This window comes from Bombina bombina, chromosome 1, assembly GCF_027579735.1.
Source record: "Bombina bombina isolate aBomBom1 chromosome 1, aBomBom1.pri, whole genome shotgun sequence".
Lineage (NCBI taxonomy): Eukaryota > Metazoa > Chordata > Amphibia > Anura > Bombinatoridae > Bombina > Bombina bombina.
Window position 1 is genome coordinate 1,343,805,297 of NC_069499.1, and position 144,179 is coordinate 1,343,949,475.

The following is a 144,179-nucleotide window of genomic DNA, read 5'->3' on the forward strand; positions in this document are numbered from 1 at the left end:
AACTGGGAGGCAGATTTTCTAAGTCGTCAGACTTTTCATCCGGGGGAGTGGGAATTCCCTCCAGAGGGGTTTGCACAAGATCAAGCAGGAGAGTGCTTTGGTGCTTTTGACAGCGCCTGCGTGGCCACGCAGGACCTGGTATGCAGATCTGGTGGACATGTCATCCTTTCCACCACGGTCTCTGCTTCTGAGACAGGACCCTCTACCTCAGGGTCTTTTCAACCATCTAAATATAACTAATCTGAGATGGACTGCCTGGAGACAGAACGCTTGATGTTATCAAAGCATGGCTTCTCCGAGTCAGTAATTGATACCTTAATACAGGCATAAAAGCCTGTCTCTAGGAAAATTTAACATAAGATATGGTGTAAATATCTTATTGTTATGAATCCAAGGGTTACTCATGGAGTAAAGTCTGGATTCCCAGGATATTATCTTTTCTCCAAGATGATTTTGAGAAAAGGGTTGTCAGCTAGTTCTTTAAAAGGACAGATTTCTACTCTGTCTATTCTTTTGCACAAGCGTCTGGCAGGTATTCTAGACGTTCAGGCATTTGGTCAGGCTTTGGTTAGAACCAAGCCTGTGGTTAAAAATGTTGCTCCGCCATGGAGCTTAAAGCTGGTTCTTAAGGTTCTTCAAGGAGTTCCATTTGAACCTTTTCATTCCATAGATATCAAACTTCTATCTTGGAAAGTTCCTTTTTGGTAGCTATTTCCTCGGCTCATAGATTCTCCGAGTTATCTGCGTTGCAATGTGATTCTCCTTATCTGGTTCTCCGTACGGATAAGGTAGTCCTGTGTACCAACCTGGGTTTTTACCTAAGGTGGTATCTAACAAGAATATCACTCAAGAGATTGTTGTTCCATTCTTGTATCCTAATCCTTCTTCAAAGAAGGAACGTCTATTACACAATTTGGACGTGGTTCGTGTTTTAAAGTTTTACTTACAAGCTACTACAGATTTTCATCAAACATTCACCTTGTTTGTTGTCTATTCTGGACAGAGGAGAGGTCAAAGGACTTCAGCAACCTCTCTGTCTTTTTGGTTAAAAAGCATAATTCATTTAGCTTATGAGACTGCTGGACAACAGCCTCCTGAAGGGATTACAGCTCATTCTACTAGAGCTGTGGTTTTCACTTGGGCCTTTTTTTAAATGTGGCTTCTGTTGAACAGATTACAAGACGGAGTCTTGGTCTGCGTTTCATACTTTTTCAAATTTAACAAATTTGATACCTTGCTTCTTCGGAGGCTATTTTTGGGAGAAAGGGTTTTTTACAGGCAGTGGTAACTTCCGTTTAAGTACCTGCCTTGTCCCTCCCATCATCCGTGTACTTTAGCTTTGATATTGGTATCCCATAAGTAATGGATGATCCGTGGACTGGATACACTTAACAAGAGAAAACATAATTTATGCTTACCTGATAAATTTATTTCTCTTGTAGTGTATCCAGTCCACGGCCCGCCCTGTCACTTTAAGGCAGGTCATTTTTCCATTAAACTACAGTCACCACTGCACCCTATGGTTTTCCTTTCTCTGCATGTTTTCGGTCGAATGACTGGTAATGGCAGTTAGGGGAGGAGCTATATAGCAGCTTTGCTGTGGGTGGACTCTTGCAACTTCCTGTTGGGAAGGAGAATATATCCCATAAGTAATGGATGATCCGTGGACTGGATACACTACAAGAGAAATAAATTTATCAAGTAAGCATAAATTATGTTATTTGTATAGTAACCTATAATGAGAAAAATTAGACATCATATGAATCAGAATCCTCTTTCATTTTAGTTTAAACCTTAGATATTACAAATAAAAATCTGGACATAGATTGTCAATTAACAAATAACCATTTACAAATAACACACATGACTTATAGGAAGAAAGATATCTTTCTTCAAAAACCATCGTTTTTTACATATACACATATCAAACAATTATTTACAAACACACCACATATACAGGGAGTGCAGAATTATTAGGCAAATGAGTATTTTGACCACATCATCCTCTTTATGCATGTTGTCTTACTCCAAGCTGTATAGGCTCGAAAGCCTACTACCAATTAAGCATATTAGGTGATGTGCATCTCTGTAATGAGAAGGGGTGTGGTCTAATGACATCAACACCCTATATCAGGTGTGCATAATTATTAGGCAACTTCCTTTCCTTTGGCAAAATGGGTCAAAAGAAGGACTTGACAGGCTCAGAAAAGTCAAAAATAGTGAGATATCTTGCAGAGGGATGCAGCACTCTTAAAATTGCAAAGCTTCTGAAGCGTGATCATCGAACAATCAAGCGTTTCATTCAAAATAGTCAACAGGGTCGCAAGAAGCATGTGGAAAAACCAAGGCGCAAAATAACTGCCCATGAACTGAGAAAAGTCAAGCGTGCAGCTGCCAAGATGCCACTTGCCACCAGTTTGGCCATATTTCAGAGCTGCAACATCACTGGAGTGCCCAAAAGCACAAGGTGTGCAATACTCAGAGACATGGCCAAGGTAAGAAAGGCTGAAAGACGACCACCACTGAACAAGACACACAAGCTGAAATGTCAAGACTGGGCCAAGAAATATCTCAAGACTGAATTTTCTAAGGTTTTATGGACTGATGAAATGAGAGTGAGTCTTGATGGGCCCGTGGCTGGATTGGTAAAGGGCAGAGAGCTCCAGTCCGACTCAGACGCCAGCAAGGTGGAGGTGGAGTACTGGTTTGGGCTGGTATCATCAAAGATGAGCTTGTGGGGCCTTTTCGGGTTGAGGATGGAGTCAAGCTCAACTCCCAGCCCTACTGCCAGTTTCTGGAAGACCCCTTCTTCAAGCAGTGGTACAGGAAGAAGTCTGCATCCTTCAAGAAAAACATGATTTTCATGCAGGACAATGCTCCATCACACGCGTCCAAGTACTCCACAGCGTGGCTGGCAAGAAAGGGTATAAAAGAAGAAAATCTAATGACATGGCCTCCTTGTTCACCTGATCTGAACCCCATTGAGAACCTGTGGTCCATCATCAAATGTGAGATTTACAAGGAGGGAAAACAGTACACCTCTCTGAACAGTGTCTGGGAGGCTGTGGTTGCTGCTGCACGCAATGTTGATGGTGAACAGATCAAAACACTGACAGAATCCATGGATGGCAGGCTTTTGAGTGTCCTTGCAAAGAAAGGTGGCTATATTGGTCACTGATTTGTTTTTGTTTTGTTTTTGAATGTCAGAAATGTATATTTGTGAATGTTGAGATGTTATATTGGTTTCACTGGTAAAAATAAATAATTGAAATGGGTATATATTTGTTTTTTGTTAAATTGCCTAATAATTATGCACAGTAATAGTCACCTGCACACACAGATATCCCCCTAAAATAGCTATAGCTATAACTAAAAACAAACTAAAAACTACTTCCAAAACTATTCAGCTTTGATATTAATGAGTTTTTTGGGTTCATTGAGAACATGGTTGTTGTTCAATAATAAAATTAATCCTCAAAAATACAACTTGCCTAATAATTCTGCACTCCCTGTATGTATATGTGTATATATATATATATATATATATATATATATATATATATACACATACATACATATATACATATATACGAGGGTGAAAAAAAACCCCTTTTTTCAATAAACAATCTGTTTTTTATACATACACCCTCCCTTTTTTAGTTATTTCTTCAATCAAACATTCCATCCCCTTTATCTAAAAAGATTGTGTACACTGCAACAAATTATTAAGTGAGGTCACATATGTGTCAATTTTGAATGAAAACAAAGGGATTAAACTTTTTTACTTTCACAATACAATTAACAGGTTAAAAAAGTTTAGACTCCTATTTATACACACTTTTCATTTTAACTGTGTTACCTTTTAAATTACCAATTTGTAACAGCTGGGAGCCTGATTTGGATTCCACAGCTGAACACATACAAATGTATTTCTATTGGATTAAATATCTGATGACAACTTCTTTTTAGACACACAAATGTGTATAAATTGTCAACAATTGTTAATGATTGCATTCACTTTTTTTATCTGATGAAACGACCCAGTTGGGGTTGAGAAACGCGTCATAACATTAACCCCTTAATGACAACTGACGTACCAGGTACGTCATGCATTAACAACCAGTTAATGACAATAGACGTACCTGGTACGTCAGTTGTCTAAGAGAGTGCTGGAAGCGATCGCAATCGCTTCCAGCAGCTCTCAGGGTATTGCAGTGATGCCTCCATATGGAGGCATCCTGCAATACCTTTTCAGAAGACTCCGATGCAGAGAGAGCCACTCTGTGGCCCTCTCTGCACCGGTAGCGATGGTGCCGGTTCGTTGGTGGGTGGGAGCATATCAGGGAGGCGGGTGGGCGGCCCATCGCTACCCGGCATCCGGTTTCTGTAAGTGCTATGTGCACGCCGGGTGCCGGGAGCGTGCGGGGGGCGCGCGTGCGCGCGCGATTAGCTGGCCACTGACACCAATGAGAAGGGAAGAGGGGGGAAAATAGAATTAAAAAAATTAAATATATAAGGATCTGGGAGGGGGTTGGGGTATTGTGGGGGGCTGCTACACTACAGAAAACATTAAAAATTGCAAAAAAGATAAAAAAACACTTGTTTTTGGTGCAAATTGGGTACTGGCAGACAGCTGCCAGTACCCAAGATGGCGGCAATTAGGTAGGGGAGAGGGGGATCATGGAGGTTGGGGCTAAGGCAGGGGTCCATCACAGCTAAAACATTTTATTTTTTTTTATTAAAAAAAAGAAAAACTCCTTTTATTTAGTACTGGCAGACTTTCTGCCAGTACTTAAGATGGCGGGGACAATTGTGGGGTGGGGGAGGGAAGAGAACTGTTTGGGAGGGATCAGGGGGTGGGATGTGTCAGGTGGGAGGCTGATCTCTACCCTAAAGCTAAAATTAACCCTGCAAGCTCCCTACAACCTACCTAATTAACCCCTTCACTGCTGGGCATAATTTACGTGTGGTGCGCAGCAGCATTTAGTGGCCTTCTAATTACCAAAAAGCAATGCCAAAGCCATATAAGTCTGCTATTTCTGAACAAAGGGGATCCCAAAGAAGCATTTACAACCATTTGTGCCTTAATTGCAGAAGCTGTTTGTAAATAATTTCAGTGGGAAACCTAAAGTTTGTGACAAAATTTGTGAAAAAGTGAACTTTTTTTTTTATTTGATGACATTTGGCGGTGAAATGGTGGCATGAAATATACCAAAATGGGCCTAGATCAATACTTTGGGATGTCTTCTAAAAAAAAATATATACATGTCAAGGGATATTCAGGTATTCCTGACAGATATCAGGGTTCCAATGTAACTAGCGCTAATTTTGAAAAAAAGTTGTTTGGAAATAGCAATGTGCTACTTGTATTTATGGCCCTATAACTTGCAAAAAAAGTAAAGAACATGTAAACATTGGGTATTTCTAAACTCAGGACAAAATTTAGAAACTATTTAGCATAGGTGTTTTTTGGTGATTGTAGATGTGTAACAGATTTTGGGGGTCAAAGTTAGAAAAAGTGTGTTTTTTTCAATTTTTTCCTCATATTTTATATTTTTTTTATAGGAAATTATAAGATATGATGAAAATAATGGTATCCTTAGAAAGTCCATTTAATGGCGAGAAAAACGGTATATAATATGTGTGGGTACAGTAAATGAGTAAGAGGGAAATTACAGCTAAACACAAACACCGCAGAAATGTAAAAATAGCCATTGTCATTAAGGGTAAGAAAATTTAAAAATGGTCCGGTCATTAAGGGGTTAAAGCTATTATCTATATGAAGTTGTCTGTGTTGCAGTATTTCAATACTAATAGAACAACACACAGAAAGATTCTACCTTTGCAGTATTTGAAGTCCAGCCACTAGGAGGCATACATCAAGCTGGAACCAGGAAAAGTACCCTTGGAGCCTTGGTTTCCACAGTGTACTAGCCACTGCTGAGTGCTAGCCTGCTTTCACGCACTGGTCACAGTACAGTGCTACACCATTTGGTAAGCATAATACTTACTATCACCTGTACCTGCATTTCCAGACGATATCACGCTATTGTGGCGCCCTCTCTCTACTCTTTGTATTTCAACAGTTGTCCTATACTCTCTGGGATCAAGAGGAGCAGCCTGACTCTTGATGTCAGAAAGGAGGATACTTCTATCCCTTCAACCTACCACCACTATATGGACATTTTTCAGGACTGATACGGTAGACCTGTTCTACTAGATTTAAAAGTATATTACCTTGTTCAATATTTTATATATTTTTTTTTACTTTATCCCTTTTAATATCAGCGCGCTTTTTTATCCCTTCATTGGGATACGATCATCTTGACTGGAAATAATTTGCATCTTGTTAGACGTGAACTAAGCCCAGACTCCCCCCCCCCCCCTCTCCTTGGAAAGTACAGTAAAATCATTATCCTAACTGGCAATTACTGAGGAAGCCCATAAAACATTTATGCATATATCTACTGCTGGCAATTAGACTTATACCTTCTTGATCTTTATTTTTAACAAATGAATAGGATGAGACAATTGGACAAATCTTATTTTATTTCATTAACCAAAAACTCATCATATTTAGAGATATGGGCATCTTGAATAAATAACCTTTTATGATTGTGTAGGAAGCACGCAGTATCTCAGATATGGTTATTTTATGCCCCCTCCCCTACCATGTGTATTTGTTTTGTTTTTTATATTTTTCTTAAGAAGATGCAAGATTAGGGCTGTCTATAACATGTCTATTGTGTTTACCTGTCAAGAGACTATGTAGTCTACTTGACCATGTTACGCATTTTAGTCATTTACAAATTGACTAACTTTGTAAAGCTAAATTCTTAAATAAGTTATAATAAAAAAAAAAACAAGTGCTGTGATAATGCTAAAACTATGATAAAAAGAGAGACTGTAAAAAAGTACCAACCACCACATCTTAAATGTCAGCACAACAGAGTCCATATAATTTTATTACACTCAGATATGGGCACATCCCAGGCAGCTCCAGTAGAACAAAACTTAGAAATGTGAGAAGAGTTAAAATCTGGGCTGCTGATTCACATACACTTCTCACCGACGTTGGTTCAGGCCTGCAAGGTTCTTTAACTAAAAAAATCAAGATGGAAGGAAAATTAGCCATATTTAAGGCAAACTGGGAGAAGTAGTAAAACCCTGTTAGTATAAGCCAAGGAAGGGTTTGGAGATATTTTGTTTCTCTGAAAAGAAGCAAGGAATGGCCTAGCTACCATCTCTGTCAGAGAGAGGTTCATAGATGTCTGGTTTATCTTATGCCTGGCAGGGAAGGAGGGACTCAAGTATGTTTTGTTTACTTCTTGTAGGGAGGGATTAAAAGTATTTCTTCTTTGGGAATAATTTTCTTTTACAAAATAATATTGGACTATACTACAACCATAAAATATCTCTCACATGGACCCGAGAAAAACAACCTTTGCTTACTACTTTTATTGTAAACAACTGTATGTTGTTTTACTTGTTTAAAGCGATAGTAAAAACATGATTTAGAAAATTTTAGAGCATGCATTTTAAGCAACTTTCTAATTTACTCCTATTGTCAATTTTTCTTCCTTCACTTGGTATCTTTATTTAAAAAGCAGAAATGTATGTTTGTGGCTAAATGTAACTAACCAATCAGCAAGTGGAACCCGGGTTCTGAAGCAAAAATGGGCAGGCTCTTAAACATACATTAATGCTTTTCAAATAAAGATACCAAGAGAAAGAAGAAAAATTAATGAGTAAATTAGAACATTTCTTACAAATTGCATGCTCTGAATCACGAAAGAAAAAAAATTGGGTTTACTATCCCTTTAATAAAGAATAAATAAAATATTTATTCTTTGTTTCTAGTAAGGAGATATTTAGTGGTTAAAAAGGTTTTAGTTATATCCAATTTGTGTAATGGGTGTGCTAGGATTAACTGGTTTGCTCAAAAATACTCTTCATTAATCCTTACCGTAACAGCAGCTCCCATAAGTCCCTGCACAACAGCTTCTCCAGTAGAGGTTACCTACAAATAGACAACATAAATCATCATGAAAGCTTCTGAGGGGCAAACATAAACAACATAAAGAGATAAAGAAAGAAATGATGGTCCTGAAAGATACTCCTTTAATAAACACAAAAAAAACAACATGCTAACATAACATCTAATTTGTAGGTTTGTAAGCATTTAATTTTCAACCTGACCACTGATCAGTACCTGTTTCATAGAGTTTCCCATGGTCATTGCCTCAGAGATACGATTATGCAGAAAGGTCCATGTGTCCTCGAAATCAGGAGAGGAGTCCTGCAGCATAACGAGTTCAGTGGTGTTATATATACCGGCCAGCACCACCCGACGTGTGTACCAGCTGACCTATGGAAAAAAGGAAGATAGGAGGAGAGTTGTTAAAGGGACATGAAACCCCATTTTTTTCTTTCATGATTCAGATAGAGAATTCCATTTTTAAACAACATTCCAATTTACTTCTATTATCTAATTTGTTTAATTCTTTAGATAACCTTTGTTCAAGAAATAGGAATGCACATGGGTGAGCCAATCACATTAGGCATCTATTTGCAGCTAGCAATCAACAGCTACGGAGCCTATCTAGATATGCTTTTAAACAAAGGATATACAGAGAATAAGGTAAATTAGATAATATAAGTATATTAGAAAGTTGTTTAAAATAGCATGCTCTTTCTAAACCATGAAATAAAAAATGTGGGTGTCATGTCCCTTTAAGTATTAACAAAGCAACATTCCTTACAAACATCCACAATTTATTGCTGTCGGGTTATTAGACTAATGGAGAAGTGACTCTCAATACAGAACATTCTTCAAATGATATATAACTATACTACTTTGTGTGTATTAGGTTATACAGCTGTGTGACTAACCAAATAGTAGAACTGCTAGCAGATTAACCCTTGAGTATATTCCATTCTGGAGGTGAAGAATCAGTTTTATTAGTACTATATGAAAATATTAAAAGTCCACATATTTTTATTACTGCAAACACAGTTACAACAGATAATATAATTATTCAGTATTAAAAATGAATCAGCCCAGGTAATTTAAATGTTTTGTTTAAAAAAAACAAAATAAAAAAACAAAAACACGTCATACACATAAAAAAGATTATTATATAGTGTAGTGTATAATCTCCAGCATACACAAATAAAACAGGACAGCTATTTAAGGGACATAAATCTGCCATAAGAAAATGTTCTAAGGTGTTGTAAGGTACTTTAAACACACAATGGCTCCGTATTATTGTTTTCTCAGATAACATACATTTTGTATACCGAACAACAATATTTTCTGGGTGCTTAAGAGAGCTAAACACACACGGCTAGATTACGAGTTTTGCGTTAGGAGCGGTGCGGTGCTAACGAGCAGTTTTTTTCTCACCGCTCACTTACCTGCAGCGCTGGTATTACAGGTTTTTCTAAACCCGGCGTTAAAAGGCAAAAAGTGAAAGTAGAGCAAAATTGAGCTCCATACTGCACTCCAATACCAGTGCTGCTTAAGTCAGCGGTGAGCTGGTCGTACGTGCTCGTGCACGATTTCCCCATAGACATCAATTGGGAGAACCGGCTGAGAAAAAGTCTAACACCTGCAAAAAAGCAGTGTAAATCTCAGTAACGCAGCCCCATTGATTCCTATGGGGAAACACATTTTATGTTTACACCTAACACCCCAACATGAATCCCAAGTCTAAACACCCCTAATCTTACACTTATTAACCCCTAATCTGCCGCCCCGACACCTAAATTATTCTTATTAACCCCTAATCTGCCGATCCGGACATCGCTGCAACCTACATTATTCTTATTAACCCCTAATCTGCCGCCTACATTATACTTATTAACCCCTAATCTGCTGCCCCCAACATCGCCACCACCTACATTATATTTATTAACCCCTAATCTGCCGCCCCAATGTCGCCGCAACCTACCTACACTTATTAACCCCTAATCTGCCGCCCCCAACGTTGCTGCCACTATATTAACTTTATTAACCCCTAAACCTAACACCCCCTAATTGAAATATAATTTAAATAAAATTACTATCATTAACTACATTATACATATATTTAAAACTGAATACTTACCTGTAAAATAAACCCTAAGCTAGCTACAATATAACTAATAGTTACTAATAACTAATAGTTACATTGTAGCTATCTTAGGGTTTATTTTTATTTTACAGGCAAGTTTGTATTTATTTTAACTAGGTAGAATAGTTAAATAGTTATTAACTATTTAATAACTACCTAGCTAAAATAAATACAAATTTACCTGTAAAATAAAACCTAACCTAAGTTACACTAACACATAACACTACACTACAATTAAATAAATAAATTACCTACATTAAATACAATTAAATTAGCTAAATCACAAAAACAAACAAACACTAAATTACAGAAAATAAAAAACAAATTACAGATCTTTAAACGAATTACACCTAATTTAATAGCCCTATCAAAATAAAAAAAGCCCCCCCAAAATAAAAATAAAAAAACCCTAGCCTAAAGTAAACTACCAATAGCCCTTAAAAGGGCCTTTTGCAGGGCATTGCCCCAAAGAAATCAGCTCTTTTTCCTGTAAAAAAAAAATACAAATACCCCCCCCCCAACAGTAAAACCCACCACCCACACAACCAACCCCCCAAATAAAATACTAACTAAAAAAACCTAAGCTCCCCATTGCCCTGAAAAGGGCATTTGGATGGGCATTGCCCTTAAAAGGGCATTTTGCTCTATTGCAGGCCCAAACCCTAATCTAAAAAATAAACCCACCCAATACATCCTTAAAAAAATCCTAACACTAACCCCCGAAGATTCACTTACCGGGAGAAGTCTTCATCCAAGCGGCAAGATGTCCTCAACGAAGCAGGCTGAAGTGGTCCTCCAGATGGGCAGAAGTCTTCATCCAGACGGCATCTTCTATCTTCATCCTTCCGGCGCGGAGCGGGTCCATCTTCAAGACATCCGACGCGGAGCATCCTCTTCAAACGACGGCTTCTTCGTAATGAATATCTCTTTAAGTGACGTCTTTCAAGATGGCGTCCCTTAGATTCCGATTTGCTGACAGAATTCTATCAGCTAATCGGAATTAAGGTAAAAAAAATCCTATTGGCTGATTGGATCAGCCAATAGGATTGAACTTCAATCCTATTGGCTGATCAAATCAGCCAATAGGATTGAGCTTGCATTCTATTGGCTGTTCCAAACAGCCAATAGAATGCAAGCTCAATTCTATTGGCTGATCCTATCAGCCAATAGGATTTTTTCTACCTTAATTCAGATTGGCTGATAGAATTCTATCAGCCAATCGGAATCTAAGGGACGCCATCTTGGATGACATCACTTAAAGAGATATTCATTATGAAGAAGCCGTCGTTTGAAGAGGATGCTCCGCGTCGGATGTCTTGAAGATGGATCCGCTCCGCGCCGGAAGGATGAAGATAGAAGATGCCGTCTGGATGAAGACTTCTGCCCGTCTGGAGGACCACTTCTGCCGGCTTCGTGGAGGACATCTTGCCGCTTGGATGAAGACTTCTCCCGGTAAGTGAATCTTCGGGGGTTAGTGTTAGGATTTTTTAAGTGTGTATTGGGTGAGTTTATTTTTTAGATTAGGGTTTGGGCCTGCAATAGAGCTAAATGCCCTTTTAAGGGCAATGGGTAGCTTAGGTTTTTTTAGTTAGTATTTTAATTGGGGGGTTGGTTGGGTGGGTGGTGGGTTTTACTGTTGGGGAGTGTTTGTATTTTTTTTTTAACATGAAAAATAGCCGATTTCTTTTAAGGGCTATTGATAGTTTAGGCTAGGGTTTTTTTTTTTTTTTTTTTTGATAGGGCTATTAGATTAGGTGTAATTAGTTTAAAGATCTGTAATTTGTTTTTTATTTTCTGTAATTTAGTGTTTGTTTGTTTTTGTGATTTAGCTAATTTAATTTATTTAATTGTAGTGTAGTGTTAGGTGTTATTGTAACTTAGGTTAGGTTTTATTTTACAGGTAAATTTGTATTTATTTAAGCTAGGTAGTTATTAAATAGTTAATAACTATTCTACATAGTTAAAATAAATACAAACTTGCCTGTAAAATAAAAATAAATCCTAAAATAGCTATAATGTAACTATTAGTTATATTGTAGCTGGCTTAGGGTTTATTTTACAGGCAAGTATTTAGTTTTAAATAGGAATAATGTAGTTAATGATAGTAATTTTATTTAGATTTATTTAAATTATATTTAAGTTAGGGGGTGTTCGGGTTAGACTTAGGTTTAGGGGTTAAAAATTTAATATAGTGGCGGCGACGTTGGGACGGCAAATTAGGGGTTAATAAATGTAGGTAGGTGGCGGCGATGTTGGGGGCAGCAGATTAGGGGTTAATAAATATAATGTAGGTTGCGACGATGTCCGGAGTGGAAGATTAGGGGTTAAAAATTTTATTATAGTGTTTGCGATGCGGGAAGGTTTAGGGGTTAATAGGTAGTTTATGGGTGTTAGTGTACTTTTTAGCACTTTAGTTATGAGTTTTATGCTACGGCGTTGTAGTGTAAAACTCATAACTACTGACTTTAAAATGCTTTAGGGATCTTGTCGGTATAGAGTGTACCGCTCCCTTTTTGGCCTCCCAGGACAGACTCGTAATACTGGCGCTATGGAAGTCCCATAGAAAAAAGGGCTTACGAAGTTTACGTAAGTCGGTTAGCGGTAAGGCCAAAAAAGTGTGTAGGGCCCCCTAAACCTGCAAGACTCGTAATAGCAGCGGTAGTGAAAAAGCAGCGTTAGGACCTGTTAACGCTGCTTTTTTAACTTACCGCAAAACTCGAAATCTAGCCGACAGTTTCCATAATTTAGTATTGCAATTTAACCCACAAGGGTGAAACACATTGTTAAAGGCAGCTTCATATCAGCAATTAGCTACTGTTCCTGCCAGTAAGACAATCAGGGTGTCATCCATATGTGCGTAGCTGCCATTCACTGGTCATGTTCGGCAGTGTACCATGAGTTACACAGAGTTATAAGCAAGAATGTGCAATAAGAAAATGAGAAAACTGCACTTTAGAACATTCTTTTGTTGCTGCTTTATTTCCCCTTTTGTAGAGCGCTATCAGATTCTGCAGCGCTATGAGCCAATTGTGACAAACACCCTTATGGTTAATTAATAATAAAAACTTATTCTGTGTGGCACCTAAAAATAAATTTACAAGGTGTTAAAAAAAAAAAACTCATATAAAGTCTGAAACAAAATTTTAAGAGATGTATATATATATATATATATATATATATATATATATATATATATATATAATTAACATTGTCTTTCCTAAAATAATTTTTATAATAGAAATGCCCTTAAAATAATTCAAATTGTAGTAGTTAAAAGCCACCAAAGAAAACAGTTTATACACACGGATCACTCTCTATCATATACCGGATGCACAAAGATAATACAAAATGCTTTACTATTATAGACTCTGCTTTGACCCTTCTTTAGTGGCATTTTCTGGATTTTATTCCTACCAACTGAATTAAGTTAAGGACATTCTTTGAGGGATTACAAGATTCTTACATATTTCTTAGGAAATACAAGGAATATATATATATATATATATATATATATATATATATATATATATATATATATATATATATATATATATATATATATATATATATATATATATATATATATATATATATCCAGCACTCACTCTCATAAGACACAGCTGCCGGGGTGCACCTCAAAATCCTCCTGTATGTAGTAAATTTAATCCAGAAGGCACTCTCCGCTTAAAAATACCCTTTTATAAAGTGGTTATTAAAGGGTATTTTTAAGCGGAGAGTGCGTTTTGGATTAAATTTGATATAGATTATTATATTACATATATATTACATTAGTAAAGGAAAAAAAGACAATGTAACATTTTAAATACTTCTTAGCGCTTACTGAAGGCTCTCACCTTGATAATCCCTTAAAATATTTCTAGTATTTCATAAGTGGTTTACACAATCAAATGCTAAAAGCTATTAAGTTCACAGCTTTTAAACGCAATTAATTTTCTGTTTTGAAGAGCAAATATATTCTGATGACATGTAAAGCTGTGATTGGGCAAACGTCATCACTATAAACAAATTCACCAAACTCAGAAGGCAGAGCAGTGAATGGCCCAAGTTTTAGAAGCACACACAACTCACATCAGTAGATTGGTCTCCTGCATAATGCCAGATATCATCCACCATCGCAGTGAGAAGCTTTAAGCTTGAAGGAATATTATTTGGGAGAAGGAGGAGTCCTAAAGCCTGCCAAAAAAACAATACAAATGATGAATAAAAGTTAACTGATGCACCTAAAAAATAAAAAGACATATCACCTACTACCAACTCACCATAGAGGTAGCTAATTCAAACAGTCATCCCACACACCATGCAAAGGCATGTTCCATCCAATGCAGACACTGTGTACAAACATGCTCTGATACGGGCATCTCACACACTGTGCACATGCATGCTCCACTGATACAGGAACCACACACACCGTGCACAGGCACACAGGTGTGCTCTATCCAATACTGGCATCCCCCACACCGTGTACAAACATGCTCTGATACAGGCATCACACACACCATGCCGAGCCCAGGCATGCTCCATCCGATACAGGCAGCACACACACACCGTGCCCAGGCATGCTCCATCCGATACAGGCAGCACACACACACCGTGCCCAGGCATGCTCCATCCGATACAGGCAGCACACACACACCGTGCCCAGGCATGCTCCATCCGATACAGGCAGCACACACACACCGTACCCAGGCATGCTCCATCCGATACAGGCAGCACACACACACCCTGCCCAGGCATGCTCCATCCGATACAGGCAGCACACACACACTGTGCCCAGGCATGCTCCATCCGATACAGGCACCACACACCGTGCCCAGGCATGCTCCATCCGATACAGGCACCACACACTGTGCCCAGGCATGCTCCATCCGATACAGGCACCACACACTGTGCCCAGGCATGCTCCGTCCGATACAGGCACCACACACCGTGCCCAGGCATGCTCCGTCCGATACAGGCACCACACACCGTGCCCAGGCATGCTCCATCCGATACAGGCACCACACACCGTGCCCAGGCATGCTCCATCCGATACAGGCACCACACACCGTGCCCAGGAATGCTCCATCCGATACAGGCACCACACACCGTGCCCAGGCATGCTCCATCCGATACAGGCACCACACACCGTGCCCAGGCATGCTCCATCCGATACAGGCACCACACACCGTGCCGAGGCAGGCTCCATCCGATACAGGCACCACACACCGTGCCCAGGCATGCTCCATCCGATACAGGCACCACACACCGTGCCCAGGCATGCTCCATCCGATACAGGCACCACACACCGTGCCCAGGCATGCTCCATCCGATACAGGCACCACACACCGTGCCCAGGCATGCTCCATCCGATACAGGCACCACACACCGTGCCCAGGCATGCTCCATCCGATACAGGCACCACACACCGTGCCCAGGCATGCTCCATCCGATACAGGCACCACACACCGTGCCCAGGCATGCTCCATCCGATACAGGCACCACACACCGTGCCCAGGCATGCTCCATCCGATACAGGCACCACACACCGTGCCCAGGCATGCTCCATCCGATACAGGCACCACACACCGTGCCCAGGCATGCTCCATCCGATACAGGCACCACACACCGTGTCCAGGCATGCTCCATCCGATACAGGCACCACACACCGTGCCCAGGCATGCTCCATCCGATACAGGCACCACACACCGTGCCCAGGCATGCTCCATCCGATACAGGCACCACACACCGTGCCCAGGCATGCTCCATCCGATACAGGCACCACACACCGTGCCCAGGCATGCTCCATCCGATACAGGCACCACACACACACCGTGCCGAGGAATGCTATCTAATAATGGCATCCCACACACACACCGTGCCCAGGCATGCTCCATCTGATACAGGCACCACACACCGTGCCCAGGCATGTTCCATCCGATACAGGCACCACACACTGTGCCCAGGCATGCTCCATCCGATACAGGCACCACACACCGTGCCCAGGCATGCTCCATCCGATACAGGCACCACACACCGTGCCCAGACATGCTCCATCCGATACAGGCACCACACACCGTGCCCAGGCATGCTCCATCCGATACAGGCACCACACACCGTGCCCAGGCATGCTCCATCCGATACAGGCACCACACACCGTGCCCAGGCATGCTCCATCCGATACAGGCACCACACACCGTGCCCAGGCATGCTCCATCCGATACAGGCACCACACACCGTGCCCAGGCATGCTCCATCCGATACAGGCACCACACACACACACCGTGACCAGGCATGCTCCATCCGATACAGGCACCACACACACACCGTGCCCAAGCATGATCCATCCGATACAGGCACCACACACACACCGTGTCCAGGCATGATCCATCCCATACAGGCACTAAACACACACCGTGCCCAGGCACGATCCATCCCATACAGGCACCACACACCGTGCCCAGGCATGCTATATAATAATGGCATCCAACACAATGTGCACAGATGAGCTCCATCAGACATAGGTCTCACACACACTGTGCTACAATTTAAACATCCCACATAACATGAACAGGTGAGCTCCATTTGATACAAGCATCCCACATACGGTGCACAGGAGCGTTCTATATGATACAAGCATCCCACACCGCCCAAAGGTGCATTGCATCTAATACAGACAACCCTCGAACTACGCACAGACGCATTCTAGCCCATACAAGCATCCCAAACATCTTGTAGCTGTGCTTTAATCCAAAACAGGCATCGCATACAGTGTGCATAACACACACAACAGCAAGTAAAACACATCTAATAGCAAGCTATGCTTAAACACTTGCTCTGTGAAATAGTGATCACTCAGGGTCCTGTCTTATTTCTCTACTACAGCCATTCACAAAGAATGTTCCTCCCACATGTACAAGCAGAATGCACTACCACCAAATGAACAGGTAGTACTTTAAAGCAAGAAAGACCATGAAGTATGTTTGTCCACGTTGGGCCATCTCAGGAAGGTATGGTTAAAAGTTTGTAAGCACTGAGAGCATGGGGTTCAAATATGGATTACCCAAAGAAAAACCCTAGGGTGGTGTAAATATAAGTGTTTTGCTTTGTTATGAGCAGCCCTATAAGCTTTCTCTGCCAATAAACACTGATATTTTTTGTGTAATATGTACGGAGTATTTTCTTACGTAGGACAAACAAACCATGAAGTACAAGACGTCCCCTTTGTATACCGCTAAAAAGGTTTTTACAGATGTCAGCTGTAGAGTTTTGTGCTATACCTGTGGCCATTTTTCGATGTATGGAATTTGCATTCGGAGCCGAGCTTCAATAGCATCTTTCAGGAAACTAGCAATAGGCTTCTTCCTGTCACAAAGCAGACATTATTTCACCAGATGTAAGCCGCAGTGTATAACTGACAAATCTAGGACTGTGTTATTTGTCAATACATATTTTAGATTCAAGTTTTATGTTCTCTCTAAAGTAAAATGAATGCATAGGAAAATAAAACAAACAATGGACATCTATAATCAAATCTGTGCTGAATCTATTAAAAGAGGCAAAGGATTTGATTGGAGAATTGTATCTGATTTTATGTCATTTTCTTAATATTTGCTGGGACATATTTCTTTAAATATTCCTTATCAAGGTCAGCCACCATAGTTGATATTTTTACACACAAGCGGACTGTTAATTTTTTTTTTTTTTTTGCTGACTGAGTATTTACCTTTTAAATGTAGCACCGTAAGCCTGGGCCATGTTTATGTATGAAAAACTATAACCCGTAACTGCCAACATTTAACACAAGAATGACCCAAGTAAAATAATATTGTTGTACATAATACATGTAAAATAAGGAATTTCTGTCTTCACTACAGAAAGAATCACTGAGTTACACAACCCAGACACACAATTGTATATTTCTGTTAAGTGAAACCAGCCATGCATCCCAGGGTTTCAGGCTTATGTAGATATGTTCTGTGCACTCACTCAGCATTGCCCAGCTGGACCAGCTTATGTTCCTCCTCAAGAAGCTCCGACAGACACGCATTACACTGGGACACAAAGTGCAAGACCAACTCACTGCCTCCATCTTCAAACATCCCAGCTGCTGCAGAGGACAGATCTAGGGACTGGGGAACAGTGGGAGAGAATAATGAATAAAAAGAGAAACAAAAACAGTGAGAGGTAACGGGAGGAGTTAAGACAGTTTGGAGATAAAGAGCAACCATGAGTGAAGAAAAAAGTGTGAGGGTTAAAAAGTTGGGTGCAGTGAGAATTGTTGGGGGAAGAAGACAGAGTTGATGAGGTTATTGTAGGTAATTACTGAGGAAAAATGACAGGGAAGGGGAAGAGTGCAGAAAAACTGACAATAGACAATAAAATAATGTGCAAGTGAGAGCAGAAAACAAAAATGGAGACTAGGAGTAAGGCTATTGTATATTTGCAGCTCACTGAAAATAGTAAACAGATACAAGACGACCAGTTACCTTAGCACCTTCAGCAATAGCCTCAGCAGACCAGTCATATTCTGGTACATACTGCAGAGCTGCTGTGAGGATGCGTTCCTGGATTTGCTCTTCACTCTCATAACCTTCTGATTCTTCTCCTCCCTGGTCAGTGTATCTAGGAACAAGGCAAACTGTCACCTCAGCTAACGACTTTCCCAATATCCTTACTTGTACAGTCAAGTGCATAATAACTGTGCAGCATTTCAGGGGTTTCTTGAGCACACCTAGGACCCAATGATCCAAACGTTACCAGATGTAAGAGGCAAAAAATATGCTGAAAATGGCAGGGGCTGTCCTCAGGAAATTCTCTAAATAAAAGGGGCTATCCATGAGAGTTGCAGGATGCCTCCCAAAATTAAATACTGCAGTCAATGCATATTAGATAAGCCTGTTTCTTTCATGTAATTAGCAAGAGTCCATGAGCTAGTGACGTATGGGATATACATTCCTACCAGGAGGGGCAAAGTTTCCCAAACCTCAAAATGCCTATAAATACACCCCTCACCACACCCACAAATCAGTTTTACAAACTTTGCCTCCTATGGAGGTGGTGAAGTACGTTTGTGCTAGATTCTACGTTGATATGCGCTCCGCAGCAGGCTGGAGCCCGGTTTTCCTCTCAGCGTGCAGTGAATGTCAGAGGGATGTGAGGAGAGTATTGCCTATTTGAATTCAATGATCTCCTTCTATGGGGTCTATTTCATAGGTTCTCTGTTATCGGTCGTAGAGATTCATCTCTTACCTCCCTTTTCAGATCGACGATATACTCTTATTTATATACCATTACCTCTGCTGATTTTCGTTTCAGTACTGGTTTGGCTTTCTACAACATGTAGATGAGTGTCCTGGGGTAAGTAAGTCTTATTTTCTGTGACACTCTAAAGCTATGGTTGGGCACTTTTTTATAAAGTTCTAAATATATGTATTCAAACATTTATTTGCCTTGACTCAGGATGTTCAACATTCCTTATTTCAGACAGTCAGTTTCATATTTGGGATAATGCATATGAATAAATCAATTTTTTTCTTACCTTAAAATTTGACTTTTTCCCTGTGGGCTGTTAGGCTCGCGGGGGCTGAAAATGCTTTATTTTATTGCGTCATTCTTGGCGCAAAATTTTTTTTTCTGTTTCCGGCGTCGTACGTGTCGCCGGAAGTTGCGTCATTTTTGACGTTCTTTTGCGCCAAAGTGTCGGCGTTCCGGATGCGGCGTCATTTTTGGCGCCAAAAGCATTTAGGCGCCAAATAATGTGGGCGTCATTTTTGGCGCTAAAAAAATATGGGCGTCACTATTGTCTCCACATTATTTAAGTCTCATTATTTATTGCTTCTGGTTGCTAGAAGCTTGTTCACTGGCATTTTTTCCCATTCCTGAAACTGTCATTTAAGGAATTTGATCAATTTTGCTTTATATGTTGTTTTTTCTATTACATATTGCAAGATGTCCCACGTTGAAACTGAGTCAGAAGATACTTCTGGAAAATCGCTGCCTGGTGCTGGAGCTACCAAAGCTAAGTGTATCTGCTGTAAACTTATGGTATCTGTTCCTCCAGCTGTTGTTTGTACTGTTTGTCATGACAAACTTGTTAATGCAGATAATATTTCCTTTAGTACTGTTACATTACCTGTTGCTGTTCCGTCAACATCTAATACTCAGAGTGTTCCTGATAACATAAGAGATTTTGTTTCTAAATCCATTAAGAAGGCTATGTCTGTTATTCCTCCTTCTAGTAAACGTAAAAAGTCTTTTAAAACTTCTCATTTTTCAGATGAATTTTTAAATGAACATCATCATTCTGATTCTGATAATGGTTCTTCTGGTTCAGAGGATTCTGTCTCAGAGGTTGATGCTGATAAATCTTCATATTTATTTAAAATGGAATTTATTTGTTCTTTACTTAAAGAAGTCCTAATTGCATTAGAAATTGAGGATTCTGGTCCTCTTGATACTAAATCTAAACGTTTAGATAAGGTTTTTAAATCAGTTTTTCCTGTCCCTAGTGCTATTTCTGAAGTAATTTCCAGGGAATGGAATAATTTGGGTAATTCATTTACTCCTTCTAAACGTTTTAAGCAATTATATCCTGTGCCATCTGACAGATTAGAGTTTTGGTTGATGGGGCTGTCTCTACTCTTGCTAAGCGTACTACTATTCCTACGGCAGATGGTACTTCCTTTAAGGATCCTTTAGATAGGAAAATTGAATCCTTTCTAAGAAAAGCTTACTTGTATTCAGGTAATCTTCTTAGACCTGCTATATCTTTAGCGGATGTTGCTGCAGCTTCAACTTTTTGGTTAGAAGCTTTAGCGCAACAAGTAACAGATCATAATTCTCATAGCATTATTATTCTTCTTCAACATGCTAATAATTTTATTTGTGATGCCATCTTTGATATCATTAGAGTTGATGTCAGGTATATGTCTCTAGCTATTTTAGCTAGAAGAGCTTTATGGCTTAAAACTTGGAATGCTGATATGTCTTCTAAGTCTACTCTGCTTTCCCTTTCTTTCCAGGGTAATAAATTGTTTGGTTCTCAGTTGGATTCTATTATCTCAACTGTTACTGGAGGGAAAGGAACTTTTTTACCACAGGATAAAAAATCTAAAGGTAAATTTAGGTCTAATAATCGTTTTCGTTCCTTTCGTCACAACAAGGAACAAAAACCTGATCCTTCATCCTCAGGAGCGGTATCAGTTTGGAAACCATCTCCAGTCTGGAATAAATCCAAGCCTTTTAGAAAATCAAAGCCAGCTCCTAAGTCCACATGAAGGTGCGGCCCTCATTCCAGCTCAGCTGGTAGGGGGCAGATTACGTTTTTTCAAAGAAATTTGGATCAATTCCGTTCACAATCTTTGGATTCAGAACATTGTTTCAGAAGGGTACAGAATTGGCTTCAAGATAAGGCCTCCTGCAAAGAGATTTTTTATTTCCCGTGTCCCAGTAAACCCAGCGAAGGCTCAAGCATTTCTGAAATGTGTTTCAGATCTAGAGTTGGCTGGAGTAATTATGCCAGTTCCAGTTCTGGAACAGGGACTGGGGTTTTATTCAAATCTCTTCATTGTACCAAAGAAGGAGAGTTCCTTCAGACCAGTTCTGGATCTAAAAATATTGAATCGTTATGTAAGGATACCAACATTCAAAATGGTAACTGTAAGGACTATCCTGCCTTTTGTTCAGCAAGGGCATTATATGTCTACAATAGATTTACAGGATGCATATCTGCATATTCCGATTCATCCAGATCACTATCAGTTTCTGAGATTCTCTTTCCTAGACAAGCATTACCAGTTTGTGGCTCTGCCGTTTGGCCTAGCTATAGCTCCAAGAATTTTTACGAAGGTTCTCTGTGCCCTTCTGTCTGTAATCAGAGAACAGGGTATTGTGGTATTTCCTTATTTGGACGATATCTTGGTACTTGCTCAGTCTTTACATTTAGCAGAATCTCATACGAGTCGACTTGTGTTGTTTCTTCAACATCATGGTTGGAGGATCAATTTACCAAAAAGTTCATTGATTCCTCAGACACAGGTAACCTTTTTAGGTTTCCAGATAGATTCAGTGTCCATGACTCTATCTTTGACAGACAAGAGACGTCTAAAATTGATATCAGCTTGTCGAAACCTTCAGTCACAATCATTCCCTTCGGTAGCCTTATGCATGGAAATTCTAGGTCTTATGACTGCTGCATCGGACGCGATCCCCTTTGCTCGTTTTCACATGCGGCCTCTTCAGCTCTGTATGCTGAACCAGTGGTGCAGGGATTACACAAAGATATCTCAATTAATATCTTTAAAACCGATTGTTCGACACTCTCTGACGTGGTGGACAGATCACCATCGTTTAGTTCAGGGGGCTTCTTTTGTTCTTCCGACCTGGACTGTAATTTCAACAGATGCAAGTCTTACAGGTTGGGGAGCTGTGTGGGGGTCTCTGACAGCACAAGGGTTTTGGGAATCTCAGGAGGTGAGATTACCGATCAATATTTTGGAACTCCGTGCAATTTTCAGAGCTCTTCAGTCTTGGCCTCTTCTAAAGAGAGAATTGTTCATTTGTTTTCAGACAGACAATGTCACAACTGTGGCATACATCAATCATCAAGGAGGGACTCACAGTCCTCTGGCTATGAAAGAAGTATCTCGAATTCTGGTATGGGCGGAATCCAGCTCCTGTCTAGTTTCTGCGGTTCATATCCCAGGTATAGACAATTGGGAAGCGGATTATCTCAGTCGCCAAACGTTACATCCGGGCGAATGGTCTCTTCACCCAGAGGTATTTCTTCAGATTGTTCAAATGTGGGGACTTCCAGAAATAGATTTGATGGCCTCTCATCTAAACAATAAACTTCCCAGGTATCTGTCCAGATCCACGGATCCTCAAGCAGTAGCAGTGGATGCATTGTCACTTCCTTGGAAGTATCATCCTGCCTATATCTTTCTGCCTCTAGTTCTTCTTCCAAGAGTAATCTCCAAGATTCTGAAGGAATGCTTGTTTGTTCTGCTGGTAGCTCCAGCATGGCCTCACAGGTTTTGGTATGCGGATCTTGTCCGGATGGCCTCTTGCCAACCGTGGACTCTTCCGTTAAGGCCAGACCTTCTGTCGCAAGGTCCTTTTTTCCATCAGGATCTCAAATCCTTAAATTTAAAGGTATGGAGATTGAACGCTTCATTCTTAGTCAAATAGGTTTCTCTGACTCTGTGATTAATACTATGTTACAGGCTAGTAAATCTGTATCTAGGGAGATATATTATAGAGTCTGGAAGACTTATATTTCTTGGTGTCTTTCTCATCATTTTTCCTGGCATTCTTTTAGAATTCCGAGAATTTTACAGTTTCTTCAGGATGGTTTGGATAAAGGTTTGTCTGCAAGTTCCTTGAAAGGACAAATCTCTGCTCTTTCTGTTCTTTTTCACAGAAAGATTGCTAATCTTCCTGATATTCATTGTTTTGTACAAGCTTTGGTTCGTATAAATCCTGTCATTAAGTCAATTTCTCCTCCTTGGAGTTTGAATTTGGTTCTGAGGGCTCTTCAAGCTCCTCCGTTTGAACCTATGCATTCATTGGACATTAAATTACTTTCTTGGAAAGTTTTGTTCCTTTTGGCCATCTCTTCTGCCAGAAGAGTTTCTGAATTATCTGCTCTTTCTTGTGAGTCTCCTTTTCTGATTTTTCACCAGGATAAGGCGGTGTTGCGAACTTCTTTTAAATTTTTACCTAAGGTTGTGAATTCCAACAACATTAGTAGAGAAATTGTGGTTCCTTCATTATGTCCTAATCCTAAGAATTCTAAGGAGAAATCATTGCATTCTTTGGATGTAGTTAGAGCTTTGAAATATTATGTTGAAGCTACTAAGAATTTCCGTAAGACTTCTAGTCTATTTGTTATCTTTTCTGGTTCTAGGAAAGGTCAGAAGGCCTCTGCCATTTCTTTGGCATCTTGGTTGAAATCTTTAATTCATCATGCTTATGTCGAGTCGGGTAAAACTCCGCCTCAAAGGATTACAGCTCATTGTACTAGGTCAGTTTCTACTTCCTGGGCGTTTAGGAATGAAGCTTCGGTTGATCAGATTTGCAAAGCAGCAACTTGGTCTTCTTTGCATACTTTTACTAAATTCTACCATTTTGATGTGTTTTCTTCTTCTGAAGCTGTCTTTGGTAGAAAAGTACTTCAGGCAGCTGTTTCAGTTTGAATCTTCTGCTTATATTTTCAGTTTTTTTCTTTATAAGATTTAAACTTTATTTTTGGGTGTGGATTTTTTTCAGCGGAATTGGCTGTCTTTATTTTATCCCTCCCTCTCTAGTGACTCTTGCGTGGAAGATCCACATCTTGGGTAGTCATTATCCCATACGTCACTAGCTCATGGACTCTTGCTAATTACATGAAAGAAAACATAATTTATGTAAGAACTTACCTGATAAATTCATTTCTTTCATATTAGCAAGAGTCCATGAGGCCCACCCTTTTTTTGTGGTGGTTATGATTTTTTTTGTATAAAGCACAATTATTCCAATTCCTTATATTTATGCTTCGCGCTTTTTTTCTTATCACCCCACTTCTTGGCTATTCGTTAAACTGATTTGTGGGTGTGGTGAGGGGTGTATTTATAGGCATTTTGAGGTTTGGGAAACTTTGCCCCTCCTGGTAGGAAAGTATATATCCCATACGTCACTAGCTCATGGACTCTTGCTAATATGAAAGAAATGAATTTATCAGGTAAGTTCTTACATAAATTATGTTTTTCAGCATATATTTTCCTAAATTTGCCTCTATTTTAGTATGCAGGTGTTTTGCTTTTAGGGTAATAAGTGAGATCTGAAGGGGTAAAATGTTTAGAGACGACACCAGATCTGGTGGTGAAATTTCAGCTACTCCCATGGAATGCCCCAGTTCAGCCCACTAGTTGAGGCAGGGAAACTCATTTTACAATTTTTTTTTTTATTATTATAAATACATTTCAATGTGTTTGTCTGCATAAGCAGTGTAGTTGTATTATAAATTTTACTGCGTATCTTATATAGATTTTTTTCCTGCGTAAATTCAATATGAATTTTAAGTTTTCCAAAAAGCATGGAAACATTTGTGTTATGGTTTTTAAGGAAATTTAAAGTGATGGTAAACTTGACATGTTTTAAAATCAGGTCCGGAATCTAAGTGATATTTTACAGGGACTTTAATTCATCACTTCTAATAAAAATGTGCTGTAACTCACTTTTTAATCTAGCTGTGCCATTCTAATACCCCGTGCTCCGGCTGCCCACTTCAAAACTTATATTTTTGGTGAGGTAATGTTTTGAACTGTTCTCAAATCAGTGCTCTAGCTACAAAAAAAAGTGCTGTATGGTACCTCTAAAATATTGCTTAGATACCGGACCTGATTTTAAAACGTGAAGTTTACCATAACTTTAACAATACAAATTTTACTGCATTTTTTTTAGTTTTTTGTTTTTGTTTTTGTTACAGACGGCACAAACAAATACTATTGAACACCAGTAATTTCTCACAAAATATTATCGCAGTAACCCAACATGCCAATGTTAACCCCTTAATGACCACAATGTACCCTGTATGTCACTGGTCGTTAAGGGTTTTTTCAGGACATAATAGCACAAGTCTAGCAAGAACATGCTATTAATGCCCTCCCTCCAGCAGGCTTTGTGGAATAGAGAAGTCTCAACGCTGGTGGCAAGACCACGCTATAAAACAATCAAGTCCCAAAAAAAGGCTAGCGACATACAGGGTACGTTGCTGGTCCTTAAGGGGTTAAATACAATTCCCACAATTACCTACAAGAATATTCTCAAACCCTCATATTTTTAAATGATATAAATCTTATGCCTTATACATTGATTACCTTTTCAGAGTTAAAAAAAAAGAAAAAAAAGTTAGCAGTTATGTACATCACAAAAATATAAAGTCGCATAACCAGGATGAAAATAGAGGAAATGACAAACTTTTAAACAATAATGGCCATATCTATTTATGATATTATGGCTAGCTACAGTGCCAAATCTGCTTTACTGGGAACTCTGTTTCAGTAAATCAAATCTTGGTATTAATAATCCAATCTGGATAAATACCCAGAATGTACCAAAAATATTCTGAATGAAGTAGACTTTATCTTGCAAATCAAGCACGCTGGATAAAATGTAAAAACGTTAAACTGAGTATTGTGCGTCTATAGTTAAAAGTAGAATGGAGTTTTGTTTATCAACTACAGCTGAAAATTAAAAGGACATTGTACACTAGATTTTTTTAATACCTTGAAATGTCCTCTATGCAAAAAAGAAAAAAAAAGTTACTCTAACATCTCTTTAAGGATTTACCTCCTGGAACTGACGAGTAGTTCAATTTTATTAAAGGGACATAAATCAGTATGAAATAACAGACGTTTCTAAATATATAATGCAGCCAACGCTTACCTGCAAAAGGGTTTCTGTTTTAACCCCCATTAATTCAAGCATCGTTTTGTTTGCAGCAAGCTTCCCCCTGGGCATTTCCATATATGAAACATGCTATCCAGCCAGGTCATAGCTTCTGCAGAATGCACAGTAGTGGGCAGTCACATGGCACCTGACTAAAGCAGTGCACAGTATTATGCTGAAGCTTTCACAAAGCATGTGACATTATCCCCATGGAAACAATCAAGTCTCTTATATACGATAGAAGTACCTGCTGTCCTTCCTCAACCCCCCCTTGCGTGCAAAGGTAATTATCCTAATATGCACACTTTGTTATATGATAGCACAAAGTTTGGACAAGAACACTGATAAGGGGGGTGGAGCAGGCTACACTTGGCAACATTAAAGCGTAAGTAATTTAGCCGATTTTTTTTAATTTTTATTAAAATACTTAAACACTTTTTTTTCCCCACACACTGTTTTACCTCAGTTGACCCTTTTATACTATAAACATAACCAAAAATGTTTTATGGCACTTTAAATTCAACATATAAAGGGATCCTGCTGGTTTAAAAATAGACAGAAATTACTATACCTGGGTGGAGGTGGGGAGTGGCTTTGTGTCTCATCAAATTCTGGAGACTCACTTTGAGTAAAAGAAGAGGGCGGCTTCTTTTCTTCTGATGTCCTCAGTGCTGGTGAACACCAAAAAGTGCGAGGACAGCAAACTGATGGTTTTGTTGGAACTGGAAAATAAATGCACTGTCTGTAAAGGATTACTGATGTGGCCTATACAACTTGGTCATCAATCACCAAGAATTCAGCCCAAATCCAAGAACCAGATGATCTAAAGCTCTCAGGTCTGGTGAGATTATCCAAGTCTCATCAGCAATGCAAGGTCGCTGAAATGAGTTTAAAAGGGCACGTTTTAGCTTGAGAGTGGTTTCTCTAGATATGCAGCTTCTGGGTGGGAAGGACATTACAAAATAATGCTCAAAAAGTACGAGTTAAAAGGGACAGTAAAGTCAAAATTAAAAAATGATACAGATAGAGCATGCAATAATAATCAATTTTCCAATTGACTTGTATTATCACATTTGCTTTTCTCTCTTGTTATTCTTTATCGAAGAGTAAACCCAGGTAGGCTGAAAGGAGCTTAGGAGTCTGCACATGTCTATAGCAGTCTAGGGCAGGAGAATTTGCAACATTGTATAACACTGCAATAAACAATGTTGCAAACAATGCTACTAGATGGCTAGACACGTGCACTCTCCTGCAATCACTTAGGATTACTCTTTAATAAAGGATACCAAAAGAACTAAGCAAAATATATTAAAATTGCATGCTGTTTACATCATTAAATGTTTCATTTTGACGTTACTGTCCCTTTAAACAATAGTGAAATTGCACTGTCTCTGCTCAAGTTTGTAGAGACTGAAATTCTTACACATTCCTATGAAAAAAAGTCAGTCTCACTTTGCTCCACCCCTTCATAACTGTCACTAAGGTAATCCTCCTATTTAGGAAATAAATACCTGTACCTCAGTATTCAACAGTATTATAATGCGAGAAATGACAGGATCTCTCGGTGAACAGATTATACAGGAGTCTCACAAAATACACATTACACTAGTGATTCTTAGCGAACTTTAATTTGTCCCATGTCTTTGTAAGTTATTTGCCTTAGATATAACACGTATGCCTAACCGTTTATGTCTCATTCTTTGTCATTTTTACTTTCCTCAGACTCCCGTATTGCTCACCAAGCCTATGCCGCCCCCACACCCGAATGACCTGCCGTCCGCCCGCTGCTCCCAGCGCCCTTGCCACCAATGCCGCCATTTTGGAAGCTGGCAGCAGAGGGCGTGTGGTGGCTTCAATTCTGCCACTGAGAGGGCGCGGCTAAGAACAATAATGGGTGTAAACCTCTGTTTCTGCTTCGTATAGTTATTTCAAACTGAGGGCGTGGCTAAGAAGGATGACGCTTGCGAGAGGCGGGTTTAGTTGTCAGTGAACGGAAGTAGAGAGTCATTGGATTGACACTAGAGCGTGCAGGTAAAGGAGACTATTGTCCGGGGAGAACTTATGTTATTAGTATATTACGGGTGGAAATGTATGTTTATTAGACGTATATGTGCTATATATTTATATTTGTTTCTTTCCTATGCGTGCCTGGCTCTTCACAAATGATGGATTGTGCGTATATAAACTTGTTAGACTGTTGTGCGTAATGAGGGCAATACTGAATGTGTGTGCAATGTATGTGTGTTATTATGGGACAGCTCGTTACTCATCACTTAAATCTTTGTGCAACTGTATATTTTAAAGAAAGGGTAGGGAATTTCTGCCAATGTCCACCACGATGATTTTACGCTTGTGATGTAAAACACAATTTTTTTACCCCGGTTTTTGCTTATTGGCCTTGAAGGAACATTAACAAGTATAAGATGTTTATATGTAATGAAAACAAAAACAAACTTATAATATACTTTATTTATTTTGTCCACATTTCATTTAACATAAAACTGTAGGCGTTCCAATTGCACTGGGTTACTCTAGTAATGGGCACTACTAGGTTTCCCTTATCATTCTCTTTGTGGACAAAAAAAATAAGACAGACAATAACTTTGTTAGTTACTTTATCAGTGTTCCCACCAGAACCTTTTTTTTAGCTGGTGCACCGCCTGGCTAAAATGTAAGCCAATAAGCAAAACTGAGCTAATATTAAAACAAATAAAACATTTTTATTGCACACATTATTATTAAATACATGTGTTAATATATGCAATTAATTTGTGCTTTGAATAGTAGAAAATGTTATAATATTAGAAAATATTACACTGCCCCCACCTGGTTACTTCACAGTTCCACCCGGCTGGCAACATTTTTGGTGGAGAACACTGTTTATCATTGTCATATTCCACACAGTCATTGCACAGTTCAGTGTTTGGACACGTTATTGCCTGTTCTATATCTGTCCCATATTGTCCTCAGCAAAAGAGAGAGATAAGGGAAATGTAAGATCCAACATAGCAGCACTCATTACAGCTGGCATTTATTTACTGCTTTAAGGGACAGTTTACTCAAAATACAAATAAATTTTAAGCAACGTTCTTCACAAGTTATACATGTTAGTGCTGGCTAATGTTTTTAAAGAGTGTTTTCGTTTTGTAGTAATATTTTTCTTAAAGGGCCATTATACACTCATTTTTTCTTTGCATAAATGTTTTGTAGATGATCTATTTATAAAGCCCATAAAGTTTGTTTTTTTTAAAAAATTATAATTTTGCTTATTTTTAAATATCATTGCTCTGATTTTCAGACTCCTAACCAAGCCCCAAAGTTTTATTTGAATACCGTCAGCTACCTATTCCAGCTTGCTCCTGTTTGTGTAAAGGGTCTTTTCATATGCAAAAGAAGGGGGAGGGGGGAGTGTCTTATTTGCCACTTGCAGTGGGCTTTCCAACTACCTTTTCAACAGAGCTAAACTGAAAGCTTGTAAGTAAGTTTTTAAACCATTTTATACTGGATTTTTATATCCGTATCTGTGCATCTTATTCTTTATAGTAGTGTCTATTACATGCAGTTATATGAAAATGAGTGTATACTGTCCCTTTAAGTGTTCATTTCTTCTGGGACTTAACCATACCCATGGTCATAGTTTCTATAAGGCCATCCATTCTGTCTTGCTGGTGTCCTGTCAGATCAGCCAATTCATCTGATTAGCCAATCACATCACTTCTGGGGATGCAGAATCAGCTGTCTGACCACAAATTCACTCACTACGCATGCTTTGTACCACATTCCCGAGCATGTCACCACATTCCCGAGCATCACCACATTCCAATCGATACACGTCACTGCCTTGTTAATCAGACATATACTTTTTTATGCTGCACTATAATTCCCCATCTGCCTCCGCCTTGGTGGCTCATTACCCGAGGTTCACTTGGGGTGGATGCCAGAGGATCGGCGGGGCACCCCCCTTGAACCTCCAAACGGAGGCAAAAAAGATAGTGAAGATGGGGGAATTACATTACAGTGCAGTGTATATATTTCTGATCAACAACGCATACAATGGAAGCAGCAGATCAGTTCCCTTGTCGAGATTTGCTACCTGCGGTGGAGCGCATGTGCAGTGAGTGAACTTGTGGTCACACATCTTAATCCAGGTCACCAGAAGTGACGTGATTGGCTTATCCGACAGAACACCAGCCCTCATGGTGACGTCACCGTAAGTGTGAACACAGCGCAGCATGCAATAAAAAACATGTCCGTGTTCATCATGCACAGTTTATTTCTTGTCCAGATGCCCTCTGTCTCTGTGCTTGTGATTCCCTGCAGCATTGTAGTAATAATATACAGTAATGATATTGTTGCAGTAATGAAACCGTATTCATAAGGCAATCAGCATAGCAGCTGATAGTAGCACAGATGCAAACTGTTTTCTGCACCAGTCTAATTAATACTTGTGTCAGCATGTTGTTTATAGTAAAAAGTACCACAAATTTGCCCCACTTTACTAATTACAATATTATATGTTAATGCAGCTAACGATTTGCAGCACATGAGTGAACTGGTCCTTTAATTTCACCTTAAAGGTACAGTAAAGTCAAAATCACAGTTTCAGGATTCAGTTTTTCCAATATAATTATTTTATCTATTTTGCTTTGTTCTCTTGGTGTAATTTGTTGGAAAGCATAACTAGGTCAGCTAAGGAGCAGCAATGCACTACTGAAAGCTAGCTGCTGATTGGTGGCTGCACATATGTACCTTTTGGACATTTGCTAAACAGATGTGTTAAGCTAAATTCCAGTAGTGCATTGCTGCTCTTTTAAAGGGCCATAATAGTTGAAAAGTTACATGCTCTAATAATTGGTTCATTAGAACCAGATATATAGTATATCATGGGTGTGGAAAATAATTAAAAAAAAATCTACTTGTCCAAGGGTCTAAAGTGGTAGCCCAATCTTACCAATCTACTCGTCCCACATGACAATCTACTTGTCCTGGCATGCAAAATTAGTGTATATATATATATATATATATGTACACAGGTAGCCCTCAGTTTACGCCGGGGTTAGGTTCCAGAAGGAATGGTTGTAAATTGAAACCCAGTTTATAATGTAAGTCAATGGGAAGTGAGGGAGATAGGTTCCAGGCCCCTCTCAAAATTGTCATAAATAACACCTAATACATTATTTTTAAAGCTTTGAAATGAAGACTTTAAATGCTAAACAGCATTATAAACCTAATAAAATAATCACACAACACAGAATATATAATTAAACTAAGTTAAATGAACAAAAACATTTGCTAAACAGCATTATAAACCTCATAAAATAATCACACAACACAGACTTCACTTGCATTTTTCAGCAAACAGTTCTTTCTATGCATTCCAATCTGGACTGATTTATAGACAGGAAGATCTTGTTCCTTTGAAATCTGCTTGATAGCTCAGGTCTGGTTAAACTGATTAATTTCAGCTTGCTTGGCTTTGCTGCAACACAAGCGGGCAGCTCCACCTACTGGCTATTTTAATAAATGCACTGCTTCTCAATGCTTTTCAATAGCAGTCACATGACTGGAAAAAAAGGTTGTTATTCTGAAACGGTGTAAATTGAACCGTTGTAAAACGAGGGCCACCTGTGTATATATATATATATATATATATATATATATATATATATATATATATATATATATATATATATTTAAAGTAAGAAGAACAAAAAGATGGGTTAATCCAGCACCAACTAAATTGAATGAGTGTATAAAAATTCACAGGGAGCCACCAGATCAGATCAGAGAGAAGAGCCTTTATTGAATAGTAACCTTCTCTATAAATACCACACATGTATAGGATCAAATAACCAAAACAGGCAATATCAGTGAGTAATCCTAAAAAACTTGGAATAATATGGCCATATATAATCTAATATACCGGTATATACTAAAATATACAAACAGTACACTCAATATCGCTAAGTCTAGACTATGTTCAAAGTGCACAAGTTATCATATAAAGCAACAATAGTCATAAAGATTGATGTACAATATTGTCATAGTACATATAATGATACACCAAAGGCTTAGCACCTGTCTTATATCCTTATGTTGCCAAGTCCAAATTTAACCCCACTGCTATGTGACATTAATAAATTACACCCATCACAAGATTCCAGTTCACACTTTTCAAACTTCACTTCTGGGTTAAACACTCACATTCGCTCGTTGTCCGGAACTCATCTCCCTCTTATAGACAAAACCCGGTATTCACCTGTGGTCTGCTTTGGAGACTCCACTATCGCGGAAGCCCGGCTCGTCCTTGCTCGGCGTTCTGTGTTTCTCTGTTACCCCTTCGTGTGTGTGCTCGTTGACGTTCAGGGCGTGCTTCCGTCACAATACCTGCAGTGGGGCGTGGTGGAAATCGCTGCCGTGTGTGCACTTTAGTGATTACTCAGGTAATTCTCAATGAACAGAAAAAAGGCACCTTCACGGTTATGCGGTTAAAAAGTCTTTTGTTTATTTCTTGAACAGCAAAACAAATTCTTGAATTCAGCTCAGGATGGAAAGTTTGGGTTGTTCCCAGTGACCCACTGACGCGTTTCGGCTCGCTGGCCGTAATCGTAGTGTGGTCTGTGTAGCCTCTCTCGGCTCTTTTTAAATCTGTAGGCTTTTGCCTATTGGTTAAAACCAAAAACCTGGGAATTAACCCATTACTTTCCAATTCATTTAAATACTCATATGTAAATACTATTACAAAGCCTTTCTTAGGACAATCAATTAATGTATATTATAAACATCCACATATATGACATGACTTCATAAAGTTACATTGGCACATTTCAGAAAATGATAAATTCATATCTCAATTAATACTCTTATATCAACATAGTAATAGAAGGAGAAAAAGGGCTATCAATGATTACATACTTAATTTTAAATAAGTTGTTAACTCCTCTTTTAACTATATACTATAATGGTACCCTCTTAGTGTAATGCAACCTTTTCCAGACAATCTAAGACTTAAATATCAATTTATATGACCCCTTGTTTTGGGTAAATTCATTCTTTAATATGTGTTGTCCCCAACTCCATAATTTAGCTGCCAGTTTTTGTGTTAATGTTCCGGGATCGATTTACATTATCTCTTAGACAGTCAGAGTCAAAAAATTTCATTATTTCTGGACACACAAACTATTTCCAGAAGTTGATCAGATCATATTCTGAATTTAATCCTTGTGGCAACCTCGTTTTTAGTCTGTGTATCCAGAATATTTCTTTCTTAGCCAAGAGTGACTCCCTATCACCTCCTCTTGAGCCCATTTTTGCATCATCTATTATTGTCCATCTAAGTGTTTTGCTACTTTTATTATGACAATTTTTGAAATGAAGCACAAGAGGTGTAGTTAGTTTACCTAATTTTATGTTTGAAAGGTGCTCTCTAATTCTATACCTTACTTCTCTAGTAGTGAGTCCAGTGTACTGTACTTCGCATTCTATACAAGTAAGCAGGTAAATGGAATAAGTGGCTCTACAATTTGAGCATCCTTTAAATTCAAAAACCTCTCCTGTTACACTGCTTTTAAATTCTCGTCTAGGGTCTAACTTCTCGCAGGCTTTACAATGTAAATTGCCGCATCTAAATACCCCTCTATGTTCTAACCATGAGCTTCTTCTTGGAAGCTCAGATTTCAACTGTGTGGGAGCAATTCTATTTCCAATAGACAGTCCTTTTCTGAATGCAAACCTGCACATTCTTGGACTCATCTCCTCCAACCCATCATCAGCTTTTATCATAAACAGATTTTTTCTGATGATTTGACAAATCTCCTCATACTGATTACTATATTTTCGTGACAAAAGTCACCCTTTTCTCCTCCTTAATATCACGCTTTTTTGACAAATCCCTATAATTAAGGTAAATTGACCTGTCTCGGCCATCAATATCTTTTCTTACTGAGTCAATATCTTTTTGTTGATATCCTCTTTTTCTCTCAATCTTTTACTAAGGTCGTCTGCTTGTATACTGTACGTGTCTATGTTTGTACAGTTTCTCTTGAGCCGTATATATTGACCCCTTATAACTGATTTACAGACCCTTTGGGGATGATTACTGCGGGCATGCAATATAGTGTTGCCCGATATGGGCTTTCTATATAATTCCACCTCAATTTTGCTTTGATTCTCTCCTTTAAGGGTAACATCTAAGTAGTTAATACTGCTCTTACCTACTTCAAAGGTGAAATTAATCCCCACATCATTTGTGTTCAGTCTTTCCACAAACCTCTTCGCCTCCTCAGGTCTACCACACCATACGAATATCAAATCGTCTATATATCGTTTGTAATAAACAATGTGGTCGCATAGGATGGTGCAAATTTTGCTCCCATGGCCGTCCCACATCTCTGGAGGTAAAATTCCCCCTCGAAGGCGAAGAAGTTGTGGCTCAGTAAAAATTCTGTTACTCGTAAGATGTACTTACATAAATCTTCATCAAAAGATTTGTTTCTATGAAGAAAATAGTTTAATGCCTCCAAACCTTTCTCATGTCTAATAGAGGAATATAACGAGACTACATCTATAGTCAACCATATGTAGTTTTCTTTCCAATCTATAGATTCCATTTCTAGTAATAACTGTTTGGTGTCTCTTAAAAAACTTGGTAACTGTTTCACCAATGGTTGGAGAATTTCGTCCAACCATTCTGAAAGATGTTCAAAAATAGAATTGATGCCACTTATTATAGGCCTTCCTACCACATTTTCTAAGGATTTGTGGACTTTGGGCAAAAGTACATATAAATACAATAGTACATATAATACCACGCTTATACCAGCATAAAATGTAGACATCCTGAAAGCATGTGTTTAGTCTCCAATTAGTCTCCAATGTGCTCATGCATTAGCATATGCAAGACAGTTCCATAGCAAAGCGAAGATGAATATTAAAGGGACAGTCTAGTATAAATTAAACTTTCATTATTCAGATAGGACTTTTAATTTTAATCAACTTTCCTATTTACTTTTATCATCAAATTTTGCTTTTTTCTCTTGGTATTCTTAGTTTAAACTAAACATAGTTAGGCTCATATGCTAATGTCTAAGCCTTTGAGGGCTGCCTCTTATCGCATGCTTTTTAAATCTCTTTTCAACACAAAGAGACAGAACGTACACGTGGGCCATATAGATAACACTGTGTTCAGGCACAGGGGGTTATTTAAGATTTAGCACAACACAATGCTAAATTTAAGACAATAGATAATAAACAGTCACAGTCATGTGATCAGGGGGCTGGAAGAAGGTTCTTAGTTACAAGGTAATCACAGAGGTAAAAAGAATATTAATATAACTGTGTTGGTTATGCAAAACTGGGGAATGGGTAATAAAGGGATTATCTATCTTTTAAAACAATAACAATTCTATGGTAGACTGTCCCTTTAAGCACACAGTCACTTGTAAGCAGTGTTATAGAGCAACTTGTTGTAGCGAAAATGAATGCTAAGCACACAATCACTTGTAAGTAATGCTTTTAGAGCGACTTGTTATAGCATAGACAAAAGTGAAGCAGACACAGGCGAAAAAGCACAAGGAATCCTGAGTGCATAAGTGGACAGAAAGAAGTCAGCACAGCATCCATAAACACATGAACAAGAGACCGGGTTTTTCAAGGCTAGTAGCCTACAGCTCACCAGACCAGGATTAGTGTTCCTCTTAACGATACTGCGGTGAAAGCGGTCAGAGCTGCCCCTCCGTCTCCTCCGATGAACTGTGTGATCCGCTGCAATTCACCTGAAAAGACAGTACAGGCCAATATTATCCCAAGTTGGCGTCTCACGCCTCCAGCTTCACAGAGGCATGACCTTCACGCTACGCGCGTTTCACCCGTAGTAATTATTGTTGGGCTTTTTCAAGCGTCATACCATTGGTTGCATGTAGGCAACTTATATAGCCATCTCATGATTAATTCCGGTGGAATATACTACATTGGATTACTCATAAAGCTCACACATATTGAACGTACATATTCACAAAAATAAACAGTTATATTCCTATATCTATATGTATACATATAATAAACTAGAGAGTGGGAATTCAAAACAAAGTATTAAATGTTAACTAAAATTCAAATTATAATAGAACATCAATTATAAGGAAAACCATAATGCCCTTATATTTACTATTTACCAACTTAAATCATAAAACCCAAAGTTATCTATATTATAAAGACCTAGTCAAATAGAGCATATGCAGGTATACATGTAACAATAGAAACATTTTTCATTTCTAATTTTGGTAGTGTAATAAATCCACATTATAGCTGAGAAAAAGAGCAAAATTGATTTCTATTTTATAGATATGTGGGTATATAAGTAATGTTTTGGAACAATTTTATTTTTAATAATTTATAGTATAATAGGTGACCTTTTAACTGAGGAAAGGAGCGTAATTGATTTCTTCATTAAGACCATTAGGTTTTAAAGAATTCATATTGTATATCCATTTACATTCTGCCTTCAATAATGCCTGGTCAATATCTCCACCTCTATCCTTTAAATCTATCAATTCCAAACCCATCCATCTAAAATCAGTATCTATACTATTGTGGTGTTCCTGGAAATGTCGAGCAATTCCACTAGTTTTGATATTTTCATTCAAGATATCTCTCCTATTCTTTCGTGTAATTCCCTATAGGTTTTTCCTATTTAGAATTTCGGACAGGAACACGTCACCATATAAACCACTCCAATGCTCTTACATGTTATGTGTCCCTTTATTCTAAATGCTCTACCTTCCAAATTGACAATTTTATTGCCTTTAATCATAAACTTACAGATAATGCATTTTCTGCAAATAAAAGATCCATTCTCTTTTTTCTTTTTTGCTAACCAGTTCTCATTTAAATCTTTATTTATAAAATGACTGGCTACAAGTTTATCGTTCAATGAAGGCGCTTTTTTTGCAGTTAATGAGGGATATTCACCCACAATTTCTTTTACCTCTGGGTCTAGAGTGAGTAAATTCCAATGTTTCTTTAATATGGCTCTTATATCCTGCCATCTATCATTATATACTGAAGTATATCTTACAATGGGCTGTTTGCATTCCTTGTCCTTATATAATAAAGTTTCTCTATCTGATGCCTTAGCTCTTTTATAGCCCTCCTTAATACATTTTGTCGAGTAACCTCTTGCTATAAATCTTTGTTTGATCAACCGCCTGAAGTTTAAATCCTTCAATTGTGGAACAGTTTCTACGGTGTCTGAGAAACTGCCCCACAGGAATGGATTCAATCTGACTTTTTGGATGATGACTGCTAGCCAATAACAATGTATTTGCAGACATTGGTTTCCTATAGGATTCAGTGATAAGAACATTACCCTTCTTCATAATCTTTAGATCAAGAAAGGTTAATTCACTATTACTGTATTCATACGTGAATTTTAAATTAAAAGAGTTATTGTTTAGAGTTTGCATAAATATATGTAAATTGTCTATAGTCCCATTCCATAGCAGGGGGACGTCATCTATATAGCAGGCCCAGAGATCAATCATAGGTTCATATTGTGCTGGATGCTGGTATATCTAAAATAGTATTAACCTCCCACATGCTTAAATAAAGACAGGCATAAGTGGGGGCACAACATGCCCCCATGACTGTGCCCATCAACTGTCTATAATATTTTCTATCAAATAGAAAATAATTATGTTCCAACATGAAGCCAATTAGCTTGAGTACAAAATCAGTGTGTTTCTCATATTGTGATCCTCTTTGTTTTAAATAATTACACGCTTCAATCCCTTGATTATGTGGGATGCATGAATATAAGGCCTCTTCATCTATAGAGACCAGGATTGTCGCTGTACTCACACTAATATTGTCCAATTTTTTTAAGTACATCCCTAGTATCTTTCACATAAGATGGTAAGGACAGAAGAGGTGGACGCAAACACCAATCAATATATTTACCTACATTTTCACATAAACCATTGATCCCTGCCACTATAGGTCTCCCAGGGGGAAGTTGTTTATTTTTATGTAACTTTGGAATCGGAACTGTCTTGCATATGCTAATGCATGAGCACATTGGAGACTAAACACATGCTTTCAGGATGTCTACATTTTTATGCTGGTATAAGCGTGGTATTATATGTACTATGACAATATTATACATCAATCTTTGTGACTATTGTTGCTTTATATGATAACTTGTGCACTTTGAACATAGTCTAGACTTAGCGATATTGAGTGTACTGTTTGTATATTTTAGTATATACCGGTATATTAGATTATATATGGCCATATTTTTCCAAGTTTTTTAGGATTACTCACTAATATTGCCTGTTTTGGTTATTTGATCCTATACATGTGTGGTATTTATAGAGAAGGTTACTATTCAATAAAGGCTCTTCTCTCTGATCTGATCTGGTGGCTCCCTGTGAATTTTTATACACTCATTCAATTTAGTAATTTGGTTTAAATTTAGTTGGTGCTGGATTAACCCATCTTTTTGTTCTTCTTACTTTAATCATATTATAGCCTTTTGGGTTCCGTGCACTGGTTCATCTGCCAGTATTGTGTTAGTCAGGTGTTCCATTAATAAATATATATATAATTTCGTTTTGAGGTTTGTTAATAAGTATATAATGGGATGAATACGCGAACATGCTAAAACCTGGGAAGTGAAGAGTTAGTGTGTGGGTTAATTTAAGATAAGCGCCAAGTTATTATCCTTTAGCTCCCTCACAGGTAATCTTCCCTATGATTACCACTTTCTAGTATAAACCAAACAAGAGTCAATTATTGAAGTTTGGGAGCGCTAAAAAAAGCTTGAAGGACAATATGGAGATTATAATTTTCACATATATTTATTGCTAGTAGACAATCTAAAAACATATATAAATCAAAGATACATAAAAACAATAATGTAAGCAAGATAATCGGTCTAGGGTTGGATGACAGAATAATCTGAATAAAATTGTGCTAATATACTATGGTTTGGGACGTCTCCCTTTTTATGCAATATACTTTATAATGGTTTAATTTCTCGTGTATCTTAACCTTTATGTCTTAAATATTACAACATGCTAATTTATTATAATAATTAACGATTGCTATGTATACCACCTTAATCCACCTTATATATACATCTAAAAATGTATCTTTAAAAAGATATTTTCTTGACCATTGTCAGATTAAAATGTTCATAAAAAATGCTTTGATGTTTAAAAGTCTTTTTCTAACTTTTGTAGCAATATGCAGAGTTCCAGTATAAAAATATTTTGTAATCCAATAAACTTCCGTTATTTCTTAGAGGGATAACCTTGTAACACTTCAGTCTTTTTTATGCAATTTGTAACAAGTATTTCTAATGAGCTTACCGGCTCTTCTGACACCTGCTGTGTCTGGCGGTTTGTTTGTTTATCTTACCAGGAAGATATTTATGCCTTTTCTCTCTCCAATCTTGTACGATACAAGATTAGCCTGTAAGCTTGGTTCTTTGGAGCCTGTTTTGGTCTGTGTGGCTCTGATGGTGCAGTACCTTCTGTTCGGGATATCTTTGGCTGTCAGTTTTGGCAGCAGGCTTTCGAGTCAGGTAAGTACTTGCGCTACACGCTCCGGCGTGTTTGGCGGCTCCTCCGATACTCAGTGTACAAACGGCCGTTTGTTTTAAGCTTCTTTTCTTCTTCCCCTGTACTCAAATGATGATTGAGATCCTGCAGGGGATATATGAGCTGTATAGGTTACGTCTACGCGTTTCGCCGGTTGGCTTTATCAAGACGGATGGTTTGTGTTCTGAAGCCCGGTATTTTTAAAGAACCCTCTTCTCTTCCTGATTGGTTGATGTTTTTTTTTTTTTTCTCCCCCTTTCTATTGGTGATTTATTCAGATGGCTTTTACTAAAAATTTAAGGTGGATTAACGGGTTGCACCTATCTTTTTCAGATAGTATAGATACATTTGTTCAATTTATAAGGTGGATTCTTCAGTTGTATCAATCTTTTTCAAATGGTATATATAAATTTTAGTTATTTTATTCGATTTATAAGGTGGATTATTGAAATCTTCTAATATATACATCAATGTTTCTAGTCAACTTATAAAACATATTAATATACTATTTATAGATTTGTAATGGATTTTTTATATATCCAGACCTAAAAGTGGATTATTTGATTATACATATCTTTTCAGGTGATATAAATGGATGTGTGTTATTTCATACAATTATCACATTTTTATGGTATATTTCTCCATTCTTTTATTAGAATATATAACCATCAATTTTTTTAGTCAATATATTAATTAGTGTGTTGTATATATAGTTTTCATTATTCTATATAATTCCAACTCTTATTCTTCCGGTTTACATAGTTCTTTTACTAGATTTGTCCTTATATATTTGATATAATGTTATTGAATTATAAACAATTTTTAGTGACTTATTTCTGAATTTCTTATTTAAAATATATCAATTTAATTATAGATTTTGGAGTAGTGAGATAGATAATAATTTGTAAATAAAGATTTTTATAAAGAGTAATTCAATTCCTATATTTTCTAGAAGGTTTTTATGATCTTGTTGAAATGTTAAATTTTACTAATTTTATTTATTTTCATCTTTATGAGGTAAGGAATGGGGAAAGATCCAGTTCAGAATTTAGTCCTGATGGATATAAAGTCTGCATGTTATAAATTAATTCTGCTTCTTTTCTTAATAGTTTTTCTTCAAAATTTCCCCCTCTCCACTCTTGCTTTAGTTTCTTTATACCCCAAAATTTAAAATCTTTTAAGTTATTTTTGTGTGTTTCTCTGAAATGAGTGTATAGATGAGTTTCTAGATTTCCCTTATCTATACAGGACAGATGTTCTCGTATTCGTTCCCGTAGGGTCCTTGTAGTTTCTCCTATGTATTGTAGCTGGCAAGTGCATTGTATAATGTAAATGACCCCTTTGTCCTGACATCTTATTGTTTCTTTTATATGATGTATTAACCCATTAGTGTTGGATATAACTTTCTTACATTTACTGCTAAACTTGCAGGATCTGCACCCAAAACAGGGAAAAAAACCTTCTAATTTGTTTCCTGTTAGATCTTTTTGTGTCATGTGTGTTTTTTGTATCTGTTTAAATTCGCTAGGGGCGAGTATCTGTTTGAAATTTGTGGCTTTCCTATATATGATTGTTGGATTATCTTTCATTTTTTCTCCTATTAGAGGATCCGTTTGAACCAGATGCCAGTGTTTTTTGACAATTTTTTGCAAAATATGATGATCACTATTATAGTCTGTGATTAATGCAACATTAATTTTATCTTCTTTCTCTTCTCTATAATTTTTTGGATTTAAGTCTTTATTTTTATATGTAAGTAGATTTTTCCTTTCTTTTTGGTCTACTTGTTCCTTAGCTTTCTTTATTATTTGAGGGTCATAACCTCTATCATGGAATTTTTTCTCTAATATTTCTATTTGTTCTAGATAGTCGGAGGTTCTTGTACAATTTCGTTTAATCCTAAGGCATTGGCCTTTAGGAATATTCTCCTTCCATTTATTTAAATGACAGCTATTAAAGTGTATTAGATTGTTGGCGTCTACTTTTTTGAAGTGTGTCTTAGTTATTATTTCTTTTTCTACAATTTCTATATCCAGATCAAGGAATGTGATTTTTTCTTTACTGATATGATATGTAAAGTTAATTCCTATGTCATTTTGGTTCATGTCTGCTATGAATTTTTCTAATTCTTTAGATGTCCCCTTCCATATAAGAATGATGTCATCGATATATCTTTTATAGAGCACGAGATTTGCGCCGAGCTCATGCGTGGATATGAACTCTTCTTCCCATTTTCCTAAGAAGAGATTTGCATAGCTCGGCGCAAATCTCGTGCCCATAGCAGTACCTCTTGTCTGGAGATAGAATTTTCCATTGAAGGAAAAATAATTTTGATTTAAGATATAATCAATACCTAGAATTATAAAGTCTTTTTGTTTTTGATTGAGTGTATCATCTCTCGTCATATACATTTCTGCCGCTTTTATGCCCAATTGATGTTTGATACTTGTGTATAACGATGATACATCACATGTACTGATGATATAGTTATCTTCCCATTTTAATTTGTTTAGATTTTGTAATATATCGGTTGTATCTTTGAGGTATGAAGGTAGTGTTTTTACGTATTTTTGCAAAAAACTGTCAATATATTTTGATAAATTTGCAGTTAGTGAACCTATTCCAGATATTATGGGTCTACCGGGTGGATTGATGGGATTTTTATGTAATTTTGGTAAGTAATAGAATATCGGTATTTTAGGGTATTTGGGACAGAGGAAATCAAACTCTTTTTTTATGGATTATGCCTTTAGTTGAGGCCTCTTTTAGTATGTTTGTTAACTTCGATAGAAATTTTTTAGTTGGATCTAGTTTTATTTCTCTATATGTTTCTATATCTCCTAGAAGTCTATTCGCTTCGTTGATATAACTTTTTGTATCTAGGAGGACTATGCCTCCTCCCTTGTCCGCTCCTTTGATTGTCAGTTCTTTATTGCTTTGTAAATTTTTAATTATTTCATTTTCTTTTTTAGATAGATTTCTAGGTTTAAATTTATTGTCTTTTACACTTGCAATATCTTTTTGCACTAATTTTTCAAATAATTCGAGATTTCTACCTTTCTCAGCACTTGGATAAAATTTAGATTTTAATTTTAAATCTGTATGTTGGATCTCTGGAGTAGTTGAAATGACATTTCTTGTTATACCATGAGCTGTTATTTGTCTCTCTATCGGATTTTTTGCAAAAAATCTTTTCAAAGTTAATTTTCGCACAAATTGACTTATATGAATATGTGTATTGAATTTGTTCATTTTTGTTGTTGGGGCAAAACTTAGACCTAGTTCTAATACTTTTTCTTCTTCTTTAGTTAATACTTTACTACTTAGATTGAAGATACCTGACGGTGATTTTATTTTGTTTTTTTGACATTTTTTGACTGTTCTTCCTCCTCTTGTTCCTCTCTGTTTCTTTTTCTTAGTGGTGGTGCTTTTAGTGCTAACTTGTTTTGTGATGTTTCTGGTCTTGTTGGATCCAATTCTAAAAAATGTTCCTCATTTTTTGGGGAATTTGGAACAGTGCTTAATTTTTCAAATTTATTGTTTGTTTTTATTTTCCAATTGTGATTTATATTTTCTTTTGGTGTTTTTTCAGAATTTTTATTTCTAAAATTTCCATTGTAATTATCTTTTTGTGAGTGTTCTCTATAGTGATAACTATCTTGCCTGTATTGTGTTAGTCAGGTGTTCCATTAATAAATATATATATAATTTCGTTTTGAGGTTTGTTAATAAGTATATAATGGGATGAATACGCGAACATGCTAAAACCTGGGAAGTGGAGAGTTAGCACATCCACTATAATATGATCTTGTCCACTTTATAAAGAAAAATAAAATCCAATATGAAAGGGATTACATTCATCATCTGACTCATGAACAATGTATTCCAAAATATCTGAAGAATACATTAGTACGAGAGTAATATTTTGTTATATGACACTATTATGTATCAGAAATCATATTTTAATGATATCATACCCACATCAATCTTGTTTTCTTTTTAAAATAAGCAAGCATTTACCCAGTGACTCAATTATCAATTCAACTAAGCACATTTAACCCACAGTGAGTTTGCGGACACCTCCACGTACCCTCCTCAATGTCTTTAGAAGCACCGCGGGTGGCAGGAAGATGTGTGTGTGTGTGTGGTATATGTGTAATACTATATGTATGTGTGTGTGGTATATGTGTAATATTATATGTGTGTGTGGTATATGTGTAATACTATATGTATGTGTGTGTGGTATATGTGTAATACTATATGTGTGTGTGGTATATGTGTAATACTATATGTATGTGTGTGTGGTATATGTGTAATACTATATGTGTGTGTGGTATATGTGTAATACTATATGTGTGTGTGGTATATGTGTAATACTATATGTATGTGTGTGTGGTATATGTGTAATACTATATGTATGTGTGTGTGGTATATGTGTAATACTATATGTATGTGTGTGTGGTATATGTGTAATATTATATGTGTGTGTGGTATATGTGTAATACTATATGTATGTGTGTGTGGTATATGTGTAATACTATATGTATGTGTGTGTGGTATATGTGTAATACTATATGTATGTGTGTGTGGTATATGTGTAATACTATATGTATGTGTGTGTGGTATATGTGTAATACTATATGTGTGTGTGGTATATGTGTAATACTATATGTATGTGTGTGTGGTATATGTGTAATACTATATGTATGTGTGTGTGGTATATGTGTAATACTATATGTATGTGTGTGTGGTATATGTGTAATACTATATGTGTGTGTGGTATATGTGTAATACTATATGTGTGTGTGGTATATGTGTAATACTATATGTATGTGTGTGTGGTATATGTGTAATACTATATGTATGTGTGTGTGGTATATGTGTAATACTATATGTGTGTGTGGTATATGTGTAATACTATATGTATGTGTGTGTGGTATATGTGTAATACTATATGTATGTGTGTGTGTGGTATATGTGTAATACTATATGTATGTGTGTGTGGTATATGTGTAATACTATATGTATGTGTGTGTGGTATATGTGTAATACTATATGTATGTGTGTGTGGTATATGTGTAATATTATATGTGTGTGTGGTATATGTGTAATACTATATGTGTGTGTGGTATATGTGTAATACTATATGTATGTGTGTGTGGTATATGTGTAATACTATATGTATGTGTGTGTGGTATATGTGTAATACTATATGTGTGTGTGGTATATGTGTAATACTATATGTATGTGTGTGTGGTATATGTGTAATACTATATGTATGTGTGTGTGGTATATGTGTAATACTATATGTATGTGTGTGTGGTATATGTGTAATACTATATGTATGTGTGTGTGGTATATGTGTAATACTATATGTGTGTGTGGTATATGTGTAATACTATATGTGTGTGTGGTATATGTGTAATACTATATGTATGTGTGTGTGGTATATGTGTAATACTATATGTGTATGTGGTATATGTGTAATACTATATGTGTGTGTGGTATATGTGTAATACTATATGTATGTGTGTGTGGTATATGTGTAATACTATATGTATGTGTGTGTGGTATATGTGTAATACTATATGTATGTGTGTGTGGTATATGTGTAATACTATATGTATGTGTGTGTGGTATATGTGTAATACTATATGTATGTGTGTGTGGTATATGTGTAATACTATATGTATGTGTGTGTGGTATATGTGTAATACTATATGTGTGTGTGGTATATGTGTAATACTATATGTGTGTGTGTGTGGTATATATGTAATACTATATGTATGTGTGTGTGTGGTATATGTGTAATACTATATGTATATGTGTATGGTTCTGTAATTCTGCTATAAAAACGCCATTGCCATGTGGATCTTTTTGAACAGTTCTGAGTGATGTTGGTTTAAAATGACTTCCTGTGTGATGTTCCTTTAAATGCTGAATTCTGTCTCCTTCTGAATACAAATGGTACTTAATGATCTCCTTCTTGGCATTGCACCTTTTAAAGCTTGTGTTTCTTTGCACACAGGATGGACACATTGGGGGTTTCCTTGTTGGCGGGTCAGCGAGTCTTAGTGACGTGGGATAGCAGTTCCCCCACTGAGAACTTGAAGCTGCTGGTAGAGCGTGTGCGGGAGGCAACAAACCCACAGGGAAACATTTGTGTAGAGAACATCGAAATGCTGCTGTTATGTGAGTATTCTTTTATAGAAGCATGGCATTTTCTTGCTCCATGCTGTATAAGCGAGCAAGAACTTTACAGACCTTCTGCCATATCACTAGACTTACCATTGGTATGAAATGCCATTACTAAATCCAGTTATCTCTCCCAGATTAGCATACAATACATTAAGTACTGTAAAATTGATTTTCCCTTAATGTATTTCCAATGATGTGTTCCAGTTGCAGACTATATCTATAGGAATTTGTTCCTTTTTGTTTATTTTTGTATATAAAATAGAGGATTTTGCTCTTTAAAACCACAAGACATTAAAATGGGCTGAACTTGGAAAGGAGAGCAGACCTCCTGATCACTTTTTACACACACAGAAATGCTTCCTTATCTTATCTTATCTCTGTTTACTAAAGCTCAATATTTGGAGAAAACAATTCAGAATGAACATTTTCGCACATCCCACTTAATCCCACTTGGCGTATCATTTATGTTGTTGGCCCTCGTTTATGTAGCTTTTCTATAACCAACAGCCAAAGTTTTGAAATTTTAAGTATAGGCAGGGGATTCAACAGGCACAATCAAATCAAATTTCAATTGACAAAATAAAGATAAATGAGCTGTTTGAAATTGAATAAACTCCAGCAAGTAAAATTTATCATTGGAAACACAGGGGAGAACATTTTACAGTACACTGTCCCTTTTAAAAAGGATAGAAAGGTCAAAGTGGAAATGTGCATGGATGCATTTCACTTTGAAATAGAAGCATTTTTGCTATATACTTCCATTACCAAAAATGTTTCTAGAAAAAGTTCTTACTGTTTTTCTGCGGTATAAGCACATATGCTGTCAGGGCCAGATGCATTTTTGCTAATGAAAGTATATTTCAAAAATGCTTATAATGCAAAGTAAAATAAACCCATATAAATTTCAATTTTCATGATTCAGATAGGGCATGCCATTTTAAACAACTTTACACTTTACTTTTATCATCAAATTTGCTTTGTTCTCTTGGTATTCTTAGTTAAAAGCTAAAACGTAGGTTGGCTCATATGCTAATTTCTAAGTCATTGAAGGCCGCCTCTTATCTGAATGCATTTGACAGCTAGAGGGTGTTAGTTCATGTGTGACTTATAGATAACATCATGCTCACGCCTGTGGAGTTACTTATGATAGGGCACTGATTGGGTAAAATCCAAGTCTTTCAAAAGAACTGAGATAAGGGGGCAGTCTACAGAGGCTTAGATACAAGGTAATCACAGAGGTGAAAAGTGTATTACTATAACCGCGTTGGCTGTGCAAAACTGGGGAATGGGTATTAAAGGGATTATCTATCTTTTTAAACAATACAAATTCTGGAGTAGACTGTGCCTTTAACTAGGCTATTGAACATGAGCTTTAGTTTAACTGTTAGGTATCACAGTTTAAATCCATGACAGACACGCAGGGTATTTCTATCCTTTAGAAGCTTTGAGAATTTGGGGCCAGGTATTTTGATTTTTATGTTCACATTCCTTAAAACACAACATGGTTGTTATGTGTTGTTTTCACCTGCTGTGGCTGCCAGTACTAGCTCAGTAGTAAAGACGTATTTGATTGTGCTCTTTCAGCTGCTCACGCGGACTCCAGCTTTGACGTGGTTTTGCTAGGTTTGGTCCCTGGCAGTGTTGGTGTGCACAGCTCGGAAGTACTGGCTGAGGTTGCACGTATCCTAAAGCCCGGAGGAACTCTGGTCACACAAGAGCCTGTGGCCCCTGGAGCTGGTGAGACCCTAATTTTACTGTCTCATTCATTTTGTAGCAATTACCCTACAGACCTACATTTGTGTCCTAAATAGCCCCAACTGCAACATGTAAATATTATTAGGTTAAAACAATTGGAGGCAATCATAGCCCAGAATGGGAAAAATGAGTATTACATTTTTTTCCATGAAATTATATTAAAATTAAATTTTACTGAATGGAAATGCAGAAAATCTTAAGAAATATTAGAGCAACAAAAAATGAAGACAGCAACTTATAGAGAAAGCACACATCTAGTTCTTGTAATAGTATGTCACTTACACTATGATGAGGGAAGTACTATTCATGTTACCACAAGTTTGCACCTAACTTCATCACATGCAGCTTATCAGGCTCATTTCATTGTATAGAACATTTTACTTAGCAGATTTTCTTAGTGATATTTCCCTGTAGATGTAACCTGACACTGACCATGTGACTTACACTCATCCCTCTAATATATACATTATTTTTACTCATTCCTGGATATTTTTTGTTCCTTCTCTGTAAGCACTTATAGGAACTGTATTACTCCCCTTATGTGATGGATTAGCCACACAAAAGGATGCTTTTATATTTTAATTTATACAGGTCACTTGTTACATTCTGTCTTTTCAATTCTAGATAAGAAAGCACAGATCCGTACTCCAGCACGTCTCTCCTCTGCACTAACGCTCTCAGGGCTAACAGAAGTGACCCAGGTATGTAACACTGTTATATGATTGCCATTTGTTACTCCTTTTTCTAATACATCATTTTTGCTTTGTTAAACCTATTTAGAAATGCACTGAATGTATATATTTGACATAACTTACAAAGAACAAACATTAGTCAGCACTGAAAGGACCTGTGAATACAGTAGATGTGCATAATCAACAAATGCATGATGAAAAGACAACGCAATTGCACTTAGTCTCAACTTCAAATGAGTAGTAGATTTTTTTATTTTGTTTTGACAAATTTCAAAGTTATGTCTATTAACACACCCCTGTATCATGTGACATCCATCAGCCAATCACAAAGGCATATATGTATATTCTGTGAATTATTGCACATGTTCAGTAGGAGCTGGTGAATTAAAGTGTAAATATAAAAAGACTTTGCACATTTTGTTAATATAAGTAAATTGGAAATTTGTTTAAAATTACCTCTATTTCAATCATGAAAGTTTAATTTTGACTTGAGTGTCCATTTAATTGACTGAAATATATATATTTTGGTTCCCCTACTTACCTTTTTCAATGTAACTTTTCATTACCACTTTCTCACCTTTTACACCTTAGTACGTAAAGCAACATAGACAAAAATACCCTTGGTGACATCACCAATATCAGGAAGCTCCATCTGTGTTTATGATTGTGGCTATGGTCCCCAGTTTCACAGATCTTACATTAGACTAGAAAAATAATATTACTAGTTCTATCCTACATTATAAAGGTTTTCCCTGTTAGACGTCTCGGCAGCAGTTCCACACATCACACTTAAAGGGACACTGAACCCAATTTTTTCCTTTTGTGATTCAGACAGAGCATGCAATTTTAAGCAACTCTCTAATTTACTCCAATTATCAATTTTTCTTCGTTCTCTTGCTATCTTTATTTGAAATAAAAGACATCTAAGCTTTTTTGAGTTAAGAACTCTGGACAGCACTTTTTGATTGGTGGATGGATTTTTCCACCAATCAGCAAGGACAACCCAAGTTGTTCACCAAAATGGGCCGGCATCTAAACTTAGATTCTTGCATTTCAAATAAAGATACCAAGAGAATAAAGAAAATTTGATAATAGGAGTAAATTAGAAAGTTGCTTAAAAATTCATGCTCTAGCTGAATCACAAAATAAATTTTTTGGGTTCAGTGTCCCTTTAAGAGACACTTAAAATGTGCAGTTTATACAGTAAACCAGATTTGTAAGCTGGTAGAAATACAGCTTCTAGACTTCACATCAATTTAAGGCCTGAACAGAACAATATTTCATTTTATTAAAGCACTATGAGGATTGCTAATAATAGATCTGATGGTTTAAAATCTCAGGTTAGGTTTCTATCACTAACACATAAATCAAAATTCACTTTTTGATACTTGCCGTGTAAAATAAATTATTTAAATGTCATGCGATTACTGGTAAATGAATTCTGTGAAAAACGTTTGTTTTCCCAGCTGTCGCAAGAAGCCTTAACCCCGGAGCAGCTGCAGGAAGTAGAGAAGAGCCTGGCGTACAAAGGGAGCGATGTAACATTGATTCAAATGAATGGAAAGAAGCCAAACTTTGAGGTTGGATCATCACGGCAGTTGTCTCTCTCCAAACGTCAAGTGTCAGGTATTGAAGAAGGTTAACTTGCAGGTCTTTACCACGGATACTGGAGGATGCTAAGCTTTGTAGAATAAGATAAAATTTATATCTGAGCAGCTAGTTTTTTCCTGAACAATACATTACAAGGGAACTGTATCTGAAAAATATTCTGTAAGCGGAATCAAAGCTGTGTTTGAGCAATGTTGTGTTGAGAATTTCTTTATATGAATGTATATTGGATGTTTGTATGTAATCATGCAGTATGCATTGCTTCTTGGCTTTCAATGATCAGCTCTCCTGTGCTAGTTCATAGTTGTATTTTTTTTTTTTTTAGTTAAACCTGCAGTAGATCCGGCAGCAGTGAAGCTTTGGACTCTGTCAGCTAATGACATGAATGATGACAACGTGGTTAGTGACCCTTTCTGAGCACTTCCTTATTCAGTCCTGTATCACGTCATGTGTCCATTTTCTCTGTCCCTCCCGTTAACTCTTGTCTACTTATACTAATCCTGTATCACGTCATGTGTCCTTTTTCTCTCTCCTTGCACCCTCTGTCCCTCCCCTTACCTCTTGTCTACTTATACTAATCCTGTATCACGTCATGTGTCCTTTTTCTCTCTCCTTGCACCCTCTGTCCCTCCCCTTACCTCTTGTCTACTTATACTAGTCCTGTATCACGCCAGGTGTCCTTTTTCTCTCTCCTTGCACCCTCTGTCCCTCCCCTTACCTCTTGTCTACTTATACTAGTCCTGTATCACGTCAGGTTTCCTTTTTCTCTCTCCTTGCACCCTCTGTCCCTCCCCTTACCTCTTGTCTACTTATACTAGTCCTGTATCACGCCAGGTGTCCTTTTTCTCTCTCCTTGCACCCTCTGTCCCTCCCCTTACCTCTTGTCTACTTATACTAATCCTGTATCACGTCATGTGTCCTTTTTCTCTCTCCTTGCACCCTCTGTCCCTCCCCTTACCTCTTGTCTACTTATACTAGTCCTGTATCACGCCAGGTGTCCTTTTTCTCTCTCCTTGCACCCTCTGTCCCTCCCCTTACCTCTTGTCTACTTATACTAGTCCTGTATCACGTCAGGTGTCCTTTTTCTCTCTCCTTGCACCCTCTGTCCCTCCCCTTACCTCTTGTCTACTTATACTAGTCCTGTATCACGCCAGGTGTCCTTTTTCTCTCTCCTTGCACCCTCTGTCCCTCCCCTTACCTCTTGTCTACTTATACTAGTCCTGTATCACGTCATGTGTCCTTTTTCTCTCTCCTTGCACCCTCTGTCCCTCCCCTTACCTCTTGTCTACTTATACTAGTCTTGTATCACGTCAGGTGTCCTTTTTCTCTCTCCTTTTACCCTCTGTCCATCACCTTACCTCTTGTCTCCTTATACTAGTCCTGTATCACGTCGTGTCCTTTTTCTCTCTCCTTGCACCCTCTGTCCCTCCCCTTACCTCTTGTCTCCTTATTCTAGTCCTTTTTCACGTCATGTGTCCTTTTTCTCTCTCCTTGCACCCTCTGTCCCTCCCCTTACCTCTTGTCTCCTTAGACTAGTCCTGTATCCCGTCATGTGTCCTTTTTCTCTCTCCTTGCACCCTCTGTCCCTCCCCTTACCTCTTGTCTCCTTAGACTAATCCTGTATCCTGTCATGTGTCCTTTTTCTCTCTCCTTGCACCCTCTGTCCCTCCCCTTCCCTCTTGTCTCATTAGACTAATCCTGTATCCCGTCATGTGTCCTTTTTCTCTCTCCTTGCACCCTCTGTCCCTCCCCTTCCCTCTTGTCTCCTTATACTAGTCCTGTATCACGTCATGTGTCCTTTTTCTCTCTCCTTGCACCCTCTGTCCCTCCCCTTACCTCTTGTCTCCTTAGACTGATCCTGTATCCCGTCATGTGTCCTTTTTCTCTCTCCTTGCACCCTCTGTCCCTCCCCTTACCTCTGGTCTCCTTAGACTAATCCTGTATCCCGTCATGTGTCCTCCTTTTTCTCTCTCCTTGCACCCTCTGTCCCTCCCCTTACCTCTTGTCTCCTTAGACTAATCCTGTATCCCGTCATGTGTCCTTTTTCTCTCTCCTTGCACCCTCTGTCCCTCCCCTTACCTCTTGTCTCCTTAGACTAATCCTGTATCCCGTCATGTGTCCTTTTTCTCTCTCCTTGCACCCTCTGTCCCTCCCCTTACCTCTTGTCTCCTTAGACTAATCCTGTATCCCGTCATGTGTCCTTTTTCTCTCTCCTTGCACCCTCTGTCCCTCCCCTTACCTCTTGTCTCCTTAGACTAATCCTGTATCCCGTCATGTGTCCTTTTTCTCTCTCCTTGCACCCTCTGTCCCTCCCCTTACCTCTTGTCTCCTTAGACTAATCCTGTATCCCGTCATGTGTCCTTTTTCTCTATCCTTGCACCCTCTGTCCCTCCCCTTACCTCTTGTCCCCTTAGACTAATCCTGTATCCCGTCATGTGTCCTTTTTCTCTCTCCTTGCACCCTCTGTCCCTCCCCTTACCTCTTGTCTCCTTAGACTAATCCTGTATCCCGTCATGTGTCCTTTTTCTCTCTCCTTGCACCCTCTGTCCCTCCCCTTACCTCTTGTCCCCTTAGACTAATCCTGTATCCCGTCATGTGTCCTTTTTCTCTCTCCTTGCACCCTCTGTCCCTCCCCTTACCTCTTGTCTCCTTAGACTAGTCCTGTATCCCGTCATGTGTCCTTTTTCTCTCTCCTTTCACCCTCTGTCCCTCCCCTTACCTCTAGTCTCCTTATACTAGTCCTGTATCACGTCATGTGTCCTTTTTCTCTCTCCTTGCACCCTCTGTCCCTCCCCTTACCTCTTGTCTCCTTATACTAGTCCTGTATCACGTCATGTGTCCTTTTTCTCTCTCCCAGCATTCTCTCTCCTTGCACCCTCTGTCCCTCCCCATACCTCTTGTCTCCGTATACTAATCCTGTATCACATCGTGTCCTTTTTCTCTCTCCTTGCACCCTCTGTCCCTCCCCTTACCTCTTGTCTCCGTATACTAGTCCTGTATCACGTCATGTGTCCTTTTTCTCTCTCCCAGCATTCTCTCTCCTTGCACCCTCTGTCCCTCCCCTTACCTCTTGTCTCCTTATACTAATCCTGTATCACGTCATGTGTCCTTTTTCTCTCTCCTTGCAACCTCTGTCCCTCCACTTACCTCTTGTCTCCTTAGACTAATCCTGTATCCCGTCATGTGTCCTTTTTCTCTCTCCTTGCACCCTCTGTCCCTCCCCTTACCTCTTGTCTCCTTATACTAATCCTGTATCCCGTCATGTGTCCTTTTTCTCTCTCCTTGCACCCTCTGTCCCTCCCCTTACCTCTTGTCTCCTTATACTAGTCCTGTATCATGTCATGTGTCCTTTTTCTCTCTCCTTGCACCCTCTATCCCTCCCCTTACCTCTTGTCTCCGTATACTAATCCTGTATCACGTCGTGTGTCCTTTTTCTCTCTCCTTGCACCCTCTGTCCCTCCCCTTACCTCTTGTCTCCTTATACTAGTCCTGTATCATGTCATGTGTCCTTTTTCTCTCTCCTTGCACCCTCTATTCCTCCCCTTACCTCTTGTCTCCGTATACTAATCCTGTATCACGTCGTGTGTCCTTTTTCTCTCTCCTTGCACCCTCTGTCCCTCCCCTTACCTCTTGTCTCCTTATACTAATCCTGTATCACATCATGTGTCCTTGCTTACCTTATTGTCCTTTTTATCTCACCCAGCATCCTCCTTTATCGGTCATTATTTCCAGAACACCGAGTTCCCTCTCTACTTTCCTTTATCATTTCTCTAGCACAAATTAATTTTCTTTCCTCTCTACATGTTCCTAAATTTGTAATTATCATTGTCCTTACTTCCTGCCCCAAAAATCATCCTTCCTTTTTCTGCATTCAAAGTCCTCTATGCCTCATTCTACCTCTAATGTTCCTCCCTCTCCTAATCTTCAATTTACCTTTTTTCTTTTAACTTTTTCTTTTGTGTTCCCCTTTTCTAATACAAACACTGACTTTATCTTTGTAATAATTAAACAAATCATTGATAAATGTAAAAAATACTTTCACTGAAATATCAGTGCTTAAAAAGATTCAGTGTAACCTATTAATATCATGAAAGTATTTAAATAATACATATTAGTTTAGTGGCAATTTAATTCTCCATTCATTTAAAGGGACATGAAGCCCAAGCTGTTGTTTTTTTTTTACCGTGATTCAGTTAGAGCATACAATATTAAACAACTTTCCAATTACGTCTATTAATAAATTTACTTCATTCTTTTGGTATTCTTTGTTGAAGGTGCAATAATGCAGTATTGGGAGCTAGTGGAAAACATCACATGAGCCAATGACAGAGGCATATAAGTACAGCCGCCAATCAGCAGTTAGCTTCCAGTAGTGCATTGCTGCTCCTCAGTCTACCTAGGTATACTTTCAACAATGGATACCAAGAGGACAAAGCAAAATAGATAATAGAAGTAAACGGTGAAGTTGTTTAAAATAGCATGCTCTATCTACATCATGAAAGAACATTTTTAGGTTTTATATCCCTTTAATCAACAATTGTCCATAATCAAGGAAAATTAACATAGTCATTAGACTTTAAGTAGTTTGTAAGAATAGTGTGCAGAATAATTATTAAATTATTAATAGGATGGGTTTTAAATGCTTTTAAAGTATTTATTTTGCATCCAATACTTAATTGTCATATTAATGCACATATAAAAAATACTATTGTATTTATGCGTTTACCCATATGCCTGCAGTTAGTCATGTACCTTGTCTTTATAAAGCATTCAGGAACACAGCCAATCAAAGACAGCATCACCCAGGTCATTGTTCCCCATGCAATGTGTGTCCCCATTTTCTTGTTGGGGCGGTAACTGAGGCTTCAGTTCGTACATTGACTGAAGCGCTACGGCACATGACCAGTAGCTCTTCGGTCTTGTGCAGACCACAAGCTACAGGAGACCGGCATCACATGATGCAGCTTCTGATTGCCTGCGTGGGTTTTGTCAGAACATGAGGTGGGATTAACTGCAGAGACGCAAGTCATTTTCATAAATAAAAATTGCAAAATCTAAGCATTCTGTTTTTAAACAACCCCAGATATGCTGCAAGACACCGTATTATGGAAATATTAAAGACACCTGACCCCATATTTTTTTTCTGATTCAGACAGTGAATCCAATAAAAAAAAAGTTTATTACTAGGATCAGATCTGCTTTGTTCATGTGTAATTCTTTGTTGAAGAGCATACCTAGGTAGGTAGAGTGCAGGTGTCTGGGGCACTACGTGGTAGGAAACATAGGTTACACTGCAGGTATTTGAAGGAGAGTTGTTTCACATGTGCAAACTCATCAGCACTGAAATGTAGTGAAAGACAGATTTCAAAATGGCGGCACCCATGACTAGAGGGAGGTGAGGAATAACCTCAATACTATGCTTATAAAATGTATTTAGTGTTTAATGTCCCTTTAAGCATAGCAAGGGTCATAATAATAACCACCACTTGGTACTACACATCAAGAACGTATAAATTTAGTTTTCTCATTTTTCCAGGATCTTTTAGACTCTGATGAGCTGCTAGACCAGGAGGATTTAGAGAAGCCAGATCCATCTTCCCTACGTGCAAGTGGCTGTGGGGAAGGAAGTGAGAAGAAGCGCAAAGCTTGCAAGAACTGGTGAGCAGCTATGATGTGCAGGGAAGGGGCAGCTTGGATTAGATTGCCTTTAATATGCTGGAGTGAGAGGAGCTCTTGCGTGGATGGATGTTGGATCTGTGGGGTGTCTGAGGCTGATTGCTGAGTGGATTAAGAGGATGGCTGGAGACTGATAGGGAAGGTTGATTAGTTGGTTGGTGTAGCTGTGGCAGTAATAGCTGGAGGTAGAGGCTGCTGGGAGCTGTAAATACAATTGGGTTAGAGAATGAGGCTGTGTGAGGAGACCAATCTGAGGGGGGGGGGGAGTATCCTGTTTAGTTTTAATATAGAATGTTGTCTGTGAGGGTTATTTATATGTTAGGTCATATTTCTCCTGTTTGTCTGGGGTGCATGGTATTAATAAATATAAAATTCCTAGAATAACCCAAAAGCATAAACTGTACAGTACATTCAGATCTAACACCAGTGTAATTGCGCAGACCTTGCTCTGAGTGGGTGACATGAATTTTGCTCTGTTTCTTTTACAGCACTTGTGGATTGGCAGAAGAACTGGAGGAAGAAAAGACAAAAAGCGCTGTTCCTAAAGCTGCCCCATCAGCATGTGGTAACGTGAGTACCCTGTGTGTGCGAGAGATAAGGCTGGGTGACTTCTGCAGCCTCTCTGTAGTGCTGTCATTAAGTGATATTGTGTGTGAAAAAGATAAAACCAGACAGGACTTTCAGCCTCTCTTTCTCTTGCAGTGCTATTTAGGAGATGCATTCCGCTGTGCCAGCTGTCCGTATCTTGGGATGCCGGCATTTAAACCAGGAGAGAAGGTATTGCTGAAACCGGCACAGCTGCAGGATGCCTAGAGTAGAGACGGATGCCCTGAGAGGAGGGCTGACTTATTATTATTATTATTATTATTATTATTATTACACACCCTCCTCTCATTACCAAACATATTTCAGCGTGGCTGATACTTCTGACTGGACTGTATATTTGTGGATGAAGGAACAAATGTATGTGACCACTTTCGACACTGTTACTACAGTCTCCAGAACTAGTCCATGGAAGAAACAAGCTATAGTACACACTGGGAGCTTTATGGTTTAAAGAGATGTCCGTCCTTGTACCCAGGAAGAGCTATGCTTTAACTGGGAAGCATTTAACGTTAACTGGGCTGACTGAATCAACAATAGCAGGATGTGAATATAAAGTCACGGTTCCTGTTTGATCTAATGTGGACCAATATATAGAGAAACTATATATAATACTAGAGGCTCATTATAGTGGTGTATTTATACAACACAATATAGTTATCTCCCAAGGTTTTAACAAACATGCAAAATAAACAAATCCTCTCTATAAAGCTCCCTCCTTCATATGTAAAAATATTTATTAGTGTATTTCGTTATTTTCTTTTTCTTTGTTAGAAGTAATATAGAAGTTGTGCAGTTAAATACACAATACAGGACTACTGCTCTTGTACTGCTGAAGGTGCCTAACTATTAAATAAATATATTTCGTACATGGTTTTTTCATTCAGTAACTTTATTTTTTTCTTGCACATTGTCTGCATTATTTTATTGGAGATTTTATGGTTGGTTCAGGAAGAGTGGGAAACGATAGAATGCCCTAGAAATCATTATTCTCTCATTGATATTGGTCAGAAGTAATTGTCTCTTTGGAAGTATTTAACTCATATTACTGAATAACATTTAGAAAGATGCATCTTTTTTTATTCTAAATTATATCTTTATAAAACCGACACATTTTTACCTAAGATTAAAAAAACAATTTAGAAGTATGTTGTGGCGAGGAAACAGGAGACCATTTGTATTTTGCTCATCAATATCCTTATAACAGAAAAGATAACACAATAGTGTACTAGTATTCAGAAATAATACATCCATTTTTGTGCGCTTATGCACAGGAAACGCAGCAGATCTGATTGGCTGTGGTATGATTATCATTGTATATTATTTTGTGTACTAGAAATACATTTTGGACTCTTAATGTGCAATCATTCTGGTGTCCGCAACTGTTTTGTTGCTGCAGTACAATATAATTGCCATACTATCCATTGGAAAACTAAAGGCTACTGTTCATATGATACTAGTAAGAATTGTAATCAACTTCTATACTTATCATTTTCATCATCTTATAGTAACAACAGAGAATTCTGCAAGATATAATCTATGTATTTATTTGTAACTGTATACGAATAACACATAAAACTTTAACCCAAAAGATTCAGGGCATGACTCATGTATAACGAATAAAAGCAATACATTTGTATACATTAAAATAGTAAAGTACCATGTTCATCCTCCAAACCCAAAACATCCAAGATAACATTTTAGGTGCAAAATGCGTCCATGTGAATGCACCCCCAGGTGAACAGACACAAAATAGCTTGACGTTCACAAGCGCTTCAGCATTTCTGCTGCCTTTTGTCTGTGTTGCAGTATTTGTATCACGCGCTTTGTGTTTTTTTTGGAGGGATCCATACAAAATGAGAAGTTTGCAAGAGTCTTGAACCTAGAGAAACCAAGAAAATGGTTTAAAAAAATGTATTAAATGCTAGAGGTTTATAATGTACACGCTTTAAGTGCATTATAACATTGGTGTGTCTCGTGCACTGTGAAGTCTCCCTACAGCTAGTGTTAGTGGAATTTCCCACCTGCTCACAAAGCATGCCTAGCTTTCGGTATACCCCATTATAACGCACTGCAGTGAACTAAAGCACATTATAAATCTGCTATTATGTCCTTCCTCCCCCAAATCTATGTATTGTCCCACATAATAGGCCACTTGTGATCATGATGATAGAGATATAGAAAAAAAATAACCTTCACCCATCACATGAAATTTCTATAAAGTTTCTATATTGTACATTTTTAATAGATTTTTATTTAAGCATTAACGCCAAACTTTGTAAAGCCTTCCCAAAAATATATTTTTTTTCATACTCCTTTTCTAATTTAATAAATATTTAACAAATATACTAATATGGACGAATGGATGGATGTCGGCTGCCCTCTACTGGTTATAGGAATAAATAACCTGTTTCGTTAGTTGTATTTATTGGTCTTTTTACTTACACTACTCCTGGTCTTCGGCAGGAACTAGGTGTCCTGTAGAAGCTCTGTATTTTTTTGTGGTTAACAGGGTTTGCAGCAAACGAGAAGCAGCAGGTGTCCATCTTATCCAGTGCTCCAGGCCCTAAATGACAAAATGAATCCTTGTAAAAAATGACAGCACCTGTAACTTAAATAAAAATTATATACATACACACACTCCTATACACACCCATTTTTTTTCTTGAGTCAGAAAAAAACATGCAGTTTTAAACAATTTTCTAACTTCCATGATCCCATTTGCCTTTTTCCTTTGGTTTGGTTTGTTGAAGAATAAACCTAGTTAGGCTCCTGTACTGCCTATTTTTCTGCCAGTGTATACAAAAACTGTTTGGTGTTGAGTATTTTATAGCAGCAATGTTTACAATACTATTTGTTAAAGTATTGTACATTTTTGCAAACATTTCAACTCTATTGTGTGCAACTCTGTATAACATTGTTAAAAACATTGTTGCCATATAATTCCCAAGACGCACACACACACTCCTGAGCCATGTTTTTCAATAAAGGATACACAGAAAAGGAAGTTAGTTTGTAAACAGAAGTAAATTGGAAAGCTACATACAGCTGCATGCTTTATCTGTATAATGACAAATTCAAATTGTTGTGCTAAATTTATTTTTCCTCAGAGATGGCAGTCCACACAAAAATGATCTATTACATCAATAGAGGAAACTATTTTATTTTGTTGTGCACTGCCATTTAATGCAATTTTTTTAATTAATTGGCATCCCATTTTTTTCCACATAATTTTAAAGAGAATTTTTGAAAACGATTTAGTTTTTTGAGCTGTAAAATAACAAAAACAATTACAAATATTTTTTGAGCTGTGTAATGTTCTTTTGTTTGACTGAGATATTCGGTTACCCTTACACACCTAGTAGTTGCTTAGTAAATTATCATGTTTGGAGAGCAGGACAAAGAAAAATGTCTGTACTTAAAGGGGCAGTTCACCCAAACATTTTCTCCCATTTAAATTGTTCCCAATGATCCCCTTTACTTGCTGGAGTGTATTAAATTGTTTACAAGTAGCTCCTTTACCCCTGTTTTGGCCTTTGAAATAGCTGATTTAGCTTGTGGTATCCCAACCTATACTGAAAGTTTTGATACTGGAGTCTCAGCTATTGAATAGCCTAAGTAAACACAGCCAGCAGAAGAAATGACACTCCCAGTGGGGTGCAGGATAGTTAATGATAATTTTGCATTGTTCTCTCTATGTATTGAGCTTTAGTTTGCAAATATAAGACAAGGAAGAAAGTGTGTGTACACAAAGTGATAACATAATGAGATATGATATTACCTGAAGCTCAACCCATTGTAATAGGCTGTGGTTTAAAAGCACAAAACCAGCTACTTCATATACACAAATAAACCTGAAAATGCAATTTCTCATAATTTTATACTCTGCAGCTTGTAAAACAAGTCATTGTAAATACATTCATATAAAAACTATTTGACAGTGTACTGCCCCTTTAAAGGTACAAGGAATTCAAAGTTCAATTAAATAAAACCTAGATGCTCTGAATAATGTAAGTTTAATTTTGACTTTCATATTTCATTAGGGACTTAAAACCCCAATTTTTTTCTTTCATGATTCAGACGGAACATAGAGGTAAAATTGTACCTATTACCTATTAACAAATTTGCTTTGTTTTCTTGCTATCCTTTGTTGAAAAGCAGGAAGGTAAGTTCAGGCGCGTGCACATGTCTGCAGCACTATATGACGGCATTTACAACAATGTTATCCTTTAGCAAAAGCACTAGATGGCAGCACATGTGAACACTACCTATCTAGATATCTCTTCAACAAAGAATAACATAAGAACTAAGCAAATTTTATAGAAATAAATTGGTAACTTTTTTTAAAAATTGTATTCTCTATCTGAATCATGAAAGGGAAAAAAAATGGGTTTCATGTCCCATTAAGGATTATGGGTAGTGACATGAAATGAATGTGCAGTGTCCACTTTAAACCTTGATGCTTTAAACAGGTATAAATGTTTTTTTAATTAAATAAAGTTTGGTGTTTTGTTCTCATGGTGTCTTATTTGTTGAAAAGCATACCTAGGTAGTCCAGGAGCAGCAATACTGGGAGCTAGCTGCTGATTGGTTGCTGCACGTTTATACCTCTTGTCATTTTGGCTTGACTGATGTGTTCAGCTAGCTCCCAGTAGTGCATTGCTGCTCCTTCAACAAAGGATACCAAGAGAATGAAGAAAATTTGATAATAGAAGACAATTTAAAAAATGTATTATAGTTGTATGTTTTATATCAGGGGTTTTCAAACCTTTCCTCACACCTCCCTAACAGGCCAGATTTTCAGGATTACTTTGGGTGAGAGCAGGTTAATAAGCTTGTTTACTAATCTGATTATTTCACCTGTGCTCCAAATCAGATATCCTGAAAATCTGGTCTGTTAGGGAGGCCTGAGGACAGGTTTGCAAACCCCTGCTCTATATCAATCATAAAAGAAAAAACTAATGGGCTTTATGTCCTATTAAATCATCTGAAAGATATTTTGTTTTATAGACTGTTCAGTGTTTATTTACTTATTTGTCCTTTAAGCAATAGATTACAATGTATTTGTGTTATTAAAAAGTGATGTATATGTGTCCCTGATTACCTGGAGATTGTCGTTATTATCCAGTGCACAATATACCTGAGTATCGCTTGTGCATTTCCTGTTTTACTATTTCTGAGTTTTTATCTGTCCCTTTAAAGGCATTTACTTCTGTATTAAGGTGTCCGTTTCTTACCTGCCCAGGTGACCTCTACGGCTACAAGAATTAGCAACACGCTCAGTTTCCACATCTTCCTTGGTGTGTTGGGATCGTCTGGCTTAGATACAGACTGGAGCTCTAATGATTTTCTTGGAGAGGATCGCTTATATTTTGATCTCTTAGCTGAGGAGGGGGGGGGATTGGGTGAGGGCTTGCGGAGAAAGTTATTTGATCATAGAGAGTTGATGGGGGGCTTTTTTTAGAATCCATTATTCATCAGAATTTAGGTTAGGGAAGCAGATGAATGTCAGGACTTTCAGATGAGGAAGTGAGAGTCAATGGGGGAGAACCCCATATCTCTTGGTCTTGCTTTAATGCACAAGCCTGGTATAGTGCTGTAAGTATATTAGAGAGTGGATCCCCAGTGAGTAAGTTCAGAACATTTCATGTAACCACAAACCTCTAAGCCACAGAGTTCAGACAAACTGCATTTAAATAAGTGAGCAGCAATGACCGGAGCATTTAAAAGGACAAGAACGTTATTAAACTTTAATGATTCAGATAGAGCATGCAATAAAAAAAATCCAATTTACTGATGATCACATTACTAATTTATTACAATTAATTTACTTGAAAATAATCAAATTTATTTTATTATTATTATCGGTTATTTGTAGAGCACCAACAGATTCTGCAGCGCTAATTTACTTAGTTATCTGAGTATCCTTTGTTGTAGAACATAAAACTAATGTAACTCAGAAGTGTCCAAGGGCACAATATGGCATCCAAAACTGTTTGTAACAATGTTATACAGTCTACAAGATGTGCATGGTCCTGAGCCTACCTAGGTATGCTCTTAAACAAAGGTTACCAAGGGAACAAAGTAAGTTTTCTAACTGAAATTAATTGGGGTTATTTTTTCTAATTGAATGCTCTGTTTGAATATTTAAAGTTTAGTTTTGACTTTCATGTCCATTTAGTCATCTAGCGAGTGTCCTTAGGATATGATGTTTTTCATTGTGACTATTCTGCGTATCATACACAAGAAGAAGCTATTTTAAAGGGACATAGAAGTCAAATGAATCTTTCATGATTCACATAGAATGTACGATTTTAAAATGTAGTTCCTTTCCATTACAACATATTGAGGTAGACTCAGAAATGTGCACATGATTTGATCCCTTCAACCCTTTAACTGCTGATAAATTTCCATTCCTGTGCTGAGCTGTTTTGGTGTTTTTAGATGCTGCTCGCATTTAAGCCTCACTGTAGGTTATCTTTCAGTTAGAAACCTACACATATTATATATTGTTTTAATCAGCAGACCCAGCAGATTGAAACTTTATTATTATTTTATGTATATGTCATGGCACGTGAGAACTCTACAAAAAATGTGCTAAAAATGTGTATTTTTAAATTTTAACAAACAAGTTTGTAAAAACCTATATGTATGATTTGTATTTTTAAACGCTATAGTCAAATTAAGAAGAGAATACCAAAGGATACCAAGAGAACAATGCAAATTTCATAATAGAAGCAATCTTAAGTTGTTCAACATTGAATGCTCCATCTAAATCTTATTTGATTTTTTACTAGCACTAAAAAACATAAAAAAAATCATTTAGTTGCTCTTTGTTCTAATGAGAATCAGCATCAATTGTTAACTGACCAACAGTCAGAGATGAAGATGGTGGATGCAAATGGCATGAATTTGATGATTTAAAGCCTTACATATGTTTTCCGACTATTTTATTTCTTAAAGGGAAAGTAAACACTAAATAAATGCTAGATAGAATGATGCATTTAATGAAGATTATTCTGAGAATAACATGTAGGTGCATTTTTTAAAGTTTCATTAGCTGTTTAAAGTGAATGTAAATTTTGATGCTAAAGTGCCCAGTTTTTAAAAATTCTATTAAAAACAGGGGCACTTTAATTCATCAAAACTTACATTTCACTCATTGTGAAGAAATACCTTTTAAACTTGACAGCCGCTCCAGCTTCCTTCGGTCTTTGCAAGCCATTTCTGATGTCAGAAATGATGGATAGGTCATCCTCCAATCACGGCTTCCCCCCTGGGGAATCGGTGTCTGTTTCAACGCCGTGATTGGAGGAAGCTGGATTCCTCATTTTAGACTTAGCGATGGGTGGTGGAAGGGTGGTGGAAGCAGGATCGGCTGTCAGTTTTAAAAGGTATTTCTCCAACATTGGTGTGTCCGGTCCACGGCGTCATCCATAACTTGTGGGAATATTCTCTTCCCCAACAGGAAATGGCAAAGAGCACAGCAAAAGCTGTCCATATAGTCCCTCCTAGGCTCCGCCCACCCCAGTCATTCTCTTTGCCGCTGAACAAGCAGCATCTCCACGGAGATGGTGAAGAGTATGTGTCTCACTTATCTTCAAACCAAATAAAGAGACAGGCATTCTTACATTGTGTAGAAGACCTGTTAACAATGGGAGTGATACACCCAGTTCCAACTGTGGAACAAGGAATGGGGTTTTACTCAAATCTGTTTGTAGTTCCCAAAAAAGAGGGAACTTTCAGACCAATTCTGGATTTAAAGATTCTAAACAAATTTCTCAGAGTGCCATCGTTCAAAATGGAAACTATTCGAACGATTTTACCTTCAATCCAGGAGGGTCAATTTATGACTACCGTGGATCTAAAGGATGCGTATCTACATATTCCTATCCACAAAGATCATCATCAGTTCCTAATATTCGCCTTTCTGGACAAACATTACCAGTTTGTGGCTCTCCCATTCGGGCTAGCCACTGCTCCAAGGATTTTCACAAAGGTGCTCGGGTCCCTTCTAGCGGTTCTAAGACCAAGGGGCATTGCAGTGGCACCTTACTTGGACGACTTCCTAATTCAAGCGTCGTCTCTTTCAAAAGCAAAGGCTCACACAGACATTGTTCTAGCCTTTCTCAGATCTCACGGGTGGAAGGTGAACATAGAAAAGAGTTCCCTGTCTCCGTCGACAAGAGTCCCTTTCTTGGGGACAATAATAGATTCTTTAGAAATGAAGATTTTCCTGACAGAGGTCAGAAAGTCAAAGCTTCTAAACGTTTGTCAAGTTCTTCACTCTGTTCTACAGCCTTCCATAGCTCAGTGCATGGAAGTAGTAGGGTTGATGGTTTCAGCAATGGACATAGTTCCTTTTGCGCGAATTCATCTAAGACCATTACAACTGTGCATGCTCAAACAGTGGAATGGGGACTATACAGACTTGTCTCCAGTGATTCAAGTAGATCAGAAGACCAGAGACTCACTCCGTTGGTGGCTAACCCAGGATCACCTGTCCCAGGGAATGAGCTTCCGCAGACCAGAGTGGGTCATCGTCACGACCGACGCCAGTCTAGTGGGCTGGGGCGCGGTCTGGGACTCCCTGAAAGCTCAGGGTCTATGGTCTCGGGAAGAGTCTCTTCTCCCGATAAACATTCTGGAACTGAGAGCGATATTCAATACTCTCAGGGCTTGGCCTCAACTAGCAAAGGCCAGATTCATAAGATTCCAATCAGACAACATGACGACTGTTGCTTACATCAACCATCAGGGGGGAACAAGGAGTTCCCTGGCGATGAGAGAAGTGACCAAAATCATAAAATGGGCGGAGGATCACTCCTGCCACCTATCTGCGATCCACATCCCAGGAGTGGAAAACTGGGAGGTGGATTATCTGAGTCGTCAGACATTCCATCCGGGGGAGTGGGAACTCCACCCGGAGATATTTGCCCAGTTGACTCAATTATGGGGCATTCCAGACATGGATCTGATGGCGTCTCGTCAGAACTTCAAGGTTCCTTGCTACGGGTCCAGATCCAGGGATCCCAAGGCGACTCTAGTGGATGCATTAGTAGCACCTTGGACCTTCAATCTAGCTTATGTGTTTCCACCGTTTCCTCTCATTCCCAGGCTGGTAGCCAGGATCAAACAGGAGAGGGCCTCGGTGATCTTGATAGCTCCTGCGTGGCCACGCAGGACTTGGTATGCAGACCTGGTGAATATGTCATCGGCTCCACCATGGAAGCTACCTTTGAGACAGGATCTTCTAATACAGGGTCCATTCGAACATCCAAATCTAGTTTCCCTCTAGCTGACGGCTTGGAAATTGAACGCTTGATTTTATCTAAGCGTGGATTTTCGGATTCTGTGATAGATACTCTGGTACAAGCCAGAAAACCTGTAACTAGAAAAATTTACCATAAAATATGGAAAATATATATCTGTTGGTGTGAATCCAAGGGATTCTCATGGAGTAAGGTCAAAATTCCTAGGATCCTTTCTTTTCTTCAAGAAGGTTTGGATAAGGGATTATCAGCGAGTTCTTTAAAGGGACAGATTTCTGCTTTATCTGTCTTGTTACACAGACGACTGGCAGCTGTGCCAGATGTTCAAGCTTTTGTTCAGGCTTTGGTCAGGATCAAGCCTGTTTACAGACCTTTGACTCCTCCCTGGAGTCTGAACTTAGTTCTTTCAGTTCTTCAAGGGGTTCCGTTTGAACCTCTACATTCCATAGATATCAAGATGTTATCTTGGAAAGTTCTGTTTTTGGTTGCTATTTCTTCTGCTAGAAGAGTTTCTGAGTTATCTGCTCTGCAGTGTAATCCACCCTATCTGGTGTTCCATTCAGATAAGGTTGTTTTGCGTACTAAACCTGGTTTCCTTCCAAAGGTTGTTTCCAACAAGAATATTAACCAGGAAATAGTTGTGCCTTCTTTATGTCCGAATCCAGTTTCAAAGAAGGAACGTTTGTTACACAATTTAGATGTAGTTCATGCTTTAAAGTTCTATTTAGAAGCAACAAAGGATTTCAGACAAACGTCTTCTCTGTTTGTCGTTTATTCTGGCAAGAGGAGAGGTCAAAAAGCTACTGCTACCTCTCTTTCCTTTTGGCTGAAAAGCATCATCCGATTGGCTTATGAGACTGCCGGACGGCAGCCTCCCGAACGCATCACAGCTCACTCTACTAGGGCTGTGGCTTCCACATGGGCCTTCAAGAACGAGGCTTCTGTTGATCAGATATGTAAGGCAGCGACTTGGTCTTCCCTGCACACTTTTGCCAAATTCTACAAATTTGATACTTTTGCTTCTTCGGAGGCTATTTTTGGGAGAAAGGTTTTGCAAGCCGTGGTGCCTTCCGTTTAGGTAACCTGATTGGCTCCCTCCCTTCATCCGTGTCCTAAAGCTTTGGTATTGGTTCCCACAAGTTATGGATGACGCCGTGGACCGGACACACCAATGTTGGAGAAAACAGAATTTATGCTTACCTGATAAATTACTTTCTCCAACGGTGTGTCCGGTCCACGGCCCGCCCTGGTTTTTTAATCAGGTTTGATGAATTTCTTTCTTTAACTACAGTCACCACGGCACCCTATGGTTTCTCCTGTTTTTCTCCTGTCCGTCGGTCGAATGACTGGGGTGGGCGGAGCCTAGGAGGGACTATATGGACAGCTTTTGCTGTGCTCTTTGCCATTTCCTGTTGGGGAAGAGAATATTCCCACAAGTTATGGATGACGCCGTGGACCGGACACACCGTTGGAGAAAGTAATTTATCAGGTAAGCATAAATTCTGTTTTTTTCACAACACGGGTGAAATGTAAATTTTGATGAATTAAAGTGCCCCTGTTTTTAATCGAATTTTTAAAAAACGGGCACTTTAGCATCAAAATTTACATTTACTTTAAATATTGAAAAAAATAAGTGTAGCAAACAAAGTGACCATAACTGAAAACGTGCCCGCTGGAGGGGAGAACAGCAGCAGAGCGTCCCTGGCAACCTTACCTTAGCCCTGTGTCGCTGGGCATTTGTAGGGAAATATATTATTATTTGTATGTTTAATAGCCATAAATGTATATGCAGCCCTTATTGCCTCTAGTCTGCAGCCTCCATGTGTTAAGAAGTTGGTTATCAGTGCGTTAGAGAACACAGATATAACTCATTTATCACAGGCTTTTTAAGTGCATTCTTGGTGCAACAACAACAACCTTTATACATTGCACAGGGTCAATATGACAGACGTATTCATACAGCAGCTCAGATCACCCAATGACATGATAACATTTGTCAAATGAAGTATGATCATCTGTGATTCTAATGCAATATATGGATATTTATGTATTAATATCACTTACAGGAAATTAATTGCATGCGTCATGAACTGATATAGTGATATTATGGTTAACCAATCAGGCAGTCATCATTAATACTGAACTAAAGGGACATACAAGTGTCAACATTAAATGCTTTAAACCCTAAATAAATGCTAGATAGAATGACTTCTGAGAATAACATGTAGATGTATGTTTCAAAGTTTCATTAAATATTGAAAAAAAAAAGTGTAAAGTTTTAGTGTCTATAAAACAATGGGAGCTGCCATGTTGTAACTTAGGTAACCTTCTCTGCTGTGGCCAATTAGGGACAGTTATAAATAGGTCACTATGGCTGTGTGACATATAACAGTGTTCTGCACTTTCATTTCTAACTGGAATTAAAAAGCTCACAATTTCAGAATGGAAAAGGGGCCAATATAAATAATGAAAGTATATTGCAGTTTTCTTTATATATATATATATATATATATATATATATATATATATATATATATATATATATATATACTGTACTGTATATCATTTAATATTACCATTGCAAAGTGTTTACTGTCCATTTAATGTGTTAGAGCATTTTATTATTGCGCTGTTGCTTGCATATAACACTGTGCAACCTCTGCAAAGGGGTAAATCACATTAAAATGAGCTCCAGAGCAGCAATGCACTACTGAAACATAGCTGATCTAGTGAGCCAATGACAAAAGGCATTTGTGTGAAGCCACTAGCTAGCATCCAGCAGTGCATTGCTGCTCTTCAGCTTACCTAATTGCTATAACATATTATAATAGGCTTATTTGTTGATTCTATTTTGTGTTTTTGTTTTCTGAAGCATTTTGCTGTTACATTAAAAACAGATTAAGGGACTGCCCAGCAAATATATTGGATGAGGAAATAAAAATGTTTAATATAAGGGGCTTCCCTAGCTTCAAGTGAACTCCCGAGGGCTGCAGATTAGGTACAATCACAGATAAAAGGATTTCCCCAAACTATAATGGGGCACAGCAATGTCAGAATCAAATGTAACCTATTCTTGAGATTTAGAATTCCACACTGCTGCAATGCCGGATAAACATTATGCTTTTCTTTATACTATTTGTGCTCTATGAAAAGAAAATATAAATCTTGCACATAAGAACATAAACTATTATGTAATACTCAAATCTCACAAAACATATTAAACACAAAGTAGCATCCTTAGTCTCTTAATTATTCAGAGCAAATGTTTATTTAGGTAGTGTACTTTGTATTTAAAAGGACATTGTATACTAGATTTTCCTTTGCATAAATGTTTTGTAAATGATCCATTTATATAGCCCATCCGGGGGTGTTTTTGTAACAATATAGTTTTGCTTATTTTTAAATAACATTGTGCTGATTTTCAGACTCCCAACTAAGTCCCAATGTTTTAGATGTATACTGATGTCTACATACTCCTGGTTGTGTAATGGGTCTTTTCATATGCAGGGAAGGGGGGGGGAGTGTCTGCTGATCCTGCTTTACTAGCCCCTTTCAGTGGGTGTTCCAGCTTAGCCTCATCAACAGTGCATTGCTGCTCTTCAGCTTACCTAATTGCTATAACATATTATAATAGGCTTATTTGTTGATTCTATTTTGTGTTTTTATTTTCTGGGAGCTTCTAAGTAAGTTTTTAAAAGGTTTTATACTGGATTTTTGGATCAGTATCTTTGCATATTCTTCTTTATAGTAGTGTCTATTACATGCATTATATAAAAATTGGTGCATACAGTCCTATTAAAGGGACCCCAAATTTTTCTTTCATGATTCAGAATTCCTATTTACTTCTATGATCAAATTTGCTTTGTGCTTTTATTATTCTTTGTTGAAGAGACCTTTTAATGCAAGAGTGAAATAGTATTTGAAACATAAGCTATTTTATTATTATTGCCCAATGTGTGTTTGATCCTAGATAACTTCTTGAGAGTTTTATTTCATTCAACGATTTATTTCTGATTAAATATCAAGAAAGGGATCTTTAATGTGATTGTCACTATGTTTTAGCTGAATTCTTAATTAATATCTGGTACCTGTATTAAAACAATGAAAAACAGCAACTTAAGGTTATTAAGGTTCACAACCCCTCACCAATCTTTATAGAACTCACTTCATTTGTAATTCAGGTCAACTCAAAATGAGGAAATACCAAGATACAGTGCTCAATATTCATAAAACATTACTATAATATTATATATATATATATATATATATATATATATGTGTGTGTGTATGTATGTATATATTAGCATTATACCAATATGCTCAAACCCGAAAAAGAGAGGTCACAGAGTCATACTAATTCTTGCATATCACCAATATGAAATCCCAACCTCCACTCCTGGGAAAAAAATTATTACAGGCTATTACAGCTTTAAAGAAGTATAGAGAAGCTAACGGTATCAGTTTGGTGATTTTACTTGTTAATCTGGAACCTTTATGGGGTGGGTTATTTATATTCCAATTCCTTTGAATAGAACAGAATGAATCTGGAAACCCCCTAAATTGAATATATATGTGTGTGTATATATATATATATATATATATATATATATATATATATATATATATATATATATACACACACACACACACACACACATATACATACACACACATATATGTATTGTAAAATAATGATGTTCCATAGGACTCCATAACATATGGGATATAGTTCTCGCCACCAGGGGAAGGCCAAGAATCCATACCAGAGCTATAAATCCCTCCCACTTCCCCTCTCTAATCAGTTCTGTTCTTTGCCTCTCAGCCTTGGTATGTCCATGGGTATTTCATCTAGCATAGCTGTTTCCTCCGTTTGTTATTTTTCTTTTTTTTTTTTTAAATAGCTTTTTATTAACCATAACAGAATGCAATTCCATACCTTTCAAATTCACAGAGGCATGACAGTAAAACAAAAGGAAAAGCCATATCACACAATGGTTCAAAAAAAAAGTTATACAGTCAAATCCTGCATTATCGTTAGTTACAACTTTCAATAAACATTTATATGAAAAAAAAAGAGAAACAAGCAAATACTATTACCAATAAACTTACAAGAAACTTGCATTGACTTGCATTAGCTTGCATTCTGTATGGTATTTTCCTTGATATATAAAACTATAACAAGAAAGAAAAGAAAGAAAAAAGAGAAAAAAATAAAAAAATAAAGGAAAAAACAAACAGACAAAACAAGCCTCCACACCCCTCTAAACCTCCCACCATCCCCAATTCTACTCTTAACATTAATCAGGGAATTCGCCGTTTGCTATGGCGGTTTCCATATAGATAGAGCCCTTAAATGGAGAAATTATTTGTTTTTGTATTTCTGTAGGGAAGCTATGGATTATACTTTTCCATTTATAGAAAAATTGTTTAATTCTATGCTCTGAGTCTATTGATGTATCCAATTGTTCTAAAATTAATTGGTTTTTGAGTTTTTGTATAAATTCTTTCAGACTTGGAACTTGGTGCGATTTCCAATGTTTCAAGATCAGCAATCTACCCGTAATGATTAGCGTATTTAATTGGCGAATATTTTTATATTCTAACTCCTCCTGGTTTATTAAGAAGAAAACACTCTTATCATTAAATTGTATCTTGCTTTGATTTATTTTGCTTGCCCAATTTGTTACTTTAAACCAGAATTTTTTAATTTTTGTACAGCTCCAAAAACAGTGATCTAAGTCGGCGTTAATAGTTTTACATTTGTGACAACGTGCCAGTGTTTTGTCCCATCTAGCCTTTACTTGAGGTGTAATATAGATGCGATTTATAATTTTTGTATGTGATTCTCTCCACGAGGAAGCAATTGTTGCTCTGTCTACCAGATTAAAGCTAGTCTGAATTTTTTCAGTTGAAACTTGCCAACTGTCTGCTATTCTTTCAATATTACGCTGTCCATACGTACTATTAATTATTTTGTAGATGGTTGAAATACTATACTTCCCTGCCTTAAAAAGAATTATGGCCGGGTCCATTTTATCCCATGTCTCTACCATTATATTTAACTGTAATGTTCCCTGGAGATAGTGTCTTATTTGCAGGTATGCATAAAATTCTTTGCTTGGTAACTCAAATTCCTGTTGTATTTGAGAAAAAGACTTACAGATCTCTAAGTCATCCTCTATCAGTTGATTTACCTTAATTAGTCCTTTCGCTGCCCAGTTTTTAAAGATTTTAGATTCTATTCCCGGTGTAAAATTAGGGTTTCCTTGAATAGGAAGATGTTTTGAGTAGGTTACTGGTATATTTAGTTGTACAAGAATCTTTTGCCATGCCTTAATTACCATTTGTATGTCCGGGAACTGTTTAATTTTATGAGGACATTTGTCGATAGTAGTATGCAACAGAGCGCAGAGAGAGTATGGGGCTACCAAAATCTCTTCCAGAGGTGAAACCGAATAATGGTCAGTCTTTGCTAGCCAATCCAATGCAATCTTCGCGATAAAGGCTAAGTTATGTCTCAATATCTGGTAAAGCACAGCCCCCGTCTCTTCTAGAAAAAGAGAGTTTTTTAAGTGATATAGCCCGTCTTTTCTTGGCCCACAAAAATTGGGTACACGCTTGTTTATATAATTTAAGATCCGTTTTTTTAATCAAGATAGGTAGATTTTGCATTAAGTATAACAGTTTGGGAAACAGCAACATTTTAATTAGGTTAATTTTACCGGTCAGGGTGAGTTTAAATTTTGCCCATTTTTCCATATCATGTTTTATTTTAAGAAAGATTGGTGGGTAATTGAGATCATACCAATCTTTAAAATTAATCGAAAGTCTAATACCAAGGTAGGTAAAAAAGACTTTTGCTTCCTTAAAAGGAGGGGATTGCACTGAATTCTTATTTTTACATAGCCAGAAGATTTCTGACTTTAAGGAGTTGATTTTGTAGCCAGAAAATGTGCCAAAATCTTGTAATATTTTATGTAAAATTGGTATAGATTTTTTTGTATTGGCGGTTAGAACTAATAAGTCGTCAGCATATAATAATGTCGTTACCCGCCTTTTACCTATCTTTATCCCTTCCAGGTCTTTTCTCAGTATTATAGCGAGGGGTTCTAGTGCCAGGTTAAACAAGTAGGGAGACAGTGGGCATCCTTGTCTAACCCCTTTGTATATTGGGAAATATTTTGAGAGAGTATCATTTATTATGACGGCAGCAGTAGCTGACTTATATATTAAGGAGGTAAATTGGAGAAAAGGGCCCTCGACTCCATACTTTTTAAGTGCTGTAAAAAGATGGTCCCATATAATGGAGTCGAAGGCCTTCTCTGCATCAATTGTTATTAATGCTGCGTCTGGTCCTGATAAACCATCGCCCATATCCATTTTTTTTTTAAAAAGGTTAAGTATTAGCTCCAATTTACGTAAATTATGTGTACAGCTTCTGCCCGGCATAAAACCTACTTGGTCTTTATGTATTAATGATCCGATTAATTGCTTAAATCTGTGAGCTATTATAGACATCAATAATTTATAATCACTGTTTAATAGTGATATCGGTCTATATGACCCTACATCTTCTTGATTTTTATTTTTTTTCAAGATCAGCACTATTAAAGATGCAGCAAAATATTTAGAACACACCATATTTTCAATGAAGTATTGGTTAAACAAAGAAGTTAGTAAGGGTGTTATATCTTCAGAGAGAATTTTGTATAGTTCTGCTGGGATCTGGTCTGGACCCGCGGCTTTGTTAACTGTTAATTTTTTGATTGCATTGGTGACTTCCAAGGCTGTGATAGGGGAATTTAATTCATCTAACCTTATTCGTTCTAACCTTGGCAGTTGTACTTTGCTCCAAAAATTATTTTTGGTTTGTGTATTGACTGGTGTCTCCGCATAGACCTCCTGAAAATATAGGGATATAAATTTTTGGATTTCTTTAATATTAGTAATTTGCCCAGATGGGGTCTTAATAGAGCCAATAGTATCTCTCTTTTTTTTAGATTTGGTTATATTAGCTAGGAATTTTCCAGCTTTTCCGCCATGCCTATAAAAGAAGAGTCTTTTTTTAAGATCATCTTGCGCAGTTTTCTGCGTTAAAAATATTTCTCTTTCTTTTTTAGTTTTTTGATAGGTTTCCCATTGTTTTCTAATGGGGTTGCTAATATATAGGTTGTATGTGTTACGTAATCGTGAAGCCAGTTCAATATCTCTAGCCATAAATTTCCGTTTTTGTCCTACCAAGTAGGCTTTGATTTCACCTCTTATCACAGCCTTAAAGGTCTCCCATACAATTTCCAATTTTATTCCTGGAGTTGCGTTGATCTGCATAAAATCTGTCCATTTAATTCTTAACCATGTTTTGAATTGTGTGTTTGACATTAGATACCTAGGGAAAAAAAACCTACCTAAATTACTTTCTTGTACATTTTTTAGTTTAAGATTGAGTGTGATAATTGCATGATCCGATAAAACTATTTCTTGTATCTCGGCCTTCATTTCTAGCCTTAATAATTTCTCGCTTACCAGGAAGTAGTCTATCCTAGACATCGTACAGTGTGCGTGTGACTCGCATGTATATTTCCGCAAATCTGGGTTTTGCACCCGCCAAATATCTTTAATATTTAATGGATTACAAAAGTTCTTAAATAATTTAACTTCCTGCTTGCTATTCCTGTTTAGTGATGGTTTAAGCCTGTCCAGACTGGGGTATTTGACAAGGTTAAGGTCCCCTGCTATAATTAAATTTTCTGTGGAACTAAATAGTAACTTGGTCTGCAAATTTGCCCAAAATGATTTGTCCACTTTATTAGGGCCATAGATATTACACAATGTAATCTTTATCCCTGAGATTTCAAGCTGTTTTATCAAGAATCTTTCTTCTAGATCTAACTCCTTTCTTAAGATTTTGTACTGTAATTTTTTGTGGAACAAAACTGCTACTCCCTTTTTCCTGCTGGCACATGGTGTGCCCACTACTTCTCCCACCCAATCGCACCTTAGTTTATGCAATTCAACCTCTTTCAGGTGCGTTTCCTGAATAAATGCTACGTCTATTTTATGCCTTTTTAGCTGGGCTAATATTTTTTTGCGTTTTATAGGTGACGAAATTCCCCCTACATTCCACGAGGCGAAGTTAACTGAATTACACATTTATATATAGTAATTAGAACGCCCCCTTATACAAAGAACTAGACAGGTCTTTCATAGCCAACTCTATAAGTAGCTAGAAGCAGGTGGGTGATGGGGGAGGGGAGGAGTGAAAGGGGAAGAAAAAGAAAAAAAAAAAAAAAAAGGTAAAAATAAAATATTTGAGCAACATCAGACAATTTACCCGGAGGATGGGTCGGTTTCAGCATAATCATCATAAATTTAGTAAGTAACTCAAGAAAACAGTTCAAGCAGCAAATACCAATTCACAGTAAGATAGATTTCATTATTTCACCTTATTTTCGCCATCTGTTAGGATTTTAATTTTTGCAGGGTAAATGACCGTAGCTTTTATACCTGCCTGGATTAGTTTTGTACATATCGGTGTTATTTCTCTGCGTTTTTGTGACGTTTCAACTGAGTAATCTTGGAACATTAAAATAGATTTACCTTCTAGCGAGAATGGGGTATGCTGTCTGTATTGTTGCATTAGTTTTACCTTGTCTTTAAAGTTGAGAAACCTGGCTATAATTGGCCTGCTCTTAACTGACCCATCTGGTAGTGTTTTAATTGAGCCCATACGATGTACTCTCTCTATCACCAATGGTAAAATTTCAGGTGTAATTCCTAACTTCTGTGGTATAACCATTGACATAAGATTGTCTAGATCTTGGTACTCTTTTGTCTCTGGTATCCCAAGCAGCCTAACATTATTCCTACGGGTGCGATCTTCTAGGTCATTTAGTTTGTCTTGTAAGTTTGCTATATGGTTACCCTGATCCCTTACTATTTGCTCCTGAACTAACTTGGCATCTTCTAAATCAGAGATTCGTTGTTCTGCCTCGTTTAGTCTTAGGGTGAATTGTTTAATTTCTGTGGTTAGGTTGTTTATATCTATTTTGACTTGTTCAAACTGCGGTAGCATAATAGCAGCAATCTGTTTTACTATATCCTGAGTATCAATGTTATGTGCGTCTATATTCGTACCTACTGTAGCTATATTCCCTAGGTTGTCTGTGCTAAGCCTATTTTTCCTCTCTCTTATCTTAGCCGGCATGTTTGGTGATTGTGATTTGTAATTAGTGATACATTTCTCCATGTAAAAAAGCGTGCAAGGAGGTGATGCGTGTGATACGTGAATGCGTATAGCAGTGTGAGGGAAAGAATCAATTGATCGTGTTAAGTACTCTATACAGTGAGGTTATATGTGGGAATTGTTAGGGTTTTTTTTTTTTTTTTTTTTTTTTTAAGTTGTCTTAGATAATTAAATACTAATGTATGTGTTGATAATAGGATCCCTGTTTGTTATTTTTCTAAGAGTCATGGCTGGGATTAAAATAGGAGTCCGCTTCAGGAATATTAATTGCTCAAGTCTGGCTTTCAGAATTTGGTATGCAGATATCTTCATCTCCTTTATGGCTTCTTCCTCTGAGACATGTCTTGTTATCTTAAAGGGACAGTCTAGTCAAAATTAAACTTTCATGATTCACTAGGGTATGCAATTTTAAACAACTTTCCAATTTACTTTTACCATCAAATTTGCTTTGCTCTCTTGGTATTTTTTAGTTGAAAACTAACCCTAGGTAGGCTCATATGCTAATTTCTAAGCCCTTGAACTCATAAGAGCTCAGTAGTGTGCACGTGTCTTTAGTACTCTATGGCAGCAGTGTTTTGCAACATTATTTGTAGCTTTGTTATACAATGTTCCAAAACTCTGCTGCCATAGAGTACTAAAGATGTGTACACTCCTGAGCTCTCATGAGCCTACCTAGTTTTACTCTTCAATAAAAGATACCAGGAGAACAAAGCTAATTTGATAACAGAAGTAAATTGGAAAGTTGTTTAAAACTGCATGCTCTATCCTAATCATGAAAGTTTAATTTTGACCTTACTGTCCCTTTAAGAGTCAGCAATGGTTAGCTAAAATGCATGTCTGTCAAAAGAATTGAGATAAGAGGGCAGTCTTCAGAGACTTAGATACAAGGTAATTACAGAGGTAAAAAGTGTATTAATATAACAGCGATGGTTATGCAAAACTGTGGATTGGGTATTAAGGTATTATATATATTTTTAAACAATAAAAATTCTGGGGTAAACTTACCCTTTAAGAGTCTTTTTTTCCATCAGGATCCCAAATTTATATTTTAATGGCATGGAGGTTGAACTCCTAGTTTTGAAATAACATAATTTATGTAAGAACTTACCTGATAAATTCATTTCTTTCATATTGGCAAGAGTCCATGAGCTAGTGACGTATGGGATATACAATCCTACCAGGAGGGGCAAAGTTTCCCAAACCTCAAAATGCCTATAAATACACCTCTCACCACACCCACAATTCAGTTTAACGAATAGCCAAGTAGTGGGGTGATAAAGAAAGAGGTAAAAAGCATCAACAAAGGAATTTGGAAATAATTGTGCTTTATACAAAAAAATCATAACCACCATAAAAAGGGTGGGCCTCATGGACTCTTGCTAATATGAAAGAAATGAATTTATCAGGTAAGTTCTTACATAAATTATGTTTTCTTTCATGTAATTGGCAAGAGTCCATGAGCTAGTGACGTATGGGATAGCAATACCCAAGATGTGGAACTCCACGCAAGAGTCACTAGAGAGGGAGGGAAAAAAATAAAAACAACCATTTTCCGCTGAAAAAATTAATCCACAACCCAAAATATAAGTTTATTCTCATAAATGAAAGGAAAAAAATGTAATCAAAAGCAGAAGAATCAAACTGAAACAGCTGCCTGAAGAACTTTTCTACTAAAAACTGCTTCCGAAGAAACAAATACATCAAAATGGTAGAATTTAGTAAATGTATGCAAAGAAGACCAAGTTGCTGCTTTTCAAATCTGATCAACTGAAGCTTCATTATTAAAAGCCTACGAAGTAGAGACTGATCTAGTAGAATGAGCTGTAATTCTCAGAGGCGGGACTTGACCCAACTCCAAATAAGCTAGATGAATCAAAAACTTTAACCACGAAGCCAAGGAAACAGCAGAAGCCTTCTGACCTTTCCTAGAACCAGAAAATATCACAAATAGACTAGAAGTCTTCCTGAAATCTTTAGTAGTTTCAACATAATATTTCAAAGCTCTTACCACATCCAAAGAATGAAAGGATTTCTCCAAAGAATTCTTAGGATTAGGACACAAGGAAGGGACAACAATTTCTCTATTAATGTTGTTAGGTAAGAATTTAACCTTAGGTAAAAATTTAAATGAAATCCGCAAAACCGCCTTATCCTGATGAAAAAAATCAGAAAAGGAGATTCACAAGAGAGAGCGGATAATTCAGAAACTCTTCTAGCAGAAGAGATGGCCAAAAGAAACAACACTTTCAAAGAAAGTAGTTTAATGTCCAAAGAATGCATAGGCTCAAACAGAGGAGCCTGTAAAGCCTTCAAAACTAAATTAAGGCTCCAAGGAGGAGAGATTGATTTAATGACAGGCTTGATACGAACCAAAGCCTGCACAAAACAATGAATATCAGGAAGTTTAGCAATCTTTCTATGAAATAAAAAAGAAAGAGCAGAGATTTGTCCTTTCAAGGAACTTGAATACAAACTTTATCCAAACCATCCTGAAGAAACTGTAAATTTCTAGGAATTCTAAAAGAATGCCAAGAGAATTTATGAGAAGAACACCATGAAATGTAAGTCTTCCAAACTCGATAATAAATCTTTTTAGAAACAGATTTACGATCCTACAACATAGTATTAATCACTGAGTCAGAGAAACCTCTATGAATAAGCACTAAGCGTTCAATCTCCATACCTTCAAATTTAATGATTTGAGATCCTGATGGAAAAACGGACCTTGAGATAGAAGGTCTGACCTTAGTGGAAGTGGCCAAGGTTGGCAACTGGACATCCGAACAAGATCCACATACCAAAACCTGTGAGGCCATGCTGGAGCTACCAGCAGCACAAACAATTGCTCCATGATGATCTTGGAGATCACCCTTGGAAAAAGAACTAGAGGCGGGAAAATATAAGCAGGTTGATAACACCAAGGAAGTGTCAATGCATCCACTGCTTCCGTCTGAGGATCCCTGGACCTGGACAGGTACCTGGGAAGTTTTTTGTTTAGATGAAATGGCATCAGATCTATTTCTGGAAGCCCCCACATCTGAACAATTTGAGAAAACACATCTGGATGGGGAAACCATTCTCCTGGATGTAAAGTCTGACGACTGAGGTAAACCATTTCCCAATTGTCTATACATGGGATATGAACCACAGAAATTAGACAGGAGCTGGATTCCGCCCAAACAAGTATCCGAGATACTTCTTTCATAGCTTGAGGACTGTGAGTCAAAACTGAAGAGCCCTGAGAATCGCATGGAGTTCCAAAACATTGATTGGTAATCTCGCCTCTTGAGATTTCCAAAATCCTTGTGCTGTCAGAGATCCCGAAACAGCTCCCCAACCTGAAATACTCGCACCTGTGTGATCTGTGATCACAGTCCAGGTTGGACGAACGGAAGAGGCCCCTAGAATTATACGATGGTTAACTAACCACCAAGTCAGAGAAAGTCGAACATTGGGATTTATGGATATTAGTTGTGATATCCTTGTATAATCCCTGCACCATTGGTTCAGCATACAAAGCTGGAGAGGTCTCATATGAAAACGAGCAAAGGGGATCGTGTCCGATGCTGCAGTCATGAGACCTAAAACTTCCATGCACATAGCTACTGAAGGGAATGACTGAGACTGAAGGTTCCGACAGGCTGCAACCAATTTCAAATGTCTCTTGTCTGTTAGAGACAAAGTCATGGACACTGAATCTATCTGGAAACCTAAAAAGGTTACCCTTGTCTGAGAAATCAAATAACTTTTTGGTAAATTGATCCTCCAACCATGTCTTCAAAGAAACAACACTAGTTGATTCATGTGAGATTTTGCAGAACGTAAAGACTGAGCGAGTACCAATATATCGTCCAAATAAGGAAATACCGCAATACCCCGCTCTCTGATTACAGAGAGTAGGGCACCTAGAACCTTTGAAAATATTCTTGGAGCTGTCGATAGGCCAAAAGGAAGAGCAACAAATTGGTAATGCTTGTCTAGAAAAGAGAATCTCAGGAACTGATAGTGATCTGGATGAATCGGAATATGAAGATATGCATCCTGTAAGTCTATTGTAGACATATAATGCCCTTGCTGAACAAAAGGCATAATAGTCCTTATAGTCACCATTTTGAAAGTTGGTACTCTTACATATCGATTCAAAATCTTTAGATCCAAAACTGGTCTGAATGAATTTTCTTTCTTTGGGACAATGAATAGATTTGAATAAATCCCCAGACCCTGTTCCTGAAACGGAACTGGCATGATTACCCCTGACAACTCCAGGTCTGAAACACACTTCAGAAAAGCCTGAGCCTTTACTGGGTTTACCGGAATGCATGAGAAAAAATCTTCTCACAGGCGGTCTTACTCTGAATCCTATTCTGTACCCCTGAGAGACAATACTCTGAATCCAATGATTTTGGACTGAATTGATCCAAACATCTTTGAAAGATTTTAATCTGCCCCCTACCAGCTGAGCTGGAATGAGGGCCGCACCTTCATGCGGACTTGGGGCTGGTTTTGATCTCTTAAATGGCTTGGATTTATTCCAATTTGAAGAAGGCTTCCAATTGGAAGCAGATTCCTTGGGGGAAGGATTAGGTTTCTGTTCCTTATTTTGTCGAAAGGAACGAAAACGGTTAAAAGCTTTAGATTTGCCCTTAGGTTTTTTTTTTTTTTTGTTGTTTTTTTTTTTAGAAGTAAATTGGGATGTTTTTTTGTTTTTTTTATATTTATTTTGTTTTTCCGTTTTACAAAAAGAAGAAATAAAGAGTCAATTTTGACTTTACATACTAATCAAGAATATAACAATTCAAACAAATAAACTTTAACCTAATACAGTGCTCTGTAAGTTATTCATGTTAAATTAAGCTGTCATTACTCTTAAACATTTCCAAGTAATCTCACCTAGTTCAATCGAATTCCTTGACGACATGCCTCCTCAGGTCCCCCCCGGCCGCCAGATCTGCTGTTCAACTGCTGCCTTTATGTGTGGCTAATAGAGCCTTAGCTTCCTTGTGTCTATTATTCTACCTCAGGGAGTGTTGTAAATCTCTTCCCACAAAAATTTGGCGTCTAGAAAAAAGGGTAATTTGTTCCTTTTGAGGAAGCCATACTCCTCCAAACTAATAAGCTCTGCTGTTCTCGCCACCCAAGATTCTAATGTCGGGGTTGTAGGTGTTTTCCATGCTCTTGCTATTACTGAACGTGCCCCATTAAGCCCTATCTGTACCAAAAGGGCTCTGAGTTTACAGGTAATATGTGTCTTATCATTCAAGAGAGCCACTTTAGGAGTGAGTCTGAGGTTCCCTCCCCCTATTTTCTGTAAGTAAGATTCCACTTCTCTCCAAAAACATTGTATTCGGGGACAGTCCCACCAGATATGTATCAAACTGCCTTGCTCGCCACACCCCCTCCAACATAATCGGGATGAGTCTTGATATATTGTGTTTAGTCTGGTCGGTGTTAGGTACCAGCGGGAAAGGAGTTTGTAGTTCTGTTCTAATATCTGTGGAGAGGTGGAGGATTTTTTTGTCCTTCGAAAGATGGTGTCCCATGTATTGATGTCAGTGTCTATGTGCATATCTAATGCCCATCTAGATGCAAAATTCGGTAGGTTTTTAGTCTGGGGTTCCGTCAACAGCTTGCGGGAAGTCGCTAGGGAGCCTTGGACAGCCATCTCCCTCTCACATAGTCTCTCAAACTGTGTCATTGGTCGGAGGAAGTCCTCCCTGTGAGGAGATGTCTGTAGGAAGTGCTTGAGTTGTGCATATTTAAGCCAGTGTGTAAATCTGCCATCGGCCACTGTGCTGAGGTTGTTTCTGTCCATCAATTTGCCTCCCTCTAAAAATCTGCTTAATGGGACGGTGTATCCCCATTCCCTAAGTCTTCTAAAGCCTCTGTCCCACCCTCCAATCATCTCTGTGTTCAAAACTACCGGGAAAAGTGGAGATCTTTTTGATGAGATATGTGGATAAGTAGTTTTTATTCCCTCCCACTCTTTGAAAAGGTGTTTGTGGATGTCTAGGTGGTTACATTGTGGTGGTCTCAATTCTGCCGGGACCCAACACAGCGCCCGGACATACGGAACTTGAAGAATGTGAGAGTCAATAGCTACCCATGCTTTATGTGATGTCGCCCCATGCCAGTCTATTATTCTCTGGAGTGTCACTGCCCGATAGTACTCTTCTATATTCGGTAGCCCTATACCTCCTGTATCTGTCGACCTGTATAAAGTGGTTCTGTTCACTCTGGGCTTGATCCTACCCCATACATATGAGTTAATCTGTCTCTGTAGCTTCGTTAAATACCATTTTGGCAGATGTAGTGGCAATGCCTGGAGTATGTACAGTATTTTAGGTAAAACCGTCATTTTTATAGAATGGACCCTTCCCCACCAGGATAGCGGCTTAGTCGCCCAAATATTAAGGTCTTTAAATATATTGTTAAGTAATGTCTCATAGTTTTTCTTAAAAAGGACTGAGTGCAGAGGGGAGAGGTGTATACCCAGGTATTTGATCGATTCTGCTTGTAGGCGTAATGAACAGATCGATGCGAGACCTTGGAATTCTGATGTATTTAATGAGATATTTAGAACTTCAGACTTCGATTGGTTCACTAAAAAATTTGAGAATTTACCGAATCTTTCAATTTCCTCTAGGATAGCAGGAATAGTTGTAGAAGGGGAAGATATCGAGAAGAGGACATCGTCCGCATACATAGCTATTTTGAAGTTATTGGGGCCTATTGAGATACCTTGGATTTCGCTGTTTGCGCGCACATGGGCGGCCAGCACCTCCAATGTCAATATAAAAAGTATAGGCGAGAGGGGGCATCCCTGGCGAGTGCCATTCTTGATTGCAAAGGGTTCTGAAAGCATACCATTTACTCTTACTCTAGCACTTGGGTTTGTGTAGAGGCAACTTATTCTATTAGTTATCTTAGCTCCAAAACCAAATCTTTCTAGGGTTTGTTTTAAGAAATGCCAATTTGTTCTATCGAAAGCTTTTTCTGCGTCGGTTGTCATAAGGACTGCTGGGATGCCATGATGCTGTGCATACATTGAAAGTGTAAGGGCTCTTATTGTATTATCTCGTGCCTCCCGGCGAGGTGTAAACCCTACTTGATCTGTGTGAATGATGTCGCTAAGTACTGTATTAACCCGATTGGCTATTATCTTGCTATAGGCCTGCAAGCTGTACAATACTATTTGGATAGAGACACCAAAATGAATGATGATTTTAAACTATATGTGCTGAAGGTAATAGAATTTTTGCTTCAGCACAATAGTTTTCTCTTTGAAAATGATTACTTTGTGCAACAACAAGGGACGGCTATGGGGGCACGTTTTGCACCCTCATATGCGAACCTAGTAATGGGATGGCTTGAGGAAACATATATCTATAGTGACAACAACCCTTTTAGTAGGCATATAATTCAATATAAAAGGTTCATTGATGACCTTATATTGATATGGGAAGGTGATGAGATTGAGGCGGATATGTTTGTGAACTATCTTAACACTAACCATATGGGTTTAAAATTCACCAAAGAGTGGAATAGAGAGGAAATCAACTTTCTGGATATTGTATTAAAGGGAGAAATTGTCCATAGCTGTGTAAATACTACCTTATATCGAAAACCCATTGCTGGTAATGCCCTATTATATGCCACCAGTAGTCATCCCAGACATGTATTTAAAGGCATCATAAAAGGTCAGATGATGCGAGTAAGAAGAAATTGCTCTAAAGAAACAGACTATGCAAGGGAAAGTGAACATTTAGTTGAGCGTCTGACAGAAAGAGGTTATCAGAAAACGGAAGTTTTGAGAATCAAAAAAGAGGTTGATAACTATAAGAGGAAAGATCTACTACAAAATAAAAAAGTTCAGAAAGTGGACACAAGACCTATATTTATCACTAAATACTCTAATCAATATAATGACATTTGTGGTATTATAAAAAAATATCTCCCCATTTTATATGGAGACGATATATTGAAGGATATTATAAGTGATGGCTGTAAATTTGTTTATTCTAAGAATAGCACATTGGCTAATGTGCTATCGCCCAGCATGCTTAAAACTAAAAGGAATAGAGATGATAGCTCATGGTTAAAACACAGTGGCAGTTTTAAATGCGGCAGTAGTCGCTGTAAAGCATGTGAGTACCACAATGTTACAAGTACCTTTACATCACATGTGACAGGAGAAAGCTTTAATGTACAGGGATGTGTCAATTGCAGTTCTTGCTATGTGATTTACTTAGCTGAATGTACACTTTGTAAGGGTCAATACGTGGGTCTCACGACGCGTGATGTGAGAACACGCATTAGAGAACATCTAGGAGATATAAGAAATAAGGTACCCTGCTCAGAATTGAGCAGACACTTTATTTTTGAGCATAATCAATCTGTTACATCTTTCAGCTGGAACATCATTGAAGCTGTTAAAACCCCAAGTCGAGGAGGAGATAGATCACAAATCCTAGGTAGACAAGAGGTCTATTGGATATTTAAATTGAAGACGCAGGTCCCCATGGGGTATAATTCTGAATATGACCTTGTAAATTTTTGGGAGTAATAAAGTCATTAGAATCATATCCAGATATCCAGACAATTTATGTTGTTGTCTAATTGTATATATTTTTGATAGAATGTTTCAAGATAAGTTTCATAAATATTTGACAAATTGTCTATATATTCATTATATGTAGTTAATTTGAACTTAATGCTTTGATTCTTTAAATATATACTGAATTCATTTGTGATGATATATTTTGCACTGATTTTTAGGTCTCTCTATCCCCAAGCTCTGTATACATATGTGAAACAATTTGTTTGTTTAAATTACTTATATATAGGAATATTCTTGCAATGTTTTGAACACAGGACTATATATATTTTTTCAGTTTAATTGTGAACATACAAATTTAAAAGTTGTTTTTGTTCCTGAATTATTTCAAATGTTAATTTATAAATAAGTACTAATATGTAGGATAGCTGTCTGATATAACCTCTTCACAATTTGGCCTTATCCATATTCAAGCAGTCAGCGTGTAAGGAGTTAAGTCTAGCAGGTAGAATTAATTAACTAATTAACTATAGATCTATATAACAACTAAGTTTGTGGTCATAGGATATGGTCTATGAATACGGCAACAGCTAGCCGAAACGCGTTAGACCCTTTTCCATCACATTTTTAAAATGTTTTTCTATATTCTACGCCTGTTTTAATGGAACAATAAAGTATTCGTTTTTAGCTTACCTTTTTGGGACCGTTTTCTCTTTTTTTCTATTTCTGCAATTTTTAAGGGTTGTGAGGAGCCCTTATTCCTAGGTCCTGGTAAGCTGGTTTGAGCATTTGCCATCATACCCACCAATACAGCCAGAGAATAACGGAACAGTTACGGAGACCGGTGACCTGACGTCACTTCCGGAAGTAAGCCCTGCACCCGCGTTTGGGATTACCGGTGAAAGGATTGAGGTCGACGGTCGCACTCACTCTGTGGTCGCCGCCTCTGCCAGACCGAATGTAAGCCGCCCCAGGAGAATATACAGCAGCGCATCACAGATTCAAGGTAACGCTGAAAACTGAATATAAGGGGTTGTTCGTTTGCGGTGTGGCAGGTGAAGAGGGAAGTTCTGTCTGAAAACTTGTCCATTCAGTATCAGACTTAGATATCGGTCTCTATTGGCTATTTGGAGTATCTGTATGTTGTGAGTTTTTACGCTTTGCTGCTAGTGTGATCCTCCTTGCTTACTCTTTGTGTTTTTGTTCCTCACACACACGTTGCAGTAGTCGAATTACTCATTGGATAAAGTTGTAGATATGATGGCATTTTTCAAATTTAATTGAGATAAATGGTACATATCGGCTCAAACCTGTATATTGATTTACATAATTTATCTAAGTGACTTTATTCCTAATCGCTGTGCTGAGATGGAGGCTATAACTGATAAACATTATTATTCACTATGTACAGAGGATGATTGGGACTTAGACAATATTGAATTAGAAGATCTGACCAAAGTCTGCATTAAGAAAGCTAAACTTGGGGATTTGTTTGGCATGCTGGAGGACTATAAATTAAAAGAATTAAGACTACGTATGGATAACTGGACATTGACAAAATATATTAATAAAGGGATGATACCACGCGGTCTTAGGCTGCAAAAATTCCCTACATTTGAAACAGATAATCAGGAATTTATCATGGAATGGAATGACATTTTGACTGAGTGCTCCATTAGGTTAATGGGACTTCTGATTAAACATAAATCTACTCAATTACAGAAGTTAAAGGACGAGATCTGTGCTTTGCAAAATGAAATGTATAAATACCAGGATGATGGAAAATATGCTAAGTTTGATACCATACTCCAGGAGACTATAGAAGCTACTAAGCAGAGTATTATGAACACTAAATATGTGAAGTACCAAAGAGATAGTAAAGACTATGCTAATAAAACTGTTTATATATGGCGTAGAAAGTTTAGGAGAGTTATGCGCACTGCACAGAATAGTGTTAATAAGATACAATCCTCTGATGATAAGACAAATCAGACTAAGAGTGATGCTACTGACTTAGGTAAATCACATCATAAGAGAAATAGGCGAAATAGAAAGAAGGTTAGTTTTGCCATGGATAGACAAGAATACACAGATGAGGAAGGTTCTGCTTCAGGTACTGATTTCTCTATCTCAGATGGCAGCTCAGCCTCTGACTGGGAAACCAGATCAGAAGATTTTGATGCTGGAGAACAGGAAGCATTAACTAATATAGAAACACAAATTGCTAGCACCAATGTAGAGAATGTGCAATCAAATTCAATAGAACTTAGTACCAGACCAAAAGATAAAAAGCAGGTAGTGGATTTTCAGGGGGAACCCAAGATCATAAAAGGAGGGGGTCGGCAAACGATTCTAAAAGATCAAAGAAAAATAGAGAAGAAACAAGAAAGATACACTCTGAGGGAAAACAAACACAATCGCAAATATGTTTAAACACAGTGATAAATATATCCAAGTACTGTCTAAGTGAGACCGAAGAAAGAGTTTTAAGTTATGGGCTCAGTTTCTGTCCATCAAAAGATTTCGGTCTCTTTCAGACAATCTTGGATATAAACAAATTTGTAAGGTCACTAACCCTAAAGAAACACTTTTACAAAGAAAAAGAAAATAGAGAGATTGTTGGAACCCATGTTAATACTATGGCTGGCAATGCAGCCAGTAGCATGAGTTTTCAAGATGTTTGTGCATATAAAGATCTAGAACAATTGTTAATGGAAGGAGAAAGTTTCACAGGAGATGAGAATTTACTAAATAAAAATAAAAATGTTGGTTATAAATGTAAGTCTAGCTTTTATCCCCTACAATCTAGGGGTAAGCAACTGGAGTTGTTTCAGAAAAGAGTGGTTGAGGATTTGACCAGGTTAAATGAATTTAAGACACACACTACTAACAACCTCACTAAAAAGGAAAGAGATGCACTAAGAGCCCTTGAACAAAATGAGAACATTGTTATTAAGAGAGCTGATAAAGGCAATAGTGTTGTTGTCTGTGACAAGGCATGGTATATAGGAGAAGCTAAGAGGCAATTGGAAGACACTAATGTCTATAAGAAGGTCTCCTTTAGTCCACGTTTTGATTTTCAAAGACAACTGCTTAAACTTCTCAATGAAGGCAGGAGATATGGCTTCATTGACAAGTCTACCTTTGATTATTTGTATATTGAACATCCTAGAACGGCTGTGTTCTATCACCTACCCAAGACACATAAAGGATTAAACGATATAAAGGGAAGACCGATTGTGTCCGGCAATGGTTCCCTATTGGAACATCTATCAGAATGGGTAGATGATATACTACAGCCGTATGTTCTTGGATTGAGCAGCTATACAAGAGACACCACTCATGTCCTAAATATCTTTGGAGAGCATGAGTGGTATGAGAATTATAGTTGGTTAACTATAGATGCTATTTCATTATATTCATCCATTCCACACACTATAGGCCTGCAAGCTGTACAATACTATTTGGATAGAGACACCAAAATGAATGATGATTTTAAACTATATGTGCTGAAGGTAATAGAATTTTTGCTTCAGCACAATAGTTTTCTCTTTGAAAATGATTACTTTGTGCAACAACAAGGGACGGCTATGGGGGCACGTTTTGCACCCTCATATGCGAACCTAGTAATGGGATGGCTTGAGGAAACATATATCTATAGTGACAACAACCCTTTTAGTAGGCATATAATTCAATATAAAAGGTTCATTGATGACCTTATATTGATATGGGAAGGTGATGAGATTGAGGCGGATATGTTTGTGAACTATCTTAACACTAACCATATGGGTTTAAAATTCACCAAAGAGTGGAATAGAGAGGAAATCAACTTTCTGGATATTGTATTAAAGGGAGAAATTGTCCATAGCTGTGTAAATACTACCTTATATCGAAAACCCATTGCTGGTAATGCCCTATTATATGCCACCAGTAGTCATCCCAGACATGTATTTAAAGGCATCATAAAAGGTCAGATGATGCGAGTAAGAAGAAATTGCTCTAAAGAAACAGACTATGCAAGGGAAAGTGAACATTTAGTTGAGCGTCTGACAGAAAGAGGTTATCAGAAAACGGAAGTTTTGAGAATCAAAAAAGAGGTTGATAACTATAAGAGGAAAGATCTACTACAAAATAAAAAAGTTCAGAAAGTGGACACAAGACCTATATTTATCACTAAATACTCTAATCAATATAATGACATTTGTGGTATTATAAAAAAATATCTCCCCATTTTATATGGAGACGATATATTGAAGGATATTATAAGTGATGGCTGTAAATTTGTTTATTCTAAGAATAGCACATTGGCTAATGTGCTATCGCCCAGCATGCTTAAAACTAAAAGGAATAGAGATGATAGCTCATGGTTAAAACACAGTGGCAGTTTTAAATGCGGCAGTAGTCGCTGTAAAGCATGTGAGTACCACAATGTTACAAGTACCTTTACATCACATGTGACAGGAGAAAGCTTTAATGTACAGGGATGTGTCAATTGCAGTTCTTGCTATGTGATTTACTTAGCTGAATGTACACTTTGTAAGGGTCAATACGTGGGTCTCACGACGCGTGATGTGAGAACACGCATTAGAGAACATCTAGGAGATATAAGAAATAAGGTACCCTGCTCAGAATTGAGCAGACACTTTATTTTTGAGCATAATCAATCTGTTACATCTTTCAGCTGGAACATCATTGAAGCTGTTAAAACCCCAAGTCGAGGAGGAGATAGATCACAAATCCTAGGTAGACAAGAGGTCTATTGGATATTTAAATTGAAGACGCAGGTCCCCATGGGGTATAATTCTGAATATGACCTTGTAAATTTTTGGGAGTAATAAAGTCATTAGAATCATATCCAGATATCCAGACAATTTATGTTGTTGTCTAATTGTATATATTTTTGATAGAATGTTTCAAGATAAGTTTCATAAATATTTGACAAATTGTCTATATATTCATTATATGTAGTTAATTTGAACTTAATGCTTTGATTCTTTAAATATATACTGAATTCATTTGTGATGATATATTTTGCACTGATTTTTAGGTCTCTCTATCCCCAAGCTCTGTATACATATGTGAAACAATTTGTTTGTTTAAATTACTTATATATAGGAATATTCTTGCAATGTTTTGAACACAGGACTATATATATTTTTTCAGTTTAATTGTGAACATACAAATTTAAAAGTTGTTTTTGTTCCTGAATTATTTCAAATGTTAATTTATAAATAAGTACTAATATGTAGGATAGCTGTCTGATATAACCTCTTCACAATTTGGCCTTATCCATATTCAAGCAGTCAGCGTGTAAGGAGTTAAGTCTAGCAGGTAGAATTAATTAACTAATTAACTATAGATCTATATAACAACTAAGTTTGTGGTCATAGGATATGGTCTATGAATACGGCAACAGCTAGCCGAAACGCGTTAGACCCTTTTCCATCACATTTTTAAAATGTTTTTCTATATTCTACGCCTGTTTTAATGGAACAATAAAGTATTCGTTTTTAGCTTACCTTTTTGGGACCGTTTTCTCTTTTTTTCTATTTCTGCAATTTTTAAGGGTTGTGAGGAGCCCTTATTCCTAGGTCCTGGTAAGCTGGTTTGAGCATTTGCCATCATACCCACCAATACAGCCAGAGAATAACGGAACAGTTACGGAGACCGGTGACCTGACGTCACTTCCGGAAGTAAGCCCTGCACCCGCGTTTGGGATTACCGGTGAAAGGATTGAGGTCGACGGTCGCACTCACTCTGTGGTCGCCGCCTCTGCCAGACCGAATGTAAGCCGCCCCAGGAGAATATACAGCAGCGCATCACAGATTCAAGGTAACGCTGAAAACTGAATATAAGGGGTTGTTCGTTTGCGGTGTGGCAGGTGAAGAGGGAAGTTCTGTCTGAAAACTTGTCCATTCAGTATCAGACTTAGATATCGGTCTCTATTGGCTATTTGGAGTATCTGTATGTTGTGAGTTTTTACGCTTTGCTGCTAGTGTGATCCTCCTTGCTTACTCTTTGTGAATATTTTGATGTCTGAGTTGAGTAGGGAAATTGGTCTGTAACTGCCTGGTTGGTCTTGGGGTTTATCTGGTTTTAAAATAACTGAAATATGTGCCGATAGCATTTCCGGGGAGAATCGAGAGCTTTCGTCATCTTGAGATCTAAATAATGTTAGTAACTGGGGAGCTAATATTTGCTTAAAGGATTTATAGTATGAATTGGTAAAACCATCAGGACCGGGGCTTTTCCCCGAAGGGAGGTGAGATATAACTGAGAGTACCTCCTCAAGGGAGATAGGCCTGTCAAGGTCATTCATTTGTGTATCAGAGAGGGTGTTTAGGTCAGCTGATGATAGATATTGTTGTAGTTCCTCATAGTGTGTCTGAGAGTCTGTCTGTTTTAGGTTATAGAGGTGTGCATAAAAGCTTCGAAATCCTTCTGCTATGCCCTTGCTATCTTGTGTGTCTTCTCCGTTGTGGAGTTGTAATTTGTGGACATGTGTTTGGCTAGTTCGTGTCTTTAGTGCCCTGGCTAGTAATGACCCTGTCCTGTTCCCCTCATAAAAGAAGGTTTTCCGGAGCTTGAAGGCTTTCTGTTGGGCCTCTCTAGTGAGTATGTTGTTGAGTTCCGATCTAGTTTTGGTGATTGAGGCTAGAAGGTCTGAATTCTTCGGTTGTTGCTTATGCTCTAGTTCTAGTTTGCGCAGTTTGGCTAATAAAGTGTCCACTGCCCTATTGTGTTCTTTTTTGAGATGTGCAGCATGTTTAATACATTCGCCTCTTATTACCGCCTTATGCGCCTCCCATAGGTTTAGTGGTGAGGTGTCTGGTCCCTTATTAAGAGTGAAGTATTCATCTATTGATGTGGAGAGAGACTGGTGGGTTGGTGGGTGTCGTAACAGATATTCGTCTAACCTCCATATGTATGGGTTAAGTGGGACCTCTGGCCAATTTAAATAAATGGAGACTGTAGAATGGTCGGTCCATGTCGTCGGTTGTATGTCCGAATCTTTAATGTGTGATAGACTAGATTGATCTACGTATAGGTAGTCTAACCTAGAATAGGATTCCCATGGGAAGGAGTAAAAGGTATAGTTCCGTTGCCGGGGATGTTGTAACCTCCAGACATCCACCAAGCCTAGATGTCTAAAACATTTGTACACTACATCCGGGGGTCTGTGTGTGGTAGCCATGTTGGAGGAGGTGGTGTCCATCCCAGGGTCCATGGTCACATTAAGGTCGCCCCCTAATATCAGTATTCCTTTCTTGTGTTCTAGTACTAGTGAAAGTAGTCTCTTAAAAAAGGGGCCTCTGTTTGAGTTGGGTCCATACACGTTAACTAATGTCACTGGTCTGTTGTATAGTAGACCCACTACTATTAACACTCTGCCCTCTCTGTCTCCCATAGTGTTAATAAGCTGGAAGGGGATATTGCGGTGAATCAAGATCCCTACTCCGTTTCTTTTCTTAGTGTGGGAATTAAAGTAGCCGACTGGGTAGTCTCTAGATGAAAATCTGGGCTCTGTCTCTTTAGGGAAGTGTGTCTCCTGAATGAATACTATAGAGCTTTTTTGCTTTGCAAACCATCTTAGAGCTATGGATCTTTTTGAGGGGGAATTGAGCCCTTTTGCATTATGAGATATTATCTTTAGTGTTTTATGCATTGTGAATATTTGTGTAGTGGGCTGTAATCTCTGTTTACCTTGTCTGGTAGGTGTCCCTTCTGAGAGGATTTGTCTTCTTCATCAGTCTGGGCGGCCAGGAAGGACCTATGTCGGCAGCATTCCATAACAAACCTAAAATAACGCATTATCTGTGAATGATATAAAAAGAGCACATAAATTAACATAAACTTTATAACATTTATAACAATTAGCTGACTTCTCAGCTTATTAGTAAATCTGCTAACTAAGGCCTAGATTTAGAGTTCGGCGGTAGCCGTCAAAACCAGCGTTAGAGGCTCCTAACGCTGGTTTTGGCCGCCCGCTGGTATTTGGAGTCAGTGATTAAAGGGTCTAACGCTCACTTTTCAGCCGCGACTTTTCCATACCGCAGATCCCCCTACGCCATTTGCGTAGCCTATCTTTTCAATGGGATCTTTCTAACGCTGGTATTTAGAGTCGTTTCTGCAGTGAGCGTTAGAGCTCTAACGACAAGATTCCAGCCGCCTGAAAAAAGCAGGAGTTAAGAGCTTTCTGGCTAACGCCGGTTTATAAAGCTCTTAACTACTGTACCCTAAAGTACACTAACACCCATAAACTACCTATGTACCCCTAAACCGAGGTCCCCCCACATCGCCGACACTCGATTAAAATTTTTAACCCCTAATCTGCCGACCGCCACCTACGTTATACTTATGTACCCCTAATCTGCTGCCCCTAACCCCGCCGACCCCTATATTATATTTATTAACCCCTAACTTGCCCCACACAACGTCGCCGCAAGCTACTTAAAATAATTAACCCCTAATCTGCCGACCGCAAAGCGCCGCCACCTACGTTATCCCTATGTACCCCTAATCTTCTGCCCCTAACATCGCCGACCCCTATGTTATATTTATTAACCCCTAATCTGCCCCCCACAACGTCGCCGACACCTACCTACACTTATTAACCCCTAATCTGCCGAGCGGACCTGAGCGCTACTATAATAAAGTTATTAACCCCTAATCCGCCTCACTAACCCTATCATAAATAGTATTAACCCCTAATCTGCCCTCCCTAACATCGCCGACACCTACCTTCAATTATTAACCCCTAATCTGCCGACCGGAGCTCACCGCTATTCTAATAAATGTATTAACCCCTAAAGCTAAGTCTAACCCTAACACTAACACCCCCCCTAAGTTAAATATAATTTTTATCTAACGAAATAAATTAACTCTTATTAAATAAATGATTCCTATTTAAAGCTAAATACTTACCTGTAAAATAAATCCTAATATAGCTACAATATAAATTACATTTATATTATAGCTATTTTAGGATTAATATTTATTTTACAGGTAACTTTGTATTTATTTTAACCAGGTACAATAGCTATTAAATAGTTAAGAACTATTTAATAGTTACCTAGTTAAAATAATTACAAAATTACCTGTAAAATAAATCCTAACCTAAGATATAATTAAACCTAACACTACCCTATCAATAAAATAATTAAATAAACTACCTACAATTACCTACAATTAACCTAACACTACACTATCAATAAATTAATTAAACACAATTGCTACAAATAAATACAATTAAATAAACTATCTAAAGTACAAAAAATAAAAAAGAACTAAGTTACAGAAAATAAAAAAATATTTACAAACATAAGAAAAATATTACAACAATTTTAAACTAATTACACCTACTCTAAGCCCCCTAATAAAATAACAAAGACCCCCAAAATAAAAAATTCCCTACCCTATTCTAAATTAAAAAAGTTACAAGCTCTTTTACCTTACCAGCCCTGAACAGGGCCCTTTGCGGGGCATGCCCCAAGAAGTTCAGCTCTTTTGCCTGTAAAAGAAAACATACAATACCCCCCCCCCAACATTACAACCCACCACCCACATACCCCTAATCTAACCCAAACCCCCCTTAAATAAACCTAACACTAAGCCCCTGATGATCTTCCTACCTTGTCTTCACCATGCCAGGTTCACCGATCCGTCCTGGCTCCAAGATCTTCATCCAACCCAAGCGGGGGCTAGACATCCACTGAAGAAGTCCAGAAGAGGGTCCAAAGTCTTCCTCCTATCCGGCAAGAAGAGGACATCCGGACCGGCAAACATCTTCTCCAAGCGGCATCTTCTATGTTCTTCCATCCGATGACGACCGGCTCCATCTTGAAGACCTCCAGCGCGGATCCATCCTCTTCTTCCGACGACTAGACGACGAATGACGGTTCCTTTAAGGGACGTCATCCAAGATGGCGTCCCTCGAATTCCGATTGGCTGATAGGATTCTATCAGCCAATCGGAATTAAGGTAGGAATTTTCTGATTGGCTGATGGAATCAGCCAATCAGAATCAAGTTCAATCCGATTGGCTGATCCAATCAGCCAATCAGATTGAGCTCGCATTCTATTGGCTGTTCCGATCAGCCAATACAATGCGAGCTCAATCTGATTGGCTGATTGGATCAGCCAATCGGATTGAACTTGATTCTGATTGGCTGATTCCATCAGCCAATCAGAAAATTCCTACCTTAATTCCGATTGGCTGATAGAATCCTATCAGCCAATCGGAATTCGAGGGACGCCATCTTGGATGACGTCCCTTAAAGGAACCGTCATTCGTCGTCTAGTCGTCGGAAGAAGAGGATGGATCCGCGCTGGAGGTCTTCAAGATGGAGCCGGTCGTCATCGGATGGAAGAACATAGAAGATGCCGCTTGGAGAAGATGTTTGCCGGTCCGGATGTCCTCTTCTTGCCGGATAGGAGGAAGACTTTGGACCCTCTTCTGGACTTCTTCAGTGGATGTCTAGCCCCCGCTTGGGTTGGATGAAGATCTTGGAGCCAGGACGGATCGGTGAACCTGGCATGGTGAAGACAAGGTAGGAAGATCATCAGGGGCTTAGTGTTAGGTTTATTTAAGGGGGGTTTGGGTTAGATTAGGGGTATGTGGGTGGTGGGTTGTAATGTTGGGGGGGGGTATTGTATGTTTTTTTTTACAGGCAAAAGAGCTGAAATTCTTGGGGCATGCCCCGCAAAGGGCCCTGTTCAGGGCTGGTAAGGTAAAAGAGCTTGTAATTTTTGTATTTTAGAATAGGGTAGGGAATTTTTTATTTTGGGGGTCTTTGTTATTTTATTAGGGGGCTTAGAGTAGGTGTAATTAGTTTAAAATTGTTGTAATATTTTTCTTATGTTTGTAAATATTTTTTTATTTTCTGTAACTTAGTTCTTTTTTATTTTTTGTACTTTAGATAGTTTATTTAATTGTATTTATTTGTAGCAATTGTGTTTAATTAATTTATTGATAGTGTAGTGTTAGGTTAATTGTAGGTAATTGTAGGTAGTTTATTTAATTATTTTATTGATAGGGTAGTGTTAGGTTTAATTATAACTTAGGTTAGGATTTATTTTACAGGTAAATTTGTAATTATTTTAACTAGGTAACTATTAAATAGTTCTTAACTATTTAATAGCTATTGTACCTGGTTAAAATAATTACAAAGTTGCCTGTAAAATAAATATTAATCCTAAAATAGCTATAATATAAATGTAATTTATATTGTAGCTATATTAGGATTTATTTTACAGGTAAGTATTTAGCTTTAAATAGGAATCATTTATTTAATAAGAGTTAATTTATTTCGTTAGATAAAAATTATATTTAACTTAGGGGGGTGTTAGTGTTAGGGTTAGACTTAGCTTTAGGGGTTAATACATTTATTAGAATAGCGGTGAGCTCCGGTCGGCAGATTAGGGGTTAATAATTGAAGGTAGGTGTCGGCGATGTTAGGGAGGGCAGATTAGGGGTTAATACTATTTATGATAGGGTTAGTGAGGCGGATTAGGGGTTAATAACTTTATTATAGTAGCGCTCAGGTCCGGTCGGCAGATTAGGGGTTAATAAGTGTAGGTAGGTGTCGGCGACGTTGTGGGGGGCAGATTAGGGGTTAATAAATATAACATAGGGGTCGGCGATGTTAGGGCAGCAGATTAGGGGTACATAGGGATAACGTAGGTGGCGGCGGTTTACGGAGCGGCAGATTAGGGGTTAAAAGTGTAATGCAGGGGTCAGCGATAGCGGGGGCGGCAGATTAGGGGTTAATAAGTGTAAGGCTAGGGGTGTTTAGACTCGGGGTACATGTTAGGGTGTTAGGTGCAGACGTAGGAAGTGTTCCCCCATAGGAAACAATGGGGCTGCGTTAGGAGCTGAACGCTGCTTTTTTGCAGGTGTTAGGTTTTTTTTCAGCTCAAACAGCCCCATTGTTTCCTATGGGAGAATCGTGCACGAGCACGTTTTTGAGGCCGGCCGCGTCCGTAAGCAACTCTGGTATCGAGAGTTGCATTTGCGGTAAAAATGCTCTACGCTCCTTTTTTGGAGCCTAACGCAGCATTTGTTTGAACTCTCGATACCAGAGTTAAATTTATGGTGCGGCCAGAAAAAAACCCGCGGAGCGTTAACAGCCCTTTTACCGCCTAACTCTAAATCTAGCCGTTAGGTAGGCCTCTTCTCGGCCAAATTACACATGGGGGGAAACAGCAATCTATTTGCTGCAATCGAACCTGCATATTAAACTGTAATAATTAGAGGGAATGTAAGTATGGCTATACTTCTAGATATGGAAAGAAACATAGAAAATATGAAAAATACAAACTAATGATTTCTGGAAGTCTCTCGTCTGTGTTTCATGTGAGCCTTAGGATTGGCTTATCCGTTTCTTGTAGAGCAGTGTCCATACATAGTGTACCATTATTTTTATTCTAAAGTAAATAAGTCTAACAATAGTGTCCCAATCTCAGTTCATGTAGGAGGTGTGTCTTTGGAGAGCCCTCCAGGGCGTCTCGTCGTCGGTACTTTAGATTTCTTTTGGACTCTAGTCCACCTCTGTCTCTGTTGTCGTGGTGGCTGGTGCTGTGCAGAATCGTCTTCGCGGTCCCAACCTGCTCCATCAGGAATCTTTGGTAGGGGGATATGTAAATGTTGACAAAAAGAGTCTAGATCCTCCAAGTCTCTGTAGACGCACTCCTTATTGTCCTTTGATGCCTTTAGAGAAAATGGGAAACCCCATCTGTATGGAATTGACAGGTTTCTAAGGTGTGATGTGAGGAAACCCACCTCTCTGCGTTTCGCTAGTGTGAGAGGACTTAGGTCTGCAAATATTTGAAGGGAAGTGTCCAGATGTTTAATTGGTGATTTTTTCCTGGCAGCTGTGAGGATTCTTTCTTTGTCCTGGAAATAGTGACATTTCAATATGACGTCCCTAGGTGGAGCAGAGGGTTGTGGTTTCGGCTTCAGCGCCCTATGCGCTCTATCTAGCATTATATTCATCTCTTGGCTGCCATCCAAAAGTGAACAAAAGAGTTCTTGTAGGTACTGTTGCAGGGTAGTAGGCCCTACTGTTTCGGGGATACCCCTGATCCGTAAATTTTGTCTGCGGCCCCTGTTGTCTAAGTCTTCAATTTGGTTCTGTAACTGAACAATTTCAGACGTTTGATGTTGAAGTTGAGAGGATGTCACATTAGTGGATTCAGAGAGTTCTTCAGCATAGTCCTCTAGTTGTTCTACCCTATTACCTAGGTCAGTAATGTCCTTTTTGACCTCTGCCAAACCATCTTTGATCAACTGACTAACTTGTTGCATAAAAGAAGCAAAGTCATCTTTAGAGGGTAGTTGTTTCAAATCAGCTCTGGTTAACGGAATTTCCTCACATTGAGGATTTTCTTCTGCAGCAGGACTCTCAACTGCCATATCAGTTGTTGGGGAAGCTGGGGTTATGTCATCTGTGGTTGCAACAGTTTTGAAAAAAGTGTTCATTTTGGAGTTTGTGCTAGTATTTGGTTTCAGTGATTTTTCAGGTTTCTGCTGCCTTTTTGATGTCATGGCTGCTTTGTAGTGTGGATCTGTAAGAGCTTGTTGTTAGTAGAATGTGGGGTACAATCCCTTAGGGTAGGTTTCAATGTATATTCTAGAATCACCCTCTTATTCACTGTGAGTTCCTGACACGTACAGGATTCAGCCTGTTCCTCTTTCTTTTGTCGTCAGTTTTATGTTATAATGCCTTTTTCAAGGGACTGTGGCCAGACATCAGAGGCTGTAGCCTTTTTGTACTGTTAAATTTACATCAGGTTAAAGACTTTCCATGTTATGGCGCCCTGTATTAGGCTTTATGCTATACGGTTTGTCTAATCTGTCATGGCGTGTGCCTACTCCTCCTTTACCTCATATGTGTAGGTATTATTCAAGAGTCCACTCTCCTCTCCCAATGGCATCTCTTAGCTTAATTATACCCCTGTGTCCGGCTGCTCATTCTGCCGTTATGGGGGCTAGGTGTAGGTGAATATAGGGCCGGTCTTATATTTTCAATCCCCTGCTCTGTACTCACAATGCGATGCGGCGCGAAACGCCATGCTCCAACAACAAGGCCGCAGTCAATCCAGTGTGAGAGTAGTCTGTCTCTGCGGTGTTAATATTATTTGACCGCTGTCATTCTTGTGCTACTCCGGGGCCTTCCCTGTTGTTCACCGAACAGATTTCGGTGTTTATCTCCCTCTAGGCTGACTTTTGAGTTGTCAGCAGAGTCCGACTTCTCGGAGCGTTATGCTAGTGCGACCATGCTGGTCCGTGGTCGGCTCCGCCCCTTCTGCCCTTAGGTTTTTTATCCTGAGGCAAAACAACTCCCTCCCCCCAGTAACAGTTGAAATTATTGAATCCAACTGAGAACCAAATAATTTATTACCTTGGAAAGAAAGAGATAGCAATCTGGATTTAGAAGTCATATCAGCATTCCAAGATTTGAGCCACAAAGCTCTTCTAGCTAAAATAGCTAAAGACATAGATTTAACATCAATTTTGATAATATTAAAAATGGCATCACAAATGAAATTATTAGCATGTTGAATCAACTTAACAATGCTAGACAAATCATGATCCGATACTTGTTGCGCTAAAGTATCCAACCAAAAAGTTGAAGCAGCTGCAACATCAGCCAAAGAAATTGCAGGCCTAAGAAGATGACCTGAATATAAATAAACTTTCCTTAGATAAGATTCAAGTTTCCTATCTAAAGGATCTTTAAAAGAAGTACTATCTTCCGTAGGAATAGTAGTACATTTAGCAAGAGTAGAGATAGCCCCATCAACTTTGGGGATCTTTTCCCAAAACTCCAATCTAACTTCTGGCAAATTATACAATTTTTTTAAACCTTGAAGAAGGAATAAAAGTAGTACGAAGCTTATTCCATTCCTTAGAAATCATATCAGAAATAGCATCAGGAACTGGAAAAACCTCTGGAATAACCACAGGAGGTTTATAAACAGAATTTGAATGTTTACTAGTTTTAATATCAAGAGGACTACTTTCCTCCATATCCAATGTAATCAACATTTCTTTTAACAAGAAACGAATATACTCCAATTTAAATAAATAAGAGGATTTATCAGTGTCAATATCTGAGGCAGGATCTTCTGAATCAAATAGATCCTCATCAGAGAAGGATAATTCAGTATGTTGCTGGTCATTTGAAATTTCATCAACCTTATGAGAAGTTTTAAAAGACCTTTTACGTTTATTAGAAGGCGGAATGGCAGATAAAGCCTTCTGAATAGAATCAGAAATAAATTCTTTTAAATTTACAGGTATATCTTGTGCATTAGATGTTGAGGGAACAGCAACAGGTAATGAACTACTACTGATGGATACATTTTCTGCATGTAAAAGTTTATCATGACAACTATTACAAACCACAGCCGGAGGCATAATCACCACAAGTTTACAACAAATGCACTTAGCTTTGGTAGAACTGTTATCAGGCAGCAGGGATCCAACAGTGAATTCTGAGACAGGATCAGATTGAGACATCTTGCAAATGTAAGAGAAAAAAACAACATATAAAGCAAAATTATCAATTTCCTTATATGGCAGTTTCAGGAATGGGAAAAAATGCAAACAGAATAGCCCTCTGACATAGAAAAAAGCAAGAGGCAAATCGGAATTGGGTCTAAAATAATGAAAATATTTGGCGCCAAGTATGACGCACAACAAACAGAAAAAGATTTTTTTGGCGCCAAAAACGTCCGGAAACGACACACTTGCGACGCAACCTTGTGAATGGACCCGGCGTCAACTAAGATGCCGGAAATGACGAATTGCGTCAACGAACGTAACTTTGCGCCAAAAAAATCTTGCGCCAAGAATGACGCAATAAACTTTAGCATTTTGCGAATTTGAAAAATGACAGTCAATTGAAAAAAGACTACACCCCAGGTAAGAAATACATTTCTAAAAAATGCATTTCCCAGATATGAAACTGACAGTCTGCAAAAGGAAATATACTAAAACCTGAATCATGGCAAATATAAGTACAATACATATATTTAGAACTTTATATAAATACATAAAGTGCCAAACCATAGCTGAGAGTGTCTTAAGTAATGAAAACATACTTACCTGAAGACACCCATCCATATATAGCAGATAGCCAAACCAGTACTGAAACAGTTATCAGTAGAGGTAATGGAATATGAGAGTATATCGTCGATCTGAAAAGGGAGGTAGGAGATGAATCTCTACGACCGATAACAGAGAACCTATGAAATAGATCCCCGTGAGGAAAACCATTGCATTCAATAGGCGATACTCCCTTCACATCCCTCTGACATTCACTGTACTCTGAGAGGAATCGGGCTTCAAAAATGCTGAGAAGCGCATATCAACGTAGAAATCTTAGCACAAACTTACTTCACCACCTCCTTAGGAGGCAGTTTGTAAAACTGAATTGTGGGTGTGGTGAGGGGTGTATTTATATTCATTTTGAGGTTTGGGAAACTTTGCCCCTCCTGGTAGGATTGTATATCCCATACGTCACTAGCTCATGGACTCTTGCCAATTACATGAAAGAAATAGAGGTTTTCTCAGATTAGGTTATTGAATCTTTGATTCAGGCTGGATTGCTTGTGTCACAAAAATAGGAAGTTAGTTAACCCCTTAACGACCAAGGACGTACGCCACACGTCCTAAAAAAAAATACAGTTAATGACCGAGGACGTGTGGCGTACGTCCTTGGTCTGGAAAGCAGCTGGAAGCGATCCTGCTCGCTTCCAGCTGCTTTCCGGTTATTGCAGTGATTCCTCGATATCGAGGCATCCTGCAATAACCCCCCTTGGCCATCCGATGCAGAGAGAGCCACTCTGTGGCCCTCTCTGCACCGGACATCGGTGGCCGGTATCGTTGGTGGGTGGGAGCAAGTCTGGGAGGCGGGTGGGCGGCCATCGATGTGCCGAGTGGAGTGGAGGGGGGCGGGATCGGGGACGGGAGGGCGCACGTGCACGGGGGGCGGCGGGCGGGCGCGTGCACGGGGTGGGAGCGGGAGGGAACCGCTACACTACAGAAAACTAAACTTTCAAAAGTAAAAAAATTAAACGTTTTGAAAGCTGTAAATAAACAGCTAAGAGATCTGGAAGGGGTGGGGGGTTGATCTTGGGGGGGGGAAGCTACACTACAGAAAAGGGCATTTTTTTTTTAAAAAAAGGCAAATTTTTTCACTAAACTGGGTACTGGCAGACAGCTGCCAGTACCCAAGATGGCGCCCATTAAGGCAGAAGGGGAGGGTTAGAGAGCTGTTTGGTGGGGGATCAGTGAGGCTGGGGGCTAAGGGGGGATCCTACACAGCAGCATATGTAAATATGCTAAAAAAAAACACAAAAAAGCCCAAATATAGCTTTTATTTTAGTACTGGCAGAGTTTCTGCCAGTACTTAAGATGGCGGGGACAATTGTGGGGTGGGGGAGGGAAGAGAGCTGTTTGGGAGGGATCAGGGGGTCTCATGTTTCAGGTGGGAGGCTGAGCTCTACACTAAAGCTAAAATTAACCCTGCAAGCTCCCTACAAGCTACATAATTAACCCCTTCACTGCTAGCCATAATACACGTGTGAAATGCAGCGGCATTTGGCGGCCTTCTAATTACCAAAAAGCAACGCCAAAGCCATATATGTCTGCTATTTCTGAACAAAGGGGATCCCAGAGAAGCATTTACAACCATTTGTGCCATAATTACACAAGCTGTTTGTAAATGATTTCAGTGAGAAACCTAAAATTGTGAAAAATTTAACGTTTTTTTTTAATTTGATCGCATTTGGCGGTGAAATGGTGGCATGAAATATACCAAAATTGGCCTAGATCAATACTTGGGGTTGTCTACTACACTACACTAAAGCTAAAATTATCCCTAAAAGCTCCCTACATGCTCCATAATTAACCCCTTCACTGCTGGGCATAATACACGTGTAGTGCGCAGTGGCATTTAGCAGCCTTCTAATTACTAAAAAGCAACGCCAAAGCCATATATGTCTGCTATTTCTGAACAAAGGGGATCCCAGAGAAGAATTTACAACCATTTAAGCCATAATTGCACAAGCTGTTTGTAAATAATTTCAGTGAGAAACCAAAAGTTTGTGAAAAAAATAGTAAAAAAGTGAACGATTTTTTGTATTTAATCGCATTTGGCGGTGAAATGGTGGCATGAAATATACCAAAATGGGCCTAGATGAATACTTTGGGATGTCTACTAAAAAAATATATATACATGTCAATGGATATTCAGAGATTCCTGAAAGATATTAGTGTTCTAATGTAACTAGTGCTAATTTTGAAAAATAATGGTTTGGAAATAGCAAAGTGCTACTTGTATTTATGGCCCTATAACTTGCAAAAAAAGCAAAGAACATGTAAACATTGGGTATTTCTAAACTCAGGACAAATTTTAGAAACTATTTAGCATGGGTGTTTTTTGGTGGTTGTAGATGTGTAACAGATTTTGGGGGTCATAGTTAGAAAAAGTGTGTTTTTTTCAATTTTTTTCCTCATATTTTATAATTTTTTTTATAGTAAATTATAAGATATGATGAAAATAATGGTATCTTTAGAAAGTCCATTTAATGGCGAGAAAAACGGTATATAATATGTGTGGGTACAGTAAATGAGTAAGATGAAAATTACAGCTAAACACAAACACCGCAAAAATGTAAAAATAGCCTTGGTCCCAAACGGACAGAAAATGGAAAAGTGCTGTGGTCATTAAGGGGTTAAACGTCTGAAGATTAGTTTTTTTTTTTCAAGCGCTAGAATTAGGCCAGTGATGAGACCTATTTCTGCGCCTCAGAATCTGGATTTAGTTATTTTGGTATTGCATTCCATTGTTATCAAGCTTTTTCTTGGAAAGTGCTTTTCCAGCAAGCAATCTCTTAAGCTAGAAGAGTTTCCGAGTTGTCAGCCTTGGCCTGTATTTCTTTATTTCTAAGGATAAGGTTGTACTTTTCCTGAATATGATTTTCTTTCAAAGGTAGTTTCTTTGGAAAGCATCAATCAGGAATTTGTTCTTCCTTCATTAAATCCAGATTCTGCTAATTCTAGGAGGAATTATTACATATTCTTGATATAGTCAGCTTTGAAGTTTTATCTTCATGCTACTTTAGTATATAGACAAGCTTCAAGTCTGTTTGTTCATTACTCTGGGACTCGTGAGGGGCAGAAGGCTATGGAGGTAGCATTGGCTTATTGGCTCAATCAAGTGATTCACAAGGCTTACAAGTCACCTCCTAGGTATATCACAGCTCATTTTTCAAGAGCAGCTACAATTTTGTGTATTTTTTAAGAGTGATGCATCTTTGTAGTTTTATTATTTTTTTGCTTCTTTGTAAGCAGCTTTTTGCAGGAACGTCCTTTAGGCCGCAGTGTGGACTAAAATAGGAACTGCCAGAAAAATTGTTTCACCCTTTCCTAACATAGACCATCTGCTTGGTTATTATGTTATGGAGTCCTATGGACCATCATTATTTTACAAAAGAAAACATAATTTATGCTTACCTGATAAACGGCTAGATTACAAGTTTTGCGTTATGAGCCTCATAACGCTGCTTTTTCACTACCGCTGGTATTACGAGTCTTGCAGGTATAACTGTACCGCACACTTTTTTGGCCATAACGCAACGTAACTACGGCAGCTTTCAAAAAGTCATTTTTCAATGGGACTTCTATAGCGCCAGTACAGCCAATACCGTCAAGATCCGTACTGTAAACTGAAAGTCAGTAGTTATGGGTTATACGCTACAAAGCCGTAACATAAAACTCATAACTAAAGTGCTAAAAAGTACACTAACACCCATAAACTACCTATTAACTTCTAAACCGAGGCCCTCCCGCATCGCAAACACTAAAATAATATTATTAACCCCTAATCTGCCGTTCCCGACATCGTCGCCACTATAATAAACATATTAACCCCTAAACCGCCGCACTTCCGCATCACAAACACTAGTTAAATATTATTAACCCCTAATCTGCTGTCCCTAACATAGCCGCAACCTACATTACTGTTATTAACCCCTAATCTGTTGCCCCAAAATTGCCGCCACTATACTAAAGTTATTAACCTCTAAACCTAACCCTAACCCCCACTAACTTTAACATAATTAAAATAAATCTAAATAAAAATTACAATTAATACCTAAATAATTCCTTTTTAAAACTAAATACTTACCTTTAAAATAAACCCTAAGATAGCTACAATATAACTAATAGTTACATTGTAGCTATCTTAGGTTTTATTTTTATTTCACAGCTAAGTTTGTATTTATTTTAACTAGGTAGACTAGTTTGTAAATAGTTATTAACTATTTACTAACTACCTAGTTAAAATAAATACAAAGTTACCACCTACATACACTTATTAACCCCTAATCTGCCGCCCCCAATGTCGCCGCCACCTACATTACAGTTATTAACCCCTAATCTGCCACCCCCCGACATCGCCGCCACCTACCTGCACTTATTAACCCCTAATTTGCCGCCCCAACGTCGCTGCCACTATACTAAAGTTATTAACCCCTAAACCTAACCCTAAGTCTAACCCTAACCCTAACCCCCAAATAAATCTAAATAAAAATTACAATTAATGCCTAAATAATTCCTTTTTAAAACTAAATACTTACCTTTAAAATAAACCCTAAGCTAGCTACAATATAACTAATAGTTACATTGTAGCTATCTTAGGTTTTATTTTTATTTCACAGCTAAGTTTGTATTTATTTTAACTAGGTAGACTAGTTAGTAAATAGTTATTAACTATTTACTAACTACCTAGTTAAAATAAATACAAAGTTACCTGTAAAATAAAACCTAACCTGAGTTACACTAAAACCTAACCTTACACTAAAATTAAATAAATTACATTAATTAAATACAATTAACTAAATTACAAAAAAAAAACCACTAAATTGCACAAAATAAATAAGAAATTATGAAATATTTAAACTAATTACACCTAATCTAATAGCCCTATCAAAATAAAACTAAACTGCCAATAACCCATAAAAGGGCCTTTTGCGGGGCATTGCCCCAAAGAAATCAACTCTTTTACCTGTACATTTTTTTTTACAAACAACCCCCAACAGTAAAACCCACCACCCACAAACCCCCAAATAAAATCCTATTTAAAAAAACCTAAGCTCCCCATTGCCCTGAAAAGGGCATTTGGATGGGCATTGCCCTTAAAGGGCATTTAGCTCTTTTTCAGCCCAAACCCTAAGCTAAAAATAAAACCCACCCAATAAACCCTTAAAAAAACCTAACAATAACCCCCGAAGATCCACTTACAGTTTTCTAAGACCGGACATCCATCCTCAACGAAGCCGGGAGAAGTCTTTATCCAAGTTGCAAGAAGTCCTCAACGAAGTCGGGAGAAGTCTTCATCCAAGTGGCAAGAAGTGGTCCTCCAGATGGGCAGAAGTCTTCATCCAGACGGCATCTTCTATCTTCATCCTTCCGACGCGGAGCGGCTCCATCTTCAAGACATCTGGCGCGGAGCATCCTCTTCTGTCGACGGCTCTTCAAGAATGAAGGTTCCTTTAAGGGACGTCATCCAAGATGGCGTCGCTTGAATTTCGATTGGCTGATAGAAATCTATCAGCCAATCGGAATTAAAGGTGAAAAAATCCTATTGGCTGATGCTCTGTGCAGGATGTCTTGAAGATGGAGCTGCTCCGTGTCGGAAGGATGAAGATAGAAGATGCCGTCTGGATGAAGACTTCTGCCCGTCTGGAGGACCACTTCTTGCCGCTTGGATGAAGACTTCTCCCGGCTTCGTTAAGGACTTCTTGCCGCTTGGATGAAGACTTCTTCCCAGCTTCGTTGAGGATGGATTTCCGGTCTTCAAAAACTGTAAGTGGATCTTCGGGGGTTAGTGTTAGGTTTTTTTAAGGGTTTATTGGGTGGGTTTTATTTTTAGCTTAGGGTTTGGGCTGAAAAAGAGCTAAATGCAATTTTAAGGGCAATGCCCATACAAATGCCCTTTTCAGGGTAATGGGGAGCTTAGTTTTTTTAGATAGGATTTTATTTGGGGGGTTTGGTTGTGTAGGTGGTGGGTTTTACTGTTGGGGAGTTGTTTGTATTTTTTTTACAGGTAAAAGACCTGATTTCTTTGGGGCAATGCCCCGTAAAAGGCCCTTTTAAGGGCTATTGGCAGTTTAGTTTAGGCTAGGGTTTTTTTTTATTTTGGGGGGGGCTTTTTTTATTTTGATAGGGCTATATTTGATAATTTCTTTTTTATTTTGTGTAATTTAGTGGGGTTCTTTTTGTAATTTAGTTAATTGTATTTAATTAATGTAATTTATTTAATTTTAGTGTAATAACTATTTACTAACTAGTCTACCTAGTTAAAATAAATACAAACTTAGCTGTGAAATAAAAATAAAACCTAAAATAGCTACAATATAACTATTAGTTATATTGTAGCTAGCTTAGGGTTTATTTTACAGGTAAGTATTTAGTTTTAAATAGTAATTATTTAGGTATTAATTGTAATTTTTATTTAGATTTATTTTAATTATGTTAAAGTTAGGGGTGTTAGAGTTAGGGTTAGACTTAGGGTTAGGTTTAGGGGTTAATAACTTTAGTATAGTGGCGGCGACGTTGGGGCGGCAAATTAGGGGTTAATAAGTGTAGGTAGGTGGCGGCGATGTCGGGGGTGGCAGATTAGGGGTTAATAACTGTAATGTAGGTGGCGGCGACATTGGGGGCGGCAGATTAGGGGTTAATAAGTGTATGTAGGTGGCGGTGGTGTCGGGGGCGGCAGATTAGGGGTGTTTAGACTCGGGGTTTATGTTAGGGTGTTAGGTGTAAACATAACTTTTCTTTCCCCATAGGAATCAATGGGTCTGCGTTACGGAGCTTTACGCTCCTTTTTTGCAGATGTTAGGCTTTTTTTTAGCCGGCTCTCCCCATTGATGTCTATGGGGAAATCGTGCACAAGCACGTAAAACCAGCTCAAAGCAGTGCTGGTATTTGGGTGCAGTATGGAGCTCAACGCTGCCATATTGCCTGCTAACGCCGGGTTTTTGCAAACCTGTAATAGCAGCGCTATAGGGAGGTGAGCGGTGACAATAACTTGCAAGTTAGCACCGAGCCTCTCATAACGCAAAACTCGTAATTTAGCCGTATGTCTTTATTTTCAAAATAATGATGGTCCATAAGCCCTGCCCATTTTATTGTTTTCTGCGACAGTTCTAATGATATCGCTTTGGACCCTGCTTTGTCTTTACCACCATTATGTTTTCCTATCCTCTATTTACTCCTTGGCTATACATTGAACTGATTAGAGAGGGGAAGTGGGAGGGATTTATATCTCTGGTATGGGTTTTTTGGCCTCCCCTGGTGGCGGGAATTGTATCCCATATGTTAATATGTTATGGAGTCCTATGGACTGTCTTTATTCCAAAAGAAAATAATTTTATCAGGTACGCATACATTATGTTTTATAATGTATATAAATATTACAAACAGCAAAGGCACTCACTGATTTGAAAAGCAGGTAGATTATTGTACCGTGACGTTTTGGGGTTGTGCCCCTTCCTCAGACATACAAAATACCACAGTGTGACTTACCCCCATTTATACATCCCACCGTATGTGCTGATTACTCGCAGATCACCGTCAGCGTCCACTTAGCGCAACTTTGCATGCGCCAGAGTGCCTACAACAAGTCGGGTAGACCAGGATACTAAAAGCAAAATCAAAACAATACAATAACATGGACTTGTCAAAGTCGATCGTACACAGCGTACTCAATAAGTTCATATGGTCCAGAGTTGTGATGCGACAGGTGCTGATAAGGTAATCCACTACTTGTCAAAACAAAGTGTTATCCACTTCTCAGCAGTGCACATAGCGCACTTCATCTGAGAGTAATTTAAGTTAGTTACATAAAACCATACACATCGCAATTATATTGTACAAGTAGTGTATTACAAGCAACAAATCCTAATTACCTTATTCATTACCTGCAATCATAGTATAACCAATAAATTTAAGAATAGTACATGTCTACAGATGTTATGTTCTAATGGTACACAAGATAAATATGGGCTGCAGCCTTTAATCAAATAAATGTGTTAATAAATTTGATCCCTCTGCCTAATTTACAATGTAGTATCCAATTCAATTTTGCACTTAATGGGATTAATATATGACCCAATACATACTTATAGAATGTTAACAAGCGATCTTTACTATCCATAATCTAAAACACAGTAGTGGTTGTATATTCTCACTAATATGTGACTGTTATTATTATAATAATCAAGATAAACCAAAGCAAAATGTAGCTAAATACTCATAGGAAACATTGTCGGTCAAAATGAGTGTTGAGACATTTAGGTACTATCGTGTTCAGAGAATGGATCAATCTAGTTTCACGCTGTAACAAAATTCTAGCCCTGTCCCCACCCCTATTCAGGGGAGGACATGATCAATTATTATGTATTAGAGCTCCGCAACAGTATGTTTGGCTAACATAAAATGTTTTGCCACAGGTTGATCACTTTCACCTGTGCCAATGGCCTGTCGTATGGCAGCCCTGTGATTAGCCATACGAGTTCCGAGGTCATAATTAATTTTCACAATATAGTATTTGCCACAATTGCAATGCACCATGTACACTATAAACTTGGTAGTACATGTGACCCTGTGCTTAATGGCATACATTTTCAGGGCCGGTGCTATTTTGCGCCCTAGGCAAGACCAGCTACTTGCCCCATTGTGTAGGAATCTTATGATGAATGGTAAGGGGTTGAATTTGTATTGGGGCAATGGGGTCCAGGGCATTCTTCTCATTAGCGTTGTAGTATTCTACCAAAGAGTTGACATTTCACAGTTGTTTAACACATAGGTAAGATCAAGCTTAGACATGTGTGTGATAGGTTATGCCCTTTAGTGACCGGAAGCTAGTCATCTATACAGGGGCTCAATAAAATAAAAAGTTAATAAAATGGTGTTCAGACCACATAACTGGGTTTATTATTAGGTATGAGACGTCTTCTTTTTTTTTCTTCTTTATTTATATCCAACAGCAACAAGACATAAATTGCATATTCATTCACCATGCAGGGCATATACTTTTAAACTTAAATTAGTACATTCAACATTTAACAATTCGCAAAAAGTTTAACTGAATTAAATCACTGTATTATAGCACCCTTAAATTGTGGGTCAAATACTTGTCTGTTGGATATTTTTTCCTTTAATATTAATTCCCTCCCAACCAAAAAAAAAAAAAAAATCATTTTCTTCTTCCCCTTCTCCCCTCTCCCCTCTCTCAAATAAAATTTCAAATTTTCCCTCTATTAATAGCATTTAGTACGTATTCTAAATATTGAAAAGGATATACGATCATCTTTTGTTCCTCCTTAAAAGTGCATCACATTTCTTAATAAATGATGCAATTTAATTTTCCTTTGAGATATTAAACAAACATTATTCCAAAATCAATACTTCAAAAATCTTTCTAGATAATTCCACTACTGTAGGGAATTCCTTCCTGCCATAATAATACAATTCACAAATTCCTTATTCTTATACCTGCTTTGTTGGGGAAGAAGAGAATATCCTCTCTCTGAAGATTATATTCTTTTGCTGCTATCTTTAAACGCCAAATAATTAGTCTTTCTCCAAAATGTATTGACTGTGGACATGCCGAAAATTAAACAAAATATCCGCCATACAAAATCTACATTTTACGCATCTATATCAATGTTTGTTTCCACCCCCACCTGCTTAAAATTGCTTGGAGTAAGATACTTTTGTTGTAAAATATTTAGATGGGCTTCACTTAAATTACTTGCTTTTTGATGCTTTCTATGATTTTTCTAAACTGTATTTTTTAGTATCTTTTCCTATTTCTTGTATACCTTTTTTACACCATTTTAATAATACATTTTAATATTCTTTCCTCCTTCTCTTACCATTATACTATTATATAATTTTTTTAATTGAAAAGTCACCCATAACATTTTATTTATACTAGCTTTGCCAGATAGAGATAAAGGGAATTTCTTTCATACTTCTAATGTGTCTTTCATCTTAATAAATAATTCTCTATAAATTTTGCACATACAATAAATTAAGATTCTTATTAAGCCAAATTCCTAAATAAAGGATTTTCTCAACTTCTTTATATACTGAATTTTTGTCTGAGTCTTCAGGTTCTCTTAGCTATATTTCTTATGATTTAGAGGGATTTATTTTATAACCTGAACTCATTAAGTAATTCAAGTAATAAAGGAATATTTTTCCTAGAATTTATTATAAAAACTAAGACATCATCAGCATATAGTAAAATGCTTCTACCTTATTACATATAATACCTTGTAATATTTGTCATATTTTAATCACAATGACTTAATCAAATAATAATGGGGAAAGGGGCATCCTTGTCTAGTACCTCTCCCTAGCTTAACATCAGGAGTAAGCATCCCATTTACTAATATTCTTGATATAGGAAAATGTTATATATTCTTAAGGTATTCCACAAAATGTCCTTCAAATCCAAATCTATTTAGCACACTGAACAAATGGTCCCAATTAACAACATCAAACACTTTTTTGGTGTCAATCGAGATCAATACCGCGTCTTCTAGTCCCTTACTATTATCCAGGTTTTTATATTCCAGAAATTATCTAGATCAAACAGGTTTTCCTTATATTCAATGTTGAAATTAGGTTTGAGACTTCTACTTTAGTAGTGAACACAAGGTCTAGTGTGTGACCACTCTTGTGGGTAGATGAAGTGACAGGTTGTGCAGTGGATTATTGAATAATTTGGTGATACTGCTGCTTCTAGAATTGGACCTGCTTGAAGCCACGTTTCTGTGATGCACCCTAGGTCTGCTGATTTAATAAGGTCATAGATAATGGCAGTTTCATTTCTTATAGCTCTTTCATTACACAGTACATTTGAGTACATTTGGAGCCACAACTACATTTCCAATAGGATATTTGTTTAATGTTTTCTTTCGTCTACCACTGCTGCCTCTATATGTTTTTCCCCCCCGAAAATTCCAAGATCCTTTAAAATGGATATTTGTGATGGTGTAATAGCCTTAATTGCTATTGGGTTGCATAGTGCACCAAAGATACATAACACTGCAATATACCACTCAGTCATTGGTTATACACTCTAGTGACCCATTTATAACTCACCTTGATTGGTTTCATCAGAGAAGAAAATCTTGGTTACAACACTGCTTTATGGTCACTTAAATGTTACAATTATTGTTAAAATATTTAAACTAATTTAACTTAAAAAAAAAAAAAAGACACCAGCATATTATTGTCAGACTAATCTTTCCTTTGAATACATTCTATTTATCATTTATTTACTGTTTAATGTACCTTTAACAAGTGTTCGGTGTGTAGTGCATCCTAGTCTGGTACAAGGGGCAGTAAAGTGAGGGCAGAGATCACCTCTTTTTTTTTTGTAGTATCAGCATTGTGTAGGGTGGTAAACTTATTGGCTGCAATTTTAGCACTAAATACATTATTTTTCTTATGACTGCATGCTGTATATTAGCAATTAAGCTTTAATCGTTGGTATATCTGTAAGAAAACTGAATTACATTTTTTCTATGTTAAATTAAAGGGACATTAAAGACAGGGAAGGAAGACAGCAAATGACTTAAAGGGACATTAAACCCCAAAATATTTTTTCATGATTCAGACAGAGAATACAATTTTAAACAACATTCCAATTTACTTATTTTATCTAATTTGCTTCATTCTTTATATATACTTTAAAGAAATAGCAATGCACATGGGTGAGCCAATCACATGAGGCATCTATGTGCAGCCACCAATCAGAAGCAACTGAGCCTATCTAGATATGCTTTTCAGGAAGGAATATCAAGAAAATGAAGCAGATTAGATAACAGAAGTAAATTAGAAAGTTGTTTAAAATGGTATTCTCTATCTGAATCACGAAATAAAAAATTTGGGTTTAATGTCCCTTTAACCCCTTAATGACCACAGCACTTTTCCATTTTCTGACCGTTTGGGACCAAGGCTATTTTTACATTTCTGCAGTGTTTGTGTTTAGCTGTAATTTTCCTCTTACTCATTTACTGTACCCACACATATTATATACCGTTTTTCTCGCCATTAAATGGACTTTCTAAAGATACCATTATTTTCATCATATCTTATAATTTACTATAAAAAAAATATAAAAAATGAGGAAAAAATGGAAAAAAACACACTTTTTCTAACTTTGACCCCCAAAATCTGTTACACATCTGCAACCACCAAAAAACACTCATGCTAAATAGTTTCCAAATTTTGTCCTGAGTTTAGAAATACCCAATGTTTACAGGTTCTTTGCTTTTTTTTGCATGTTATAGGGCAATAAATACAAGAAGCACTTTGCTATTTCCAAACCACTTTTTTTCAAAATTAGCGCTAGTTACATTGGAACACTAATATCTTTCAGGAATCTCTGAATATCCCTTGACATGTAAATATTTTTTTTTAGAAGACATCCCAAAGTATTGATCTAGGCCCATTTTGGTATATTTCATGCCACCATTTCACCGCCAAATGCGATCAAATAAAAAAAATTGTTCACTTTTTCACACATTTTGTTACAAACTTTAGGTTTCTCACTGAATTTATTTACAAACAGCTCATGCAATTATGGCACAAATGGTTGTAAATGCTTCTCTGCAATCCCCTTTTTTCATAAATAGCAGACATATATGGATTTGGTGTTGCTTTTTGGTAATTAGAAGGCCGCTAAATGCCACTGCGCACCACACGTGTATTATGCCCAGCAATGAAGGGGTTAATTAGGGAGCATGTAGGGAGCTTGTAGGGTTAATTTTAGCTTTATTGTAGTGTAGTAGACAACCCTAAGTATTGATCTAGGCCCATTTTGGTATATTTCATGCCACCATTTCAACGCCAAATGCGATTAAATAAAAAAAAAAGTAAAATTTTTCACAATTTTAGGTTTCTCACTGAAATCATTTACAAACAGCTTGTGCAATTATGGCACAAATGGTTGTAAATGCTTCTCTGGGATCCCCTTTGTTGAGAAATAGCAGACATATATGGCTTTGGCGTTGCTTTTTGGTAATTAGAAGGCCGCTAAATGCCGCTGCGCATCACACGTGTATTATGGCTAGCAGTGAAGGGGTTAATTAGGTAGCATGTAGGGAGCTTGCAGGGTTAATTTTAGCTTTAGTGTAGAGATCAGCCTCCCACCTGACACATTACACCCCCTGATCCCTCCCAAACAGCTCTCTTCTCTCCCCCACCCCACAATTGTCCCCGCCATGTTAAGTACTGGCAGAAAGTCTGCCAGTACTAAAAAAAAAAGCTATCCTTGATAAAACATAAATAAAAAAAAATGCATATTTACATATGCTGCTCTGGAGGATCCCCCCTTAGCCCCCAACCTCCCTGATACCCCCCAAACAGCTCTTTACCCATCCCCCTCTAACTTATTAGTAGCCATCTTTGGTACTGGCAGCTGTCTGCCAGTACCCAGTTTATAGTAAAACATTGTTTTATTATTTTTTTAAAATAATTTTCTGTAGTGTAGCTTGCCCCCCCCCCAAAAGACCAACCCACCACCCCTCCCAGATCTCTTAGATCGATATATATATATATTTGGCAATCACTGCCACTTTTCCCCCATAAATGTTCTGTAGTGTAGCGGTTCCCACCCGCTTCCTACCCCCCCCGCGCGCGCACCCGGCGTTCCCGCCCACGATCCCGCCCCCCGCCACATCATACGGCCCATCGATGGCCGCCCACCCGCCTCCCAGACTGGCTCCCACCCACCAACGAAACCAGCCATCGATGTCCGGTACAGAGAGGGCCACAGAGTGGCTCTCTCTGCATCGGATGGCCAAGGGGGGTTATTGCAGGATGCCTCGATGTTGAGGCATCACTGCAATAACCGGAAAGCAGCTGGAAGCGAGCAGGATCGCTTCCAGCTGCTTTCCAGACCAAGGACGTACGCCACACGTCCTCGGTCATTAAGTGTATTTTTTTAGAGGACGTGTGGCGTACGTCCTTGGTCGTTAAGGGGTTAAGAGGTCTGCTTCCTGTCTACATCCCATTAAAGGGATATACAACCCAATTTTTTTCTTTCATCATTCAGATAGAGCATGCAATTTTAAGCAACTTTCTAATTTCTAATAGGTAGCATGTATTATCAAATTTGCTTTGTTCCCATGATATTCTGTGTTGCAGAGATACCTAGGTAGGCATCTGGAGCACTGCCTGGCAGGAAATAGTGCTGCCATCTAGTGCTCTTGCAAATGGATAACATTTTTACAAAACTGCTGTCATATAGTGCTACAGAAATGGGCCTGGTTTTTCAACAAAAGATACAAAGAGAACAAAGAAAATGTAATAATACAAGTAAATTAGAAAGTTGCTCAAAATTGCATGCTCTCTCTGATTACCTACACCTATGATCAGAAATCCAGGGAGCAAACCAGTGGTAAAGAATTGTCAAGACCAGTACATGTAAGTACATTACAGCGACGATGCCTGTGTCTAACTAGCTTGTGCTGCTAAAAGCTGTGTTTGCATTAGGCGTGAAAGGATATGAGGGCTGTAGAATTAAACCAGGAGATTTCATTAGGATTTATTAACGTGATCTGAGCAGGTGCAAAAACTCTACCAGTAAAAAAACAAAACACGTTATACAAAACAAAGTTGCTTGAGAAGAGTTTTTGTAATATTTTTGTAAAAACAAAAATAATGATAGAGCTCATGTAGTGCAAAGTCCCTGGCAAAACACACAGTAACCTCATTTACTAATGGTTTGATTATGATCTGGCCACCCATGTAAGACATTGGACACAGCTCTTCTGATGGATGCAAATAGACTTAATTGACTCCAAAAAAGCTTTGCTCAGTCTAGTTGTAAAAGCTTTTCTTATATTAAATCCTTGTAAAACCTGTGTGCTGCAATTCTTTAATAGCAGAGTATACATATTAGAATATAGTGAATCTTTAAATCATTATTACTCAGAATATATTACCTACTTTTAACATATTAGGAATGGTCATATCATGCACCCCAATTAGGGTTGTCACCTCGGCCATGTTTTCATGGACATTTATGAGTTACACATGCTGCAGGGTGTGCAGAGGGGAACATGAATTGCACCCTTGAACAGCACAGGAATAGTGATCCTGGCCAGCACTAGTCATGTTCCTTCCTGCATACCCTGCCGCTTGTGTAACTCATAAGTGTCCAAGAAAACATGGCTGAGGTGGCAACTCTAACCCCAATACATTGACTACTTATTAGGAAACTTAAAGTGAATGTAAATTTTGATGCTAAAGTGCCCGGTTTTTAAAACTTTGATTAAAAACAGGGGCACTTTAATTCATCAATATTTTCATTTCACTCCTGTTGTGAAAATAAACTTACTTTTTAATCTTCACAGCAGCTCCAGCTTCCTCCACCTGTTTCAAAGCCTCTTCCTGGGTCTAAAATGAGGTATCTGGCTTCCTCCAATCACAGCAGTGAATCAGACACTGAATCCCCCGGGGGAGAATCTGTGATTGGAGGATGACCTATCAATCATTTCTGACATCAGAAATGGCTTGTGAGACCGGAGGAAGCAGCAGCTGCTGTGAAGATTAAAAGGTAAGTTTTTTGTCACAACAGGAGTGAAATGTAAATTTTGATGAATTAAAGTGCCCCTGTTTTTAATCAAAGTTTTAAAAAACGGGCACTTAAACATCAAAATTTACATTCGCTTTAAGTAAAAACAATCTAAATTTGTATGTCTTCTGTAGTATTATTAATTCTAATTTTGTTTTACTCGTCATATTGGCCACAACTGAAATTCCCCTTTGATCTTTTAGCACAAAATGTTAACTACCTCTATTTTTCTTCTGCTTCCTTCAACAAACTCTGGCTAGAAATGTATGTTACATGGTTTTTCATTTTTTTTTTCTTTTCCAGTGTATTTCCATTAGTTCCTTTTAATCAGTGATTTATAAAGTGAGGTATGAAATGTATTCCTTCTGAGGAATATCTAACAAGCTTAAAGACCCATTTGGATATTGTTTAGAGAAGTGTTTCCCGATCTCTGTTACACAATATACTATTTTGTGCGTTAAGTGGTTCTACTTAAAGGGACAGCATAACTAATTTTTATATAACTGCATGTAAACGACACCATTATAAAGAATAATATGCAAATCCAGTATAAAACCATTTTAAAACCCACTGGAATGGGCTGAGAAAGCATGAAGAGCAGACCCTCCCCTCCTTCCCTGCATATGAAAAGACCCATTAGACAAACAGGCACAAGTAGGAATCTGTAGACACCAGTATACATCTAAAACATTGGGACTTGGCTAGGAGTCTGAAAATCAGCACAATGTTATTTAAAAATAAGCAAAAGTATACATTTTTATAAAATCACTCCTAGGTGGGCTATATAAATGCATAATCTACAAGGGCGGATTTTCCTACCACGACACTAGGAGATTTCTCGGTGGGCTGGTCAGTTACAATTTAAGTTGGTGAGGTAATGCAGCTGTATCACCTCATTATTCTCCTCAGTATATGTACGTTTATTTCCTAAACCATGTACTATTTAGTTATCTTTTTTTGAATGGTTTCTTGTGAGACAGAGTGACACACCATTGTGAGTGGCTTCTCCAGATCACACTATAAATGGAAGTCATGTAAATTGGGTTGTAGGGTGCATCTATAACAAAAATCTAGCATTTTTATGAATTATAAACTAATATAAATTTAATTTAAAAAAGAAAAAGAAATTGCGGGAAAGTGTATTCTAGTAATTGCAAAGTTCAAAGAAGTGCACTTAATCAATGCAAATACAAAACTCTGTTTGGCAATCAGTTACTATCACCGACTACCTCGTCCTCACCCCTTCAGCGTCCTTTTTCTGGCCTTATCATGTATGCTGTAAGCGGTACATGGCGTGATGATGTCACCAGGGGGAGTAGCTATACTGTGTCAGTGCTTGTCAGCAAATTGATGCAGAAACCAGACCCAGCTGGTCAATTCAAATTTAGTAGAAAGAATCATCTTGCTTCCATAAAAAGTGAACTTTATTAATACATTTCGTTAGAATCCAAAACTAGGACACATCACATCAAATCATGCAAACAGATGAAGCGTAACACCAGCTGGCTTACGTGTTTCGGCTAGCAGCCATAATCATAGTCTTACTAGTAACACCTTGCACACTGTTTAAAAAGAGTAACACATCATGCTCATTGGTTGAAAAAGTTATGCCTCATCTAAAATGACACCTGTAGTATAATTAGATTTAACTTAATTTGACATCCTTATACAGCACTGGTCAGCTGAGAAAGTAAAACATTGACTATGTTATTTTAAATTGTGAAAAAATTAACCTGATCTAACACTAATAGTTCATATGACCGAATTTGACATGTTCAAATACATACATATATATACATATATATACATACATATATATATATATACATATATATACATATATATATATATATATACATACATATATATATATATATACATACATATATACATATATATATATATATATATATATATATATATATATATATATAGATAGATAGAGATAGATAGTGTGTGAATATTCATAATCATACAAATATATAAATAGGTTATACGTGAAACATAGAACTTCATTTATGAAAGATGAAATACATATATACATATAATACATATATACATATATATAATACATATATACATATAATAGCAGTGTTGAATATATGTGATATAGACATAGTATTTTCGTCCTCCATAAAATATAACAAATTGCTGTTATTTCTACTTCACGCATCCCCGGCACCACTGGATTAACTAACACCAGAAACACCTTAAATCATTAAACTCATTAAAGGAATATATACAACTTCACATATATCCTAACCCTATATTTCAGAAACATATGACAAGGTAGATCTACCACCGGATAAACTGCCGGTTATGAGTCTTGGACATCCAAATATGACTTAATTAATTATTGGGAATAGAGGTCCTCTACCTATTAAGTAACAGAGTAGGGTTGATCACGATGTCCAAGACTCATAACCGGTAGTTTATCCGGTGGTAGATCTACCTTGTTATATGTCTGTCTTCTATAAATGGTTGGTGGATTCTGGCTATTGAAAAATAATTGTAGTAAATGAAATGTTAATTTGTTTAAAAAATGTTTAGACTTGATTGATATGTTATTCTAAAGCAAGACAACAGGAATGCTACAAAGTGTTTAATGTCCCTTTAACGTTCATATCCATCATGGTTGACACTTTTCTATCCAGTGGTTTACAATAACATATCATACAAGTCTAAACATTTCTTTGAACAAATTAACATTTTATTTCCTACAATTATTTTTCAATAGCCAGAATCCACCCGCCATTTATTTGTAAGAGCAAATCAATACTTGAGTCTGTAAAAGACAGGACTAGCCACAGTCATTATTTTAGTATAAAAAGCATTATTTTGCAGTTGCCATGTGCAGAAACCAATAAGTAAAATGTATGTAGCAGAGTAAGCCTTGTGAAGTCTGCAGTGTGCATTTCTGAAAATAAGAAAATCCACAATTTTTCAGAGCTAAATTATTTGGGTCAAAATAAATAGTTCAAGTACATTGCAAAGTGGTGTTAATCTGACTCTCTTCATCATTATATATTACACTGTGTAACCAGAAATAAATCAAATAATCCTTGTCATTCTTTGAAACTCAGAGTAATCTGGTTAAATAATGCATTCTTTGTAATTATATATTACACAGCTGGTCAGGCCAGCTATAAATTGGATCATCCTCATGTCTCTGTTACATAACTAGGCCAATTGTAAATCAGATGCTCTCAGTGTTACACATCATTAAATCAGATCATCTTTATCACTCTGTATTACACGTCCTGGTCATTAGTAAATCAGATTATGTTTACCCTCTCAGCCCCCTACCCTTGCAAAGACCGTCCCTGCTCACCCTCTCAGCCTCCCTTTCCTTTCCACTTCCTCCCTGCTTACCCTCTTCGCCACCCACTCTCTCACACACAGTCCCTGCTCACCCTCTTCGCCACCCACTCTCTCACACACAGTCCCTGCTCACCCTCTTCGCCACCCACTCTCTCACACACAGTCCCTGCTCACCCTCTCAGCCTCCCTTTCCTTTCAACTTCCTCCCTGCTCACCCTCTTCGCCACCCACTCTTTCACACACAGTCCCTGCTCACCCTCTTTGCCTCCCACTCTCTCACACACAGTCCCTGCTCACCCTCTTTGCCTCCCACTCTCTCACACACAGTCCCTGCTCACCCTCTTTGCCTCCCACTCTCTCACACACAGTCCCTGCTCACCCTCTTTGCCTCCCACTCTCACACACAGTCCCTGCTCACCCTCTAAGCTCTCTACTCCCTCACACAAAGTCCCTGCTCACCCTCTTTGTTCCCTACTCCCTCACACACAGTCCCTACTCACCCGCTCAGCCTCCCTTTCCTTTCCACTTCCTCCCTGCTCACCCTCTTCGCCACGCACTCTCTCACACACAGTCCCTGCTCACCCTCTTTGCCTCCCACTCTCTCACACATAGTCCCTGCTCACCCTCTCAGCTTTCTACTCCCTCACACAAAGTCCCTGCTCACCCTCTTTGTTCTCTACTCCCTCACACACAGTCCCTGCTCTGCTGACTCTCTTCGCCTCCCACTCTCTCACACACAGTCCTTGCTCACTCTGTAAGCTCTCTACTCCCTCACATACAATCCCTGCTCAACCTCTCAACTCTCTACTCCCTCAAACGCAGTCCCTACTCACCCTCTCAGCTCTCTACTCCCTCACACACAGTCCCTGCTCACCCTCTCAGCTCTCTATTCCCTGACACACAGTCCCTACTCACCCCCCTCAGCTCTCTACTCCCTCAAATGCAGTCCCTACTCACCCTCTCAGCTCTCTACCCCCTCACACACAGTCCCTGCTCATCCTCTCACCTCTCTACTCCCTGACACACAGTCCCTGCTCACCCTCTCAGCTCCCTACTCCCTCACACACAGTCCCTGCTCACCCTCTCAGCTCTCTACTCCCTGACACGCAGTCCCTGCTCACCCTCTCAGCTCACTACTCCCTGACACGCAGTCCCTGCTCACCCTCTCAGCTCTCTACTCCCTCACACACAGTCTGTGCTCACCCTCTCAGCTCTCTACTCCCTCACACACAGTCTGTGCTCACCCTCTTACCTCTCTACTCCCTCACATGCAGTCCCTGCTCACCCTCTCAGCTCTCTACTCCCTCACACACAGTCCCTACTCACCCTCTCAGCTCTCTACTCCCTCAAACGCAGTCCCTACTCACCCTCTCAGCTCTCTACTCCCTCACACACAGTCCCTGCTCAACCTCTCACCTCTCTACTCCCTGACACACAGTCCCTGCTCACCCTCTCAGCTCCCTACTCCCTCACACGCAGTCCCTGCTAACCCTCTCAGCTCTCTACTCCCTCACACGCAGTCCCTGCTCAACCTCTCAGCTCTCTACTCCCTCACAAACAGTCCCTGCTCACCCTCTCAGCTCCCTACTACATCACACACAGTCCCTGCTCACCATTTCAACTCTCTACTTCATCACACACAGTCCCTGCACACCCTCTCAGCTCTCTATCCCCTCACACACAGTCCCTGCTTACCCCTCTCAGCTCTCTACTCCCTCACACACAGTCCCTGCTCACCCTCTCAGCTCCCTACTCCCTCACACACAGTCTCTGCTCACCCTCTCAGCTGTCTACTCCCTGACACACAGTCCCTGCTCACCCTCTCAGCTCTCTACTCCCTGACACACAGTCCCTGCTCACCCTCTCAGTTCTCTACTATCTCACAAACAGTTTCTGCTCACCCTCACTGTTCCCTACTCCCTCACACACAGTCCTTGCTCTGCTCAGCCTCTTCGTCTCCCACTCTCTCACACACAGTCCCTGCTCACTCTCTCAGCTCTCTACTCCCTCACTACAGTCCCTGCTCACGCTCTCAGCTCTCTACTTCCTCACACACATTCCCTGCTAACCCTCTCAATGCTCTATACCTTGACACACAGTCCCTGCTCACCCCAGCTCTCTACTCTCTCACACACAGTCCCTGCTCATGCTCTCAGCTCTCTACTCCCTCACATACAGTCTCTGCTCACCCTCTTAGCTCTCTACTCTCTCACACACAGTCCCTGCTCACCCTCTCAGCTCTCTACTCCCTCACATACAGTCCCTGCTCACCCTTTCAGGTCTCTACTCCCTCACACTTAGTCCCTGCTCACCCTCTCAGCTCTCTACTTAATCACACACAGTCCCTGTTCAACCTCTCAGCTCTCTACTCCCTCACACACAGCCCCTGCTCACCATCTCAGCTCTCTACTTCCTCACACGCAGTCCCTGCTCACCCTCTCAGCTCTCTACTCCACATACAGTCCCTGCTCAACCTCTCAGCTCTCTACTCCCTCACACACAGTCCCTACTCTCTCACATGCAGTCCCTACTCACACTCAGCTCCCTACTCCCTCACACACAGTCCCTGCTCACCATCTCAGCACTCTACTCCCTCACACACAGTCCCTGCTCACCCTCTCAGCTCTCTACTCTCACACACAGTTCCTGCTCACCCTCTTAGCTCCCTACTCCCTCACACACAGTCCCTGCTCACCATCTCAGCGCCCTACTCCCTCACACACAGTCCCTGCATACCCTCTCAGCTCTCTACTCCCTCACACACAGTCCCAGCTCAACCTCTTAGCTCTCAGTTCCCTCACACACAGTCCCTGCTCACCCTCTCAGCTCTCTACTCCCCCACACACAGTCCCTGCTCACCCTCTTAGCTCTCTGCTGCCACACACAAAGTCCCCGCTCACCCCCTCAGCTCTCTACTGCCTTACACACAGTCCCTGCTCACCCCCTCAGCTCTCTACTGCCTCACACACAGTCCCTGCTCACCCTCTTAGCTCTCTACTGCCTCACACACAGTCCCTGCTCACCCTCTTAGCTCTCTACTGCCTCACACACAGTCCCTGCTCACCCTCTTAGCTCTCTACTGACACACACAAAGTCCCTGCTCACACCCTCAGCTCTCTACTGCCTCACACACAGTCCCTGCTCACCCCCTCAGTTCTCTACTGCCTCACACACAGTCCCTGCTCACCCTCTCAGCTATATGAAAAACATGCAGTAGACATGAAGTCATGATTTTTTACAAAGGGATACTACAGGAGAACAGTAAACAGGGCATATAAAAGGGGGGAAATCTTCTGTACAATGAGAAAGTAAACTCAAAAAAAGAATTACGCTTATTAACAAGTTATATCTGCCATTCACCTAGATTTCGAGTTTTGCGTTGCGGCTTGTAACACTGAAAATATGGCATTTTCAACATTAAAACAGCACCACAGCTATTACAAGTGTTGTCGGTATAGGTGTACCGCACACCTTTTAGCCTGTAACGCAACGTCAGTCCCGCACACGTAAAATTACGTTTTTTCATGGGGTTCCCATAGCACCGGTATTACGAGTTTTGCGGTGAGGCTAAAAAGTGAGCGTTACAGCCTAAAACGACAAGATCTGTAACGCCATCTAAAGTCAGCAGTTATATGTAACAGCTTTGTAGCGTAAAACTCATAACTCATAACTAAAGTGTTACAAAGTACACTAACACCCATAAACTACCTATTAACCCCTAAACCGAGGCCCTATTCCACCGCTCCCCTACATTGTCGCCACTATAATAAACTTATTAACTTCAATATCAAGGGAAATATCAACGGAACTACTTGTAATTAAAAAGTTCCCATATGCGTGATTACTTAATAGTACATGTCTCACAGAGGTTGGTGCTTGTACTAATCAATAATTCAAGAAAAATCAGTAAAGAACTGAAAAAGAGTACAAATATAGCATTCACAACATTTATATTGGTAAATAGTGAATCTAGGAGAAAAGGATGAATTATGGAAAATAAAACATAACTTTTACTTCATAAGTTAAAAACAAAGAGTGCGGAAATAAAGATTAAAATTGGCATATGCTTACTTGGCGGGGTAAATTCTAAAAATATTTGTATGGAGTGAAAATTGTGCAGCCTAAATAAGAAGTGACCCTGCCAGTTTATAACTGTGACATATTTACTGGGTAAGTATAATATTGGAATTAACAGGAAATAATAGTCTGGTTATAGTGTCAGCCAGATCATTAATGTCCTGATATCGCAGCTCATAATAGAAGAACAGACAACTGCTAATTCTATAGATCAAATAATAATGCTTTATTACTGGTAGTGAGGCAATGATGTAAAGGTACCAAGGACATATAACAAATAATGGAATCAAATGTTCCTGTTATTTATAAATATCAGTAACAGCATGGTGAGTAAACTTTATCCTATGGTAAAGAATCTATTGCTTATGATATCAGAGATTATAATCAGGGATCAATGTATCCAGTCTATGCCTGTTCGTAACCATGCATACCCCTAGTTATGGACATAAATATATTTGTTTCAATAAATATATATTGTGGAAAAGGCCTTCGAATGTGAATAATTATATCTTATCTCTCTGGAAATACCAGAGACCTATAACTGTTAGTTTACCAGTAATAGAGTATAGATATAAGAGGTCAAGGCTTCCACATATCTGGCATGGGGTAGCAATATCAAATGAAAAGTGCTTTGAAATTCATGATTTATCCTCTCTGGAGATACCAGAGACCTATACCTGTTAGTTTACCAATGATAAAATATAAATATGAGAAGTCCGTGTTTTATAGAAGATCAATTTGCCTAAAAGATCAAATTTCTCTCTGGAAATACCAGAGGCCTATACCTGTTAGTTTACCAGATTTATCTAAAAGATCAATTAGTCTAAAAGATCAAATTGTTTTCTGGAAATGCCAGAGACCTATACCTGTTGGTTTACCAGTAAAAGGACATTAATATAGAAAATCAGGACTTGCATAAATCATAGCATAGGTTAGCCATATTTAAAGAAAGATACCAGTAAGTTTGTATTTTCTATAACCTTAGGTTAATTATTTTCCTCTCTGGAAATACCAGAGACCTATACCTGTTAGTTTACCAATAATGAAAAAGTAAATATGAAAAGTCCAGGCCCCTGTTTAAGAGGCCATGAGCTAAATTAACGCTCCAAAATGTAGTTCAGAATACCCCACATAACAAATTAAAGTTAAATACCTTAAAATACCATAGGTTTAAAGTAAGCATAGCTGACTCAAAAGAATTAGGTGAAGCTAATAAACAACTAAATGATCCCCAATGTTACAAAAGATTGATATTAAATCCGTATAGTAGAGCCGGTGCTGCTGCAGGAAACGTCCGTCGGGTAAGAGGGAAACAGACCCACTCTGTATAGGGGAAAGTATGGAGCCAGCCCAAAAAAACGGTGGACAGCCGCAAAAAGGTACAAGAAAAAGCAGGCGGCCACTGAGATATTGTAAGAAAGTACTTTATTCCAATTAAAAAGTAGACATGAAGCAAAAAAGGTAAATATGACACAACAAACCAGGGAGGGAACAGCAGACTTACATGTTTCGCGCTGGCTAGCGCTTAATCATAGAAGCTGTTAGACAAGTGAAACCTGCTGTGACTTTTAAAGGGACAATACACCAATCAGAACACCTAGTATCAAAATTAGAACAAAACAGGTGTTACATGAATAAATTATTTCAAAATAAATGTCCCTTGAAATAGCCACAGATCAGATAAGAATAAAAACATAATAGTGGAAAAACTTGTGAAGATAAGCAATCCTACGAAAAACATCTGTATATTTGAAGCTAACAGTATATCATATACACTTATGTGGTATTTGTCACATACATGTGAATTTAAAAAAAAAAGCACCATATACAGTGATGACAAATTATTGATGAAACAAAGCTAGATATAACAACAGAATATAACATATACATTTCCCATATGATTTTTCAAAAAAGGAAAAATAAAGAACAAGGATAAAGCAGAAAAAAGTAGAAAAAAAGTAGAAAAAAATCTCTTAATGATTTGAAAAACCTCTAAATAATCCATTATAATTTTCTTAATAGTCTAGAGAAGGTAATGCTGCCAAACACTTAAAATAATGTCAGTATCACAAAAAACAAAAAAATCCCCAAAAAATTCAAAAAAAATTCAAAAAAATTCTTTAAAATTCCAAACTCCAAAAACCAAATAATTAGTCATCCATAATTATTACATAATTGGAAATCATTAATATGATAATATAATATATAATAATATGCAATACATGGAAAAAATATATCTTTGAATTATGAAATTGAAAGAATAAGCCAGAAAAATATATAGAAGTGGAATTCAAAAATGTATGTTAGTGGATATGGAAAATTATACTAATATGAAGATATATGTACTGACATCCATTAACCAGTAACAACTTGTAACAACTTATGGATCTAGTCCACAAAGTATCTCATATCCCACTCTAAATTCATACCTAAGGGTGACCTAGTTTTTAACTTGTAAATCCAGTATAACTCTTTTTTGTCTAATATCTTACATATATCACCCCCCCCCGGTACGGGGTTCTGGCTATATCTATGATCTTAATTTTTAACTTTGGTATATTTGTAAAATGAAATAAATTAAAATGTTTGGCAACCGCTGAGTCCTTGTTGTAATTTTTGATGTCCCTAAGGTGCTCTCTTGCTCGATCTCTGAGGGTTCTGCTCGACTGGCCTACATATTGTATTCCACAAAGCTGGCAATCCAAAAGATAAACTATATAGTCTGTGAGGCATGTAGCATGAAAATTAATTTCAAAGGAATCACCAGTAACCTTACTCGAAAAACTTTTGGTGAAGTCCATATTCTCACAGGTTAAACAATTGGACAAGTGGGCCCTAAAATTGCCTGTGCCTCTGAGCCAATTACTGTTTGATTGGGTGTTGGATTTGACTAAGCTTGGTGATAACTTAGTGGCTAATGTAGGTGGTTTCCTAGCAACAAATCTACAGTCTTTTAAATATGGCTGCAGAATCTCATCACCCTTAAGTATGTGTAAATGTTTTCTGATGATTGCACATATAGAGTTATACATAGGGCAAAACTGTGTGGAAAATACAACACTACGGTCATCCAAGAATTCTCTATTCTTTCTTTTGTCTTTTCTAGCACTGTCATAGCTATGAGAAATTGCATTGATCATATTACCGCTAGTAGTAGTACTATATGACTTTGAAAGTAGTTCTGTAGTATTGGGTTTCCAATCCCTAATTTCTTCAAATGTTTTAAGTAAATCCTTGTATCTAAGACAATACAATAATATGATTGCTAAAGCTTAGGAAGAACATATTATCAGTCCTAAAGAATTTAAGTTCTTAAAGGTAACACATCCAAGAGTCTCCACGCTGTATCTTATCCCCAAAATACATAAAAATATCACCAATCCTCCTGGTCGCCAAATTGTATTGGGCAATGGATGCTTAACAGAAAAGGCAAGTTTGTATGTTGACAAGAGATTGCGAAGCTTTGTAGAGGAATTACCCTCATATGTGAGAAATACAATCAAAGTACTCCAACGATTAGATGATGTCCAATTAACATCTGGAACCTGGTTAGTCACAGCAGATGTTGAATCACTGTACACCAGTATTGAACATCATTATGGCATCAAGGCTGTACAACATTTCTTAGATCTAGATCCAACAGAATCCAAAGATCATAATTTGTTGGAATTAGTTGAATTTATCTTGAATCATGACTTCTTCGTATTCAATGACCAACATTATTTACAAATTTGCAGAACAGCTATGGGCATGGCATGTGCCCCCACATACGCCAACCTTTTTTTAGGATGGTGGGAGAAAGAGATGGTATTTACTGACAGAAATGCCTCATATATGCAGCAAATACCATTATGGATTCGCTACATTGACAATATCCTGTTCATCTGGGAAGGATCAAACCCAGATTTGGATTCATTTTTACAACTTAATCAGAATAATATCAACGTCAAATTGAAATATGACTGTAGCCTATCTGAGATAAATTTTCTTGACCTTAAAATCCGGAAAGATGATAACGGAAACCTAGTAACGGATCTGTTCCATAAAAAAAACTGCTACCAACTCTATCCTACATCATGAAAGAGCACATGCCAAAAGCACCCTAAGATCATTACCAACCGGCGAATTTCTAACAATACGTAGGAATTGCTCATCCGATGAAATTTTCAAAGTAAGAGCTGCTGAACTAGAAACAAGACTCAAAGCTAGAGGATACAGCAATAGAAGCCTGAAAAGAGCCAAACACAGAGCTCTATACACCCCTAGAAATGAACTTCTATACTCAAAGAATAAAAAAACAGATGAGCAGACAAGATTGATAACTACCTTCAATTCCCAAATAAAGGATGTTACTGATATCATACAAAAATCATGGAATATTCTCCAGAATGATCCAGACTTTAAAAAGAGTATTGGAGACAGAGTATCCATCTGCTACAGAAGATCAAAAAATGGTCCAAAGCCATTTTATTCGAAAAAGATCCAAAATTATACATCCCGGCAATTATCCATGTAGAAATTGCACCTATTGCTCTCATGCCGTCCAAACCAACCAATTTACAGATCTGTTTGGGAAGGTACAAAAGATAAGACAACATATTACATGTAACACCTGTGGTGTAATATATATGCACTAAAATGTAATTGTGACCTATATTATGTCGGCATGACCACCCCACCACTGAAGAGAAGAGTGGGTGAACACATGAGCAATATCAGAAATGCTGAATCTGATTTATGCAAAGGCAAAAAGATCACCCAAGTAGCCAAACATTTCTTTCAAAAACATAGATCTAAAGTGGACTTCCTATCATACTTTGATCTGGAGAAAATTTCACTTGGCATCAGAGGTGGTGACTTAAAAAATGCACTACTACAAGCAGAATGCAAATGGATCTATCTTTTAGATTCTGTTAATCCTAACGGTTTAAATGAGAACAGCAATTATTATGTATTTCTACCCAAATAAGTATCAAATTCTAATAATAGTATAGCATCATTCTCCCACTAGAACCTTTCTTATTCATACCCAAAAGATCTAAATCATTTACATTTTAACATTTATATGTTCTACCAAAATCATAAAAGGTAACATATATACGAATACCTTGATGCAAATCAAGATATTCAAGTTAATTAATTTTTGTTAAATTATCCTCATAGGATATTCACTTTTTATATATATATATATATATATATATATATATATATATATATATACATACACACTTATATACATATATAAATATTCTACATTGATCACCCTTCTATATTAATTTCTTTTTATCTTTTTAAGTCTTTTTCACGTTTCACCAAGCACTTCAGCGTATACATACCATCTTTCTATAAGGTATCCCAGATTTGGATACTATGTGGACACATATATTAATACCAGTCACATTATGCCATTTCAATAAAACTGCCATATAATGCACATTTAATTATTAATTTTGTCAATACATACCTGGTCACAATTTTAGACTGCATATTTTCACGGTTAATTTTTATACCATATAAATCCTAATGATTATTTTCCTTTTTAATATAATTATATGACATAAAACATCTGTCTTTTGAGGTATCTTTTCAGATCAGACTTTTTTCGTATATACACATGCACAGCATTCATACATCCCACCGAGGGCATCGATTCTATATTAATAGTATGTTTGTGGCAGCACTCACCATCACAATAAGCATACTACATGGTTGCAATTTCCACAAATTCACAGGCTGGGCATTGTTTATATAGGGATACATAATACGTGAGTATAAGGATTACTTCCATTTATATAAGATCTATCATGAAATAATCACACTCAAGCAGTTTATGAATTTCAATAATATATTCCGTATTCATATGGTTTGGATAGTCAGTTTTATTTTCTGGTCTTTATTTAATATCTCACCGAGATCGAACTATCCACTTAACATTTGATACAAATGTACTAATGTGTTATATTCTTTCAATATTTGTATCCAGTTGAAATCTATGTTCAAATTGACACAATTACTATATAACCATATCTAGGGTTGAGAAAAGATGTTTTAATAAATGAGCAAGCGCAACACAAATATCAGTATTGCAATGATTGTTTAATCATGTTTTAATAATCTATGCAGCAATATTACTCATTTAGAGATCTACATTTTAATACGAGAATCTTAGGAATAGTATATCTCAATATTTTTCTTTTAAAATCTCTCATTGGATCAGCTAGAGCTCTCTGACCAATTCTAACTATGAATCACAATGATTGACATAAGCTGTGACCAATAAGATGTCAAACAATCTGTTTTAACAATTCTATGTTATACACAATGATTTACATATGCCGTGACCAATAAGATGTCAAACAATCCGATCTGATAATTCTAAGTTATACATTTAACGCTTTTCATGTAACAAAAACACCATCGGCTAGATTTGGAGTTCGGCGGTAGATGGGTTTCTAACGCCACGCGTGTTTTATGTCTAACGCACGGCATTGTTTGACTCTGGTATTTAGAGTTCAAAAAAGACCATCTAACGATGCTCCTAACGCGTGTATGTCACACGCGTAATACTGCCCGCGTTAGACAGTCTCCCATAGAGATCAATGGGAAAGCAAAAAAATTGCTTTTTTCACCTAACACTCGATCTCGCGAGAATACGCACAGCTCGGTCATATGACGCATACCACATCATGCACAACAATAACACGCCGCAAATGTCACAACAACAATCAATCAACAAAGCACACAAGCATTACACATTCACAAGCGGGGGGATTTGAAATAAAATTGAATACGGGGAATACGCATATACTTTAAGATGCGGAAATTCGCAAAATAACAACAAGGAATTAAAAATATATACATACACTAGAAAAATAATCGCATTCAATATCACTATATATTAGGACAAACATACATATACAACACTTCACTAATAACACACCATCGCAAATTCACATTTAAACAGAATACTATTGGACAATGTTAGAGAAAACGACCACTATGACATCATCGCATTCTACACATTCCACAAATACTAACTCCAAATGAGCATGCGCAAATTCACACAACTAATACACATTGCACTAATATTAATTGCTAATAAAGCACACCTGAACACAATTTACAACGGAAATTGGTACATCATTAAACATTTACACAGGGTATATAAGCACCACACAAGCAGGGCTTCTTTGACTGTGTTGCTGGTGGGTCTTTGGAGATTGGAGGTTTAAGATTAGAGAGTTGGTGCATTATTGTGAGTGAGTTAGTGTTAGCGTGAGAGAGTCAGTTGTTAGTGTTATCGTGAGTGAGTTAGTGGGAGTTAGTGGGAGTGGGAGAGAGTCTGTTAGTGGGAGCGTGAGTGAGTTAGTGGGAGTGGGAGTTGTTAGTGAGAGTTGTTAGTGGGAGCGTCAGTTAGTGGTAGTTAGTGAGAGTTAGTGGGAGTGTTTGTTAGTGAGAATTAGTAGTAGTGTGTTAGTGAGAATTAGTAGTAGTGTGAGTTAGCGAGCGAGTGATTTTTCTGTACACGTAACACATTTACACGCAAACACATTCAATACATACATACACTTATCAATAACACTACATACACTCCATACCCCCTACCCCCTCATACTACACTCCATACCCCATTCCCTGTAGTCTCATTCCCTTTCATCCCATTTACTCTTATCCCATACCCCATACCCATCCCATCCCCATCCCCAAGTTACATTTAGTTTACATATCCTCCTTTTAGTCTTCTTCTTCTTTTGGTTTATTTAAATACTCCTTACCCTCTTTGTTTTTTTACATCCCTCTCACACTTTCAGCACTTTTTTTTTGTCTTTTTAGTTCTTTATTTTGACCCCCTTTCATTTCATCACACTCACTTTTTGTTTGATTATTTGGGGTTTAGTTTAGGGAACGGATGGAGGCCAGGCAGGGGAGAGGTAGAGGGGGGAGGAGAGGGAGGGGGAGAGGAACAGGGCAGGAAGGGGGGCAGGAAGGGGGGCAGGAAGCGGGGGTGGAAGCGGTGGGTGGACCCAGTCACTTGGTTCAAGATGAACAAGTGGCTGGGCCCAGTGGCGGACAGAGTAGGGCTTCACAGTCCGGGAAACAGAGGGCATCGTCACAGGGGAAGGCCAAGGCGACTAGGGAGGCGAGGTTTTCGATGGAGGAGAAGGAGGCCCTCATAGAGGCCTATATGGCCAGGTATAGGAGGCTGCAGCACCAGAAGACTACCCCGACTGACAAGAGGAGGCTCTGGAATGAGATAAGAAATGCAGTCAATGCAGTGGGTGGCCGGAACAGAGATCTTGATTCGATAAAACATCGCTACCGGGACTGTAAGATGGATCTCAAGAAAAAGTTAAGCCTGGAGGCCCGACATGCTGCAGGAACCGGTGGCGGACCTGCCCTGGAAATAGAGTACTGCCGATGGGAGGAAATGTTGCGGCCCAGCATCTCCGAGGTGGAAATAGTCGGTATCGGAGGAATTGATACCGGGAACCTGCCACTCTCATCTGACGGTAAGCTTATTGAACAATAAATTCACATACGAATGTATTTCAAGGGACACTATACGCAAAACTTTACTTTCATGATTGAGGTAGCGAATACAATTTGACAAAACATTCAAATGTACTTATATTACCTAATTTGAATCATTCTTGAGATATATTTTAATTAAGAAATAGCCATGCACACGGTGAAACAATCACAGGAGGCAGCTATATTCAGCTAACAATCAGCATCTTATAAGCATATTTAGATATGCTTTTCAGCAAAGAATATCCAGAGAATGAAGCTAATTAGATAAGAAAAGTACATTAGAAAGTTGATAATAAATGTATGCTTCTAAATCATGAAAGATAAAACATTGGGTTTCATGTCCCTTTAAGGATCAGATTAATGCTATAACGTTGTTTACACGCATTCAATTACTTTGCGGTTACATCAGTATCTAGGCTATAGGTTAAGTGTGCATTTAAACAGACTGAAAACAAACGCGAAAACATTCAGATTGACCAGAGATATCACAAACACGGTTTAGAAAAAGCAGAAATCGTATTGATTGTTTGTTAGATTTCAAAGTGGATTAATGATTCTGCATTTGTAATTGTATCGTAAGCTAAGTCATTTAAAGCTTGATTTGCAAATATGCTAATATATACATTTTTTTGTTTTTTGTTTTAATATACAGAGTCTGGGGAGGAGGCAGCACAAGAAACACAGCCTCATCTATCTCCCCGGGATGAGAGTGGTGGGGAGGAATTTCCACTTCGGAGGGAAGAGGCCCCCCCCGTGACGAAGAGCGCACGGAAGCTGATGAAGAGGCCCCGGAAGCAGAGGAGGAGCCCGCAGAACCAGAGGACCCTCAAGGACCCGCACCCCGCCGTGCACGGGCACCCCGCCGTGCACGGGTACCCCGCCAAGCACAACAAGAGGAAATAGCGGAGGTGCGGGTTCTACTGGACTACATAGACCAGATGCGTAACTCCCGGATACAAAATATCGAAGGCCGCACTCAAATTCTTGATGGACAAAATCAAATAATTGAAGGACAAAACCAAATAATAAACATACTCAATAGAATCGAATAAGGCCAAAACAGAATCTTCACAGTCCGGGAAACAGAGGGCATCGTCACAGGGGAAGGCCAAGGCGACTAGGGAGGCGAGGTTTTCGATGGAGGAGAAGGAGGCCCTCATAGAGGCCTATATGGCCAGGTATAGGAGGCTGCAGCACCAGAAGACTACCCCAACTGACAAGAGGAGGCTCTGGAATGAGATAAGAAATGCAGTCAATGCAGTGGGTGGCCGGAACAGAGATCTTGATTCGATAAAACATCGCTACCGGGACTGTAAGATGGATCTCAAGAAAAAGTTAAGCCTGGAGGCCCGACATGCGGGTTCTACTGGACTACATAGACCAGATGCGTAACTCCCGGATACAAAATATCGAAGGCCGCACTCGAATTCTTGATGGACAAAATCAAATAATTGAAGGACAAAACCAAATAATAAACATACTCAATAGAATCGAACAAGGCCAAAACAGAATCTTTAATCTGCACCAAGAGATGTTCAATTTTTTCCGGGAGGCGCATGCTGGTCTACCTCCTGGTCCGCCTCCTGCTGCTGGGCCTCCTGCTGCTGGGCCTCTTGCTGCTGGGCCTCCTGCTGCTGGGCCATCTCCTCCTGCCGGCCCATCTACTCCTGCCGGGCCATCTACTCCTGCCGGGCCATCTACTCCTCTTCAGCCATCTCCTCCTCTTCAGCCATCTCCTCCTCTTCAGCCAGCTTCTCCTCCTCAGCCATCTTCTCCTCCTCAGCCATCTTCTCCTCCTCACCTTGGTCGTCCCAGTACTCTTCCTTCCACTCTTCCCACAACATCTCCAAGGAGAACTCTTCGGAGTCGGCAGTTGCCCCTCCCAGAGCCTCAGCCCCGTGGGAAGAGGGGAAGGAAGAGGAAGTAAGTATTTATTTTCATCTTTAATGCTTTTTTATTTAATGTGTAATGGATAGGTATGTGATGATGTGGTTTTCATACACTTGTGGACCACACTCTGTATATAATCTACTTCTATGGGACCGGGTCCATGGAGGAAGATTGTTTGCAGAGTGTGGGTTATAAGTGTGTGAAAACCACATCATCACATACCTATCCTTGTTCATGATATTGATTGGTTTCTGTGATGTGATGTCCAAACTGTTTCCCGAATCGCAAACAAAATTACCATTACAATTATCCATGATGGCATATTACTGTTTGAATGCCAATAACACAGCTTAAAGGGACAGTCAGAAAATTATTGATTACAAAGAAAACACTGTATTACGCATTATCAAGTTGGAAACAATAAAACATGGAGAAATACGTGTGACTTATGTGCTTAACCTTGTATCTATGACTAGGAAAAATGACCACTTATTTGTTGTTCTGACATAACAACATTTTAGATATCAATGATCAATACATGGTAAATAATATGCTGTATGAGCACAAGGTTTTACATATACAAATGCTATACAAATGCCCTCTAGTGGTCAAATTGTATAATGATTACATGCACTCTTCAAGCTCGAAGAAATGAGCACACGAACCTCATAGGTTTAGCTAGCAAATTTAAATAAACAAAGACAAATGATTAATTGGTGAGAAACCTTTGATATCATTGATATTTCAAAATTGACTTTTAGAATAATGCAAAACATTATTTGTTTTCGAAACTGTCCCTTTAACAAAATTACATATGCTAACACATATTTGAAGCTTGTTGGTATATCTACATGTACTTGGTCAAAAATTAAATATTGAAATCAGATTTATATTGACGTGTTAAATAAAGTATATTTTCTTAAAGAGACATTATTGTGGTAATTTTTTTTTAGATTGACATTTGTTTGAACAATGAATATGGTTTAAAGTCCTTTTAGGAGTGGGGGGTGAAAATATGCTAACAATAATATATTTGAAGATTAAACAATGTGGAACTCATACATGATACAAAAATCAACATTTGCATTAAAGGGACAGTATACTATATTTTTAACAGAACTGTATGTAATAGACACTACTACAAAAAACAAGATTAACATATACTGATATCAATATTACAAAGCTTCAAACACTTTCAAAGAAAATCGGGTTAGCTCTATTGAAAATATAGATGAACCCCCATTACAACCGTAAAACAAGACAATACCCCATCATTAGCATATGAAAAGACCCTTTACACAAACAGGAGAAAGCTGGAGATGGTACTTACATGAAACTCAGAGGCTGGGCGAGGAGTCTGAAAATTAATTACATTTTCTTTGAACAGAAGCAAAATGAAACGTGTATTTGTTAAACAATGGACTATCTAACTAGAGACAAAATAAAAAAGTTTTGATTTATAATGTGAGTGTCTAATGAACCTTTAATAAAATATACAACAAAATTACATTTAGAAGAAGTCGGCATCATATATTTAGCATATGATAAAGCTAAATGCATATTGATTACTTTATTCTAACACAATAGCGCATATTTATTAATTAGATATCTTTAACATTAAAAACAACAGTCATTTTTATGAAAAAGGAACATATTGTTGACAAACATATTAAACAACATGGACTATAGAGATTTGCACTTGCCTCGAAATATCATATGCATGAAAACATTTTGCTTTCGTTCGTTTATTCAACCAGACATCCAGCAAAAGAGAATGTGGTGGTCTTTATCAGCTACGGGTCAACAATGTAACATGATGCAAATAATACATGTTCGCAAGGTTTTTAAAATTGGCTGCAGTCACAAACGTGTTTAACGTGCACAAACAAATATTGCGGGACTACGTAATCCAATCAGACGTTTTTTTACCTTTGCATGTGACGTCTTAACATGGCGCTTCCTTGATCACGTAAGAACGCCATCCAATAAAAGGCACATTCTTGATCACGTAAGAACGCCCAAAAAAAAGGCGCATCCTTGATCGCGTCAAAACGCAATCCAATAAAAGGCACATTCTTGATCACGTAAGAACGTCAGTCAATACAAGGAATCATTGGACAGCCTGGCAGGTGACGTTTTAAGCAACATGGCGCATCCGAGATAGCTGAAAAACCGCAGCCAATACAAGGACTCAGTTGACAGCTTGGCATATCACTAAGAAACGTATTTATATTTTAGGAACTAGTATGTGTCTAGATTGCTATCTAGGAATGTCACCAAATCATGAATTATCTTTTCGGACTTGACTGTCCCTTGAACTATAGCTATGGTGTATATCTTTAACATTTAAAAGATACACATGAGAAATACATATGCCATTGATGTTTTAAGATATGTTTTGATTGTTTTGGAATAACAATAATGATACATGGATTGATTAAACGTGTCATTTATTCAAGTTTAAATATGGTCAGCCTACCTATAGCCATATATGGGAGTAGAATTATTTTGTTAACATATTTTTTAAAAAATATTCATCATCTAAAATATTTGCATTACACACAGATATTTATTTGGTTACACTTTTACAATAAGATAGAATAGAAAATGAAATACATGTGCTGTAAACATTACAATAAGATTGTTTATTAATAAGATTATATGTCCTTGTTCATGTAAAAAGGACAAAAACGCTTTAGAAATGGAAATACATTCATTAACAATTGTGCTCACCATCCCTTAAAGGGACATTATTTTGTTTTTAAAAAGAGGATACACATAGACAATACTATTTCAATAAAATGAACACTTTACAGGGATTATATCATTGTATCAATCCTCAGATCATTTGTTAAAGGTGCATCAATTCATGCAGAGTTTCTAAATACACACATGGATGTGAAAATTGAAATATACATATATACACAAATAACAATCTATATATACATATATAAAACAATTACTATGCTAATCATAATCATGCAATGATAAAGCTAAGAGAAAAATATATAAAGACAAATAATAAGATTACATTGGAGATACATATCATACATATATGATTTTTAAAAAAAAATATTTTTGGTAGGTCCCTTTAAGGATCAACAAGATAAACTAGAGCTTTAAAAAAATAACATGAAGAATGAGGACAAAGAATCGTGCAATTACATGTCTTTTATTAGTATGTAAGAAAACATCAACAACGTTTAGAAATAATCTTGTAAAAATAAGGAATATTTGAGCCATATGACAAGGTAACAGAGTGCATCACAGTCCATGAAGAGAGTTACCAAGGGCCACCATAGCCCCATTGGAGACATATGACAAGGTAACAGAGTGCATCACAGTCCATGAAGAGAGTTGCCAAGGGCCACCATAGCCCCATTGGAGACATATGACAAGGTAACACAGTGCATCACAGTCCATGAAGAGAGTTGCCAAGGGCCACCATAGCCCCATTGGAGACATATGACAAGGTAAAAGAGTGCATCACAGTCCATGAAGAGAGTTGCCAAAGGCCACCATAGCCCCATTGGAGACATATGACAAGGTAAAAGAGTGCATCACAGTCCATGAAGAGAGTTGCCAAGGGCCACCATAGCCCCATTGGAGACATATGACAAGGTAACACAGTGCATCACAGTCCATGAAGAGAGTTGCCAAGGGCCACCATAGCCCCATTGGAGACATATGACAAGGTAACACAGTGCATCACAGTCCATGAAGAGAGTTGCCAAGGGCCACCATAGCCCCATTGGAGACATATGACAAGGTAACACAGTGCATCACAGTCCATGAAGAGAGTTGCCAAGGGCCACCATAGCCCCAATGGAGACATATGACAAGGTAACACAGTGCATCACAGTCCATGAAGAGAGCTGCCAAGGGCCACCATAGCCCCATTGGAGACATATGACAAGGTAAAAGAGTGCATCACAGTCCATGAAGAGAGTTGCCAAAGGCCACCATAGCCCCATTGGAGACATATGACAAGGTAAAAGAATGCATCACAGTCCATGAAGAGAGTTGCCAAGGGCCACCATAGCCCCATTGGAGACATATGACAAGGTAACACAGTGCATCACAGTCCATGAAGAGAGTTGCCAAGGGCCACCATAGCCCCATTGGAGACATATGACAAGGTAACACAGTGCATCACAGTCCATGAAGAGAGTTGCCAAGGGCCACCATAGCCCCATTGGAGACATATGACAAGGTAACACAGTGCATCATAGTCCATGAAGAGAGTTGCCAAGGGCCACCATAGCCCCATTGGAGACATATGACAAGGTAACACAGTGCATCACAGTCCATGAAGAGAGTTGCCAAGGGCCACCATAGCCCCATTGGAGACATATGACAAGGTAAAAGAGTGCATCACAGTCCATGAAGAGAGTTGCCAAAGGCCACCATAGCCCCATTGGAGACATATGACAAGGTAAAAGAGTGCATCACAGTCCATGAAGAGAGTTGCCAAGGGCCACCATAGCCCCATTGGAGACATATGACAAGGTAACACAGTGCATCACAGTCCATGAAGAGAGTTGCCAAGGGCCACCATAGCCCCATTGGAGACATATGACAAGGTAAAAGAGTGCAACAGGCACAACAATAAACTTTTAAAAAGGCCAAATGGCAACAATAACAAAAAAACATCAACATGTGGACGGAGGATTCTTATCTGCCACCTTGGAGCATCTCCAGATCCTCCACTTACTGGTCATCCTCTTCATCGTCCTGTGCATGTCCAGCTCCAGATTCAGGCCTTGAACTTAATCGCATAATTTCACGCAGAGTCAAGTCCTGAACCCGGAGCTGGGCCTGCATGGTGTCGTTCATCCCTCTCAGGACAGCTGCGTTCCTCAACACGGCCTGCTCTACTCTTGCTATACCTTCTAGCATGAGCCATGCTGAGTCACAGCCTAAAATAAAGAATAAATTAAATATTAATGATAATTACACAACAGACGGGAAAAAAAAGAAAAGATACATTGTCATCATAAAGACAAATCATTCTTTACATCAATTAGTTTAAATTTATTCTTTACACATGAAATATGTTAATCAGAAAGACCGAAATCATTAAAGGGACAGTTTACTCAAACATGTTGTCCCCTTTAATTGGTTTTAGATGATCCACTTATACAGCTTGAGTGTATCAAATCTTGTTAAAGGATTTACATTGTACTTACATTAGCAATTTAAATATTTTAATTATACTGTGGTAGGCACACCTATCCTTAAACATTTTGGCATTGAGGACAAGCTGTGTAAACATAGCAACCTGAAGAAATTACATTCCCACTGGGTTAGACAAGAGATAATGTATAAACATTTGTACATTAATTGTTGGATCCAAGTAGTGGTGATTGGTATATGTAGTGATATCCAATTAAAGGGACACTGAACCTAAATATTTAATTGACTGATTCAGATAGAGCATGACATTACAAATATTAAAAAATTACACATATTCTTTAAATGTTTGAATTCTATAGCTAGATTTTGAATGCAAGAATGTCGGTTTTTAGGGCAGGCCATATTTGTTTATCAACTTTGTTTGTCCCTGCTGGTTGATGGATACATTCATCCAACAATAAAGAAATGATGTCCACAATTATTATTTTTTTTAAATAATTATAGGCATTTCTTTGTTTCAATAAAGATATCAAGATAATGAAGAATAATTCATAAGAGTAGTAAATTATAAATTTGATTAACATTGCATGCTCTATTTGAATCACAATAGAAAATATTTACCTTCAGTGTACCTTTAAGTATCTTATAATGTTGATTTTGAATGATACTTACAGCTGTGCCTGGGAAGGACAATCCGACACCCAGGACAATGAAGGTTGAGACAGGGGGGAGGGATGGGATTGGGTTGGGGAGGGATGGGATTGGCTTGGGGAGGGATGGGATTGGCTTGGGGAGGGATGAGCTGATGCTCCGGGGTAGGCCGTACAGCTGGGGAGTGAATCGAATATATAGAGGCGCTGATCTTGAATCTCGTGTATATGGACGTACACACTGAAGAAAGAAAAACTTGGTCCGAAAAATTCAGAGTTCAGCTTCTTCGAAAGGTTTTTCTGTCTCAACTTTCCCAATTTCCACACAGTGTTTGTGTCTGTGGATAATGAAAATTGCACTGCAGGTAATTGAATCTTTTGCTTGATAAAAAGTGCAATATACTCACTCCGATAAATTTCGGAATCCGGCTCCTCAGAACGTATTGTGTAGTTTGAAATTACTTCCAAAAAGGCAGCAAAAATACTTGTTGTGGTAAAAAACAAATATTTATTAAAACATAATAAAATGCTCTTATTTATCTTGGCTCTACGCGTTTCAACGACAGTGTCGTCTTTTTCAAGAGCAGTAAAAACAATTGGAAGTGCTGCCTTTGGAGTGTTAACAGGTGTATTTATACAGGTAATCATTGTTCCTGTTCCGGTGGTAAACACCGGAATAGGACTCACAAATAAAACATTTTAATTTTGTATTTATTCCAATCCAATTGTGTTTTGAGAATGATATTTATTTATTTTGTATTTAAGCTTTTGGCGCTTAAACTCTCAATAATTTTTCAAATTGGATTGGTATAAATGAAAAAAAGCCTTTTGGCCAATCAGAGGGGAGAAAAATAAAGTTCCCTTTCAAGTCCTGGTTTTAAGCAGTTTCTTTTCAGGTCCGCCAGATGATGCGTGGTCATATGTTCTCATCAATCAGGTAGAGAGCGTTGTTTTCAATGCTTCGTATGTAAAGGCCTAAGCTCCGGTTTGTCCAATGAGTTCCGTGTCACATGTCTCTGATTGACCAATCTCTCTGTGAGCGACATTTTACTATGTTCCATTGATAGCCAGTGTTTTGGATTCTCTAGGGAGTATGTAATGAAAAGTGCAAGTCACTTTGAATCATATATATTACAGACATAGACAACTTCGTGACAATATTTCACAAAAATCTTGGGTTACAACCTTTTCAATTTCTTTTGAATATTAATTAGTGCAACATGCACTCGAATATCGATGTTGCCATCAAATGTATAAACTTTGCCATCAAATATGAATTTTAAATATAAATTTCGCCATCAAGTATAAATTTTGCCATCAAATATAAATTTTGCCATCAAATATAAATTTATCTTCACATATAATTTCTGAACAGAATCACAGTAATATTGTATATGTAATTGGGATAAATATTAGACTATTTGAAATATAATGAAACCTAAACAGAATAAAATAATTTATTAAATATATTAAATATAAAATAAAATAAAATAAAATGAAAATAAAATAAATTATATGAACGCTGCCACTCTAATATCTTTATTTAAACCATAATGTCCATATGTTTTTAATGTGTGTATCCACCATAATTCTCTTCTATTGAGTTCTTTTTCTATCTCTCCCCCTCTCCAGTGTAATGAAACCTTCTCTATACCTATCCATGATAGATGTTTTTTATCGTATAGAGGACAATTATTATAGTGTAAAGGGACACCATGATCTTCTTTTTCTTTTTCAATTTTATTAAGGTGTTCTAATATACGAGTTTTAGCAAATCTTGAAGTTTGTCCTAAATATTGAATCTGACAATTACACTGAAGTAAATATATTATATTTTTGGTTTTGCAAGTGATGAAATCTTTTATTGTGTATGATTTATTTGTTACTGAAGAAGTGAATGTCTTATGTGTCTTTTTAGTATAATTGCATGCTTTACAATGTCCACATGTATAAAATCCTGTTAAATTGGCAATTTGGATAGGTTTAGGTGGCTTCATCCCCTTGATAAGGGAAGGTGCCAATTTTTGTTTGAAGTTTGTTCCCTTCCTGAAAGTTATCAAAGGTTTGTTTGGAATGATATTATTTAAGTATTCATCATTTTTTAGAACATTCCAATGTTGATTTATAATATGTTTGATCTGTTTGTGTCCACTATTGTATGTGGTAATGAATCTTGGAAAATTTGGATTATTGGTACTTTTTTTGTCAGTGTTCAGTATTAAAGAATCTCGATTCCTGTTTCCCACTTCAACTCTATCTTGTTCTAATGTGTTGCTGTCATAGCCTTTTTGCTCAAATCTTTCTTTAATTATCTTAGATTGGGTATTGAAATCATCTGTGGTATCACAATTTCTTCGTATACGGAGAAATTGTCCTTTAGGGATTGCTTTTAGCCAGGTTGGATGGTGTTCACTGTCTCTCCTTATATAAGTGTTCATGTCACAGCTTTTGAAAAAGGTCCTAGTGTGTATATTTCCTGCTTCAACAAAAATTGTTAAGTCTAGAAAATTAATGTGAGTTTTATTGAATTCAGGTGTTAGTATTATACCCATATTATTTTCATTCAGATAAGAGACAAAGTTATTTGATGCAGTCTCGTCCTTGTTCCAAATACATAGAACATCATCTATGTAGCGCCGCCAGGACACCAGGCCCACCCCAGCCACGCCACATGACCATACATAAGTGTGTTCAAAGTGGTCCATGTAAATATTGGCGTAGCTTGGGGCGAATCTGGTGCCCATGGCGGTGCCACATATCTGAAGATACTGTTTATTATCGAACCAAAAGAAATTATGTTTCAAAATGAACTCTATTGATATTAAAATAAATTCTAGTAATTCTATAGATAAATTTTCATCTTGTTCAAGTTTCCATTTTATGGCTGCTATACCTTTTTTGTGATCAATGATGGAGTATAAAGATGTTACATCCATTGTTAGCCATGAATATTCTGATTCCCATTTTGTGTCTTTGAGTATATTTAATACCTGTTTAGTGTCTTTAAGGTATGATCTTGCTGTTTGAGCATAGGGCTGTAACAGATGATCTATAAAGGCAGATAAATTACATGTAAGGGAATCTATCCCACTGATTATGGGCCTCCCTGGAGGTCTAAGTGGATCCTTGTGTAATTTGGGGATGAAGTAAAAAATAGGGGTCTTGGATTCTACTTTATTTAAAAACATAAATTCATCTTGAGAAATAATATTTCTAGCTAAAGCTTGTGATAGGATCTTATTTAATTCTGAAGTGAATGTTCTTTTTGGGTTATTTTTCAAAATTTGATAAGTTTTTGTGTCTGATAAGATTCTATTTGCTTCCTCCATATAGTAGCTACGGTCCATTATTACTATACTTCCCCCCTTATCCGCTTCCTTGATGATAATGTCTTCCCTTTTATTTAAATTTTTGTAAATCTCATTTTCTTGTTTGTTTAAATTGAAATACTTAGGTTTTGCCTCAATTTTTTCTATGTCTTTTAGGATTAATTTGCCAAATACTTCTATGTTTGGGCCCTTACAGTGGCTGGGATAGAAAGTGGAGGGGTTTTTAAAGTAAGTTCTTGGTTCCCTATTTGCTTGAGAATTTTCTTGGATTTTACTTAATGTATCTTTCCTGGCAAAAAATCTTTTAACTGTCAAATTCCTGATAAATTTCTGTGCATCAATGAATAATTGAAATGTATTAACACTCTGAGTGGGTATAAATTTTAAGCCTTTAGATAGAATGTTTTTTTCTTGTTCAGTTATCGTTTGTGATGAAATATTGTGAATGCCTAGTCTCTCTGGCTCCTTCTTCTGTGTTTTACCCCTTCTACCTCTTGTTCCTCTGAAAGATCTGGTGTCCTGTCTCTTTTCCTTTGATTTGTTCTGTCTGTGCGAAGTGGAGAATATCTGTTGGGGTGTATCCAGCCTTGATTGGTCGGTGTGTGGTTTGTTCCTATTTTGTGTCTCTCTTTGTATGTGTTCTGTTGAAAAGGGTGATGTGAGTCTTGTTCATGTCTTGCTTTATTTGTAACTTGTTGATCTTCTCTTTTGTCTCTTTTATCTTTTGGTGAATGTGAATTTTTATAGTGATTAGAGTGATTGGAGTAATGATTATATTCTATTCTATGTTGGTTCGATCCCCTATATTCATTGTGGTTATGTTGATTTTCATT

General features: G+C 38.0%; 3 protein-coding genes across 4 annotated transcripts; 1 reads left to right on the forward strand and 2 right to left on the reverse strand.

Moving 5' to 3' along the window:
* Positions 1–6,531: 6,531 nt before the first annotated feature.
* Positions 6,532–28,410, reverse strand: COQ9 (coenzyme Q9). The gene is made up of 9 exons (XM_053702804.1): positions 28,283–28,410; positions 27,115–27,265; positions 18,602–18,737; positions 18,102–18,244; positions 17,393–17,477; positions 14,205–14,309; positions 8,213–8,368; positions 7,967–8,020; positions 6,532–7,101 (listed from the first exon to the last, which is right to left on the reverse strand). Exons 1-9 carry the CDS (start codon positions 28,359–28,361, stop codon positions 7,066–7,068), a joined length of 945 nt encoding a protein of 314 aa, XP_053558779.1. The 5' UTR covers positions 28,362–28,410; the 3' UTR covers positions 6,532–7,065.
* A 130-nt stretch (positions 28,411–28,540) lies between these two features.
* On the forward strand, positions 28,541–57,544 carry CIAPIN1 (cytokine induced apoptosis inhibitor 1). 2 transcript variants are annotated; one of them, XM_053702824.1, is made up of 9 exons: positions 28,541–28,574; positions 46,167–46,330; positions 47,921–48,073; positions 48,716–48,792; positions 50,250–50,409; positions 50,717–50,790; positions 55,928–56,049; positions 56,556–56,637; positions 56,770–57,544. In XM_053702824.1, the coding sequence occupies exons 2-9, from the start codon at positions 46,168–46,170 to the stop codon at positions 56,878–56,880; spliced, it is 942 nt and encodes a 313-aa protein (XP_053558799.1). In that variant the 5' UTR covers positions 28,541–28,574; position 46,167; the 3' UTR covers positions 56,881–57,544. The 2 variants fall into 2 exon arrangements, with proteins under 2 accessions (XP_053558799.1, XP_053558790.1); XM_053702815.1 differs by lacking the exon at positions 28,541–28,574 and adding an exon at positions 29,867–30,017.
* Positions 57,545–58,191: 647 nt separating this feature from the next.
* Positions 58,192–62,070, reverse strand: LOC128649510 (C-C motif chemokine 22-like). The gene is made up of 3 exons (XM_053702837.1): positions 61,908–62,070; positions 59,116–59,236; positions 58,192–58,552 (listed from the first exon to the last, which is right to left on the reverse strand). The coding sequence occupies exons 1-3, from the start codon at positions 61,960–61,962 to the stop codon at positions 58,435–58,437; spliced, it is 294 nt and encodes a 97-aa protein (XP_053558812.1). The 5' UTR covers positions 61,963–62,070; the 3' UTR covers positions 58,192–58,434.
* Between the last annotated feature and the right edge of the window lie 82,109 nt (positions 62,071–144,179).

Coding starts and splice junctions, on each gene's coding strand:
- COQ9 (XM_053702804.1), bottom strand. CDS start 28,361: ATGGCGGCATTGGTGGCAAGGGCGCTGGGAGCAGCGGGCGGACGGCAG. Junction 14,310..17,392: donor ACATCGAAAAATGGCCACAG/GTATAGCACAAA, acceptor TTTTTTTGGCAG/GCTTTAGGACTCCTCCTTCT. Junction 8,021..8,212: donor TGGGAAACTCTATGAAACAG/GTACTGATCAGT, acceptor GTCTATTTGTAG/GTAACCTCTACTGGAGAAGC.
- LOC128649510 (XM_053702837.1), bottom strand. CDS start 61,962: ATGTGGAAACTGAGCGTGTTGCTAATTCTTGTAGCCGTAGAGGTCACC. Junction 59,237..61,907: donor CGTAGAGGTCACCTGGGCAG/GTAAGAAACGGA, acceptor TTTGTCATTTAG/GGCCTGGAGCACTGGATAAG. Junction 58,553..59,115: donor TGCCGAAGACCAGGAGTAGT/GTAAGTAAAAAG, acceptor TGGTTTCTCTAG/GTTCAAGACTCTTGCAAACT.
- CIAPIN1 (XM_053702824.1), top strand. CDS start 46,168: ATGGACACATTGGGGGTTTCCTTGTTGGCGGGTCAGCGAGTCTTAGTG. Junction 48,074..48,715: donor GCCTGTGGCCCCTGGAGCTG/GTGAGACCCTAA, acceptor TTTCAATTCTAG/ATAAGAAAGCACAGATCCGT. Junction 56,050..56,555: donor CGCAAAGCTTGCAAGAACTG/GTGAGCAGCTAT, acceptor TTTCTTTTACAG/CACTTGTGGATTGGCAGAAG.